The sequence below is a fragment of the Chrysoperla carnea genome, chromosome 2 (assembly GCF_905475395.1).
Source record: "Chrysoperla carnea chromosome 2, inChrCarn1.1, whole genome shotgun sequence".
NCBI lineage: Eukaryota > Metazoa > Arthropoda > Insecta > Neuroptera > Chrysopidae > Chrysoperla > Chrysoperla carnea.
In genome coordinates, this window is record NC_058338.1 from 91,170,263 (window position 1) to 91,275,572 (window position 105,310).

General features: G+C 29.2%; 8 protein-coding genes across 8 annotated transcripts; 6 read left to right on the forward strand and 2 right to left on the reverse strand.

The window, feature by feature from the left end:
* Window positions 1–1,398: 1,398 nt before the first annotated feature.
* LOC123291879 (alpha,alpha-trehalose-phosphate synthase [UDP-forming]) lies at window positions 1,399–4,188 on the reverse strand. Its single transcript, XM_044872316.1, has one exon. It carries the CDS (start codon window positions 3,984–3,986, stop codon window positions 1,581–1,583), a length of 2,406 nt encoding a protein of 801 aa, XP_044728251.1. The 5' UTR covers window positions 3,987–4,188; the 3' UTR covers window positions 1,399–1,580.
* Window positions 4,189–21,607: 17,419 nt separating this feature from the next.
* LOC123291919 (cofilin/actin-depolymerizing factor homolog) lies at window positions 21,608–28,168 on the forward strand. The gene is made up of 4 exons (XM_044872381.1): window positions 21,608–21,756; window positions 22,303–22,470; window positions 23,939–24,093; window positions 27,703–28,168. Exons 1-4 carry the CDS (start codon window positions 21,754–21,756, stop codon window positions 27,821–27,823), a joined length of 447 nt encoding a protein of 148 aa, XP_044728316.1. The 5' UTR covers window positions 21,608–21,753; the 3' UTR covers window positions 27,824–28,168.
* Window positions 28,169–32,603: 4,435 nt separating this feature from the next.
* Window positions 32,604–37,637, forward strand: LOC123291894 (facilitated trehalose transporter Tret1-like). The gene is made up of 2 exons (XM_044872340.1): window positions 32,604–32,774; window positions 35,542–37,637. Exons 1-2 carry the CDS (start codon window positions 32,690–32,692, stop codon window positions 36,933–36,935), a joined length of 1,479 nt encoding a protein of 492 aa, XP_044728275.1. The 5' UTR covers window positions 32,604–32,689; the 3' UTR covers window positions 36,936–37,637.
* A 2,064-nt stretch (window positions 37,638–39,701) lies between these two features.
* On the reverse strand, window positions 39,702–42,054 carry LOC123293045 (zinc finger protein 239-like). The gene is made up of 3 exons (XM_044873760.1): window positions 41,994–42,054; window positions 40,548–41,032; window positions 39,702–40,352 (listed from the first exon to the last, which is right to left on the reverse strand). The coding sequence occupies exons 1-3, from the start codon at window positions 42,052–42,054 to the stop codon at window positions 40,002–40,004; spliced, it is 897 nt and encodes a 298-aa protein (XP_044729695.1). The 3' UTR covers window positions 39,702–40,001.
* A 12,020-nt stretch (window positions 42,055–54,074) lies between these two features.
* LOC123291893 (facilitated trehalose transporter Tret1-like) lies at window positions 54,075–73,754 on the forward strand. Its single transcript, XM_044872339.1, has 2 exons — window positions 54,075–54,176; window positions 69,725–73,754. Exons 1-2 carry the CDS (start codon window positions 54,086–54,088, stop codon window positions 71,116–71,118), a joined length of 1,485 nt encoding a protein of 494 aa, XP_044728274.1. The 5' UTR covers window positions 54,075–54,085; the 3' UTR covers window positions 71,119–73,754.
* A 7,684-nt stretch (window positions 73,755–81,438) lies between these two features.
* On the forward strand, window positions 81,439–83,826 carry LOC123291887 (zinc finger protein 271-like). The gene is made up of 2 exons (XM_044872331.1): window positions 81,439–82,161; window positions 82,246–83,826. Exons 1-2 carry the CDS (start codon window positions 81,441–81,443, stop codon window positions 83,262–83,264), a joined length of 1,740 nt encoding a protein of 579 aa, XP_044728266.1. The 5' UTR covers window positions 81,439–81,440; the 3' UTR covers window positions 83,265–83,826.
* A 980-nt stretch (window positions 83,827–84,806) lies between these two features.
* Window positions 84,807–90,482, forward strand: LOC123291907 (myb-like protein X). Its single transcript, XM_044872366.1, has 5 exons — window positions 84,807–85,046; window positions 86,395–86,601; window positions 87,245–87,356; window positions 87,977–88,435; window positions 89,821–90,482. The coding sequence occupies exons 1-5, from the start codon at window positions 84,873–84,875 to the stop codon at window positions 90,042–90,044; spliced, it is 1,176 nt and encodes a 391-aa protein (XP_044728301.1). The 5' UTR covers window positions 84,807–84,872; the 3' UTR covers window positions 90,045–90,482.
* Window positions 90,483–92,984: 2,502 nt separating this feature from the next.
* On the forward strand, window positions 92,985–103,523 carry LOC123291918 (ras-related protein Rab-1A). The gene is made up of 8 exons (XM_044872380.1): window positions 92,985–93,186; window positions 93,509–93,581; window positions 98,668–98,715; window positions 98,793–98,840; window positions 100,092–100,319; window positions 101,954–102,052; window positions 102,132–102,295; window positions 103,337–103,523. Exons 1-7 carry the CDS (start codon window positions 93,173–93,175, stop codon window positions 102,231–102,233), a joined length of 612 nt encoding a protein of 203 aa, XP_044728315.1. The 5' UTR covers window positions 92,985–93,172; the 3' UTR covers window positions 102,234–102,295; window positions 103,337–103,523.
* Window positions 103,524–105,310: the final 1,787 nt, after the last annotated feature.

A 105,310-nucleotide genomic window follows, 5' to 3' on the forward strand; every position in this document is an offset into this window, starting at 1 on the left:
AGTCATTTGAATTTAATATTTTTTGTTTCGGATAGATGTCAATCACGTGAATCCATATCGGAAATATCCTCTTATCTTTGTGAAAAATGCGCTGTTTAAAGGTAAAATATATTATTAGACTTTCTTTAGTTGGATAGTTTTTTAGCAACTGTCCGAAACAAAATTAAATCCATGAAAAAGTCTATTCAAGACGTAGCGTCCTTTAGAATATAGAAATCCGTTTACTTACATAACCCTAGCTTAAGGATGTACGAGCACCAAGGCAATTTTTAACAAAAAACTTGATTTATTTGCATGAAGTTGGACTAAGTCTAAATCAATTCTAAAATTTTTAGGAGGGGGCGGATTGCCCGATTATTTAAATAAATAAATGATTTCAAAAGTAGGCATATTTAACATTGGTTTTATGGAAAAACGGTAGATGAATGATATGTTTTCATAGATTTCTCCAAAACTAGTCGATGGAAATTTAAAAAAAACTATTTAAATTAAAGTTAACATCTTAATAAATTTTTGTACCCGCTTAATTAAGGATTAAGCGGGTACAAAAACCGCTTTTGTATAAAACCGAATTTGTATTCCACTACCCGCGCACGGTAGTGGAATACAAATTAAAAAAAATATTTTTTTTTTCTATTTTGATGGCGAATTATGTTATAACTTCACAATATAAAACGAAAAGTAAGAATAAAATTCTTCGATATCTGGAGTAATTTTCAAAATATTGAATATTTTGTTAATTTATTTAGCTTTCGATATTTCGGAAACCAAGGCAGATATCGAAAAATTTTATTCTTATTTTTCGTCTATATTCATCATGGGTCAATGGGTTCTAAAAACAATTGAAATTGTTTCCAATCACTTTCCATTTATTGAAAACAAAAGACAAAAAATTGAAAGCAAAAAAAGCCTGATACGCAGTATAAAGTATGCAACGACCAAGTACTAGACCTCGCACAGATAGGCGTCATTTTTCCTGCTACCCTCTTCACTCAAGTTTCACGTCCTTGTATATATTTTTTCTTGGTTGGGGGTTCTTACGTAATTAAAGAATGACCCCCAAAAAGTAGAGGAAGATTTTAGTTACTAATAGTTCGGGAAGCTTAGACCTTTCTTACTCTCATACATTTTTTCTTAACTCCAAATTATGCCATGTTTGATGTCACAATCGATCATATCACTTCTCTGAAGGTGAATTGAAATTCATTGAAAAAAATCTGTTCCACTGAAAACCGCAATAACCACTGTTAACCAGTTATGTCTGTTTTTCTGTCTTATCAACAAAAAAGAAAGAGAAAAAGAAAAAAACAATACAAATTTCTAAACATAAATAAAAATAAAAAATAAAAGATTTTATTCATCGCATTTGAATATATATAAACACATATTTGATTGGCTGCTGAAAAAATAATTAACGATCTCAATAATATTTTATACACAATATTTTTACAATTTCCAAAAATACTTTACAATAAATTTTTATGGATATCAAACATTCTCCTATCCATCCACCATCACGTTTTTCATTTTGTTTTTTGACGTACGATTACTTAAAAATTAAAAAAAATTTCTAGAGAGACTCAATCAACGTTTTTTTTGCGTTGTTCGTTGAATGTCATTTGCATTTGTACGGCCGCACCAGTACTTGCATTACTAGCTTTTCGTGGAAAATTATCTGGACGGATTTCACGTCTTTGAATATGTCGTTCAACCCATTGTAACATCGTCAAAACTGCATCTGTTGAGGGTAATCGTCGTTCGGCTGCTGTGCGTATAATATGTGAAGTTGTAACTCTAAATGTTGCTGCCATACCTTTTAAGGCTTGCATAGCGTCTTCATCGGTTACATCATCACCAGCGTAAATAATTCGTATACGTTCACTCCAATCAACTCCAAAAGCTGTGCGTAATATATAAATTGAAGCACGACCTTTATTCCACTGTACTGGCGGTTTTGCTTCGATCGCACAATGGGCACGACCTGCTTTAAATCCAGCCTCTTCAATTAACGTTTTAGCTTGTCCCACTAATTGCTGTCGTATTGATACCGGAGTTTCTCGATAATGGAACGTTAATAAAGCTCCTTTATTCTCAACCCAAGCACCATCCCTGCATACTTGCTCCTGTAGCGCTTTTAATAAATCGGATACTTTTTGTTCGAATTCCATGGGCATTGGATGGACAAATTTTGTACCATCTGGATGTAATATTTCTAAACCATGATTTCCAGCATATGTTATACCTTCAATTCCAACCATACTCTTAACATTTTCGACGTTTCGTCCCGAAATAATTGAAATATACACATCCGACATATTCGATAATCTCATTAACACATTTTTCGTTTCTGGCGGAAGAATAGCCAAATCTGGATGATTTGCAATTGGAGCTAAAGTACCATCGTAATCTAATAATAAAGCTAATTTATGTGTTTCACCGATATAAGTTGAAAGATATTCGTCAAAATCATCCATTGTAACAGCGGGCATTGTTGTTGCTCCGACATCATCGTCATTTTTGGTCATTAACGAACCCATTGCTTTTAAGAAAGCTCGCATCCAATGATTTACATCGTGTACTTTTTCTCTGCGTCGAAGATGATTCATACGTAATGTACGTTCATCTTCTGGCATTGTAAGTGCTCGATGGATAACTTCTGCCGCTTCTTCCATTTCATATGGATTACATAACAATGCTTCGTGCATCATTTCACCAGCCCCAGCAAATGGTGATACAATTAGCACCCCCGGGGGTGTATTTATTTGACATGCCACAAATTCTTTGGCCACTAAATTCATTCCATCTCGTAGTGGGGTTACTAAACATACTGCTGCGTCTCGATAAAATGCAGCCAATTCATTTTGATTAATACATCCATAAATATATCGGATTGGTGACCAGTTGGGTGTCGTAAACCGTCCATTAATTCGTCCAACTAATTGATCCATTTCCTCTTTTAATTCTTGATACTCTCTAACATCAGTTCTTGACGGTACCGATATTTGTAACAACGTCACGTTTTCAATATGTTCGGGATGTTTTTCTAGCAATATTTCAAAAGCTTTCAATCGATTAACTAAACCTTTCGTGTAATCTAATCGATCAACACCCAAAACTATTTTCTGATCGGATAACATAACTTTTGGTGCTGTTTCAGCTAAATGTACGAATCGATCAAATGGTATACCAATTGGTAATGGTCGTACGATAATTGTTCGGCCATCGTTTTCCACAAGTAAATTTTTTCGATCAACACGACATCCTAAATTCCTTTGACAACAATCAATAAAATTCAAACAATAATCCAAAATATGGAATCCGACTAAATCACAACCCAAAATACCTTGTAATATTTCATCAGACCATGGAAACAATCGGAAAATATCCCATGGTGGGAATGGTATATGTAAGAAGAATCCCAACTTACATTGAAGATTTTTATCCTCGGCAGAATCTTGTCTCACCCAATTCGCACATAACATTAAATGATAATCGTGAATCCATACAATTGGTACATTATCATTTGTGGATTTTGCCTTCGCTTTTTTCAACGCATATAAAGTTTTTACCGCAAATTCTTTGTTAACGGTTACATAAGATTTCCAATGTTCTTTTGAAAAATTCGCTCGATCAGGCATCGAATGAAATAGTGGCCAAAACATCGCATTACAACATCCATTATAGTAACTATCAAATAACTGTGGATTCGTATGTACAGCGACAACCTGATCGGAACGTAAACCGGCGGTTGGTGTTTTATCATTTGGATCCGATTCTGGTATTTCTTCGTCAGGATTTGTTAAATGTATACCAGGCCATCCAACCCATAAACCACCTCCATTAATCACCACAGGTCCAACGGCTGTTACTAACCCACCGGCACTTGCTTTTCGAACCAATTTACCATCGGCGTCACGACTTAATACAAACGGTAAACGATTTGAGACAACAATCATTGCACCGGTTGAAACCGGTTCGTCCGTCATTTTAAACTTTTCTTTAAGTTTTTCCTTAACAACAAAAACAGTACACTAACAATCGATTCAATTGTTGTCGATTTTATAAGTTGCAAACGCACTACACTCACTTGTAGATAGAAAAACAATTTAATAAAAATTTTTTGCTTTTAATAAATGGTTTGAATTATGACCCGTCTATAGTCTTATCATTTAAGTAAAAAAAAGGTCATGCGACCCACAATATATTTATCTTTGACCATAGACCTGAGTTGATATTTACACAATAATCCATGTTTCACTTTGAATACTATAAAATGAATAAACGCGTCTTCGATGCCAAAAATTAAATAATGCTTGTGTTATTATTCTAGTACATTCTCGATACCGGTATCCAAAATAGATATACTTGCAAGACTTGCCTCTGTTTTTTTTTTTTTTTTTTTTACAACGAACAGCGTGCATATGACATTTAAAAACACTGCGCTTGCGAGATATTGAATTAAAACAGGAGCGCATGCAATATATAATTTATTTTTACGATATTTTTATATTTATTCAGGTATCATTCATCAATCTCGTGGTGCAGTAATGTTTACATTATTATTTTTGTGTTCTTAAATTACGTAAATGCAAAAATAATCACTTATTTTTCCAAAATCACGTTACATGTAAATGATATAATTATTTTGATTTATTAATTGCGATGATTATTTATATTAATTAGACTAGAACATTTGGTGTGAATATGGAAAAACGGAATGGATAAATTTAACGAATATGAAAACCATTTTTTGTCCTTTTTTGTTTTGATATAAATAGTTACACTTGACATTTTCTATAATTGTCAAAAAAAAGTTATCAATAATTATTTAGACTAGGAGTTCGTAGTAATATTTGTTTTTATGTAAGGAATAAAGCTTAAGTAAACCGGAAGATTTCTACTCAGTCGCGAAAAAATAGCAAGCAAAGAAGGCGACAACGCGATCGCTCTAGTCGGATTGTTAGTAGGTACGGCCATGAAGTGTAATAAAAAGATGCGGAAACGCAAAGTTTGGTATTACTTCTCAAATAAGTCAATATAAATTCTTCTATGACTTGATTTCTTTTTCGCTTTGACATGATGATTACAAAAACCGCTTATCTACACGCACTAAATACCAAATAAAATACAAAAAAAATCTGCTCTCACACACACGGCCAGGTATCTTCGTTTGTGCCGGTAGTAAGAATCGAATGTAGATTCTTCTCTGGCGCTGATCCCTATATAACTGGATAGAGGATCGCATGTATTGAAATTGGTCTGAATTTCTGTATTTGAGAAATATACTAGTGCCACCAAATGAGTGGTTAGAACTAAAAATTATAAATTATCTCTATATGACGATTAAAATGCGTTGAATGGCACATGCGTTGAATGGTTTTATTTAGTTCCCAACCACTTATTCTGAGACGCTGGGGATGCTTCAATACAAGATAGTTAATTTTATTTTACACTATATAAACCTTCTATCCAGTTATATAGAGAACAGTGTTCTTCGGTCACCTGCACAGGTCGCTACGCCTGCGTAAACCTTGTCTGGTATACCCAAAGAATATAAGATAGAAGAGAAGGCTACCATTACTTTCAATGTTAAAAAATAATAGTATATATAGTACTTTAGTACTTGCACACAAATACCAGATGGCATTCGTGCCTATATACGTGACCTTTTCCTCTATCTTATACTCTTTAGGTATACCGTAACGTATATGCTCGGCTTTATATGGGTCTAAATAATAGGAATGCGTTAATTAAAATGAAGAGGTAAGCTTTCTACAAAAAATTAGAACTTAAGCACTTTCCGAGACATACGACAAGCACTGAGAAGTGGAGGCTAGTCATAAAATTTGTTTATGACTTTTATTAATTTCATAATTTTTGTTTTCCGTTTTTTTCCATTATTCAAAATTTTCCTAACCTTTTAGATAGAAAAACTAACAATATAGTTAACGTTAAGGAAGTATCTCCGCCAATATTAAGAGGAAGTTTCACTTTATACGGACCTTCGATCGTTTGCGAATTCATTACACGGAACAGATGATCAAGATGACACAGATTCTCACAGACTTACATAAAATAATAGGCATATAGGCAAAGTATATAACATATAAGCAAAAACAGTGACGATGTTATGTAATTGCCGACTGACAGCTATTCCAAAATTACATTTAAATAAAAAATTTTCGATCTTCCTAAAGGAAGATCATGGGAAAAAGTTATTTGTATTCTATTTTATTGAAAATCAATTAAGGAAGGTTATTTTAACGCAAAAATTAAGAAAAATGGATTTCATTGAATTTTAAACAAATGCTTTGTGCCCATTTGTCTATTATTTTACACTCAGGGAACTCATTAAGGTAGTCCGACTATTTGAGCAAGTACGGTGAATGTTCATTTTTTTTGCGGAAAATGATAGTTCAAAGTCCCTTGATCACTATAAACACAGTTTTGGGGCTTCTTGCGGGACAAAATTTTGAATTATTTCATTTTAAAATTGTGATTTTTAACACAATGCCTTATGGAAGAACTCACAATAATGTTAATTGTACAAAAATTAATGGATGAATGAGCTTCAAATAAGTTTTCACCATGAAGAAAATTTATCAAAGATTCTGTTTATGCAAAAAAAAAACTTTACCTTACGGCGTTTTCCAAAAAGAAAACATAAAAACACTTTGGTTTTTGACGCTTTTACGATATTTTTAGAGCATTTTAATACATTTACGTCATAACAATTTCCTAGCTTACGATATTTTTATTATTACATTTATGTCATACAAATTGCCTATTTGACTAGTCACGTGACGGCTGGACTAATTTAATCGTCTACATCTTTTTGGAAATCTAAATAATCAAGTTAGGGCATATATTTGATGCAACGGACTCTCGGAATATAATTTATAATAAACGAATACAAAAATTATAATTTTATTTAAAAAAAAATTATCAAGAAATTCATTTTTTTGTGTACTTTGATTTTTCTACGCAGGACAAAAACAATAATAAATTATGTTTAGTGTGAAAAATAATTTTTTTTTTATTATTATATTAAATTATTCCAATTTATTTGTATTTTGATAACAATTCATCTAATTTATTGTAAAAAAATATGTCAACAAAATTGATAACAAAATGGATCAGACGAAAGAAGGGCGTACAAAAAATTTATCTTAAATTGAGAAAAAGGAATGTCGCGTGATTATCCTATATATTATTACTCTAGCAAGTTTTTTTCTGTCTTAATGTTATCTTCCTTATTCCTTTATCAAATTCCATAATTCACACCTCATTTTCAAGCTTATTATGTCCAGGTTTGATGGAAAATTACCACTTAGGAAAAAACACGCTAGACAAATTATTTTAACGAAAAAATATCATAAATTTACTAGGCAAACATGTTAGTTTTTACAGATGCTCTCCTAATACTCTAGACATATTACTTAATTACTAGTTTTTTATTAATTACTAGTTTTAATACATGTTCTCCTAATATTAATTTAAAAACTCTTGATTTGTTTCAGCACTTTTCTTCGAAATTTGTTGTTTGTTGTTTTTACCCACGGATATAGGGTAGGCACGGGCTACGATAACTACGAGAGCGGAATTCTCCACGGGTCGAGCTAGTTTTTTTAATTAAACTACTTGGTTTACCGGACATGTGTTGCAATACCACACAAAGTAAAAGTGTTTGGTTGTATTTATTTCATATACAGAATGAGCCATTTTATTCTATACACCTAAATATCTCGTTTTAGTTAGCCAATAAAAAAATAACTCAAACAAAAGTTACAGAGTTTGATGGAGGACATCATATTCTGACATCATATTAGATCTAATTCTTCGAGTTTCTTTAATAGCCAATATAGATTCTAAACAGTAAGAGATAGAATAAAATTTTAAATTGGAAAGTTGTTCCTCATAAAAAAACTAACATTTTTCATCAAACCAACTTTTTTCGAAAAACGTCAGCTTTCGTAGGCAATGCGACTTAAAAATATGTCATTATCACATTTAATCGAAAGAAACTACGCTAACTACGGAAAAAGGCTTTAGCTAAATAAGTTAGACTTTGTATTTTACGGTTTGAAATGATTACATAAACAGTGTTACCATTTTTACGATTGTACAAAAATTTTACCTCCCCGACCATGATTTAAGAAAAAATTAAAACATAAAATTCGATTTACTGTTATACCCTGTATATATGAAATATATTTCAAGGTATAATGATTTTTGTCCCAAGTTTGTAACGCTTAGAAATATTGATGGTACGAACAAAATTTTGGTATAGGTGTTCACAAGGTGTGTTCACGTCCGTCCATAATCACGTGAATTCAAAAACAAAAACAGAGATCAAGCTGAAATTTTCATAGCGTCTCAGGACGTAAAAAGTTAGTTTGAGCTCGTACATGAGCAACATAGGTCAATTGGATCTTTAGTCTGTAGGACCCATCTTTGGAACCATTAGTGATAGGACGAAAGTTTAGATGCAAAAAGTTTAAAAAAAAAAAAAAAAAATTTTTGTTTGTAAATTTTTTTCGTAAAGGTCATAGTTTACTCGTGACGGCGAAAATTAGAAAAAAATTTTGGTGTCCATTTTCCTCAAAACTATAGGCGGTAGCTTTAATTAGTGGGCTTGTGAAATATTCTTGACAAATGAAAAAAACCAAAACAAATGGCGATCGAAAGGCCTCTACAATTGTGTTAGTTTTTTAAACCCTTCTATTTAAAAATAATGCAAGTACTGACATTCAACGCTTTCTATACCTACAGCGTATTTCTTCAATTAACTCAATCAATTGTTTGTTTTTCCTTAAATTCTATATTTAACTTCAAATTAGATTCAGGCGTATTTATTTGATCAATTAATTAAATTGAAATTCAAAAGAGTTGTTCTTTTTTAAATTTTTGATCATTAAAATATTTCATATAAGTATGCAAATAAAAAAAATAAAAATAAATTTTGACAAAAATAAAAAATAATTTCTACGTTAATGAATAAATTTTATTTATGTATGAAATAATATTTAATATTAATTTACATTGAATAAATATTTTTAGCGTCTATGTTCTAACTGAAAAATTAAAAGATAATAATAATTCTGTTTAAACAATATTTAACATTGTAAATAACTCACATTATTTATATTAAATTAATAAAAAAATATATATAATTTTGAAAATATTATAATTATTTTTAGATATTTTATATTATAAAATAATTATTATTTTAGGTAATTATTAAATTAATCATTTTATTTGATTAATGAGTCTATTTTGGCTAGCTTTTGTGATTAATTGAGGGTAGGCTTATTGATATAAGCAAATAAGCCTCTTCAAAAATGTTTATTTGTATATAGCCACAAATACAAAACAATATTTAAATATAAGTATTTAAGGAGTTAAAATTAAATATAACAAGTGAAAACAAATAATTGACTGAGTTAATTGTTGAAATACCTTGTATAGACAGTGTTGATTACACTGTCATATTACATATACATACTTGTCACACATACATAACTGATATTTCCATAAACAGTGCTGTTTACGAAAAAATGTTTCAAACAAAAGTTGGTTATTTTTTTATTAGGCATATTTTTTACATTTAAACTTTTGTTCTACCTCTAACGGTTTACAAGACCCAATTAACCTATGTTGCTCATTTACGAACTCGGCTTCACTTTTTACGTCCTGAGTACGCTGTAAAAATTTCAGCTTGATATCTTTTATCGTTTTATCGTGCTCACAGACGGATGGACGGGCGGACAAACGAAAATGGACTAATTAGGTGATTTTATGAGAACTTATACCAAAATTTTGTTCGTAGCATCAATATTTTTAAGCGTTACAAACTTGGGACTGAACAAAGGATATTTCAATGAATACTATATATTTAATAATATTTATAATGCTATTATAAAAGTTGCAAAATGTACTTCAAGTAAAAAAAAAACTTTTCGATGGCTTTCGGAGGAAATGCGACTTAAAAATATGTCATTATTGCATTTAATCGAAAGTTATCAAGGGCAAAAAACGTCATTCGTCTGTGTTAATAACTTTTAAGCTCAGGTAAATTTTCAAGATTATATGAAGATCAAGGTCAGATGACCTTGAACCTAGAATTTCAGGTCAAAGTCATGGACACAGGTGAAAGTCCTCTATTGCCCTTGACAGCTTTTGACTAAAGCATTTTTCTGTAGCTAGCGTCTTATCTTTCGATTAAATGCAATAATGGCATAATTTTAAGTAGCATTTAATCCGAAAGCTAACGATTTTCGAATAAATGTTTTGAATTATGTTAGCTTTTTTTATGTGGATCAACTTTCTAACTTGTGTTATTCTATCATCTTAACTTTTAGGATCTGAATTGACTATTAAAGTAGTTCGGCTGTCACGTTACTAGTCAACTAGGCAATTTGGATGGCGTAAATGTAAGAAAATGCTCTAAAATATCGTAAACTAGGCAATTTGTATGACGTAAATGTAAAATATCGAAAAAGCGTTAAAAACTAAAGTTTTTTTATGTTTTCTTTTTGGAAAGTGCCGTAAGGTAATGTTTTTTTTTTTTTTTTTTTTTTTTTTTTTAAACAGAATCTGTGATAATTGCTCTTTATGATGAAAACTTGTATGAAGCTCATTCACCCATTAATTTTTGTACAGTTAACATTATTGTGAGTTCTTCCATTAGGCATTGTGTTAAAAATCACAATTTTAAAATGAAACAATTCAAAATTTTGCCTCGCAAGAGGCCCCAAAACTGTGTTTACTGGGACTTTAAACTTTTGTTTACCGCAAAAAAATGAACTTTCACCGTACTTGCTCAAACAACCGAACCACTTTAAAGCAACTAAAAAAACGAGGTCCAATCTGATGTCAAATCATGATATTCCCCAAAAAACTGTACAACTTTTTTTTTTTAAGTTATTTTTCGATTGGTTAATTACAAAACTAGTAATTACCCATAATAGATTAAAATGGTCCACTTTGTACAAAATTTGTTTAAAAATTGAATGTAGAGAATTCACTAGTTATAAATTTTCTCTGACAATGTAACTGATATCAGATTGGAAATTTTCCTGAGGATGCACTATGATTAATGATTGTTTTCATTAAAAATTTCCACGACAATTAAATTTCTTTTTATACAGTCAAGGTGTTTAGTATAATTTAATCTTATCTAAAATACTATAAGTTATCTATTCTAGTCTATAAATCGGATTGGACGGATATCTTCGAATTAGCGAAAACGTTTCATTAATAATATTAAACCAATAATTCAAATGTTTATTAATTTTTTTCGTCATTCAAAAGCTCAGACATAATGACTGGACTCTCGACTCTAAAGAAATATACGGAGATTCTAAATATTACAAAATTTACAGAGTGTCAATTAAAAAATGTTTGTTTTAATAAAAGTTTTTATACCATGTATATGAAATATACCAAGGTATACTAAGTTTAGTCCCAAGTTTTATACCATGTATATGAAATGTACCAAGGTATACTAAGTTTAGTCCCAAGTTTGTAACGCTTAAAAATATTAATACTATGAACAAAATTTTGGTATAGATGTTCATAAAATCACCTTATTAGTCCATTTACGGTTGTCTGTCTGTCGTCTGTCATCACGATTATTTAAAAACGAAAAGAGATATCAAGCTGAAATATTTATAACGTGCTAAGGACGTAAATAGTGAGGTCAAGTTCGTAAATGAGCAACATAGGTCAATTGGGTCTTGGGTCCGTAGGACCCATTTTGTAAACCGTTAGAGATAGAACAAAAGTTTAAGTGTAAAAAATGTTTCCTTATAAAAAATAAACAACTTTTGTTTGAAACATTTTTTCGTAAACATCACTGTTAACCCGGGAGAGTTCATATTATGCGCAAATTGTATGTATTATATAGGTATATCTGTTAAATATGTGTGACATGTATGTATATGTAATGTTATATAGTAATCAACACTGTCTATACATGGTATTTCAACAATTAACTCAGTCAATTGTTTATTTTTAATTGTTTTTTACTAAGAAATCTATAATTTTTCGAATGTATATTATTACAGTGTGGCGTATTTTAAATGAATATTATTTGTAGAAATATCGATTTGAAATTTTTCACAGTCTTACAAGACACATTTTTGAAGATACTTAACCGAAATCTGAACTTTAAACTCAGTCTATTGCAAATTGACAAATAAGGCCGAATCTTAATATTTTGTCCAGCGTTAAATATCGTACAATTATAGTAAAAAAAAATCGCTTAGAATATTTTTTTATACCCATTTACAGATTTTCATGACAAAATTCGCATTTTTAATTTTTTAAAAGTTCAGATTTTGGTTCAGTATGACTGTACAAAATTGTAAGTCGATATTCCTATAAATACGAAAATTAGAGGGTGTCTTCATCTTAAATGTAACACAGTGTATATGTTTTTAGACAAATCTTCACATATGTATAAAATTTCAAAATCTTCACATCAAAAATAAAAATTGAGTCGGATATTTTTTGGTAGTTTATAAATTTATTTACTTTGGGGGAAAAAAACAAGAAAATCGAACAAGTTTTAGGTATTTAAGAAATTTACATGTTTGGAGACGAATTTTTTACATTTAAAAATTATCAATTCAAAAAATTATATCGCAGGGAAAAGCGATGTAAAGCGGCCATGAATGACTTATAAATTTTTTCAAAACACGCTTTTCACTCTGAATTTAATAATTCTGTTTGTAACTTAAATTTTATTATATTTTTATTTTTAAGTAATTAATTATGATTGATTGTATAACCTTCTGCTACGGTAATATAAACTCTTTGTTATTAAAAATTATTTTTAAGTTTTTAGTTCGATTTGCTTTAAAAGCGTGTTTTTTTTGTTTTTTTTAAACTATTATTTATTGCTATGTTATTTGGATCCCTTTGGAGAGTGCAAAATTAAATTTTGCAAGAAAAAAAAAAAAAAAAACTTGTGCTACTTGCGTAATATATGAAATTAGTATTTAGATTTAAATTCTGGCGTAATCAAGTGGTTTAATTTTTATCTTTCGGTAAATTAAGCAATTCTTCTCTCTAGTAAGGTAAATGTGTTATAAGTTGCCTAATCATTGATGAATTGAAAGACACAATTCAATATTCTATTTTAAGTTTTCTTTTGATCTATTGCGTTATTCTAATTTTGTTGCTATTACACGGGTGTACCTAACTCAGTTTGTACTTATAAATAATACATACCTTCTTATTAATAATTATCATAATTAAGAGCGTGTTTTTTTAGTTTTTTTAAACTATTATTTATTTTATACTTTTTAGTACGATTTATCAATTAGTTTTTTACAGACGGCAGGCATGCGCAGATCGCGCACTAGCTCTGTCCCTTTCACTTTCATAGAGGATATATGAAAAGAATATATTTATCCTGGCGGCCCTAACAAGGATAATGGGAAATTATTAACGAATTATTGCATTGTCACCGGTTCTTGAGACAGACGTATGCAAAGTTTCAAGTTAATCAGATGTTTAGAAACCGGTGAAAATCGTGCTCAAAGATTCCGTTACATAGTTACATACATACATACAAACAAACAAACATACAGCCCAAGCTTATAATAATAATTAAAAATGCAGCTTTACATCGCGTTTTGTTTTTTTTTAGAAAGACTGGCGTATTTTTTTAAAATAGTCCGGCTATTTGTGCAATTACGGTGAATATTCATTATTTGCGGTAAATGATAGTTTGCGGTTTTATCACAGATTCTGTTTATGAAAAAAAAAAACTTTGGTTTTTGACTCTTTTACAATATTTTTATAGCATTTTATTACATTTACGTCATACAAATTGCCTAGTTTACGATATTTTTATAGCATTTTATCACATTTACGTCATACAAATTGCCTGGTGACTACACAGTTGACTATACAACAGCCGGACTACCTTAATGCAGTAAACAAGTTGTCCTAAGATAAAAAAATTATTGTTCTAAATAGAAAAATATTTTTGAAAAAAATGATTAATTTTAGCCTTAAACTTCATGAAAAAATTATTATTTTTTATTTATTTTCAGTGTATGAAAATATATTATAAGATATCGTACAATAACCTGTAATTTATTGAAACTATATCCAAAACAAATTTATTTTATTTTTAACTGATAAAAAAAGAGGAGGTTCTCAACTCAACTCGTATATAAAATTTTTTTAATGTATGACCACGCATAACTTTTTAAAGAGCAGTTCGATTTCGATAAGTTTCCCCCCAAGTTTGTAACGCTTAAAAATATTGATGCTACGAAAAAAATTTTGGTATAGGTGTTCATAGAATCAACTAATTAGTCCATTTCCGGTTGTCCGCCCGTCTGTGGACACGATAACTCAAAAACGAAAAAAGATATCGAGCTGAAATTTTTACAGCGTTCTCAGGACGTAAAAAGTGAGGTCGAGTTCGTAAATGAGCATCATAGGTCAATTGAGTCTTGGGTCCGTAGGATCCATCTTGTAAACCGTTAGAGATAGAACAAAAGTTTAAACGTAAAAAATGTTCCTTATAAAAAAATAAACAATTTTTGGTTGAAACATTTTGTCGTAAACATCACCGTTTACCCGTGTGGGGGCCAATTAGGCGGAAATTTTCTAGTATGCACTATACTTGAATATCAGTTATGTATGTGTCACATGTTTGTATGTGTACTGTGATAAGGAAAAAACACTGACTATGCATGGTATTTCAACAATTAACTCAGTCAATTGTTTGTTTTCACTTGTTATATTATAAAATTGATATATTATTCTTGTAATATTTTGATTGAAAGCAGCCAATTGTAAGAATTATTTAAAAACAAGGAAACATTTAGTCTCTTAATTTCACTACTTTGGCTTAATTAAGTTTTATTTATTTCTTTATTTGATTTATTTGATTATGTGAACAATTTGAATAATTATACGATTTTATCATGCGATTTTTGAGGTTTTATTGCACTTGCACTTGAACGTAAACAGTTTACTAAATAAAAACCTGTAAGAATTAGTTTTTACTCGAAAAAATCTAAATTACCTTACATAATTATCAGAAACCTTTAGTGATGTATTTTAGAAAGAAAAATTAATCCTCCGTCATTACAACAATGCAGCGATTTTTTACATGTTAATTACCGAAAACCATCAGTAATGAATTTATGAAAAAATGAATTGATCTTTGGTCATTACACCCGTATTTTTTTCTGTTACACGTGAGTTTAGAAGCCAGTAATGCAGTTGTTTTTAATGTTAATTACTAGAAATATTGAGTAGTTTGCATCTGCTTTGATATATTTGTTATTTTTAACAATGCGGTGATTTTAGGAAATTAGTAATATTCACCAAAATAAGAATTACACTTTGCTCTGTATTCATGAATCAGCAATGAGTGAATATTGCAAACACTGGTTTATGATCTGAAAAATAACTTTCATAAACTTGATATGATTCGGGCAAAAAATTTGCAAATATAACATCAATTTGTGAATTAAAATCGGTTGTGATCAAGTCTGGATCAAGACAGGGATGTAAACCAAGTTTTGGATTACTTAAAAATGTGATAACTTTATTTGGCTTTGAAAGGCTATTGAAATTAAAGTCACCAATTAGGATACATTTGTCTCCTTGATTTAAAAATCCTTCAAAAGTATTGAAAAGAAGTACTGGGGTTTTTGGAGATCGATAACCGGTTAAAATAAAAACATTTAATAGTTTGAAAGCAACCAAATCTATGTGAGAATTGATCATCTCGATTAAAATTTGGGAAAAATAATAAATTATCAAAAAATTACCTACCTTTTACTAAAAAATTATTACTTCATAAAGTGTGTAAAAAAAAAATTATATAACCTTGTTGATATAAACCCTGATACGAAGTTTCACTGCTGTCCCTCAGCCTCTCCTTAGAAAATCCCATTTTCCTGTATTTTGAAATGTTTTCTCTAGGATGTGTCCTTCTCGAATTTTCCCGAATATGTGGCTTATACCAATCCTAGGAACACCTTAAGGTCTAGCCTTGTGTCAAGTTTAATCGAAATCGTTAGAGTCATTTTTGAGAAAAACCCAAAAAAATGGTTTTTCCTAGGGTGTGGGCCTTCTCGAATTTTCCCGGATATATGGCTTATATCAATCCTAGGAACACCTTAAGATCTAGCCTTGTGCCCAGTTTAATCGAAATCGTTAGAGCTGTTCTTGAGAAAACCCCAAAAATCCTGTTTTGGCCTAGAGAGAAGTACCCTTAAAAATAGGCCTAGGGAAAAAATGAAATAATAGTCTGGAATTATGACCAAACTGAACCTATGTACCGAGTTTGAGAAAAGTCGGTGTAAATTGAAGGCTCTAGCTTGGTAACAGACATACCGATATACCGACGGACGCAACATTTTTTAAAAACCACTTTTTTGGAATCAGGGATCATCAAAACGTGTATTTCCGTTGAAACCCCGATATCAATTTTTTTTTCGATCACAATACTTCTATTATATTATAAATATAATAAAGTCTTGTAAAAAAATAATGAAATTTAATCAATCGCCCGAGTCGATCAATCAACTTCCAAATTCTTCTTCTTGTTCTTCTTCATTCTTCATCACGATTATAAGCAACATGTGACATTTTTTCCATTTTCTGAGGGATATTGCTTTTACCAACGCAGCTCCTGCGCTTTAAATTATTTAGTATATCAATCAGCGGTATTGATACGGCGGTTACAGATATGTGGAATGCGATATTACATCACGCACATTAATAAAAATCTAGTTGTAAACCGGTGATATTTTTTGATTTTATAATTAGAGCCCTAGGTGAATGCTTATCGGTATTAAAAATACTTGACAATCATTCAGGCTCCTCCAAAAATTAAGTAATCCTATTTAATGGATATACTTGGAGCTAACATGCCGAAAACCATCGTATAACATCATTCATATGAGAGCGCTTTTATATATACGCATACATGCAACATACTTCCAGCGAGAGCTGATACAAAACGTGCATTTGTCTAGAACCTTATCTATCTTTCTGCATGCTTCCTCTGTGTTTCACTTATTGAACCAATAATGAAAAAACTTAGATATCTACATTTACCAACCGGATACTTTTATTTATCGAATTATCGTGTGTCAGAGAATGTTTTGAGGGGTTGTCAGATCCGTAGGTTAATGGAAAATGCGGTTTTTTTTAGAGAGATTTTTTCGATTTTCAAACTGAAACAGCTTCTTCCGCCCGTATATTATACCATGTATATATGAAATATACATAGTATATTAAGTTTCGCCCCAAGTTTGTAACGCTTAAAAATATTGATGCTACGAAAAAAATTTTGGTATAGGTGTTCATAGAATCACCTAATTAATCCATTTCCAGTTGTCCGTCCGTCCGTCCGTCTGTGGACACGATAACTCAAAAACGAAAAAAGATATCGAGCTGAAATTTAGGCGGAAATTTTATAATATGTACTATACTTGATTATCAGTTATGTATGTGTCACATGTTTGTATGTGTAATGTGATAAAGAAATCAACACTGACTATGCATGGTATTTCAACAATTAACTCAGTCAATTGTTTGTTTTCATTTGTTTTATTGGATAAGATATACTTCGAATATAATAATATGAAAAAAAATGCCCTCTTTTTAGGATAGAAAAATAGGGAATGATTGATTATTCACCAACTGATTTTCATCTGTGAGCCGAGATATTATTATGTTATATATTAAGGATGTACGAGAACCAAGGCAATTCAAAATAAAAAGCTTCATTTTTTTTTAAATATGAAATTGAACTAATACTAAATCAATTCTGAAAACTTTCGGAGGGATTGTCCGATTATTTAAATAAATAAATGACTTCAAAAATAGACATATTTAACATTAGTTTTATGGTAAAACGGTAAATAGATGACATATTTTCATAGATTTGTCCAAAACTAGTCGATGGAAATTTAAAAAAAAAACTATTTTAATTAAAATAAAAACCTTAATAAATTATTTAAAAAAAAAAACAAAAAAACCGTTGTGCCCGACTAATTAAGGAGATATAAGCACGGTAGTGGGGACGCAAATTAAAATACTATAATATATATATATTCAATTTGAATGGTGAATTATGACGTTATAACTTCACAATATAAGACCAAAAGTATGAATAAAATTTTTCGTTATTTGCGAGTAATTTTCTAAATTTCTTAAAATTATTTACCTTTCTATGGCACGCCATTTTACTATTTAATAGGCTAATTTTTATCGAGAAGAAAATTAATTAATTATTTTTTTTCAATCAGAAATTTTATATTTTATATTTTGTAAAATAAATCTTAGTAAAAGAGAGATTGATATAAGATAAGATGAGAAAAGAGAGATGAGAATTAAAATTATGATGATAACATAATAAAAATGTATTATTATTATGTATCATCATAATAATAATGTATTATTATTATGATGATACATAATAATAATACATTTTTATTATGTTATCATCATAATAAAAATGTATTATTATTATGATGATGCATAATAATAAATCAGTTAATTTTATTTGAATTAGATTAAAAAAAAATCATTGAATTAAAATTATGTACATAATGGAAATAGAGAATTAAAATTATGTACATAATAAAAATGATTGAATTAAAATTATGTACATAATGGAAATAGAGAATTAAAATTATGTACATAATAAAATGATTGAATTAAAATTATGTACATAATGGAAATAGAGAATTAAAATTATGTACATAATAAAAATGATTGAATTAAAATTATGTACATAATGGAAATATATGGCAGGCCGTTTTACTATTTAATATGAATTAAAATTATGTACATAATAAAAATGATTGAATTAAAATTATGTACATAATAAAAATGATTGAATTAAAATTATGTACATAATAAAAATGATTGAATTAAAATTATGTACATAATGAAAATGATTATTATTATGATGATAACATAATAATAATGTATTATTATTACGATCATTTTTTTTCGGACATTAAATAGTAAAATGGCGTGCCATACCTTTCGATATTTTGAAAACCAAGGAAGATATCAAAAAATTTTATTCATAATTTACGTCTACATTCATGAAGTTATAACAAAATTCATCGTCAAAGCTGAAAATAAGTGCTCGCACTGCCTTAAACGGACTTATAATCATGTTTTATTATAATCCATACATTATCTTTTATTTCCGATTATCTACAATTCTCGTGCATCCTTAAGAAAAATAAACATACATGTGAACTACCTTAAAATCCATATAATATAAATTTTTTATACCAAATTTGGAAAAATATGCGAATAAAAATACAATGCTTGAAATAATTGCGCATACTTTGTCATAGACTTTTTATATATTTCCATTAATTTTAATTTCTAGGTAATTGATATATGAGTGATTCATAAAATTTTATTGATTTATTAAATGTAGATTACGTTAGTAATTTTACCTTCAAAAAATTGCTTTCCACCTAGCTGCTAGCTAGGTGCGGCTAGGCTATCAAATTTAATTTTGATGATACTGATACCATTTTTCATTCCATTTATGGTCATATAAACTTCTTTCTTTCATACCTATTACCGACGTCAAGGTTTTTTGCACTTGCTATAATTACAGTTGAAACTTATCGAAGTTGAGTATGTAAAAACAATTGAGAAGAATTTTTGGATTTAAATTTTTTTGGAAGAATTCGAAAGTAAAATACAAAATTTATCCAATCTACTATATTTTTGTAAATACAGTATTTAAATTGTAATATAGAAATGCCTTTTTTTCCAGATTGCTTGCGTGTGAAAACACCTAAGGTTCAAGTGAATTTATTATCTTATTTTTCAAATTGATTACCTGTATTTCATATTTCGTTGAAAGCGTTCAAAATAATCTTAATACGGTGGAACCTCGATAGCTCGAACCTCGTTAAGTCATAATCCTCAATAAATAAAAAAAAAAAGGCCATAACCTTCCGCTGACCCCTTAAATACGCGGTATTCTGAATTATTTAGACTTTGTAACTCGAAAAAAATGTTAACATTTAAAATATGTGCTATTAATACTCTGTAATTCGAATTTAAAAAAGCAGACCCCCGATTAAGAAAGGCAGGGGGATGAAAGTTTATATGAAAATCCACTTATTATTATTATTTTAGAATCCACTACTTAACCGATTTTAAAAATTCTTTCACCTATTGAATATTACATTATTAGCAAATAATATGGGCTATATTTTATTTTCTAAAAAATTAGAATTTGGTACCAAAAAATTTATAACACACGAAATTGTGAACAAATGGGGAGACAAGTGAGGGCAGAGAAAGTGAAGTCTATAGCGTGGTAGTCTAAAGTATAAAGTCGTAAGAGGTAAAATCTGCTCACTTGTATTGACATACTCAAAGACGACCAACACCTCTACTTAATTATGAAATCAAATTTTTTCTTGTTTTTAACGAATTTTCTGAAAGATAAGATATTGCAAATTTGGAAACCCCAAAAGACTATGATTAATCAAGAAACAATGACGTTCATAACTTTCTCTCTTAAATAATAAAGTCATTATGGACCAAATATCAGGGAGAAAAATAAATAATTAAAATTTTGTAGTTTTTAATCGAAAAGTAATTTCCAATCAAGACATGACTAACTGAGATTGAATTTACTCACATCGAGTCGCACAGGTTTCAAAGTTAGGACTTGATTTGGAAGAAAATGATTCTTGGATGACCTAGGGTAATCCAAGAATTCGGGTCGAGATTTCTATTTTGAAATATTCAACTTCTAAGGGTAACATTAATGGCAACAACTACAAAAAAATACAAACAATTTAATAATATAAATTACTATATGGTCATTAGCACGATGTGATGCGATTTGTAAAAAAATTTGGCGTAATATTGATTTTACGTGAGACCTATTGTAAATAAAAGTAGTAACAAAATCATAAATGAAAAAAAGTTTAATGCAAAATGCAAATATAACTTTTAAAAATAGAACAAATCTATTTTTGTTTTCAAAAACATAACATTAAACACGAAATCAAATTTTGACGCAATACGGCGCAAAAACTTATATAGTTCAATTAAATTTTATTAAATAAAAGAACATTGTTGTTAATTTAAAATACGCGCTATAATTTGATCGCCATGTTTCTAAACATAATTTGACCATAAATGGGCATTTCCTAAATACTGTGTTCTTATTGGTTAAAAATTTAACTTATCGAAATTTATATATTTATATAAAAATAACAATTTAAAAAGACAATTTAAGTATATTTATATGATAAAAATTGAATTAAATTACACGATATATAGCATATCAATTCTGAAAATAATCATTTTTCTATTTTAATATAAATATGAAATACATCCGCATATGAATGTAGAACCAAACTAAAACGTGATTAAAATAGAAACAAAATATATATTTATATGTTGATTATTGTATAAAAAGAATCAAATAGTCGAATTAAAGAATATTTAGTGGAAGCCAAAGACGTTAATAAAATTATATTTATAGATTTATAAAATTAACTTCAATTTCTCAAATTAGGAGTCGATGTATTAATACGAAAGCAAAATTGACGCATGTGCAATAGGCATATTTGTAGAAGCAACCCCACAGATTGTGAATCAAAGAATTGTGTGCCGCGAGGTGTGTGTGCTAAGTGCTGTTCGCCGTCAAGTTGTTTTTTTTACAATTTAAGTATTTATTCAATAATTTTTCATAGTATTTAAAAAATGGTAAGTTTGAAAAATTATTAATATGTAAAAATTTCAATTCAAATAAATCGCGTTCCCATTGTAAAATATAATGTACTCCCATTTTTAGACACAGAGATAAGTAAGCCGGTGATGACGCCATTTTGCTTAGTGAAATTAGTGTGAATTTTAAAAATTGGAATTTTTTTTTGTAATGAATAATCGCTTTGAAATTTGTTTGCGTGTAGAAATTTTTTATCCGTGAAGTATATAACCGTTAAATTTTATTGAACCGGTCAAGTCTGGTCAACTGATTCTTGTTGGTTATGATATTAGTGAGTCATAACGTCATAACCAAATAGCCTCGCCCATAGTAATACCGTGTGGATTTTATTTGGCTGTGTTTTGTGACAGTTTTCAAAATTTTTCATTTTTATTATTTGAAACATTAATTATGGTTAGTAATTTAACGGTTTTCCATATTTTCATGTAGTTATTTCTTGTTGTAATTTGACAGTTTTGTCTTTTCCTTTACATGCGGTTTTGTTATAAAATTCTTTAATTTATTTTTATTTGTAATTATTTCAGGCGTCAGGAGTAACTGTATCTGACGCATGCAAGACGACATACGAAGAAATTAAAAAAGATAAAAAACATCGATATGTAGTATTTTTTATCCGAGATGAGAAACAAATTGATGTTGAAGCAATTGGTGAACGATCGGCGGAATATGATCAATTTTTGAAAGACTTACAGGTAATTTTTATTCACAATAAACATGAATCATCATTTCATCTTATCATTGTGTGAGTCAAGACAAAGACGTTGACTCTTCCATATGATCAATTGGGTAATTATTTCTTCAATTATGCAAAGGAATTATGTAGAATTTTACATAATACTTTCAGAATTTGTTGAAATTCGATCAAATATGACTAATTTTTCGAGATACCTTATCCCTAAATCCTCTTTCGAAAATAAAAAGTGCCATTCAACTTTTTTCGTCGGATAAACAGTGGTGTTGACGAAAAAATATTTTAAACAAAAGTTGTTTATTTTCATAAAAGAAATAACTTTTGTATTTAAACTTTTCTTCTCTATCTCTAAAGGTCTACAAGATGGAACCTTTTTCATTTGATTGAAACAAAAAATGCACCAAAAGTTGGCATATTTCGGTCAAGCTAGAAAGTCGATAAGAAAAGCAAAAATATGCACAATTACTTCAGTTAGAACTTTTTTTTTTATTTTATGAATAGTCTTTTTTTTTTGTAATTTGTAAAAAAACTGCACATCCTCTCGAAATTTTGCATTTATTTGGCTCCCAAGAGTTATGCACACTTTCTGTTCTTGCGCAAATTCGGATTACGCGTATTTATCACCAAATGAAGACATTAAAATGAATTCTCGGTTGCTGAAAATTGATTCCTCAAAACTTTTTTTATGGATTTTATTTGATTAGCTCATAAACGCTTCACTGAGTTTTTTACATCTTTACATACCCAGTTATTGTTTTCCAATTTTCATGAAACATAGCAAAGAACACTCCATTAAATTACCTTTCAAAACAAACCAAAAATTAAAATCGGTTCATTCGTTTAGGTCTACGGTGCCATAGGCATTCCTCTTTTTTGATTCGGAGCTTTTAAAAAATTAATCTCCGTTTGTTTGGATGACATTTTGCATGCTCTTTGAATAAAAATGAAATGTTCTCAGGTGTAATACTCCAGTAAACGAGAAGGAAAAAGACTTAACCTCTAATTTTTGACTTATAGCACCGTTTTTAAAGATTTCTCAGAAACGGTTCGGCCGATCGGCTTTGAATTTTTACACAATTTTCTTAGATGTTGTCTCCAGATTATTAATCGAAAGAATAATATTTCTGAAAATTCTTTCGATGTTTTAGATCACAAGCTGCCATTTTGTCAAAAATTAAAATTTTGACTATTCCTTCGATAAATAACTTTATTCGCATATCAACTAAAGAAATTTTCTGGATTTTTCATTTTGGATAATCAAAACCAGAGATATGGTTTGAAAAGATGTTTGGTTTACCATCAGGCACCTTTTTTGAAGAACCTCCCAAAATAAACTCATAAAAAACGTGTTTTTTCCTCTCGCAACTGGATATATAACCTCTTTCGGGTTGATTATTATCAAAAATACTAAATGTTTTATAAATGAATGATACATAATATTAAAAATGATAAAATTGTTTGCATGTTAGGTTGGCGGTGCCGGTGAATGCCGTTATGGTTTATATGATTTTGAATATATGCATCAATGTCAAGGTACTTCAGAATCCAGTAAGAAGCAAAAATTATTCTTAATGTCATGGTGTCCAGATACTGCCAAAGTTAAGAAGAAGATGTTATACTCTAGGTATGTCTATATGTATTATATTCTACTTTTATTTTTATTAATTCATCCAGTCCAGCCTATAAGTCTAAATGTTTGATTGCATGCTTCAATAATTTTATAATTAAAAATTTTAATTTTATATGTTCATTATTTTTATATGCATTTACATTTTTATAAATGTTCATTCATTCACTTTATAGTATTAGAGCCAAGTGTATCATTTCAACAAACATTTTAGAACGGTCAAAATTTGATATTCTGTGCTTAAGGTAGTACGAGCACCAAGGCAGTTTTAGATTTAGGGTTGAAATTCTATGTGTTTTATTTTCAACTCTGATGATGAATTTTGTTAATGTGTGTAAACTTAATGAATGTGGACGGGAAATAAGAATAAAATTCGATATCTGCCTTGGTTTTCGAAATATTGGAAGCTAAATAATTAAACAAAATTTTCGATATTTCGAAAATTACTCTAGATATCGAAAAATTTTATTCTTGCTTTTCGTTTTATATTGTCAAGTTATAACACAATAGGGTATTCCACAAAATGTTGATTTTGCTAACAAAAAGCCACCAAAAATTTATTTCGGAAAAATACACACGCTTTCTTGCCAGAAACTTAAATTAAATTTTAAACCCTTTTTAAACTGTCAAAAACGCGGGCATCCAATTTGATGACGTAATATGGGTATCAGAAGTTTGAGATATATTCATAGACATCTGATTATAATAAATATAAATACTTATTATCTATGGATATATTATACCCAACTGTCTACACTGAACTAATTGATGGTCAATGACTCATACCGCTATGACATCACAGCAGAGCTTGCCCGCGTTTTAGGTCACTAAAAGTGCTTTTATGACTCGAAATCAAAATATTTAAGTATATTTTTACATAAATTTTAACTTTTTTCAAATTTCATAATATATTTTTGACTAACGATAATACCCTATTCACCATTAAAATTGAAAATATAAATTTTTTTCCCCCACTTCCGTGCTCATACATCCTTAATTAGTCAGACACGACGGTTTTTTTTTTAGTTTTCAATAATTTATTTTGGGTTTTAACTTTGACTAGTTTTTTTTTTTAAATTTTCACCTACTAGTTTTGGATAAATCTACGCAAACATCATCCATCTACCGTTTTACCATAAAATCAATGTTAAATATGCCTACTTTGGAAGTCATTTATTTATTTAAATAATCGGACAACGCCCCCCCCCCCCTCCCCTAAAGTTTTCATAATTGATTTATACTTAGTCCAACTTCATATAAAAAAATCAAGCTTTTTATTTAAAATTGTCTTGGTGCTCGTACATCCTTAATAAATAATTTAACCACAAATAACCCATCATTTTTCGGAATCATAATTATAATATACTCTGGCGGGGGGTGGGGGGGGCAGGCTTATATGAAAAACTTTTTCAAAATATTACAAATATTTTTCAAGCAAAAAAGTGTGCAATAAAAAAAAATTAATTTAAAAAAATACTGATATTCCAAATTTAGAATTTTTATCTAAAAAAAAAAAGAAAAATAAAAACAATAAACTTTTGATATTGACATTGTCATTGACTGAAATACGTAATTAATTTATTTTATTAGTCACGATTGTAAATAATTAATTGTCATTACTAATTTCATTATAAAATCCGCGCATTATGTACAAAAATTTAATTCAACAACTATCACAATAGGTGTGATTAAATGTTTATATCAAAGCAGCAAAAATAAACACAATGCAAATTTATATGTCTGGCATTTTGAAATGATTGATTGCAAATTGTTATCAGAATATACAGAGATTTATTTTTATTAAAAAACGTAAGAAGATAGCTTTTTTAAATTCTCACTACCGCGAAGTAACACAGAAGAAACATAAATTTTTTTTTTTCTTCTCAAATTTCAAGATCGTTAAAGTAGTATTTGATCTAAATTCGTAAAATCGTTAAATTCGTATTTGTATAATTTAGGCTAATTTTCTTATTGGTACTTAATAATTACAGTTCCTCTTTAAAAACCACTTTAGATATAAAGATTAAAAGCTAAATTTATAGTTTGTAAACATTTTATTACATGTTCAACTTTTTTTTGGCACTTTGTTATTATTTTATAATCGAAATTATAATAACATCATATTTTTGGCAAAACTCACTAAAAATTAATTGTGAAAGTGAATTTCAATGTAATCTTTCTATTTATGATTTTCATTTATTTATTTATTCAAATTTACAATCGAAAATTTAGCCTAGGAAACACAACAAGAGAAGCTTGATTCAGATAGTAGTTTTATTGTTATAAATTTCTCAATTGATAATAAATAGTGGCAAAGTTTTATTTATTTTTATAATAAGCAAAATTATATAAAATACAATTTATTATAATTTATCCTCTTACCTAACACATTTTTTTCTCTAAATGAATAATAAATTATCTAAATTCTCCCACGTAAGATTAGATAGAAAAATGGCTTTCTGTGTAACTTTTTCTAACCCACCCTCAAATGTTCTGTGGATCATTCTGATCAAAAGCTCTCACGGTTTATATGACCAGGAAAGTGGCTTTTGTGGAACTTTTCCAAACCGCCCCCAAAATTTGTAATTTTTCAAGTTTTCTATTTAAAATTTTCTTAGAACTTTGCCTCTTATTAAAATTTCAATTTTAATAATATAGTATAAGAGATAACAAGGCCACAAAAAAGTTGATTTCAAAACGGAATGATTTTTAATTATTTTGTGTTTGAAATTAGTTTGGATGAATCATGTCTGACATCTGAGTTCGATTGCGTTTACTAGTGTGCATTACCGAAAAAAAAGTTGCAAAAATTGCTTAGTTTAAAATCAATTCAATACAATTTTTTATCAAATTATTTTGCATGATTTTTTAGTTATGTAAATTATAATTGCCAGACGGTTATTATATTAATATAATAATTAAATCAAGTGAAATTTACAAAAGTTAAAAAATCCGCGACACATGTTTCGGGTACGAAACCCTAAACTTACATTTGAAACATACCTAAGAAGATTCCATTAAATTAACTTTCGCTTAGAGCCTTCTCCAAGGGAGCCTTCTTCTTTAGTTGTTCCGGGTACGGAACCCTACATTCGCACTTAAAACGTAACTAAGAACACTCTCCATTAAATTACCTTTCAAACATAACAAAAAATCAAAATCGATTCATTCATTTAGCCGCTACGATGCCACAGACTGGCAGACACACAAATATAGCGGGGTCAAACTTGTAACTTCCCTTTTTTTGGTTCGGGAGTTAAAAAACGTATTTTTGAATTGTTTTAGTATGATGTTAAAAAATTTTATAGTTAAATAATGCAATTTTAATTTGCCAGACAGAAATTTGATTGCTTTACCAGCGTAAATCCATTGTTAAGTAACGCAATCGTTCTCAAATGCAAGACGTACTTCTTCCTAATTTCAATTAGGAAAGAAATATAAGAAATTCAGCCATCCTAAGGTAAACTCTCGAAAGCGTTACCAGGAAATTCCCGAAAGCGTTACCAGATCTCGTACTAATTAGAGTAGATCATGTTAACATAAAAAATTATGCTCATGTAAAATTTTTAAAATAACTTATATTAAAAAAATATAATTTTGTTTCAGCTCTTTTGATGCCCTGAAAAAATCGCTTGTTGGTGTGCAAAAGTATATCCAAGCAACGGATTTATCTGAAGCAAGTCAAGAAGCAGTTGAGGAGAAATTACGTGCAACTGATCGCCAATAAAATAATATTAATAATGATACGATAAAGAGGGAGCACATGCAATTTAAAAAAAAAGAAAACACAGCAAATTGTGCACCTCTTTTTCTTTCATAATGGCTGGAGTGGAGTGTTTGTTTAGGGACGCGCGCTCACCACTCATACAAAACATACCGAGTGTTATAACAATTTCAAACATCTCGGAATACATTGTTTGAGTTAAAATCGCAAACAAAACAAAAAAAAAAAAACAATTTTCTTGTCGCTTCTTACCGCCCACGCCCACTCTGACCCCCCACTCTCTTTACTTTTATGTACTATTATTATGTATTATCTTATACTAATAAATTTGTAATTTATCAGTGAAAATTGCTCTGATTCTTAATTATTTATTATTATATTATTTTTTAATATAATTTTTTTATTGAAAAACATTTTTTTTAATTAATAAAAATATACAGAACAAATAAAAAAACCATAGCACAATAATTAATTATTAATTTTATTAAAATAATTATTTTTTGTTTTTTTGAAAATAGTCAAATTTATTATTCAAAAAAGAAAACATTCAATCTGTTAAATTTTGTGAAAAATATAAACTTTATTATTTGTAAAAAAAACAGCGTCCCAATTATAGCAAAACAATAATAAAAACCAGAATGTATTCATTTTCAAAGTTAATATAAAATTTCATTTTCACACATCAGTTTTTAAGTTTTATTTATTTATTTTATAAATTGGTTTAATTTCACTTGGGTCAAACAGAATCCGATCAACTCCAATGTCGTGTTGGGACGCAACCAACCCAACTCTCTGGTGTTGCAACTTGTTACTTGGAGATCGAGTTTTCAATTATTGCCAGAGAAGGATGGTTAGTAAGTTACCAAATTAGCTCCTGGTGACTAGGGGTAGGTAATATTGAAAATAATTATAATAATATCGGTTTTGAGTCAAGTTGGACAGTGGAAGATCATCTTCAACGTGCATAGTAACCGATTTAAGCAAGACGGTACGCCATGCCACATTGCAAATCAAACAATTCCGTTTCTGCAACGAAAATTTCCTAAACGTCTGATGTCAATAAGAAGTGACATTGACTATAACTTGACTATAAAAAAAAAGTGTACCCAGCAAATCTTAGGCATTAGTGAGATCAAGGCATATATTACCTGTAATTCGGCCCGTGATGCTCGAAAAAGTAATGGAGAACGCAGCAAAAAGAGCACATTTTGTTTTGGCCAATAGAGGCGGTCACTTTATTGTTGCTGCATTCAAAAACTAGTCCAATAAATAGCAGAGAACCGAATTGAATAAAATATGCCAGGGCTTAAAAAGAAGGAAGTTTTCGAATGAGATGGAAAAAATTTCAGTGTAATGATTTTTTCAAAACATAGAGGATTTTAAATTCTTAAGTGTCAATTTTGATTGGAAAGCGTATATCTTGGACCCAAAAACGGGTACGGAAATTTTTTTATGGCTACCTTTCAAGCTTCGTGCAACGCGGCAAGGGGTGATAAAAATTTTTGAGCAATATATTCCAAAATTAGAAAGTACAAGTTTTCAAATTAGCTATTGAGGTTCCGAATTCGATGATTTTTCGTTGAGATACAGCTTTTTTAAATTAAGGTAAAATTTTGTTCCTTTAATAAATTGGCGCAGTATATTTTGGGGGTCGTATTCGATTGCTCACTCTAGGAAAAATCTGAAGCTGCGGTAATGCTAAACAGCTGAGACGTTCAGTTAACATTTTAAACAGCAGCTGAAGATTTAAAAAAATCCTCTATATCACTTCGTTTATGTCTAATTGGGATATCTTTTCAAATAAATGTTCTATCACAGAAATCACACGAGAAATGCTTTTCTTTAGTATGAGTTAGTTTATGTAATTGTAAAGCGCTATACTGAGCAAATGCTTTATCACAAAAATTACATGAATATTGGCGTTCGCCGGTATGAATTCGTTTATGTTGAACTGAACAAACTTTCTGTGTAAATGTTTTATCACAAACATCGCATGAAAAAGGTTTTTCTCCACTATGAATTCTCTTATGCTTAATTACATCATTTAAATGAGTAAATTTTTATTACAAATATCATATGAAAAAGGTTTTATTCCAGAATGAATTCGTAAATGCTGATTTAAATTTTTTCGTTGGTTAAATATTTTCTTAGCGCTGTGCCCTGCCTGTCTGATTGCTTGAAAAGTTACTCATAGAGTTGTGAGCCAAAAAAATACAATTACATTAAAATTATCTTCGCCGAAGTATCAATTATTTCCTCTTTTTTTTCTACTCTTAAGGAAGTTCCCTCACCAGTAATAGAAAAAAATAAATTAGTAGAAAATGATCCAAATTTTTAGTATGTTGTAGTTAACGATACATATTATTAAATCAAAAAAAAAAATTTGGGTATCTTATCGATCAATTAAGAGAGTAATTAATTAATTAAAAATACACTAAATAACATAGCTTGATATGAGGATGGTATGTTATTTAGTGTATTTTTAATTAATAAAAACTCTCTTAATTGATCGATAAGATACCCAAATTTTTTTTGATTTAATAATATGTATCGTTAACTACAACATACTAAAAATTTGGATCATTTTCTACTAATTTATTTTTTTCTATTACTGGTGAGGGAACTTCCTTAAGAGCTTGAAGGCACATTTTACGGGAAATTACATTTTGTGGGACAACTAAGTATATTTTTTCAGGATTATTTGCACAAATTGGCACAAAAGAGGTTTTAATTGAACTCATTTTTTAAATCAATAAATAAATTACAAAATTTATGTCGTTTGTTTACAAAATTTATGTGGAAAATTCAAATTAGCCGCCAAATAAGAGTATTTCACAGACGTACTAAATCTAGACTGATATAAGCTATGTTCTTTTATGTGGCGTCAAAATGTCGCCAAAGCAATACAATGGGTATTTGCGTGATACAAAAGTGAAGGTGCGCTACTTCAATTTAAAAAATAACTCGAAATCATAGAGAAAGGACTGAGTGTTCCGGGTATATATGAGAGAGATAAAGCGAGTGTATTTCTACAGACTTATAGAAAAGGGGCTGTATTGGTCGCACAGAAGCTTTGTCTATTTCTACAGAGTGGTCTATTTTGTACGGATAATTTAAAGAAAGTAAAAATTTCTAAAAATTGATCTTACAAAATGTGTCGTATTTTAAACAAAAATCGAATAAATGGAATTGTATACGTTTTTGACTTTGTAATTTTAATGTACGATTTAACTAAAATTATACTGTTTCCAGTTACAAATATGCTTATGTCTCGAAAACGAAAAATCATATACAACTCAGAAATGGCAATCAAATTGGAGAAGAAAAATAGGACTCTCTAACGAATATATAAATAGTTTTCCTAAGAAAAACGTGACACCGTGTGCTAGGACAAACACTGCACTTTTTTTCCTTGCATTTCCTATTGCGATGAGAACACTTCGAGTTTTAGCTGAAATTATCAAGACCAAAGATAAAAATTTATATGCCTGCAAATATTATGTATTTTTAACGAAACAAAGAATCTAAGGAAAATAAAAAGTGACGCAAACCTATGGAAAACCTCAACCCAACTCGGCCGACAAGAGCAAGTGATACTAACGCGACTGAGACTTGGACATACGAAACTCACACATCAACACCTGATCAAAAAAGAGCCAATTCCAATATGCCCAATCTGCAAAGAACCTGTCACCACAGAACACATCTTATTAACCTGTAAAAAGTTCAATAACCAACGAACTAAAAATAACATAATAGGTCACATCAAAGACATCCTATCCGATAATACCGAAAACACTAAGAAAGTACTCATGCTCAACTTCATTCAAGACACAGGGCTCACAAATCAAATATAACCAATATGTATTAATGCAATTACTCTATTTTATTAAGCTTACTGTATAAATAACATTATCTGTTGAAAATACAGTATAATAAATATATTTAAAAAAAAAAAGAATCACATTTTTGCTTTTTCGATTTGTATTTTCAAATATTTGAACTGAATTAAAAATAAAATTTGGCAAATAGACATCTATTTGCATTACCCACCTAAAAATGTTTTTTTAAATAAAGTAAATAAAAATTTGTATTCATATGTCACAAATAAATAAAAAATTATCACCAAAAACGAAATATTTTTTAGAGAAATGTAAATAAAATGGTTTTGTGTGTGTGTATGATGGTTCACTTAAGGTAGTCCGGCTGTTTGAGTAAGTACGGTGAATGTTCATTTTTTTACAGTAAATGATAGTTCAAAGTCCCTTGGTCACATTTAACACAGTTTTGAAGCCTCTTGCGGGGTAAAATATTGAATTATTTCATTTTAAAATTGTGATTTTTAACACAGTACATAAGGGAAGAACTCACAATAATGTTAATTTTACAAAAATAATCGGTGATTGAGGTTCAAAAAGTTTTCATCATGAAGAAAATTTATCACAGATTCTGTTTATGCAAAAAAAATTTAACCTTACGGCGCTTTCCAAAAAGAAAACATAACAAACTTTGGTTTTTGACGCTTTTACGATAATTTTAGAGCATTTTATTATATTTACATCGTAAAAATTCCCGAGCTTACGATATTTTTAGAGCATTTTATTACATTTACGTCATACAAATTGCTTAGTTGACTAGTCACGTGATGGTCGGACTACTTTAAGTCACAATTAACATATTATAATTATAACTGGCAATTTATAGATAACAAAAAAAAAGCTTTCCTGTCGTTTAAAATATTTGTCAATTAAATATTTATTTCGCTTAAGATATAGGTATTATTTCTAGAGCGAGGGTGTACATATTTGAATGTTTTGTTTATGAAATTCATTTTTATAACAATTAATTACTTATTTTGAAAGTCTTAACATGACTTTTAAAATAACAGAATTAAAAAATGTGGAGGGACCTATTAAAACGAAAATATTTCGTGAATTATTATCAACAATTACCGGTAGGTCATTATTTTACAAGTATATTCTTAATGTAAATAATTCTTTTAAAATTAAAACCAAATGTTTTTTTTTTTTTTTGGTAATAATTTCCAAAAAAAAGTTACTTTTTATTTTATAGATGTTTTTATTCATTTATAATCTCATACAATTTCTTTATAATTTTGATTTGAAATGTCTACACGCAAGCGCTTTCTGATTGTGAAAATAATACTACTAATAACTGTCCCGTGTAAACGTCTTTGGGTTTTGGTATTTATTTTATTTTTATTGATATTAAGATTTTTATTATAATTAGTCTAAATTTTTTAAGATTCTTTGCATAGAATTATTATTTATTTAGATTTAATTACAAAAATTACTGATTTCAAATATCATTTGATATTTAGTAGATGAAAATTTTAATTGAATAGGTTTTCTAATAAAGTTTTCTCATAATATGTCAAGTTTTCTTCGTTATTAATTTTTAACAATAAACATTTAAGATATAAATTTTCTCACACTTTTTTCATAATAGAGTATTCTACTATTTTTGAAAAAGTACTTCAAAATGTTGATTTTACTAATAAAAAGCCACGCTTTCTTGTCAAAAACTTAAATTAAATTTTAAACTGTCAAAAACGCGGGCATTCAATTTGATGACGTAATATCGGTATCATTATACAAAATAACACAAATAAGTTTGACAGATATATTCATAGACAGATATATACTTATTATCTATGGATATATTATACTCAGCTGTCTACACTGAACTAACTGATAGTCTATGGCTCATACCGATATGACATCACAGCAGGGTTTGCTCGCGTTTTAGGTCACGTGATATAGATTTAAAAATTACGATTTTTAATTTTAATATTTTAAAAGAAAAATGTACTTTTATAACTCGAAATCACAATATTTAAGCATATTTTTACATAAATTTTAACTTTTTTCAAATTTCATAATTTATTTTTGACTAAAGATAATACCCTATTACATATTTCATTTTATATCACATAAACCTTCATAATTTCCTTATTCATATCTTCATTTCATTTTCATAATAATGTATTATAACTGTCATATATTTTAATTTTTTATACCATTCGCACACTAATTTCATTCATACTTTTATTTATATTTAATCTTTATTATTCTAATTTATCAATAAAAGATTTAATATTATAAATTTTTAAACTATTGAAGTGACGCTAATTTGAATTACTGCCATCTATTTATATATGAACTAAGTTGAGTGGTTTTGATCCATAGACATAGTAATACTAGACTGCGTGATTAATATACTTTCTGTGTTGAAAAGTTGTGTCAACAAGAGGGAATATTCATGTAATTTAAATTTGGTTCAAATATTTTTTTTCCGTAACTTTATTGGTTGGACATTTCAACTAAACCATTATTTTAGTAATTAATATGTTTTTAATTACTTATAATTAATTAATAAAAGTACAAATTCAATGAGACAAATTCAAATTTTAAAACGGACGTCATAGTATGTGGCTTGTCAAATTTGTTGATATACTGTATGGTTCTACGGTTTTTTATTAGATAACTTAATAAAAAAGTGTGTAAATTCTGTATTGTAAATTCATAGATAAAATAATAGTAAATATCTTTGTGTAAATTATACATTGAACTGTCCTTTGAAAATACACTACTGGAATTGTTAACAGAGGGAGAACCACGTCTCAAAGTAGATTGACAAGGATAATAAATGCCGAAGCATGGTCATAATACGCATGTTTTAATATGCAACATAATATTCTGGCGCGTATTTAAAATAAGATTATACTATTAAATAAAGTTAAAACTAACTAAATAAAGTTAAAACAGTATATTTTGAACAAATTACCACTTTGCCATTTAAAAAAATTTTTTTCATAAAATTAACACAAAATTGTCTAACAATATTACTCGTTTGAACGTTAAAACAAAATAAATTTTTATGCAGTTGTGAATGTGAAATATAAACAGATCATTGATGATATACATAGTAAATTAAGTTTAGTCCCAAGTTTGTAACGCTTAAAAATATTGATGCTACAAAAAAACTTTTGGTATAGGTGTTCATAGAATCACCTATTTAGTCCATTTCCGGTTATCTGCCCGTCTGTCTGTCAACACGATAACTCAGGGCGTAAAAAGTGAGGTCTTGGGTCCGTAGGATCCAACTTGTAAACCGTTAGAGATATAAGAAAAGTTTAAATGTAAAAAATGTTCCTCATAAAAAAATAAAAGACTTTCGTCAAAAACATGTTTTTGTAAACATCACCACGAGGGCGCTAATTGGGTACAAATTTTATAGTATGTATTAATATGGGAATATCAGTTATGTGTGTGTGGCTATTTAAAAGTGGATATCTTTTTTTATTTACGTGACGTCAAAAAACAAACGATTGCATCATCAACACTGTCTTTATATGGTATTTCAACAATTAACTCAATCAATTGTTTGTTTTCAGTTGTTTTAAATAAAATTCAGCCCATGTAAGTTGGTGATAATGTAACTTTCTATAGGTGTATATATTTTCATATAAACATTAATTCCTTATTTTAAACTTTTAGAGGATGAATTAGAAAATATCCTTTTTTAAATGACACTTACAGTCTAAAATCAATATCCTCTTGAAATTTCAAACGAATTCTATTAGTAGCGGTTTTATCTAGACATTATTAATATTATTTGTTTTAATTTTGGTTTTGTAAGTAATTTTAACTTATTTTTATTAAAAATGCAACAAATAAAAAATTTTTTTCTTCTTATAGCTACGTTAAGTGTATTCTCATGCGGTATCCATTATAGCTGGCCATCCCCAACTTTACCAAAATTACTAGCCGAAGATTCCTACATTCCAATAAGCGATGCGGAAGGATCATGGTTAGCAGTGGCGCCAGCTGTAACATCAGTATTCGCAGCACCATTAGCCGCAGATTTAGTGGATCGTTATGGGCGCAAAATATCAACAATGTTAACCATACCATTATATTTCATATCATGGCTTTGTATTGGTTTCGCTCACGAATATTCCATACTGATTATTGGCCGCTGTATTGCTGGCATTGCGGATGGTATCACTTACACTGCCGTGTTAGTGTATGTGGGTGAGATTGCAAGCTGTCGTATCCGAGGATTTTTAGCAAGTTTTATTTCGGTGATCCTTCTATTTTCTGGATTAATTGTTAATAGTGTCGGACCATTCGTTTCGATACAAACAATGGCTTTTATAGGCGCAAGTGTGCCTTTGGTTCAATTAATTTTATGCATTTTCTTACCAGAATCACCTTATTATTTGTTAATGAAAGAAGACACTAAAGCTGCTAAAGAGAGTTTACAATATCTAAGAGGTGGAAACTCAGCAAATATCACACAAGAATTAGAAGATATTAAAAATGCTGTGAAACGGCAAATGTCTGAACGTGGGTCGTATAAAGATTTATTCGTTGAGCCTGGAAATTTTCGAGCATTGTTAATATGCATTGGATTACGGACATCGCAACAATTATCCGGCATAGCCGCTGTTATATTCTATAATCAATACATTTTCGCAGCGAAAAATGAATATATTTCCGCAACAACAGCAGTGATTATTTTCAATTCATTACAAATGATTACAGTTTGTTTTTCGTCCTTAATTCTTGATAAATTAGGTAGAAAAATTTTATACTCTTTATCTTCTGCGGGCTGTGCAATTACTTTAGGTATTACGGCAATATATTTTTATGTAAAACAAGATGGTATGGATGTATCCAATTATTTTTGGATACCAATAGTCTCGTTATGCAGTTATATTGTAACCTTCAATATGGGTATGAGTGTTATACCGGCTGCGATGCTAACGGAATTATTTCCAACAAATGTTAAAGCGAAAGCATTAGCGTTAATGGATGTGTACCTTTCTCTTCTATGTGCTATTGTTGCAAAAGTATTTCAACATTTGGATAGTACTTATGGTATGTATGTTCCATTTACGTTATTCGCGTGTTGTTGTATTTTGGGAGTTATATTTGGAATTGTTTACTTACCGGAAACGAAAAATAAAACTTTGGAAGAAATACAAATGATGCTTCGGCGGAAAACTTTTGGTGGAACTTCGATGGACATTAAACCGGTTGAAGTAAAAAAGAATAAAAGTGACGAAGACGTTTCTTCTTACATTTAAGTAATAACTTTCAGTTTTTGTAACGCTACGAAAACATTCTGAAAAAACATTGCATTTATATTATTTGATTGAAAGAAAAACTTAGAAGATAGCATAAGTCGAATAGTAAGTATTTTATCCGATTGTTTATCGCAGATGTTTGCAATAATTTATGAAAGTACTGAATAAGGTACCAAAGTACTGAAGAAATTTCTACTTATATCTTAATAAATGATTTTTAATCTCGTAAACAAAGATAAAATATAAAATAATATTTAAACCTTATTTTTTTTGGTAAGGTTATCATCGTGTGTCTAGTGTGAATCTCACGTTAAGATTATTTGAAATAGACGATTACCGCGAACAGAATATGAGCTAAGTTTTTTGGAGCTTTTCTCAGATTTTCTGAGGTTCAGTGAATGAACGGAATCACAGGGTTAACCAAAAAGCTCCATTAAAGGTATGGCCAATCTGTGGATCAGTGAAATAAGTCAATCACAGGAAATAACTATCAATTTATCAACAGCTCCGACAGTAAATTCGTAATCTTCGTAAAAAATGTTTTAATTTGGTTTATACCTGATGTTAGAGGAGCTTTTTAAAAAAAAGTCGCTAAAAATATTAGATAGCCGCTAAATACACGCTAGTGCCGCGAATAGCCTTACCATTTCATTTACTCCACACATTTTGAAAGCAAGGAACATCGCATCTCGAATAGTAAGATATTGCATTTAACTTTTAATAATAAAATAAATGCTATTTTGTTACAAATAATACAATAAATTATTATTTTATGAATACTTGTTATTTTATTTAAAAAACCTCACTTTATTTTATTAGAAGACAAATAAGTACACAAAAATTTTGAAAAATGATCAACTGAATAGAAATAATTCAAATAAAACCTAATTCCCATCATTTAAAAAAAAAGTTTACTTTGCCTTACTCCTTTTTGGACAACATTTCATGGTCACTAGAGTTGCATATCTTTTTATGTAATAAACTTATATGGTTGGGTAAATCTATCAGATTTTGATAATAAATTCGGAAAATTTTGGAAGAAGCCAAATTTTTGTTTTAATAGGTGTCTTTCGTTGTAAAAAATACAGAAATGAAGTTTTTCAGTTCCGCAACGAACCGCACGACCCTCTGCACGCGGTTTTGGGACAATTTAAATCTACATTGTTTCTTTGGTAACCGAACCCTGAACATAGCAAAATAACCTCCAAATCTCAAGAAAACCGCAGTAAACTCATATTTTAAACTTTCTCTGATAACTTTTCGAAAAATGGAAGAATTGAGCTGTAATTCTGAAAAAAGATGTAACTTATGATCATAAAAAAGGGTGATAAATTTTAATCCGATACATAACTTCAATTTTGAGAAAAACGTATTTTAATGCAAAATTTCAAACGATCGTATAGATCAGTCAAATCCTAGGATTTTAAGTTTTTGATGTGAAACATCTATAGCCGCACGTAAAACCGATTTCTGGAGTGGCGACGCGTCGCCACGCTATATGATGGTATATAATATACAGGCCGTTTTTGTACCATCTAGGCATATACATGTCTGTAGTATGACTGAATACATCCGTTTAGTAATGCATCTAAGCGAGATGTATTATATACATGTATTTAACATTAGTTGGGAGACGCTTGGAGAGTGGAAGTTTTTTAGATAATTAATAATATTTGTATGCTACAAAACTCCCACTCTCTGCATGCATACAACAAAAGTATTGTGTATCATATCTGTAGCCTTACAATATATGTATATAATACATCTCGCTTAGATGCATTACTAAACGGATGTATTCAGTCATACTACAGACATGTATATGCCTAGATGGTACAAAAACGGCCTGTATACAGTCTATATGCAGTAGTGTGTAGAGAGTAGTAGTAGCTATGCGATGGTATATATATACAGTCTATATGCAGTAGTGTGTAGAGAGTAGTAGTAGCTATACGATGGTATATATATACAGTCTATATGCAGTAGTGTGTAGACAGGCAGTAGTGTGTACAATAGATGCTGTATTTATTAGATATCTTGATAATGTTATGTCCAATACTTTTGTAACATACTTCAGTTACCATCGACCAATTGTCACAGTAATACCGTCCTCAGAGGCAACATCGAATATAACTATTACCGAAGTCACTGATTAAACGAATTAAGTAGTCACGATTTGAAATAAATTCGTAAATTTTTGTATTTAATGAAAATAAATGTTTATTCAATAAATAGTCATCGTTATCTGGAAAAAAAATCGTAATATTTTATTTTATCATTATGACATATTTAGTTCCTATCACAATCTGTTCTTTTCTGCATATTACTTTTACAAAATAATGTCGATGTTTCACATCTGCCAGGCGTCCCGTGACGGCTCACATTTTTTTTTTTAAATTGCACGTTTTTATGTACTTTTAGATAGTGAGTACGATTTTTACGAAACATTACAAAACACACAATACTCGATAAAAATCAAGATTTGTATCATTAAAAATGAAAAATTTCCAATTTTTTCAGGTTTTGAATACGGTTTATTATTTCAAAACCTGAAAAAATTGGAAATTTTCATTTGTAAGATTTGTATAGATAAATTATCCCAAAACCGCGTGCAGAAGGTCGTGCGAATCGTTGCGGAACCGGAAAACTGCTTTTCTGTATTTTTTACAACAAAAGAAACCTTTTTTAATAAAATTAGCCTCCGCCCAAAATTATCCGAATCTATTACAAAAAATATTAGATTTGCCCAACTATACAGGGTGTCCCGTAAGTATCGCACACTTTTGATGCATCTGGTAGAAAATAAAATTATAATTCTAAAAGTCCTCTTCCATTTTTTGATCCGATGCACGGATTGTTAGCTATTAATTAAAATAGGCAGTATTTTTAATCTATCCAAAATCAATAATTAGTTTTAGTCAGAGTTGAGTGGTTTTAATTTTTAGTTACAATGATTGGCTGCCTATTTTAATTAATAGCTAACTATCCGTGCATCGAATCAAAAAATGGAAGGAGACTTTTCGTCTTAGAATTTTAGTTTCTACCTGATGCAACAAAAGCATGCGGTACTTACGGGACACCCTGTATAATTTGTGGTTTATCACGAGAATGAGTACGTTTGTGATTGATTAAATTGCCTTGTTGAGCGAAAGTTCTATAACAAATACCACAAGAAAATGGTTTTTCTCCAGTATGTATAAGTTTATGTCGAAGTAAAATACTTTGTTGATTAAATGTTTTTTCACAAATATCACATGAAAATGGTTTTTCACCGGTGTGCGTACGTTTATGTTGACTAAGACTACTATCGTAACTAAATGTTTTACAACAGATATCACACGAAAATGGTTTTTCTTTTACACCATTATGTATAAGTTTATGTCTATTTAAATTACTTTGTTGTGTAAATGATTTATCACAGAAAGCACATGAAAATGGTTTTTCACCACTATGTTTTCTTTTATGTTCGATTAAACCACTTTTCCGTGTAAATGTTTTATCACAATTATCACATTGAAATGGTTTTTCTTCTGCATGAATAAATTTATGTTTATATAAACTATTTTGTTGAGAAAACTTTTTTAAACAAATATCACACGAAAATAATTTTTCCACATTATGAGTTCTTTTATGTTGAGTTAAATCACTTCGTTCATCAAATTTTTCCTTACAAATATCACATGAAAAACGTTTTTCACCCTCTTTTTCTCGCACGTGTATTAGTTTATGTTTAGTTAAATGACTTTTCACATTAAATGATTTAACACAAAGATCACATGAAAATGGTTTTTCACCGGTATGAATACGTATATGATTCACTAAATTACCTTGTTGTGTAAACGATTTATAACAGATATCACATGAAAATGGTTTTTCTCCATTATGAGTTCGTTTATGTGGAATTAACATACTTTGGTGTGCAAATGTTTTATCACAAACATCACATGGAAAACTATTCACTTTTGTATGTTGATTTCGAAAATGAGTCTTTAAATGATTTTGATCTTTAAATGTTTTCTTACAAACTTCACATGAAAAACGTTCATTTTCAGTTGAAATTCGTGGAAATTCTTCTGGTGTTTCATCCTTAATTATGAATTCTGTATTTAATTCCTTTTCAAGTTTAATATTTTCAATATTTTTATGTTTAATATTTTCATCATTTATTCGATTTTGAATTAGTTCTTGATTCAGTGCATTTTCGTCTAAAATTTCTTCTTTAATTATTGATTTTATAATAAATTTATTTTCATGTTTAATTTTTTCATTCTTTATATGAATTGGTTCATGTTCTGATAAAACGTTTTCATCTAGTATTTCTTCTTTAATAAATATATGTTCCATTTTTTCTAATATTTAAGCTTAAGTTTTTCTTTACTGGTAAACAAAATATAAGATTATTGACAGCTGACGTTTCGTTGTTGTTTTGTCTGACATTATTATTTATGGAGATTTTCACTACCAAACGTAATCACATGATGGCAGCACCAGTACGGGTTCTAATGCCGACAAAACATATTACAATCAAAGAGTATAGGATAGAAGAGAGCCGAAATATAATAGGGTATTATCGTTAGTCAAAAATAAATCACGAAATTTGAAAAAAGTTAAAATTTATGTAAAAATATACTTAAATATTGTGATTTCGAGTCATTTTTCTTTTAAAATATTAAAATTAAAAATCGTAATTTTTAAACTGTATATCACGTGACCTAAAACGCGGGCAATCCCTGCTGTGATGTCATATCGGTATGAGCCATAGACCATCAGCTAGTTCAGTGTAGACAGCTGGATATAATGTACACATAAATAATAAGTATTTATATTTATTATAACTAGCTAAAAGTATAACTTTGTAATGGCTCGCGAATGGTATCATATAAAATAGATCCATATGTTGTTTGGCGCTGTGAAAATATTCAATTCATTTTTTATTTTAAATTTATGACAAATACAACAAAAACCCAATCTCAAAATTTTCTGCATACATTTTAAAATTAATATCATCTCGATAAAGATATAATTCTTCTTGATCTTGTTTTCGTCGTTTCCGATCATCACCCATTAATGATCGATTACGATCACCTTCTTTACGACCCGTGAACGTACGACGTTGTGTCATTTTATTGCTTTAATAACAATTAATTAATAACTTTAAAATTATAATAACTATAATTAAAATTTTTTCATTACTTGTATTAATATCACTTAATTTTTTTAGTTATTCTACCGTAGAACTGCAAAAATTAATTGTTTATATTTTGTTATCACGTTTTTTGTATTTTTCATTGACTTTTTTTAATACTTGAAAGAATCTACAGATGGCCACTCAATTAAAATTAATATTAAATGTAGCCAATTATATATTAGTATTAAATGTAGCTCACAGATGGAGCCACTGTCTCTACATATATATATAGATATATACATACATATAAGAAATAAAAAATACTGTTTTTTATTATTTGTTATTTATATAATTATTTCTAAAAATAATGATTGATAACACATCTAGACATAAATATGAAACTACAACATTTCATTTCATGTATAAATCTTTTGTATTTTTTTTGTAAAGTTTACCACCAAAACGTTACATTTTTACCTAATTACGTCATCAAATTGGATGCCCGCGTTTTTGACAGTTTAAAAAAGGTTTAAAATTTAAGTTTTTGGCAAGAAAGCGTGTGTATTTTTCCAAAATAAATTTTTGGTGGCATTTTATTAGCAAAATCAACATTTTGAAGTACTTTTTCAAAAATAGTGCAATACTCTATTGTAAGTGACAACTGGAGTCTGTGGCGATCATCTACTAAGTTTGTTGGCCTTTGTTGGCGTTTATTAAGTTTAACTACTTTGTGCGACTATTAACTATGAAGTCTGAAAACCCTACTTTCGCTCTACGTATACTACGATTTTACATTAGTTCTTATGGGCTGCTCTACTCTATCCTGTACTCTTTGAATACAATTTTCAGTAAGCGCTTTCAAATTATTCTCATAAATTAAAAGCAATTATTATATAAAATATTTTTAAAGATTTTATGAATCAATTTAATATTTTTAGACAATCTACGATTTACATATAATTATCTTATGATGATTACCACAATTATGCAAAGATTTCTTTTCCGGGGTTATTTTTTGTTTGACCTATACACAGCCAGGCACGGTACAACAAAATTATGTTACCTACATAACAATATTTCAACCCATTCAAGTATTAAGTTAGGTGAAGTACATTGGCTGCCCACGGCTCACGAAGGACATAGGGCCCATTGTGATACCAATTTTTTGCTGATTATTACAGATCTGAAATAGAGAATATGCATGATTTTTTTGTTTTGCTTTCCTTAAACAACAGAGAAAAATTATTTTTCGAATAAATATAAAAACAACTCTTTCTAGTAGAATAGATTTAGCATAGAGTAGCTATGGTAGCATATGGCCGTAGTAGCATCTGACGTCACAGTATCTGTCGCATTTCTCTGTCTAATTAGTTGTTTAAAATGCTTATTATAAAATCAATCGCTTCTCTTGGCCAATTATAATTTTATTTCACTTAAACTGCATACGTTATCTCACACATTATCGTAAATGGCTTGCGATTGTAAATGTTGGGTTTATATTTGTGTTTTTAATGTATGATACATTGCAATTAGGAAACTGGAAACAGACAAGGGGAAACATTCTTAATGGCATAAGATTATTTTGGCCTGTTAAATTTGAGGGAGTTTTTCCGATTTTCAAGGGAAATTGGGAATGAATTTTGGGAGTTCGACACAAAGTTCGACACTACAAAAAAAGGAATTCAATAAAATAGCTTTGAATTAAAATTTATGGAAGACATAAAGTTTTGGACAAATACACATCATGTGATTTTCCTAGTTTTTATATTCCATAGTACACTAGTTATAAAAATAAAAAACAAACTTTTATAACTAGTGTGCTATAGAATGTAAAAACTGGATAAATTGATAATTTAATAGTGTTATGTATTCAAATATTTCAAAAAACTCGTAATAATTTTGAGTGTAGTTCAAAATAATGAATAAATTCAGTCATGAAAATCGGTATATGGGTATGAAACATTATTCTAAACAACTTCTTCTAATAATTTTTTTTCGATATCTCTAACCATCTCTGACGCTAGGCAAAATAATAAGAATCGGTCCTATTTGTGAATTTTTAGTTTTTCACGTTAACCCTATTGGTTTTATAATCGGACACCAATAATTAATTTTATATTTTGTTTATTTAAATTAATTATTATAAAGAAAAATACATCCATTATATAAAAATACACATTACAAAATCATACTCATTTCTACATTCTGTCATAAAGAATTATTACTACTATTTTCAACTACCCATGGTAGCAAAACATCGTACTACAGTACTACAGTTCATAATATATAAACTAAGCAAAATATCGCTAAACATGATAACTGTGATGTTACGATGTTAATAATTCCAACAAACCCATGTCTTCATCTTAAATAAAAACCAAAAGGATAAAAAACCATGCATGACGCTAGAAATATTATGAAAATGTCTAGACAATTCGGTATTTGTCTCAATTTTTTTTAAACCTACAATAGAAGTACTTAATTACTTTTTTAATCATGTGCAAAACTCAATTAAATTATCACAATAATTAAATGATATAATCGATTATTATTTCTGATTATAGTTAGCAGCTAAAATGCATTCATTATAACTATCAATTAATTAAGATAAACTCGTTGAATAATCAATATAGTACATCCTATCGTTTATAACGATATTATAACAGAATTCAAATTCGGAAATATTTTTATAAGATTTTGGTGACATTCCAGACAAAAAGCTCTTAGTTTCTCCTCTGGGATTTCTTCCAGGATTGATGGATCCAAGGTTTCGGACCCAAAAACATTCTAAATCTGAAGCCCTGTAGATTTATACAGGTGAAAATAACATGCAAAGTTTGAACGTTCTCCATAAAAGCCCTACAAGTGGGATAATCTAAGAATGAAAAAAACATAGAAAATAATCTAAATCTCTGGATTATTGGCATGGTTGAAACTTAAAGTAGAAACTTTTTACAGAGTTGCCCGATTTCGATCATTCCTTTTTTATTGAATAGGGTATACTTCGAAGTTGGTATCATATAAATTTTAAATAGAATTCGTCTTTTAGGGTAGAAAAATAAAGAATGATTGATTATTGCTCCCCACTAAATTATCTGTGAATCGAGTTTTAGGTACGTGTGTTCTCCGATTTCTCCGCCAATTGTGAAACGAGTTTGAAAGGATATACTTTCGAGTTGATCTCACTTAAAATAATGAATGAGATCTCATAATTATTTCATCATAATCGGTTTAATAGTCTTTAACATATGGGCTAATACGTGTAAGTGACTTGACTTCATTTATTAAAGTAGTCAGGCTGTTGTGTAGTCAACTAGGCAATTTGTATGTCGTAAATGTAATAAAATGCTCTTAAAATATGGTAAAAGCGTAAAAAACCAAAGTTTTTTTTATGTTTTATTTTTGGAAAATACCGTAAGGCAATGTTTTTTTTTTCATAAACAGAATCTGTAATATCTTTTTTTCATGATGAAAACTTTTTTTAAGCTCAATCACCGATTAATTTTTGTACAATTAACATTATTGTGAGTTCTTCCATAAGATACTGTGTTAAAAATCAAAATTTTAAAATGAAATAATTCAAAATTTTGTCCCGCAAGATGCCCCAAAACTGTGTTGTAATCAAGGAACTTTGAACTATCAATTACCGCAAAAAATAAGCATTCACCATACTTGCTCAAACAGCCGGACTACTTTAAGTTGTAGTGAACAATTTATATCACAAAAAAAAAACTATTTGTTTTATTGACGTTTAACATATTTCACTACAATAATTGATTCACAAGAGCTTGCACTATTTTTTTGATTGTTAACTTGATTAAAATGAACTTATATATTGTACTGTAGTTAACTTGAAGAGTCTGTATTGTTATCTGACCGTATCGCACGCTGTGCGTCGTTTATATAGTTACAGTCAATTATTACCGTAGAGTCTAGCAAATTCTGGAACATTCACGTGTAATCTATTGCATATATTTTACTTGTATATGTTTTCTATCTCTGTTTTAGTAATATAAAACGGTATTGTTTTTTTTCTTTTTAGAATTGTCTAGAATTCTAGACAATTCTATAGTATTTCAAAATTACATTTGTTTTTAAGAAAGTTCTACAAAGTGTATTCATAGTCGAAGGTTGTTGCTGTTACCACAGTTGTCCTACAAAGTACAAGGATCACTCACTAAAAAGTATTAAATAAAAAATTTTTTGCAAAAAATAGACATTAAAATTAGTTTTTACTTTTTTGTATATTTTCTGTCGTTTTTTTTTTTGCAAATTCTTTAAACACGTAAAAAATGCGTATTTTCTAAAGACTTCAATTACAATATAATAGTTGAATATACTTTACTTTTTAATAACGATTTGCATTAAATTTAGATAAAAATTTTTATTTGCATGTCACAAAATACAAACAAATTGTAAATTTTTATAAAAATAGGTACAACCACCAAATCCGTATGTTTGGTGCCAGTTATAACAGTTATACCGGATGTGTCAAAAGTAGTGACCAGAAGAAAATTGATGAATAGTGCACGGGACTCTAAAACGAAGGTTATTAGGGCTTCGTTAATTCCCTCAGCGTTCCTTTGCTGTTTTTCTTAAATTTTAGGTTTTTGAAAGTAAACTCTGTAAATATTAAACCTAACAAAAAAACAAGTGAAAACAAACAATTGAATGAGTTAATTGTTGAAATACCATGCATAGTCAGTGTTGATTTCTTTGTCACATTACACATACAAACATGTGACACATACATAACTGTTAATCAAGTATAGTACATTTTATAAAATTTCCGCCTAAATGGCGCCCTCACGGGTAAACAGTGATGTTTACGAAAAAATGTTTCAAACAAAAGTTGTTTAATTTTTGATAAGGAACATTTTTTTCATTTAAACTTTTGTTCTATCTCTAATGATTTACAAGATGGGTCCTACGGACCCAAGACTCAATTGACCTATGATGCTCATTTACGAACTTGACCTCACTTTTTACGTCCTGAGTACGCTGTAAAAATTTCAGCTCGATTTATTTTTTCGTTTTTGAGTTATCGTGTCCACAGACGCACGGACGGACAACCGGAAATGGACTAATTAGGTGATTTTATGAACACCTATGACAAAATTTTTTTCCTAGCATCATTATTTTTAAGCGTTACAAACTTGGGACTAAACTTAATATATTTCATATATACATGGTATATAATGAGCTGTAGTAAATTATAATTAAATGTATGTCTTAAAACTTTGCTTATCATAAAAATTTCGGTTTTCTTACTATTAGTCGAGAACTTATTAAAATTATAGACAATAATTAACGAAACTTTTACTCGAATCAGATTGAAAAAAGTCAGAAGAATTTTCGTCTTGGAATACTTTTCCTTATTCATTACTTTTTTTGCAACTCACTACTTTTGTGCACCTTGTATTTAGGCTTTACATTTTTATTGTTTTTTTTTTTGTTCACAAGAGGATTTCTGACTTATTTTTTTCCAGTAAGCCATATTTAAATAATCACAAAAAAAATTTTGCGAAAATATTTTTTTTTTTAATAAAATTTTTATTTTATTTGTGTTTGTAATATAAATATTGATTTTTCATACTTTATTACTAACAATATTATAAGGGGTTATAAGTTTAGTCAAAAGTTTGTAACACATAGAAATGTCGAATCTAGACAAATTTGCTTAAATTCTAGGCAGGTTCTTTCTACTCGTTGCAGACTGTTCTTGATTATGCATTTTCTGATGTATTAAGACCCGGTGAAATCCGTCATTGAGCATGAATAATTTTCGCATGGAAAATTTTTGCAAGATCCCTTTTAAAAATGCTCCTTAACGTAAAAGTGCATATTACCGGTAGGAAACCCGGTAGGATTTTGTTTAAACTAATTTTTTGTTTAACAAATAAATAATATTAATCGAATCGCTTTGGAAAAATTATATTATTTAATTGGGGTCAAAATTAAAAAAAAAAATTTCTTTGATATTTTTCTCTAAACCCTCCACTTTTCGAATAAAAAATTCATAAATTTTTTCGAACTCCTCTGTTAATTTGACTTTATTTTAAGTCGATCGGTGAAAATCCCATCTTTTTATAGTATGTATAAAACAGAAAATCGTTATTTTTGGGTGGTTTTTTGCGCGCTATTTTAATAATTTACAATCAAGTACTTAAAATGAAATTAAGCCAAAAATTTTTGCGAGATGTTGTTGAGTAAGCTTTACACTACAAATAAAAATTGTATACATAGTAAAAAAAAAAAAAATTTTTAATTTTACGAATTTTTTACTCGAAAACTGAAGGGTTTAGAGAAAAATTTCTAAGAACATTTCAGTTAATTTTGACCTCAATTATATTTAAATTATATATAAAACTAAACCAATTTAAGGTTATTCTGGCTTTGTTTTTAATTCATTCAAAAAATTCGGTTTGCTTTGTTTATTTGGTTATTTTTGTTATTTTTGATTTTTTTTTATCTTGTAACCCCCTACGGAAAAAAATTCTAGAGCCGTGCCTGCAATATCCTACCGGGTAACCCACCGGCCACCTGTACTTATAAGCTCAAGGGCATTTCTTAAATGGTTTCCTGAAAAAATTATCAATGCGAAAATTCATCATGCTCAATGATGGATTTTTCCGGGTCTAACTCGTTGTAGACTGTTTTTGATTATGCATTATCTTACGAAAAGTCTATGGAAAATATGGTAATTCTATGCATATTATCATTTTTCAATGAATAGGTGTAAAAAAAGGACAAAAAACCCTATCTGTCTACTCCATATTTCTAATTATGTACCTAATTATTACAGAAAGAAATTCAGTTTATTATCCAGCGAATTTCTTGATCCACTTCTAAACTTTTATAAAATTTAGAGATAACATTTTTTACCGTTATTTAACCAATTATTTGCGAAAAAACAAACCCATACTTTGTACGTTTTAACGTAGAAGTTATATATTTGTAAATTTACCATAAATCTTAAATTTTATACTTTCATCTCTTTTTCTTGGTCAATTTAACTTAAAATATAATAGGTTCGAGATCTCATACGACATCATTTTCTGTCGAAATTTTTAATTATATCAGTTTTTCGTGCCCAAAATTTGTCCGCTTTATTTATTCTTTACTATTTATAACTAGCTAGACCCGTAAGGAACTCCACTTCTGTAGTTACCGAAACCCGTGGCTGCTCTGTACCTATGGCTAAAAACATCAAACAAAAAATTTCGTAGAAAAAAAAACGTGAGATCTTGGGGCCTCAAAGATATATACTGTTTTTACATTTTCAAAAAGAAAAATTAGAAAGAGAAAATACACAAATAACTATAATAAATGAATTCTAACATTAATTTAAAAAAAAAAAAAAATTAAACAGTCGGAAAACGGAAATTTTTAAAAGAGCAGTAAATTTCGATGATATATAAAAATAAATTAAACATTGTTCTAGATCGATTTAAATATTTAAATATAATTTAATACATAATATATAAACAATTAAATTAATTATATATTCTAGAATTGTTATTTTTTTAATAATTTTTTTTAGTTATATTTAATAAAGATATAATCAAGTGTGTGTTAGACTATTCCTTGTATGGTTCTTAGGAAATGATCAAAATGAATAATATTTCAGTAATCCTAGCTGAAATGCTATATAGTAAATCGTATTTTTTGAGGGAAGCCCGACTTTTTGGTTGCGATTAGAATGGTCAAAGATTAGTTTAAATTTGAAAATGCGGGATTCTACCCCTTAAGGGAAGGTTGCCATCTTGTTTTAAAGGGATGAGTTTTTTGCAAACGGATGAACCTATTTTGATTTTTTTTAATTCGTTTGAAAGTTAATTTAATAGAAAGTGTTCTTATCTTTGTTTAAAGTACGAATTTAGGGCTCCGTATCCGGAACAACTAAAAAATAGGCGATGCTCTTCAAAATCGGTTCAGTTTGGAGAAGGCTCTATGGAAAAAAATAATTTAATGGAGAGTGTTATTAGATATGTTTCAAGTGATAGTTTAGGGTTTCGTATTCGAAAAATTTGTCTGGGGTTTTTTAAATTTTTTAATTTTCACTTGTACATTGATTGACCTAACGTAGAGGATTGAAATCTTGGAGTTAGGGGCATTGATATTTATGAGTTTCTATGTAATGAATTAAAAATAGAATTCGTTCAGAATCAAGATTTTTATACCATGTATATATGTAATATGCAAGGTATATTAAGCTTAGTCCCAAGTTTGTAACGCTTAAAAATATTGATGATACAAAAAAAAAAATTTGGTATAGGTGTTCATAGAATCACCTAATTAATCCATTTCCAGTTGTCTGTCTATCCTCTATTTGTCGTCTGTCTGTCGTCTGTCTGTCATCTGTCTGTCGTCTGTCTGTCGTCTGTCTGTCGTCTGTCTGTCGTATGTCTGTCGTCTGTCTGTCGTCTGTCTGTCGTCTGTCTGTCGTCTGTCTGTCGTCTGCCTGTCGTCTGTCTGTCGTCTGTCTGTCGTCTGTCTGTCGTCTGTCTGTCGTCTGTCTGTCGTCTGTCTGTCGTCTGTCTGTCGTCTGTCTGTCGCCTGTCTGTCGTCTGTCTGTCGTCTGTCTGTCGTCTGTCTGTCGTCTGTCTGTCGTCCGTCATCACAATTACTCAAAAACGAAAACAGATATCAAGCTAAAATTTTAATAGCGTGCTGAGGACGTAACAAGTGAGGTCAAGTTCGTAAATGAGCAACATAGGTCAATTGGGTCTTGGGTCCGTAGGAGTATTAGTTCCGTAAACCGTTAGAGATAGAACAAAAGTTTAAATGTAAAAAATGTTCTTTATAAAAAAATATACAACTTTTGTTTAAAACATTTTTTCGTAAACATCACTGTTTACCCGTGAGAGCGTAAATTATGCGCAAATTGTATAGTATATGTGTTATGGCTATATCAGTTATATATTTGTGACATGTATGTATGTGTAATGTAACAGAGTAATCAACACAGTCTATACATGATATTTCAACAATTAACTGAGTCAATTGTTTGTTTTCATTTGTTATTTGAAAAATTCAACTAATATAGGCAATAATGTGATAGCAAAGGGCAAACAGCATAAGAAAATGAGAAGTGAAGGTAAGAAGTATACATTTTTAAATTGGAATAAAAACAAGTGAAATCAAACAATTGACTGAGTTAATTATTGAAATACCCTGTATAGAAGTGTTGAATACCAGTGCTTGCGTTATTTTTTTTTTTATAAATTAGAAAAAAATTTATTGGTTTACGAAAATTTTCGGAAAATAAATTCTAAAATTTTTTTTCGTGGTACTTTGACTTACATATAAGTTATATGACTCTTCAATTCTACAGTAGCTACATATAATAACATCGCCTACTAGAATATAATCACAAATTATATAATACCTGTTACATTTTATTAGATTTTAAATACCTCAGAGCAATATTTTTATTTATTGTTACCATATTTTTTTGGTAATGATCTGGTTGTTAAAAAGCGACCTTAAATAGAATAAATAAAAAATTTTTTTTATTATTACATATTTTTTTGTGAAATAATCTCTAATAATAAGATTATTTTTTATAATCTTTTAGATTCTGTTTTACAAAGGAATTAAATTTAAGTTTGACTAGTGTATAAGACAAAATAAATTTTTTGGGTGTACCTGGTGCAAAAATCAAATATTTTTCATTTTACTTACTTAGGCATTTCAAAAATTTTATTTTTCAACTAATAATAGTTGCTTCTGTTGTTTAGATTGGCGCCCAACCAAAGCGGTGACAGTGAAAACAACATCAACCATCAATGGAAGAAGACTTCCAAGTGCAACGTAGGAACAAAGGCAAAAGCGTTCAGGGGATCAACATGAGATCTCAAAAAAAGCTCAAAAAGCTTAAAAATGATTTCTCTGCCCTTAACGAAAGATGTTAACGAGTCTGCGTTAGCAACTCCAATAAAAATGAAGAAGTCATAATCCAATGTACTTCACATGGGTATAACCAACTTCCAAAAGGTGGAGGTAGCCATAAAAGTTTCAAGTTTCACCTTTGGGCACCAAAGAAGTGTAGCGAAATGGAACCAAAGAAGTGTGGCGAAAACGATGCTTCACAGGCTTGTGAGCTTCAGAAGTCGGAACCATCGAAGTGTTGCAATTGTAACGCTTAGCATCCAGCGAGTACCATGAACTCTGAGAAAATGTTAGCCCCCCCCACACGACTTTGGCTAGAAAATATCGAGCTCTTCCTCTCAGTAAAGAGGTCAACGCCCCGAGCAGAGGCCCGAACAATGAAGAAATGACAATGAAGTCCGTGGACAATGAAAAAAGCATCCGAAAAGGAGGTAATAGACATTTTGCGTACCACTCCCATTTTACCTGCAAACTCTTTCTTAATCGAAACCCTCGAAGGACCTCTATCGTCTCCAACTCAATCGGAATCGATGCACGAACTTTTAACTTCATGACCTTCCTGAAACTCAGGATTAAAGTGGAGAGAGCATGGAAATCGTGCAAATCGAATATAGAAAAACTTCTTGTATTTTTCAAGATGACAACTTACCTCTTTCAAAATCGATTAGTCTATAATTTTATAGTCATCCAATATAATTCATTCGCACAGTATACCTCATTTTGTTACGCGACGTTTTCTATCAATTCGCTCATCCCCGCAAGCTGCGTTTAAGAAACTTCGTTCCAAAAATGTCATGATCCATTGTCTAAACAGAAAGAAAAAAAATTTTATAAAATCAAGCAGCGTAGCCCCAATATTTCGTATCGATTAACGTGAATAACACTGTTTAGTACAGTAAAAGATGTTAAAAAAATTGGCTAATAAAGGAAAATGAAAGAAACCGCTCGCATTTTGCATAAACCTCATGGAATGTGTTTCTTAGATGTGAACAAACAATAAATTTTTATTTCAATGAAAAGGTCAATGTTAAAGTTGACTTAAAAAATTAGTAACTAGGCAACTTGTATCATGTAAATGTTAAGTGTTTGTCAAATAGTCGAAAACCATTATACATGTAATAATAATAGGGTTTAACCTCCGTTTCTCTAACATATACGCCTATAACAGAGGCCACCCACATCATTATATGATAATCTTTATTTATTTAAGTTACATGCATATTTACAATTACATTTTTGATGTGGGTGGAGTCGGTTACTTCGTTCTTATCCAAGCGACGACAATATGATCAATTCTATCGCCCCCATGAATTATAATTAATTGTTCACACTGCTGCTGCCTGGATTCGAACCCGCAACCTAAGTCTAAATAGACAAGCGGGCAAATTCTAGCACCTTAGACCGCTCGGCCATTTAGACCCATTATACATGTATAACTTAGACGTAATTCAAGTTGCCTATTTATTAATTTTGTAATTCAACTTTAACATTAACCGTTCCATTGAATTAACAATTTATTGTTTATTAACAAATAGAAATATTTGCGCCACTAACTCATACGTGACTAATGATATTTGATACCTAAGATACACATTCCATGAGGTTTTACCAAAATGCGAGCGGTTTTCTTTCATTTTCCTTGATTTGTAACAATTTTAACTGTACTAGTATAGTTTATCGTTTAATTGGTCGGGTCAAATTTTATAAGAAATTTCAAAATTGTGTTCATTTTTTTGTAACAACTTTTAACCGGTAAATACTTAAAATTTACATATGCAAAAATGATTTAATGGAGTCCTTGATTTTAATCTACGAAACATATCTGCTACGTATATAGAATACCGAACATTAAATAGTTCTCTAGACTCCGACAAACAATAATTAAGAATTAATATCAAGAGATGTGCGAAACACATTCTAATTTATTAAGTTTTATTATTTAAGACTGAAACGATCTTGTCTAAAATTCATTATTATTCATAATATAATCGTGAATTCATCATGTTTTGTGATTGTGCGTAGACATTATTTATTTTGTATTCTTTATTTTTTGTTAACAATTAATTTTGTTAATTTCTTTTCTAAAAATAAATTTTGTTTTATTTTTAAATAATTTTTAATTTCAATAAAAATGACGATTAAAATAAGTGAAACAAAAAATGTGCCGGAATATATGCCTAATAAACCGAAAATATTTCGTGAATTATTAGCAACAATTACCGGTAAATATTTTATTTAAATTACTTTTCTTAAACATTTTGTGGTGCTTTTTTATAAATAATTTAGTAGAGATTTTTAAATAATTTTTTATTTTTTAATTTATTTGGTTTAAAACCCATCTCAAATTTTTGTTTATTATCCTAGCTAGATTTTAAAGGGAATATAAAATTGTCAGTTAGAATATTCTTCCTAAATTATTTATTAAATTAAATTATTTGGAATTTTTATCATCAAAGTTTAAAATAAGATAAAAATAATTTCAACCCCAAATCTACCCTGCTCGTACTTTCTTTTCTATATCATTTCTAATATGTTTATACTTTCTATTAAAAAATTGTTTTTTATTTGCTTTCATTCGTTCCAAGTTAAAATTGTCAAAAACTTTCTAATTAAGTTTTTTAAAAAAATTAAAGTTTGCCGTCTTTTTTTTAGATTTCTCCATAAGAGAATTATAATATAATGTATTTCAAATCGATTTTCAATCATTTTTTTCTTAAAAATTTGCATGGATACCTAATCTGAAATTTTTTTTAGTCTACCTATAAACAAATTTTGAGCCTTCAACGAAGACCTTATAGACGAGTATACCATGCATAGACAGTGTTGATTACTCTGTCACATTACACATACATACATGTCACACAAACATAACTGATATCCCCATATAATACATACTATACAATTTACGCCTAATTTGGCCCTCACGGGTAAACAGTGATGTTTACAAAAAAAAATGTTTCAAACAAAAGTTGGCTATTTTGTTATAGAGAATACTTTATACATTTAAACTTTTGTTCTATCTTTAACGGTTTACAATATGGGTCCTACGGACCCAAAACCCAATTTGCCTATATTGTTCATATACGAATACGACCTCACTTTTTACATCCTGAGTACGCTGTACAAATTTCACATGATATCTTTTTTCGTTTTTGAGTTATCGTGTTGACAGACAGACGGACAGACGGACACACAACCGAAAATGGACTAATTAGGTGATTTTATAACCAGCTCTACCAAAATTTTGTTCATGGCATCAATATTCTTAAGAGTTACAAACTTGGGACTAAACTTAGTATACCTTGCATATTACATACATGCATGGTATGAAAACGTCAAAATCGCAAAAATTTCCGAAATAAGATGGATGAACATTCGATTTTTTGCATTAGGTTCTAGAAGGTATTGATAAACTTTGACAATATTACAGATTATTGGCAGATAATTTTCCTCGTTTATGCATTACAACAATTATTTTAATCCGTCATTACATTCTGTGTCTAGAGCTCGGATATAGCCCAATTGAATAATAAAGCGCTTGGCATGAATCCAAGCGGTCCGGGTTCGAGTCTTGATGCGAATCCATAAAGACTTTGACGCTTAAAAATTGTTTGTAAGCTAACAAACAAGATAGTAGGAGATCCGAATTAAGGTCGACCTTCACCCATCTGTTTACCGAATGAAAGTTATTTTTTATGAAATGTAAAATATTTACAAATATCCCTGTTGTGGGTTGCCCTAAAAAATATGGTCCAGACAACTTTTAATAAAATATCAAAACTTGGAAAGCTTGTAAATTTTATTTTTTGACTGATATTTTGTGGACAATCATATACCACCGTATTTGCAATAAAATTATCTTTATTTATATATGTGAGGCAATGAATTAACAGATGAACGTAATTACTATTCACAACTTGTATAAATGCGAAAATAGTGAACGAAAAGAGGCAGACAGCATAGCTGCTGCATATTCTTTATGGCTTTTACTTTCGAGTAGATCAAAATTCGTTAGATATGAAAGTCAGTGAAAAATTTCTAAAAATTTTACTCTTGATATTTTCACTAAAAGTAGTCTGGACCACTTTTTTTTAGGCAACCCATTGCAGGGATATTTGTTAACATTTTATATTTCATAAAAAATAACTTTCATCCGGTTAACAGATCGGTGAAGGTCGATCCTAATTGGGATCTTAGACTAAGAACAAAAAATAATTAATCCGTTATTCATTGATAATCTAGAATTTTCTTATTTCGTGCATCAGCTTTTTTTACAATAAATAACAACTTTGTGTTTTTTACATTTATTTTTCATGTAATTTATCTGAAATGATGTAATACAAAAATTATTATGATATAAGCATATACTTAATGTAGTATAGGCATATAAGCAACACTCGTTTCGAAAATTCATTGGTTTCCCAATTTTTTAAAATCTAATATATAAAAATCTCGTCTCCTCCGAGACGACTTGAACCGATTTTAATGAAATTTTTCTAATTATTCTCCTCACAAGTAGTATGTTAGGACTGTTTCTTTATAAGTTGAAAATCGGAAACCTAAATAAATATTTTATCTAATATTGAAAATTGTAAAATATATTATATACAGTAATTGAAAAAAAATAAATCTATTATGTATAATTTAAATTTGAAAATAAATATTCTTTTGCACAGTATATTTTATCAATGTACGAAAAATTAGAAACAATGGTTATAATGATATTCGTTGTGTGCGTAGTCATGGTAGGGACAATAAAATAGATGCCAGCGCTTCCAGTGAAAAATTTTCGCGATAAAGAAGGCAGTTATGATTAATTTGCAGTTTTTTACAAGTTAATCTTATCGAAAATGTCAAATTAAAATTATTGAAAAACACTAATTAATTAAACTTAATGCATTAAAAATTGTGAAAATAAAAAATCAAATTCCACAAATATTATTTCTTAAATGTAAATTATCATAATTATTTATTTAAATTTGTGAAACAATAATATTAAATTTTCAATGTAAGTCATAGATGCAATCCACACAATTATATATGCATCCATACAATTCTATAATTAAAGTAGTGTATCGTTACCATTGAAACGTCTCCAATAAAATTCACGCACGGTGCGATTATGTACAGATTTTTTATATACGCTGGCGAGCAAATGGGATATAAGTTTAATTGGCCTGGAAATAGGAGTAAATTTTGTGTTAAGCGGGCGGGCTTACCGGAGTGGGGGGGGGGGGGTTTGAGTGGGTGTACTATGCGATAGTATTAGCTATTAATGAAAAAATATCTGGATGACCGAGCTTTGCTCGGTATTCTTAAAAAGACACAAATTTTATCACTAATAGAAGACCGTTTTAAATGTCTCCACACAAATACCAATTTGAATCATTAACTACGATATACACCAATAGATGTCAGGAAGAGTTATAATTTGCATTGTATTTCATTAACTACGATATACACCAATAGATGTCAGGAAGAGTCATATTTTGCACTTTGTTTCAGTTTTTCCTGAAAACATAGGTAAAACGAAATTTTCTAAAACTGAAACCTAGCTAGATCGATTTTTCGCCCCAAAAAACCCCCACATACTCATTTTCATGAAAATCGTTGGAGCCATTTCCGAGATCGTAAATATATATATACAAGAATTGCTCGTTTAAATATATAAGATTAGAGCTGCAGGTATTAATTTACAATAATAATCGTTGAGTTACAATCAAATTAATTAATTGTAGGTGAAACAAAGTTCATGGGGCCAGTTAGTTTTTCCAAAACGTATCATATGTGACATGGTGTGACAATTGTACCACCATTTATATTTTTATTTTATGTATAGTTTAGCTGAATATTTATTTCAAATTTTACTGTAATCTCTGACTGTCTGTCCGTTTATCAACCGAACTGCATCATCCTTGTTGAAATATTTTATCTAGACAGGTATGATTTTATCTACGTTAAATAAAATACGGTCCTATTAGCAATAAAAATAGCAGGAAGCTTTTAAAATCAGGAATAGAAAAATAATCTTAATAAATTGTAGTTCGGGAATGCTCACATGATCCAAATAAATTTTTGTTATTCACACATCAAACGACGCTCTGTCAACAAAATTAACCTAAAGATTATATATTTATTGAATTTTAATACTAAGCAAGACTCTATCTAGCGATACAAAAAAGAACTATAGTTTTCAACACTCATAGATACATAATATTTAACGGAAATGTTTGTTTAAAATCTTGTAAACCATACGCACATACCATACACATATAAAACAGTACAGAACATTAAAATGTATAATAAAGTAGGTATCTTTTGCCTTTTAATTCAATGAAAAAATCAGATGAGTTTTTATACCATGTATATGAAATATACCATGGTATGCTAAGTTTAGTCCCAAGTTTGTAATGCTTACAAATATTGACACTGTGAACAAAATTTTGGTATAAGTGTTCATAAAATCACCTAATTAGTCCATTTCCGGTTGCCTGTCTATCTGTCTGTCGCCTGTCATCACGATTGCTAAAAACCGAAAAGAGATATCAAGCTGAAATTTTTACAGCGTACTCAGGACGTAAAAAATGAGGTCAAGTTCGTAAATGAGCAACATAGATCAATTGGGGCTTGGATCCGTAGGACCCATCTTGTAAGCCGTTAGAGATAGAACAAAATTTTAAATGTAAAATATTATTAAAAAAATATACAACTTTTGGTTGAAACATTTTTTCGCAAATATGAATGTTTACCCGTGAGAGTGCAAATTATGCGCAAATTGTAAAGTATGTATTATATAGGAATATCAGTTATGAGTATGTAGCTATCTAAGAGTGACTATTTTTCTTTACTTACATGACCTCAAAAATAATCGATTGCGTCATCAACACTGTCTATACATGGTATTTCAGCAATTAACTCAGTCGATTGTTTTTTTTTCACTTGTTTAAGTATGGTTTAGATTTTTTTTACTCGTGGCGCTGATATTTTAGCTTCATATATATAATACAAAAAATGTGACTAAAATTTTCATAACATGTATGGCCAATATATCCTAGTTTAATAGTTAATTAAAAGTTAGAACATGAAATATTTTAATTTATTGAAAAACTCCGCTAAGATTTACAATTTTTATTGATTTGTAATTTTTTTAAATTGATAAAGTGAGGGTCGAACTTTGAGGAAATAAATTATTTATAAACATTCTATTTCTATTATGTAATTAGACATTTGTTAATTATATGTTGATTTTTTATAATTATATTACTGCATTAGATTAATGGCAGTTTCGTTAAATATTGGTTTATTAACTTAATTATATGGACAAAATTCTTATCTTACTCTAATAAAATAAAGATTGAAAGATCTTGACCCATATTTAATTTACAAAAATTAAAAAAAAAAAAAAAACCCGACATTTATTTCTTTATTTATTTGATATGCCCTATTGGGCTAATCAATCCATACATAAGTACATAAGCTCTGATAAAACAATAAAAAAGTATATTTACATCACAAAAAAGGAAACTTCAAATTCTTGAAACAATTAATTAATAAATACTACTAAAAATATCGAAACAATGGATTTCGGAATTATATTAAACTAAATGAAATGAAACGTTGGGGAAAGAGTGTCAAGTTATTTTCCCCGTTTTATTAATCATAAATTATTTTCCCCGTTAATCTTGCTGCTCTGTTGTTCAGTATTTCTTTCAAAAAGTTGCCCACTTTCAAGACAGTTTCTTCATCTCTAACATTCAAAACACTTTCTAAGCACGATAACCCACCTCTCATCAAATCAAGTCTTTTACCCTCATTGACTCCTGGACAGTCAAAGATTAGATGGTAGCCAGATTCACCTCCACCACATAGTGGACATATTCTTTGATTATTTAATTTTACCCGACATAAAACGTTAAATTTTTAATGATATTATATTAATAATATTTTACTACCTCGACCCGAGAGGAATTCCACTTTCGTAGTTACCGTAACAGGTGGCTAAAAACAACAAACAACAAATTTCGTAGAAAAGTGGTGAAAAAAATCAAAAGTTCTTAAATTAATATTAGGAGAACATGCATTAAAACTATAATTTAGTAATTATATGTCTAGAGTATCAGGAGAGCATCTGTAAAAACTAACATGTTTGTCTAATAATGTTTTGAGTATTATTAAATGTCTAGAGTACTAAGAGGCATCTGTAAAAAATAACATGTTTGCCTAATAAACTTGTTTTTTAATGTATTTATTTATTTATTATTAAATTTATGATATTTTTTCGTTCAAATTATTTTGTCTAGCGTGTTTTTTCTTAAGAGGTACATTTTTAGACCGTGAGTATATTTTCGTCAAACTCAAACATAATAAGCTTGAAAATGAGAAGTGAATCAAAGGAATTTGATAAAGTAATAAGGAAGATAAAGCTTGGACAGAAAAAAACTTGCTAGAGTTAATATATAAGATTACAGATTTGGGTGGATTTTTATACCATGCATATATGTAATATGCAAGGTATACTAAGTTTAGTCCTAAGTTTGTAATGCTTAAAAATATTAATGCTATGAACAGAATTTTGGTTTATAAAATCACCTAATTAGTTCATTTTCGGTTGTCTGTCCGTCTGTCCGTCTGTCTGTCAACGTGATAACTCAAAAACGAAAAAAGATATCAAGCTGAAATTACAGCGTACTAAGGACGTAAAACTTTACAGCATACTCAGGACGTAAAAAGTGAGATCGAGTTCGTAAATGAGCAACATAGGTCAATTAGGTCTTGGGTTAGAGAACAAAAGTTTAAATGTAAAAAATATTTCTTATAAAAAATAACCAACTTTTGTTTGAAACATTTTTTCGTAAACATCACTGTTTACCCGTGAGGACGCAAATTAGGCGTAAATTGTATAGTATGTAGTAAATGGGAATGTCACTTAAACTAGTCATGTATGTGTGACATGTATGTTTGTGTAATGTAATAGAGTAATCAAAACTGTCTATGCATGGTATTTCAACAATTAACTCAGTCAATTGTTTATTTTCACTTGTTTATAAATATATTTGGTATTTTCACCACGAAAACACAAAAACTCATTATTTCTCTATACACAGGGTGCTTTTTTAAATTGACATATGCATGAAACTCGAAAAATAAGTTTAATCGAGGAAAATGCTTCAAACGAAAAATGATAACAATTTCAAAGGCACACATCTTACACAGGTAATGAATTTAATCTAAGTTTTCCGGTTCAATGAAAACCTCTTCCTAATTCATAACTGGCAAACATTATATGAACGGTTTAAGCTATAAAGTTGTTCTTTATAAATACGCAAATACTTTTTTGTTTTAAACACTTTTTTGTAAACCGAATAGTTTAGACAGTAATTGATAACAAAAATTTAGCTTTTTGTGCGTTTGTTGAATTTGAACAAAAATGGTCTTTATAGAAAAAAATTATACGAAATAACAATTTTGATACGAGAAAACGATTTTGTGTAAAACTTTTCAGTCCGTTTTCTGTCTAAACTGTACGATTTTCGGAAAAATATTTCGGACACAAAATATTAATTTTTTAATCAATAACAACTTTCTAATTTAAAGTGTTCATCTATCTCTTACCAGCTATGGAGTGACCGAGCTTTTCATTAGGTCTGAAAACCTAAGTGAAGTTTAATGTCTACGTAAGATGACACAACATTTTTTGCTCGAAGCATTTTTTTGTGTTTTCAACGAAACTTTTTTGAGGCCCCCTGATTCCAAAAATAGCATGACGATCAAGTAATTTCAGGAAAAAAAAATTAAAAAATATATTTTTTCAATTTTTGGTAGTGAATTATATTATAACTTGACGAAAGACGAAAAATTAAGATAAAATTTTTCGATATCTGAAGTAATTTACAAAATATTGAAAATTGAAAATTTTGTTTAATTATTTAGCTTTCGATATTTCGAAAACTTAGGCAAATATCGAAAAATTTTATTCTTATTTTTCGTCTACATTCGTGAAGTTATAACAAAATTCATCATCAAAGTTGAAAATAAGGTACAAATAATTTCAACCACAAGTTTAAACTTTTTGCCTTGGCGCTCGTACTACCTTAAGTAAAAGTCTACCTAGAATTTTAGACCTTTAAATGAAACAATGTTGTCATACTCATACATCCTTAAAACATTGGCCTGTGTGTGTATGACTGTACTCAAATAGATCCAAAAGGAAAAGACCTACATGATTTCAATATTTGGGAACCAATTTCTTTCGAAAAACCAAAATGTTTTAATCCAACTCTGAAAACATACTAATGGAAAATATATATTGTTTAAATTATATGCAAAATTTTTGAATTGATTAACGCATTTTTTGGATTTTTTTATTTTGAATATTATTATATTGAATTCTGCGAAATCTTAGCAATATTAAAATGCGATCATATTTCTGACCCTCAAAATACCTGCTATGGTTCTTTATAATATACCTACCAGGCCCGTGCGCAAGAATTATCCAAGGGATGGGTTCAAAGTTGTGTCCGCCTTGTGCTAGAGCATTAAGTCAATAAAAGAAAGAAATTCTTTTTTCGAGAAAGAGAACATTAAATTAGGTCAAAATGTGATATTCAGTCACTATTTTTCAATAAGTTAATTCTGCGAGCTACAGAAAAAACTCACCGCGATGTATAAAGAGCGAGGGCTAAACCGATCTAAGGTTGAAAAGGAGCGTTCTTTCGCCTCTGTTGCCACAGACAAAACTGACAAACGCGAAGCATTTGGTAGACATTTGGAAAAGCATCTTTGTTGCAATTATAGAGTGCTTCGAGTGAATTTTTGGCACCCAAAAATTGAGACAAGCAAAATTCTAGTAAATATTGCGATGATTCGAAAATCAATCTATACTTTTCAAGTCAATCAGTCTGTGAATTCGAGCGTTGAGTCTGTTATGCGAGAACCTTGGTTTCAGCAATTCTGTGTCGTATTTATCGCAAATATTTTAGTTTTCCTGAATTCTTCTCCAGCTAATCCTCTTCTTTCAATCAAAATATGTTTCCTGTTAGTTATCCTCGTTATATCCTCGCACATGTCAAAGTCATGTTTATATAATATTATATAAACTATATCTTATCTGGTTTCTTTTCTGAGCGAATAAATAAGTCAGAAAAACTCTAAATAATTTCTTGGCAAGTTTTTATATTCCTTACGAGAAGTATTAAATATAATAAAAACTACAGTAATTTAGTTTTCGAAATAATTGATTAATTCTGAAAAAGTCTTACTCTTACTTTAGATAAATTTCCATGAAATTTCTGATTAATTCTGAAAAAGTTTTGTAAAAAAAAAACTTGTAAAAATTCAGTCTTCGAACTATGCTTAGTAAGTTTTACATAGATCTTTTCATACTTTTTCAGAGTGTCAGAATTATCAAGTCAATCGAATTTTCGTTAGAAGTAAAACTTAATTTGATTTTATCGCCTATATTTCTAACAAACAGCGGTCATTAATCTTTAATTAATGAAGGCGCATTTTAAATTTCATACGTAATTAAAAATGCAATTAAAGCATGTTTAATAGGTAATCAAATTTTCTGTTGATATAATCACTTTCAATGTCACTGATTTCAAGTTTTCATTATTATTGGCATTAATAATATACTTATTTATATTGGCAAGATGTCAAAATTTTGAAGATAAGAAAGCATTTGCCAAAGAATTGCACATTTACTGCACATTTAATTATTACTTTGTTAGAAAATATAAAACCGAAACAAATGCATAAGTCAAAAATATAATTTTGACAATAAATAGCCTTAGGAACAATTTTCTTATGAACAATTAATTTTCGAAGTTTGTCGAAGTAAAACTTTTCGTCTGTGATATTAGTTTTTCGCTGCGGTTTGCCATTTTGCCAAATGTGGGGACCAGGAACCCACTTTCTTAAACCTGTGACATTTACGTTAAATTTGACCAAAAATTTGAAAAGTATAACCCAAACTTAGTAGGACTACATTCTTGGTTTATCAAAATCGGATATAATTTGGGTGTGATAGAGCAAAATTAAATTTTATCCGATCTGAGCCAAATTTTATCCGTTCTGAGTGAAATTTTTTTTCAAACCAACTAATTTTGGGTCAAACTTTTTATCTGTGATATTAGTTTTTCGCTGTGGTTTGCTGTTCTGTCAAATGTGGGGACCAGGAGCCCACATCCTTGATACCAGTGATATTTAAGTTAAATTTGACAACAAATTTGAAAAGTATGACCCAATCTCATTAGAATTACATACTTGGTTTATCAAAATTGGATATAATTTGGGTGTCATGGAGTAAAATTAAATTGTTTGGATTTTGATGATGTCATAAAGTTTAAAAAATCGATTTTTTGGATAAAACAGTCAAATTTTATCCGATCTCAGAGAAATTTTTTTCAAACCAACTTATTTTGGATCAAACTTTTCATCTGTGATTATAGTTTTTCGCTGTGGTTTTGCTGTTCTGCCAAATGTGGGGACCAGGAACCCACATTCTTGAAACCAGGGATATTTAAGTTAAATTCGACAACAAATTTGAAAAGTATGACCCAAACTTATTAAGATTACATACTTGGTTTATTAAAATCGGATATAATTTGATTGTGATAGAGCAAAATTAAATTTTTTTGATTTTGATGACGTCATTAAGTTTAAAAAAATCGATTTTTTGCATAAAACAGCCAAATGTTATCCGATCTGACTCAACATAATTTGTGTTTTTTTATTGAATATTAATAAAAAAACATTATTAAAATGAGGATAAGTAGATAATTTTTGTTCCAAATTTCTTTAAAATGTCACAATTAGTATATTTTCAAAATATTAATGACCTACATCGATTAGGAACACAACTGCAGTAGTTTAATAGTAAATTAAGGTCATTACTTATTGTAAAACAATTTTTACATTATTATCTGCGTAGAAGCTTTTTTATCTTTTCTTAACAAAAAAAAAAATGTTTAATTGGTACTAATCGAAAAATAGAAAATTGTTTAGATTGTTTAATGCAAATTGCTAGGTACACAAACTATTTAATTTTTATGAACAAATTTCTATAATTGGTCTACGTTTCTTTCGTTAAGGATGTACGAGCGCCAGGGCAATTTTTCATAAAATGCTTGATTTTTTTTTATATCAAGTTGGACAAATTCTAAATCAATTCTGAAAATTTTAGGGTTGGTTGTTCGATTATTTAAATAAATAAATGACTTCAATAGTACGCATATTTAACATTGGTTTTATATGGTAAAACGGTAGATGTATTATTATCATATATTAGATAGATAGATGTATTTTCATAGATTTCTCCAAAACTAGTCTGTGAAAATATATCTTATATATTTAAACGAGCAATTCTTGTATATATATATATATATATATCTTATATATTTAAACGAGCAATTCTTGTATATATATATATATTTACGATCTTGGAAATGGCTCCAACGATTTTCATGAAAATGAGTATGTAGGGGTTTTTTGGGGCGAAAAATCGATCTAGCTAGGTTTCATTTTTAGAAAATTTCGTTTTACCTATGTTTTTAGGAAAAACTGAAATAAAGTGCAAAATAAGACTCTTCCTGACATCTATTGGTGTATATCGTAGTTAATGAAATACAATGCAAATTATAACTCTTCCTGACATCTATTGGTGTATATCGTAGTTAATGATTCAAATTGGTATTTGTGTGGAGACATTTAAAACGGTCTTCTATTAGTGATAAAATTTGTGTCTTTTTAAGAATACCGAGCAAAGCTCGGTCATCCAGATATTATATATATATATATATATATATATATATATATATATATATATATATATATATATATATATATATATATATCAACGACCTTGGAAATGGCTCCAACAATTTTCATGAAAATGAGTATGTAGGGGTTTTTTGGGGCGATAAGTCGATCTAACAAGGTTTCATTTTAAAAAAACGTCGTTTTATTCGTTTTTTCATGAAAAACTGAAACATACATCGCAAAATATGACTCGTCCTGACATCTTTTGGTGTATATCGTAGTTAATGAAATACAATGCAAATTATAACTCTTCCTGACATCTATTGGTGTATATCGTAGTTAATGAACGTAGTTACCGGGACATTCAAATTGGTATTTGTGTGGAGACATTTAAAACGGTCTTCTATTAGTGATAAAATTTGTGTCTTTTGAAGAATACCGAGCAAAGCTCGGTCATCCAGATATTTTAAATTAAAGTAAGAAACTTCATAAATTATTGAAAACAAAAAAAACACCTTGTACCCGACTAATTAAGGATGTATGAGTACGTTAGTGGGGATACAAATTTAAAAAAATATATATTTTCAGTTTTGATGGTGAATTATGTTATAACTTGACAATATGAGCGAAAAGTAAAAATACAGTTTTACGATATCTGAAGTAATTTACAAAATATCGAAAATTTTGTCGAATTATTTTGCTTTCGATATTTCGAAAACCAAGGTATACCTACATCGAAACAAATTATTCATATTTTTATCTACATTAATGAAGTTATAACAAAATTCATCATCAAAGTTGAAAATAAGGTACAAATAATTTCAACCACAAGTCTAAAATTGCCTTGGCGCTCGTACCACTTTAAAAAAAATTTTTTTAAATTTATTCTAATCAAAATTGTTTAGATTATTTAAATGTAAATTGCTATACATAAGCCATTAAATTTTTATGAACAAATTTCTATAATTGGTCTACTTTTCTTTCGTTAAGAATTAATTTCGTCACAGATAATTTGTAATTAAAATAATTTTTCCGTAATGCCAAGGTAACGTCATTGTCCACACGAATTCTATATTTAACACAAAGCCAAATATTGATACGATTAATGTTGTTTTATACGCCGTGCATATTAGCTGGTATTCACGATTTCACTTTGTGAAGTATCCCCAGAGCCGTAGAATTTGGAGGACCTGGGGGCAAAATTTGATGGAGGCCCCTAAAATTTTTTCTTATATAGTAGATTTACCTTTTTTTTCGAACTGTTTTGCAAAAGTGGCGTGATGAATCAATTCATTAGCGTAATTCAAGTCTAAATCATCAGGGTGATGATGAACAATATTTTTGGTCTTTTGTTCCAACTGAGAAGGTTCCATTGTGGTTATTCGACAACAACTACTGATTAAAGTTTGTTTAAAGTCTCTACATTGAATATTCTTTTTTTTGTACTAATCTCAACAGTCATGCTGACGCAGTCGGTAGCTCATCTGGCTATAGAAAGCTAACTGTTAGACGCTATTAACCTTAAGATGACATGTAATATTATTAATATGTTATATTGCTGTATTCAGCCATGTACATAAATGTATTGTTATGTTTTTAATAAATTTTATTTGAAGTTGAAGTTTGAAGTCATCTGGCTATAGCAACCAAAAGGTCCCCGATTCGATTCTCAATGGTAGCAAAATTTTTAATATCTGTTTTTTCGCTCTTTATATGCTTATTTCAAATCGACTCTGAATTCTGTGGTTTGATGAATTGAGCATTCCTACCATAATGGCTGCCAGCCAATAAGCGAGACCTTCCTCACAAGGTATTTTGATCAACGAACACCGACCGCGATCAGTATCTTGAGGTTCATCAAGAGGGTTGAAAGTGCACGTGGCTATAATAGGGAATTTTTAATGTTTTTTTTTTTTTTTAATTTTTAATTTATTGTTTACACCGTTATAACAAAGTAAAAAATGTAAATACTGCTATAAAATGCTGTAATTAAGTGTAAATAAATATTTAAAATACATTATAATTTTGAGATATTTAAACGCAGTTTTTTGGCGCTCTCTGTTGATGACGTATAAGTACGTGATCTGTTAATTGGTGACAGTTCAATTCTAATTTACACTTAAAAAAAATGAATTTACAACACAGAATTAACACTCGTTATTATTAAGTTTTCTAATAAAAAGCCGTAGAATAGTATAATTTAATGAAATACCATATAAAATGTAAGTAATTAATATCATACAGTATGTCAACAAATTTGACAAGCCCGTACTATGATGTCACGTCCGTATAAAAATTTCAATTTCCGTTTTAAAAATTTTTAAATGCCCTCACTGAATTTGTACTTTTATTAATTAATTTTAAGTAATTAACAAGTGAAAACAAACAATTGACTGAGTTAATTGTTGAAATACCATGCATAGTCAGTGTTGATTTCTTTATCACATTACACATACAAACATGTGACACATACATAACTGATAATCAAGTATAGTACATATTATAAAATTTTCGCCTAATTGGCGCCCTCACGGGTAAACAGTGATGTTTACGAAAAAATGTTTCAAACAAAAGTTGTTTAATTTTTGATAAGGAACATTTTTTGCATTTAAACTTTTGTTCTATCTCTAACGGCTTACAAGATGGGTCCTACGGACCAAAGACCCAATTGACCTATGATGCTCATTTACGAACTTGACCTCACTTTTTACGTCCTGAGTACGCTGTAAAAATTTCAGCTCGATATCTTTTTTCGTTTTTGAGTTATCGTGTCCACAGACGGACGGACGGACGGACGGACAACCGGAAATGGACTAATTAGGTGATTTTATGAACACCTATTACAAAATTTTTTTCCTAGCATCATTATTTTTAAGCGTTACAAACTTAGGACTAAACTTAATATACTATGTATATTTTATATATACATGGTATAAAAACATATTAATTACTAAAATAATGGTTTAGTTGAAATGTCCAGTCATTAAAGTTACGGAAGAAAAATATTTGAACCAAATTTCAATTTCATGAATATTCCCTATTAACTTGGATTATCAAATCAATCACTAGTAAAATCAATTATATTTTTGTGTAAATTAGTGTCATTAATCGTTGCGTATTCGTTTATATATATATTTTTTGTTTAAATCAACATATTTAATTTTCAATTGTATAATTATTTTGACTTTCATTTTTGTTCAATAAATTCGTAAACTACAGTTTGTTTATCACTCAAACCACCTCGTAGCCTATCCTCAAATCGAAAGTAATCATACAACTACACTAGAAAACCTTTCTTGTTTCTATCGAATTTGGGATTAATTAAAAAACATACCAATAATTTTTCTATTTTCAATTGGTGAAGACTGGAGACATGGCTTTTCTGACTTATTTATTCGCTCTGAAGAGAAAACAGAAAATAAGTAGTTCATAATATTTATAAGCATAACTTCAACATACCTTATGTGCGAGGATAATAATATTTAATATAAACTAATATTGAGTACATTAAGGACCATAATTTCAATAATGTGCTCAATCTAGTTTCTCTTCAGAGCGAATAAATAAGTCAGTAAAACTTTAAATAATTTCCTGGCAAGTATTTATATTCCTTACGAGAAGTATTAAATATTATAAATCCTACAGTAATTAATTTTTCGACAATCTGAATATGTTTTAAATATTACTCTGATTAATTCTGAAAAAAATCTCTTACTTTAGCTAAATTTTCATGAAATCTCTGATTAATTCTGCAAAAATTTTCTAGAAGAGTCTAAAAACTTAAAAAATTCAGTCTTCAAAGTGCTTCTTAGTAAGTTTTACATAGATCTTTTCATACCAGAAATTCCATAAATTTTTAGACTTACTCATTCTTCTAGAATTATTTTTCAGAACACTGCAAGATTAAATTAGACTATCGGCTGAAAATATTTCCACCAGGGATGCTAACGACCTCAAAACTATGAATTTAATGATAATGCCTCAATTTAATGAGTTTTTTCTTCTCTTTCAGTTACGCTGAGTGTAATGTCATGCGGTATCCACTACAGCTGGCCATCACCGACCTTACCAAAATTACTAGCCAAAGATTCCTACATTCCAATCAACGATGCACAAGGATCATGGTTAGCCGTGACGACATTGATATTCGCATTATTCACAGCACCATTGGCCGCAGATTTAGTGGATCGTTATGGACGCAAAATATCAACAATGTTAACCATACCATTGTATTTAATATCGTGGTTTTGTATTGGATTCGGTCGTGTATATTATATAATTTTATTGGGCCGCTGTATTGCTGGCATTGCAGATGGTATTACTTACACTGCCGTATTAGTCTACGTGGGTGAGATTGCAAGCTGTCGTATTCGAGGCTTTTTAGCAAGTTTTATTTCAGTGATTCTTCTATTTTCTGGATTAATTGTTAATAGTGTCGGACCATTCGTTTCAATACAAACGATGGCTTTTATATGCGCAGTTGTGCCTTTGGTTCAATTAATTTTATGCATTTTCTTACCAGAATCACCTTATTATTTGTTAATGAAAGAAGACACTAAAGCTGCTAAAGAGAGTTTACAATATCTAAGAGGTGGAGACTCAGCAAATATCACACAAGAATTAGAAGATATTAAAAGTGCTGTGAAACGGCAAATGTCCGAGCGAGGGTCGTATAAAGATTTAGTCGTTCAACCTGGTAATTTTCGTGCATTGTTAATATGCATTGGATTACGGACATCGCAACAGTTATCTGGAATATCCGCTGTAATATTCTATAGTCAAATTATTTTTGCCGCGAACAATGAATTTATTTCAGCGACAACAGCAGTGATTATTTTTAATGCATTACAAGTAATAACAGCATGTTTTTCTTCGTTAATTCTTGATAGATTAGGTAGAAAAATTTTATACTCTTTATCTTCTGCGGGCTGTGCAATTACTTTAGGTGCTACGGCAATATATTTTTACCTAAAACAACATAACGTCAATGTTTCCGAATATTTTTGGATACCAATGGTCTCGTTATGCAGTTTTATTGTAACATATAATATGGGCATGAGTGTTATACCGGTTACAATGCTATCGGAATTATTTCCAACAAATGTCAAATCAAAAGCCTTGGCTGTTATGGACATGTATTTTTCGTTAATTGCTAGTCTCATGACCAAATTATTCCAACATTTGGATAGTACTTATGGTATGTATGTACCATTTACGTTATTCGCGTGTAGTTGTATTTTAGGAGTTGTATTCGGAATTGTTTACTTACCGGAAACGAAAAATAAAACCTTGGAAGAAATACAAATGATGCTTCGGCGGAAAACTATTAGTAGAAATTCGGTTGACGTTAAACCGGTTGAAGTAAAAAAGAATCAAAGTGATGAAGACGTTTCTACTTACATTTAAGTAATGGCTCTCAGTTTTTGTAACGCTACGTAAACCCTCTGAGAAGAAATTGCATTTATATCATTTGATTTGAAGAAAAGATTAGAAGTTTCGGAGAACGGACTGTGCAAGATAACACAGCACGATAGACCAAAAGTGCGATTTAATTGCATTACCGAAATATAGTTCGGTAAAAGTTAATTTTATGGGAATTTTCCATTCTCTCCGAAAGATAGCATAAGTCGAATAATACTAAGTTTTTTATAAGAATGTTTATCTCAGATATTTGCAATAATTTCCTTACGTTTTTAGCTCTAATTTAATGTTAAGTCTCCTAAATGTGATTATTTATCGAAGAAAGAATCATAAACGCAGCGTAAAATGTACTAGAGTGTAATTAGCCGTCTCGTAAACATATCCTTAAATTAACATGTTTTTTAGCAATCGTCTTTACAGAGGAATATGAATCAATATTTGTTAGAGAATAAAAATAATGGTACTATTGCTAGTGAATAAGAATTCGAAAATTTCTAATGTCTCCAAAATAATCTAATTTTAAGTCTGAATGATCGAATCTCATTTCAATAAGTTTATTACGATAGTGATGTTAAAAAAAGGCTTCAATCATACGAGCACGAAGTAATAGTATAGATACAAGGAGTCCGAACGGTGTAGGCTTTTGCATGGTATTCATGTACAGAGCAATAAATCCGATTCGTAGTCAGCTCTGGCTGCTCAAGAATTCAAGACGTACCAATGCTATTATTAATATTACACGTAAAGATCATGGTTCTCTTTTCTGCCACTGGCTGCACAAGAATTCAGGACATACCTATCGATCCCCTAAATTGAGACCATTCGATCAACATTACGTTCGGACTCCTTGCATCTATACTTCGTGCATACGAGTGTCAATTAGGTTAGGTTAGATTAGAGTTGCTGTCCTGGAGTGGGAAAGACTTAGACCATAGGGTCCGTTGTGATACCGAATAAAAGTTATGCCCATCCCCGGCCACTATTTCATGAACCATTTTGAGCTGTTTAAGAACAGCAGGAGTGCTTTGACGTTAAAGCACTCCGCGGACTCCTCGTGGCAAGAGCTAAGCAGTGACAGAGAAGATGAGACATCGTTTCCTACTCTTCGTCACTGTGACAGCTCCTGCAATAATCATGATACACTGGCAGGCACAGGCGTTAAACATGCATGCCACCAAGCCAGTGTCCTGTAGAAGCCGTTACTATTTTGCTGCTAGATGCCCTTGGAAGTGATATAAGATCTTCGGAACTTCTATGATTGTACTCAGATCATATTTGTCTTATGTTACCACAAGTACGCTCCTCCCACCATCTAATATTGCATTTTTTTAAGATATCCTCTTTCAGGAGCATTTTGCAGTTCACAAATGGAACTCCCTGATGTCTATTGATACTTGTGTCTGGCAGCAGGAGTGTCAATTAAATCATGTAATGTTTGTCGAAGTTGACGCTCAAGTAAATGGCTCTTATTTTAAATAATTATGTAAACTGTTTTTGCGTAGGTAGCTGGATATCGCCACAACACGTTGAAAATCTGATGTGTTAGTTTTAGCGCTCTTGTGGTCGAAGCCTTAAATTATTAATTTAATTAATATGTATTACAGTACTCTGAAAACAGAAAAAGTATTTTAAATAATACGTGTATATAAGTTCCTATTATTAAAATTTAATTTCCCTTCAAATATCATATAGCATTGATGCCTACTCCAAATTATCAGTAGAGAATAACCCTTATTCTAGAACAAGTAATTTCTAAAATAATTAAATAACTAATTACTTATAAAATTACCCGGAAAATAAGTAGGGAATAGACAGGATTCAAAACTATTGTTCCGAACAGTTTGTGATTAAATGCCAGCATTGTGGGATCAATTATCCCAAAAAGTATAAGATAGAGGAGGGCTCCCATTACTGGTAATGTAAAAATACGAGTTGCAATGCCTCTAGTGATTTTGTCCAGTCATAAACGCTCTTCACCTCCATATAATCTTGTTTGGAAAAAATTATGTTAGGAGAGCGTAGTTTTGATTTATGAACCTCTGGGTTATGGGCCCAGCACGCTTACACCGAGCCACTCTACTTTTTGTAATAATATCGTAATAACATGTACTGACTCTGTTGTAAATACAATAGTATTTACAGTACACAAATATCAGATGGCATTCATGCCTTTACAAGTGACATTCTCCTCTATCTTATATCTCTTTGACCTACCCTTAACAAGATCAATTACAACGAATTTAGACCCGAGTAAATACTATAAAAACGCACCAGTTAAGAAATACACTAACTACCTACTATTTAGATAAGTATATTCGCGTTCTCTCGACTTATATCGTTAGAAAACCTAACTGGTGCGAGCTAGGACAATAATTTTGGGTGTTCCTATTTAATTTTTAAAATTCTTATAATTTATTAAAGACATCTTATAATTGATTAATCTTCTTCTTTTTAAATTTATTCATTTATGTGCTCAACTGCTGAGGCTATGTGCACATAAATATCCTAAAATCTTTCATACTAAAACAATTTAATTTTATTGCTATCTTAAATTGAAGATTTTTACATTAGATCTCAACACTCAATTAAAAATTATACGCTTAGATTACAAAAAAAAAAAATTAAATGGAAAAAAAGGAATGCCAGTAATTTTTTATGTAAAACCACAATACCTACCTAACCTTCATAAATTATTATATTTTATTATAATAATTAGTAATATTCCATCATAAACAAAATATCTTTATATGAATACTTTATCGGATGTTAATAAGTTATTATTTAAGGTACATCTTTATTCATTGGCGAGCTTATTTTCTCTTCGGAAAAACGTAATGAGAGAAAGCTAGTAATTAATACTGCAATTAAGGTAGCATGCCCGCAAATCCCCGTTTTTACAGAATGTAATAAAATTCTGAGTCGGTTCACTTAATCGGCTAAGTCGGCTCAATAATTATTTCAGAGATATAATTTATTTACAAGTAAAGATCATCGCCTTTTTTTTGGTTTTTCGAGTACGGAACTCTAAACTCGCACTTGAAACATAGCTAAGAACACGCTCCATTAAATTACATTTCAAAATAAACAAAAAAGTCAAAATCGGTTCATCCGTTTGGGCGCCGCGATGCCACAAACAGTCAGACAGACAGACACACACACATAGCGGTCAAATAACACCCCTTTATAACACCCCTTTTTTAGTTCGAGGGTTAAAAATTTGAAAATGGCCACTTTCAATTCTGAAAAACAATATGAAAAACCAAAAATATATTCTTCATACATCCCTTAACAAAGTTACATAGCGTTTTAGGCTTTTATTTTATTGTAAGTCGTGCATGGAAGAGAGAAAGACTTTGTAAATCAAATTCATGTTTTCAGTCTCTCTTCCACTCACGCAGAGTATATACCACTAGTTCGATTTACATCTAGGCATATAACTATCACGAGTATGACAGAGTACATGCGTTAAGCAATGCACCTAAGTAAGAAGTATTGTAGATGTTATATGAAATTGCCAAAGTGACTTGTATCGTGGCTTCGATGTCTTTTAAGCTATACAACAGTTCTTCTGTTGTATGCCTGCAGAGAGTGGAGTCAACATGTATATAATACCTCTCACTTAGATGCAAGCAAGGATACATCTCATAATATCTTTCTTATACACATTGCTTATACACATTGATGTACTAAGGGACATGATTTAAAAAAACGTACTGTATATACATAATCTTTGTTACTCAAGTAAAATATTACCTAAGATATTTATGATGAAAATTTTCGAACATCCTGTATTTTCGTACTTAAAAATGTCAATTTTGTTAAAACCATAGTTAAATTAAATTGTACAAATATCCAAAAAATTTATCTTATTGCCGTATCGGACAGTTTACTACAATTTATATTAACCTTCAAAAAAAGCATGCAACAAGGTAAAACAATTTTTTAAAAGTTTTTATAAATGTGACCACACTTAAAAATAATTCACAAATAATTCTTTAATTGTATATATTTTTTTTACTAACACAGAATTTTTATTAAAGTGTTAAACAAAAATTAAATCGTAATATTTTAATAAATATATTTATTTATATTTATTAATTTGCATGTTTAAATTTATTGATCAATGTTTTTTTAATAAAACAATCAATAGAAAATAATTGATATCAATTACAAAATGTTTCAAAATTGCTAATACAAATCGATTGTTTTTTACAATGACAATCCGGCTATAGACCTTTTCATTTTAAAAAGTGATTACCTTTTATTTCGGACAGTTTGTTAAAAATCTGATGTGACAAAATGAATACCAAATATCTTGTATCCTTATCCAATTTATTACTGTCTGTCCGAAACAATAATGAATCGTAATTGAAATGAAAAGGTCTATTTCATTTCATATTCACATTAATGGATAGTTTTTTTGAACCATTCTCTTTGTATTACTGATTTATTCAAAGAAAATTATTTGTAGATTTTTATTGAAAAATTTATGTTAAATTGATCTTGGAATAATAAAAATCAATTTATGTAATAAAAAAAAGTTTATAATAGTTTTATCAGATCCAAAGTACATTAATTTATTTTTGTTTAATGGATATAATAACATATGCAAACAATTAATCAAAAAAATAAATCTTGTAAATATGGTTCAGTGAAATCTGACTAGAAAATAGAGAAAAATTTATTTTCCATCTAGTACCAGACACATGAAAATTACTTCATTTTTTTTTTATCACGGGCGTAGAATTCGAGACGGCATATTTTTCCATATATATCGACGAACAACTTATTAGTGATTATTTCTTATTACTAAAGAAACCCTGTGATAATGGGATTAATTTTTTGACATTAAATTAATTTATTTTAAGTTAGTTGTAAAATTAATATTTGATTTTCTTACTGGTTTATGCAATACCCTTTACATAACGGAAGTTGATTTCGATTTAAGGATGAATACCATGTCAAATTCGGGTAGTACATCTAATTAATTTTTTAATTAATTTTTATAGAGAATCATACATACTAATATTTTTTTTAGTAATTATAAGTATGAAATAATTAATATTGTATATCATAAAACAAGTATGTAATTTGACTTGAAATTTTCATAAAATAATGTCATAATGACATTTAAATGACATAAAAGTATGACTTTCCCAAAATTGAACTCAAATATTTCTGCAAAAACCACGGTAAGGACCAATTTTTTTTGCATAAAATAATTCTAAAAAGTGCATAGTTTTCAAAAATTAGTTTTTTTTTTTACTTGAGTTCAATTTTACGTATCAAATTTTTTAATTTTGTTCTAATTTAAACTACTTCCGGCAAAAATAACCCGGAGTTAATGACGCTTTCAATTTCGATTATTTCTCTTAAACCCACGGAAAAGTACTATTTTTTTCCATGTAATCGAAAGAGTGGAGTTTATTCTTCAACATACTTTAAATTGAATAAAATGACTTCAAATTTAATATTGGGTATTCATCCTTAAGACATAAAATAAAATTTTAGTCTGGTAAATTTGGTACAGATTGAAAACTGTAATAGTAGTATACCGTCGATAATTGGACAAATAAGTACCATAATATTCGAAATAAAATTTTCTAGTATCGTAGTACTTATTGGTTATTTTGAATGACTATGTTTCAACCATAGACATATAAAGGTATTATATCTTTGGTCTCAACCATAGACATAGTAATACTAAATAAATTTCGATTTTTGCCCCAATTTCCTAGATCAGTTTTTTGTATTTTTAAAATACGTATTTTCGGCTACCAAGTAGTCATCATCAGTAAGAATTAGCTACTATTAGAACAGCTTATTCTTACTGATGATGACTACTTGGTAGTCGAAAATACGTATTTTAAAAATACAAAAAACTGATCTAGGAAATTGGGGCAAAAATCGAAATTTATTTCGATATATCCTAGAGTTCTCATTTATTATCTTCGATAATATTTATATAGTAATACTAGACAGCGCGATTCATATACTTTCTGTGATGAAATGTTGTGCCAACTTTAGAAAGAGACCACCTCTGATCTATACATAGACATATAAGAATAGACCACGCTAGTAACGGACGATCGTGTAAGTGGGATGTCAAACTCGGTAAAAAGAGAACGGTGCTCTGACGTACGTTTTATTTCAGCACTTGTCCAAGACTGTTAATGCGTAAACGCAACTAAAAAGAAACAAAACGTACGTCAGAGAATCCTTCTCTTTTTATCGAGCGGGGCAGATCACGCCGACTTCTTCAGTCTATTTTTATATGTCTATGGATCTATAGGTAAAGCTATCCTTATTCCACCACGTGTGATTGATGAAATATGACTATTCGCTTCGTGCGTGAATTTCGTTTCCATGACAACGATACACTACTTTAATTATATAATTGTATGGATGCATATATAATTGTTTGGATTGCATTGAAAACTTACATTTAAAATTTAATATTCTTGTTTCACAAATTTAAATAAATAATTATGATAATTTACATTTGAAAAATAATATTTGTACAATTTGATTTCTTATTTTCACAATTTTTAATGCATTAAGTTTAATTAATTAGTGTTTTTCAATCATTTTAATTTGACAGTTTCTATATCATTAACATGTAAAGAATTGCAAATCAGTCATAACAGCCTCCTTTATCTCCAAAATTTTTCACTCAAAGCGCTGGCATCGATTTTATTATCCCTACCATGACTACGCACACAACGAATACCGTAACTTTCTTTATTGATGTATCTCTTTGGTCTCAACATTCGAGATAATCAAAAATTCATTTTAATAATCTTATTTATAACAATTGTGTAATATTTATTGCATAACCTAGTTAGAAAATAAAATATTTATTAGTAAAAAATATACCTAATACCTTAGGACCTAGAATTAAACCTGTAAACATAATACTGGCAAAGAAATTTAGATCTGAGTTCGCCTGCTAGAAAAGTATGAATTAATAATATTATTTCGAAAATATTATAGGTAGCTGTTTTTCGAATTTATTAAGTTTCAACTCGAATGAAACAAAAATGCATTTCATTAAATATAATTTATATCAATCATGTAATGTGTATTGCAAAATTATGTAATTACAGTTAGCAAATAAAATAGAACATTATAGATTAGGCATGAGAATATTTTTCAATAATAAGAAATTATAATCGTTTTAAATTAACTTTATTTATAAAAATTGTGGTTTTACTTTTATTTTAATCATTTGGGCAAATTCTAGACAAGTTTTAAAAAAATTCACGAATTTGTTAAGCCCTAAATAATTTAGACAATCCTTATTACCTATATATGTAATTAATTATGTATATATTGATATGATGTGATAATAAATTTTTTTACAAAAATAAAGCAACAGTTTTTTCTTCAAATATCAAGTGCTTTGCTTCCAGAGTATATCCAACCCTTTTCCTTCCAAACTTTTTATGGGAATTTACATTTTTTTGACATAGCAACTAATTCTAAAGGGTGGGTACGCCAATGAAATTTCCTCTAATTTTCCTCAAAGAAATTAATACTGTGTGAGTACTTCAATACTAGAGGTATGCCGCTGAGTACTTCAATACTAGAGGTATGTTGACGCAAGCCGCCGAGTTTGAGCGTCAAATTAAATCACACGGTGGGTGGGACAATTTAGGTCGTGTTGCCATCTCGTAAAAAGCTAAACGCAGTTTAGCTTTTTATTCTCAGGAATGATTTTGATAGTACTCTTTAAATTTTATATTTAAATATTTATCATTACCAAGTGTTTTATTAAAAATGAGGTTAGCTAATTACTTGTAGTATGATTATCTCGAGATTTCGACTTTCGAAATAGAGAATATTCATGTATTTTTTTATATTTTTAATTCATTGTTTACATCGTTATAACAAAGTAAAAAATATAAATAATGCTTAAAAATACGGTATTTAAGTTTAAAAAACTATTTAAAATACATTATAATTTTGAGATATTTAAACGTAGTTTTTTGGCGCTCTCTGTTGATGACGCATAAGTACGTCATCTGTCAATTGGTGACAGTTCAATGTATAATTTACACTTTAAAAAAATGAATTTACAACACAGAATTTACACTCGTTATCATAAAGTTTTCTAATCAAAAGCCATGGAATAATAGAAATTAATGTAATATCATACCAAACTAAGTAATTAATACCATACAGTATGTCAACAAATTTGACAAGCAAGTACTGTGATGTCCGTTTAAAAATTTGAACTTCCTGTTTTAGAAATTTTGAATTTTTCTCACCGAATTTGTACTTTTATTAATTAATTTTAAGTAATTAAAAAGTAATTAATTACTAAAAGAATGGTATAGTTGAAATGTCCAGTCATTAAAGTTACGGAAAAAAAATATTTGAACCAAATTTAAATTTCATGAATATTCCCTATTGATAAACTTTTTTTTCGCTTATTTTTACAATTTAACGCCAGCGCTTGACGCTTGATATAATTATATTTTTTTCATATAGGTAGAACTCTAATTTGACGTTCAAAGCCAGCGTCAGGCGTCATCGTGAAATATTAAAAAAACTTTTTGATAAATAGAAAATTGATATTTTTCTTCAATGCAGTCTTTTCTTTAGGATCTTTTTAGCAAAGAGTTTTTTAAAGTTGGTAGTACAAACTAATAAATATCAATAAACAATAGCAAATCAATAAATAATAGCTTATATATTTATTTTTCAAATTAAAATATTTACAATATATAGCAATAATTGTTAATGTTCGTTCTATCTATTATTATATAATTATGTAAATAAAACCAAAACTTTATCCAAAGTTCTTCTTATGTTCAAAAATTCAGCTTGGTTGTTTGTTAATTATTCAATTTACTACTACGATTTGAATTTGAAATGGTAATCGGAAAAACGAAACTCGAAAAATATATATCCGGAAAAAAAAGACCGAAAATTTTATGGACCCTGAGTATTGTTGAGTTGGTTGGGTTGGGCGACTATAGAAGAGTTGATTGAGTTCTTAAGTTTTTAGCCCTTGTGTTCAAAAATGATACACTATTACAGAAAACGGAGATATTTTTTATAAAATAGTATTAAATTTGAAGTTAAACTAAATAACGTTAAATTTAAGTCTAGTAACATTTGATTACTTTGCAGTTTTCATTTTTGGTTGGCACTTGGCAGCCACATGATGATACTGTAGTGAGACTCTCGCGATAAAGGGTTCATTTCATAGAGATATGAATACCCAGAGCACGCCAGGGGCCAAAACATATAATATGCGTAGCGAGAGAGAAGACTGCCAGTGAGTAGCCCTGTGTCTAATACATATACTTATTACTTATACATAATATACTCACTAGCAGTCTTCTCTCTTGTTACGCATATCGCACCCACTTACAGCCTAGCATACCCCTGGCGTTCTCTGTCTATATTATCTCTATAGTTCATTTTTGCTTCCACGGCGCTAAGATCTTTTCTCTCATTTTTAATTCATTGTTTACATCGTTATAACAAAGTAAAACATATAAATATTGCTTAAAAATGCTGTATTTTTAAGTGTAAAAAAATATTTAAAATACATTATAATTTTGAGATATTTAAACGCAGTTTTTTGGCGCTCTCTGTTGATGACATATAAGTACGTGATCTGTCAATTGGCGACAGTTCAATGTTCCCACTACGATATTTTATCTATGGTTCAATGTATAAGTCACACTTTAAAAAATGAATTTACAACACAGAATTTATACTCGTTATCATTAAGTTTTCTAATAAAAAGCTGTAGAATAATAGAAATCAATGTAATGCCATACAAAATGTAAGTAATTAATATCATACAGTATGTCAACAAATTTGACAGGCGAGTACTATGATGTCACGTCCGTTTAAAAATTTGAATTTCCCGTTTTAGAAATTTTGAATTAATCTCACTGAATTTGTACTTTTATTAATTAATTTTAAGTAATTAAAAAGTAATTAATTACTAAAATAATGGTTTAGTTGTAATGTACAGCCAATAAAGTTACGGAAAAAAATATTTGAACCAAATTTAAATTTCATGAATATTCCCTATTCAACATTATTCTGCTGGTATCATTGTGCTGTCAAAGCCATAGAATAATATAGGCTAACATATACAAAAAGAATCAAGAATGGCGATGGCGAATAAAAATTCAATTCATGAAGTAAATACTGATTTATTTCTCAATGAAGAACAAATTAATACAAGTAAATTAAAAACAGAAACTATATTTATTAAAAATGAAATATTTGATGAAAGTGATACAATCGAATATAAACCAATTAAAAAAGAACATGATACAATGGAACATGTAGCAATTAAAGAAGAAATAATTGAAGAAACTGTGAAGGAACATAAAGGAAATCTTTGGAATGATCCGTTATTCGAAAACCAATATGAACATATTAAACTTGAACAACAATTAAATACTGAAGAAATTATTAAAGATGAAATATCTGACGAGAATGTTTTAAAATATCATACTAAAAAAAATGAACAAAAATGTTTGAAGTGTGAATTTTGTGATAAAACTTTTAATCAAAGCCATAATTTAAATCTACATAGACGAACTCATACAGGAGAAAAACCATTTTCTTGTGAACTTTGTAATAAATCATTTTCTCAAAATAGCCATTTAATTAGACATAAACAAACTCATACAGGAGTAAAACCATTTTCTTGTGAAATTTGTAATAAATCATTTACTTCGAACAGTCATTTAATTAGACATAAATTAACTCATACAGGAGAAAAACCATTTTCATGTGAACTATGTGATAAATCATTTATTCAGAATATCGATTTAATTCGGCATAAAAGAATTCATACGGGAGAAAAACCTTTCTCATGTGAATTTTGTAATAAATCATTTACTCTGAATAATGATTTAGTTAGACATAAACGAACTCATACAGGAGAAAAACCATTTTCTTGTGAATTTTGTAATAAATCATTCACCTCTGATTCCAACTTAATTAGTCACAAACGATTGCATACTGGAGAAAAACCATTTTCATGTGAAGTATGCGATAAATTATTTCCCCAAAAAATCTATTTAATTCGGCATAAACGAACTCATATGGTTGAAAACTCATTTTCATGTGAAATTTGTGAGAAATCATTTACACGGAATACAAGTTTAATTGCACATAATCGAATTCATACAGGAGAAAAACCATATTCTTGTGAAATTTGTAATAAATCATTTACTCAGAATAGCCATTTAATTAGACATAAACGATTTCATACGGGAGACAAACCTTTTTCTTGTGAGGTTTGTGATAAATCATTTATCCAGAACACCGATTTAATTAGGCATATAAGAATTCATACGGGAGAAAAGCCTTTCTCATGTGAACTTTGTAATAAATCATTTACTCTGAACAATGATTTAATTAGGCATAAATTAACCCATATAGAAGAAAAACCATTTTCTTGTGAACTCTGTAATCAATCATTTATTTCGAACACCCATTTAATTAGTCATCAACGATTTCATACTGGAGAAAAATCGTTTTCATGTGAATTATGCGATAAATTATTTCCTCAAGAAATCTATTTAATTAGACATAAACGAACTCACACGGGTGAAAAACCATTTTCATGTGAACTTTGTGATAAATCATTTACTCGGAACGAAAATTTAATTATGCATAAACGGACTCATACAGGTGAAAAACCATTTTCTTGTGATCTCTGTAATAAATCATTTACTCGTAACACTGATTTTATTACACATAGACGAACTCATACAGGAGAAAAACCATTTTCTTGTGACGTTTGTAATAAATCATTTAATCGGAGCAGCCATTTAGTTAGACATAAGCGAAGTCATACAGGAGAAAAACCATTTTCTTGTGAAATTTGTAATAAATCATTTACTTCGAACAGAAATTTAATTAGACATAAACGAACGCATACAGGAGAAAAACCTTTTACTTGTGAAGTCTGTGATAAATCATTTATTCAGAATATCGATTTAATTCGGCATAAAAGAACTCATACTGGAGAAAAGCCTTTTTCGTGTGGACTTTGTAATAAATCATTTACTCGGAACACTCATTTAATTAGACATAAACTAACTCATATTGAAGAAAAAACTGTTTTTAAACATTTGCTCGAATAATGGTTGGGTTAGATTAGAGTGGCTGTCCTGGGGTGACACTCAGACCATAGAGTTCGTTATGATTCCAAAGAACAGGTTGGTCCAGCTCCGACCACTACTCCACGAACCACTTAGAGCTGTTTGGGAACAGCAGGAGCACTTTGACGTCAACGGACTTTATAATTAGATAGATCGTCAAAGAAAAGCTGGCTCAAGTAAATCCATCTCCTCATGGCAAGAGCTTGGCAGTGATAGAGAAGATGAGATATCGTGTCATCTTCGTCTTCACTGTGACAGCTTTTGCAATGGTACATTTAATTAAACATAAACGAATTCATACCGGAGAAATATGAAATTATATTGGACACAATATTCTCATCAGAGGCGGTTTTAGAAGAACCGTAAGTATTTAAAGGGCGTAATTAAGTTAGTTTTTGGTCAACTGTGAGATTGAATTTTATTATTTTTATCTCGCTATTAGAAAGATGAAATACTAAATATTTGAAAATTAGATGTTTAATTTCAATAATTACTTCTGAATAGAGCTAAAAAGAGCGCCATATCAGACGAGGTCTAGTGCAATATCGAAAATAAATTCGCCACTGATTTTCATTATAAATCTAAGTTGTAAATACAAATTAATCTTTTCATGATAATAAAAAAATTATTATTATTATTAAAAACTATTATGTACATCAATCACATACTTATTAATTATAATTAATAAAAAAAATTAATTGTGTTTTAATTATCCTTAGAATACACAACCTAATCGGATAAAAAAAAGCCCTTTATCCTAAAAATTTTTTGTCTCAATCGGCGTTCGTTATAGAGCCAATCACCGAGTGAAATCAATCTTTGGAGAATATCAAAAACTACGAAAACATGAAGGATTTAAATGAACAAATACAAAGAGAGGAAAATAGCACGTAGCATGGAGGTTATAAAGAAGGAGAACGATCGCTACGGACTAAAGCATTAGCGCACCTGTCCCTGAAAATTTGTAGAATTTATAGTTCATTTTTCAGCCGCACTGTCGTCGGTAAGTAGTATATTAGCGCACAACAGCGCGCATTTAATGAGACAACTCAGCGATCCCAGCGCCTCACTTATTTTGTCTATATTTTGGGGACAATATTTTCTATTGCGATCGTTCTCCTTCTTTATAACCTCCATGGCAAATAGTGTCGTCAAAACTTGCGACTTTCAGTAAGACTACCCACATATCAAAAGTTGTTTTGCAAAAACAGATTTTTATTTCAGTTGAAACTAAACTTAGTATACCTTGATATTTACAGGATATAATAGTAGTTAATTGTGACTGTGACCTACGATACTGCTATACTACCTTAAGAACATCTTATTTCATTAGACATTAGCATAAAAATGGCGAATAATCTTACATATTTTTTTCTCATATTTTGTCAGTAGTGACCTCTAGGTAACAATCAGTAACAATGCATGAAAAAGTAAAGAAATGAACGAACCAAAAAAAAAAGTATTAAAAATTGACATTTGAATTTGAATGATGTCAAATTTAATTTTTATAAATGTCAAGCAAGATCTCAAGTTTTATTGAACATAAAAGTTATCGAACATTTTATTTAGTTATTGATACTTTTTTTAAAAATGGACGAAGAAAATTATTTTAAACCAACTGTGATAGACACATCTAATGTATCTGAAGTATATATGAATGTATTTTCCAATACAACCGAAAGTTTTAAAACAATATCAGAATGGAATGATTCTACCATTAGATTTTACGTCATCGATAAAGAAAATAATATTTTCCTGGCTAATGTATGCACTTTGAAACAGGACATGTTTACCCGATCGAAAATCGAAAGACAATCCTTTACGCACGAAGAGTTTTTGAACTGTAGTTTAGTTCCTTCAGTATTTTCTAATATTAAAAAAATGCTCACCTTTGAGCAGAACTGCCCAAGTTTAAATAATTAGTATTTCAGAGCTCACTGGGCTTCTAGGTCCAAAAAATGCGATGTCATATTATTAGTCGAATTAGTCACCTAGTTTTACATTGTAGTTTTATATTTAACCAATCAAAAAATAACTTAAACAAAAGTGGCATCTGATTGGAACTAGTTCTTCGAGTCTTTTTAATAGATGTCCAATTTAGATCCTAAACGGTAAGAGATAGAATAACACTTTAAATTAGAAAGTTGATCCTCATTATAAAACGAACAAATTTGTTGAAAACCATAGTTCGAAAAACGTTAGCTTTCGGAGGAAGTATGTCCTTATTGCATTTAATCAAAAGAAAACACGCTAGCTTCAGCAAAATGCGTTAGCCAAAAATTGTCAAGGGCAATAGAGGACATTCGCCTGTGTCCATGACTTTGAACTGAAATTGAAGGTCATTTAAAATTGATTTTCAGATGATCTTGAAAATTTATTAACACAGACGAATTGATAACTTTTGTTTAAAAAATTTTCTTAAGCTTTCGTATTTTCTTTCGATTAATTGCAATAATTACATATTTTTAAGTCGCATTTCCTCCGAAAGTTAACGATTTTCGAAAAAAATGTTTTAGATAAAAAATTTTAGTTTTTTATGAGGATCAACTTTCTAATTTAAAATGTTATTCTACCTCTTACCTTTTACAATCTACATTGACTATTAAGAAATCCGGAGAACTAGGTCCAATCTTATGTCAGAACATGATCTCCCCCCATTAAACTCAACAATTTTTGCAAGTTATTTTTTGATTGCAGATTAACTAGTAACTACAAAATGAAATATTAGTCATAATAGATTAAAATGATCCACCCTGTATAAGACGCTTAGTATGACTTCATCGTCATTATTAACTAATCTCAACTGTTTTTGATTTTAAAGAACGCACGCTTAGCTGTAATTTCCCAATGATATTTTGATTTCTATTTTAAATTTAACCGAATTTTAACTATTAATTTAGAAATAAAGTATTTTTTACTATTATTGACTAAGATTAAGTTTCTCGTTCGATTTAATTTTCTCGGATTCATAAACTGAGGAAAATACTACTTCTTTTATTTTGAAAAAAATTTCTAGGTGTGTACAAATACTTTCGAACGAGCAAACACGTCTTGCAAAATGCTTATACAAAAATTTTTATAATTGATTTTTTTAAGCTTGTAATTTATTTAGGTCGAGAAGCAAACGTTTGAACCACAAGCAAAGAAATTAAAACTGAAATTAAATGACTATTTAAAAGAATTGCAATTAATATTCAACAATAATAAACAGAATTATGTAGCTTCACTAGCGAAAAATCAATTTTCAATGAAAAGAATTCTAAATGAAGGAACAAGCGATGAAATGTATGAACCACTTTGTGATCTAAGTTTATCAAAGGTATGAAAACGATGAATTTTGTTTATAACAGAAAAGCATGAGTAAGCCGGAAAAAAGTGTTGAAATTGGAAAAGTGTGGAAAAAGCACCGATATTAATGAAACTTTTTGTAATATAGGTCCCTAAGGAACATTCAACGAACTTAACCCAATCATAAGGGGGCATAGGGTCCCAGCGGAGGGAATATGTAATCCAAATTTTTTTTAAATGCTTATTTTGCCTTAAAATTGTCATGTAGTAGGTATTTTTGGTCGCTGAATACGAATCCGATGTCAGATTACACGAATTTTATCACGTATTATAAAAATCATGCCATTTTTTACCCGAAATTCCATTTTTTCGCACAAAAACGGAAAACTATAAATATTTACCGTCCAAACTTTTATCTAAGAGGTACTTTTGGTCGCTGATTACGAATCTGATGTAAAATTAACGGATTCTATCATGTATTCCAAAAACCGTGCCATTTTTGGTCAAGTAATTCGTAAATTAGGTGTTCTTTTAAAAAAATGAACAACTGTCATTTACAATAGTTAGCTCTGTTCAGAATAACCGATATTGCTATAATTGAAGTCCTTAAAACCGGTAATAAATTTCTATTAATATTACCATTTTTGTCTGAATAATTTGTTTATATATTTTAGGCTAACAGTAACGATATTTTACCGGATATTTGGAATTTAATGTTTAAAGCTTTTTATTATCACAAAGATGAAAATGAATTTCAACGCGAACAATCTGAACGTTTAAAGGAAGGTACGTATAAAGTTTAAGAATAAACAAAAGATAAGTTAAAGTAAAAGTCTAAGAGCCCGTGAAAAAAAAAAGGAGGTATGAAATGACAAATGCTATTTTTTTTACAGTCGATTTCCATAAAGGTGTAGAGTCATAAGCTCTGGTCGGTCGAGCGATGAATGGGACAGGTGCCCATTTGTGGAAATAAATCTGTTTTGGAACTCAGGATATTTAGTTTGAAATTCAGTAAAAGAATATGTGAAGTAAAACTATAAAAAGTCTGAAAATATTAATCAATCATTTAATGATAGAAAATGGTAATAGATTGGGAATATTTCTTCCAAAAGAGTGTCAGTCTAATACCATTTTCTGTCATTTAATGATTGATTAATAATTTATTTTAATTTTTTCAGAGATAGTTTTACTTCACATATTCTTGTTCTAAATTTCAAACTAAGTATTCTGAGTTCCTGAACACATTTATTTCCACAAGAGTTCTGAGATACCGTCCAAAATCCCACATTAAGAGCGATTTCTCAGTTCAGTTTAATGCAATTTCTTAGAAAATATTTATCTCACAGTCAAGCGAACTGAATTTTCGTCATTTTTGATTCCTAATTATCTTTCTTTATTTTCTTTAGAGCAAAAACAATCCACACATAAATTACAAGAATTACAAACAGCTTGGGAGAATGAAAAAAGGGATTTAAAGCACAAATTTTTATTATTATTAAATGAAAAAAAGGATCGAATACTTGAACTGAGAGATTTACTAGAAGATTCAATGCAATCTAAATTAAATAGTTCTATGGAAAGTTCTTCAAAATTACCAACTAAAAGAAAACGAGGAAAAAGCCATACGAAAATAGAAGACAGTTCTGAAAATGTAAGCCGAAATAGTAGTCCTGATATTATTCTACATGTGTCTGACGAGGATTCGAATGAATCGATCGTAGATGAAGCTAATTTAACTACGTTACAAAGCTTATCAACATCTACATTACCGATTAACGAACCTCAACCTAGTACAAGCAGATTAACAGCGTATGAAATTAGTACCAAGGCTAATCAATCAGAAGTTATTTGCAATAAAAGTTCAGGTAAAGTGTTCTCAGAAGATGAGCTATTATTTATTATTATCTCTTAAAAAGATATAAAAGGTGTTCCAATAAGCACGCTGGTTTTGTTTTAAATAAAACATTTATATTTGAGACATAAGTGTTTGAAACATTTATTTAATAAGTGGAGTGACACCCACCCGCTTCGCTGGGTTTAAAAGTAAAGATTGCTCTCGCTTATCCCCGTTCTATAACACTCGAAATAATGGTAAGGATTATTTTAGACAGGTAAAATATATGTATGGTTTTCTATTTTTTTAAATGTACAATTGTCGTAATTATTCATTGAGTATATCAGAAAAGGTGGCCGTGAAATATTTTATATTGACTATTTTTACAGAAATCTGTAATTTATGGCAATGTCAAATTAAAGTAATTTTTAATTTTTGTTTTTTATTAATATAATTTTATAAAGTATATCTCATGTGTTATTCTGAAGTATGAGCTATATTGCTGTACAGTTTTATTAAAAACCATTCGAGAGTTTTAGCGTGAAAGCGTAACAAACAAACAAACAAACATGCTTACTTTCGCATTTATAATATATAGAGATAGAGAAGAGATAAAGTACAAATTCTTGATGTTATGAATGGAATAAGATATTTGACAAATGACCGCCTCGGCTTTGCTGACACAGACGTTTTCTTTTCATGAAAGTTTCAAGGGGTGTGTCGTATAAATTTAGTCATATTTCAGTGATACAGCGTTGAATCTTCAATTTTAAAGCTTCGATTGTTGAGTTTATTCACTTCAACTTGTGGCTTTAAAAGATCCCAAATCGATTCCTAAAACGAGAAATAACACGACCAGGAAATGACTCATACAGTAATTCAACAGTTTCGTTGGCTGTATGGCATGTTGTACTGTCCTGTTGAAACCACATACTCTTCTTTCCATATTTTATTAAAATTTGATGCATAGTGGTTGTGGAAATACTAATTTCCTAAGCTCTATGCTCGCACTACTGCGATATTTTCAGTCGAGCGACCTAGACGGGCTCATGTTTCTGTCTTTACGTCATTTACAGACCCAGTTTTATCAAATTTTTTCATTAATCTGCTCACAGTGGTACATTTGGAGAATTTCGATGGCCCATAATTGTACGCATTTTGCGAACTGTGACTGGAAACTTCATCTTTTTGATAATCATTCTTTATAATTAGGTGATTGTAGTACTCCATTTTACTCAACCCACCCGTATAGTAACGAACGGGTAATCCTTTTTTATATCTAATGATGACATTGCTAATGGCGTAAAATTCAAAACCGGCTTTCTTATTGTAACACCCTTTAATGCGCCTACCTTTCGTCTATGTTATTATTATGATTATTATTCAAATTAATTGAATTCATAAATTTTTGTTTAGATGAAAACAGTGATAATTTATTAGGAGAATCACAAGAAGCACCAATCATTGAAGTTAAACGTAATCGGCGAGAGGAAAATACTTGCTCAAATACGAAATTAACTTCAAATGAAAATCAAGATAAAACGATTGGTGCTGACAATGAAGTTATGGAAGAAAATCAGGATGATGTTATTGAAAGTTCATTTAATTTGGACGAATACTTAGCGAAAATGCGAAATTAGTTTATTTTTTTACATTATAAGCGTTTTACTCAACGAATAAACGAGTTATGCTTTAGACAATTGTATATATTGAAGTGTTATTGCTGATAAACGGAATAAAATTATAAAACGGAAGAGGAAATTGCAAAAAATGGCCAAACTTATATGTACAGTGTGTCGCATTTAAGATGAAGACACCCTCATATTTTCGTTATTTATAGGAATATCGATTTGAAATTTTGTAGAGTCATACATGGCGATGGATCATATTTTTTAAGATACTTAACCGAAATCTGAACGGGTTGTCATAATGTAACAAATGATTTGATATTTTATCAACGGGTGTTTTTTTTTCGTTCCACTTTTCATCGATTTTTTTGGGCTTCGGAAATCTCCCAAGTGCCCTAGCGCTGGGCTTGTGGAATTTTGCTACTCTTGCTACGTGGCTAATCCTCCACTGATTTTTAGGAAGAATGTGCCTTCAAAACTAAAGTTCAAATAGAAATGTGGTCAAAGTTATGATACTAATTTTATATAAAAAAAAAAAAGTTCATAAAATTTATAACAAAGTGTTTAAATTATTTTCAATAAATTTTATCTTAAAATTATATTTAAACCTATGAATCTTGTTATTAATAAATAGCATAAAACAAATATTCGAAATTCTAGAATCCAAAACGGTTACAATATTTTGGGACTCAAAAGAATCCATGAATCCGTATTTACAATGTTTATTTTGGTGTGATTATAAATCCTACACCAAAAACATGTTCAAAATCCCTTTAAAAATTAAAATTCCGGTAATTTTTTGTATAAAGTGTAAATTCGTGTAGATTTTTTGCAGATTTTGGTTTATACAAGTTTTTAACTCTTTCTTTATATGTGATTACAATAAAACTAATAATTTATGTATGAAAGACAATAAATAAATACAATTTACATCAAATTAATTATTTCAAAACATTATGTAAATTTTATTGAAACATAATATTGAATGTATGTGACAGAAATATTTTTAAAATAAATCAAAAGTATTCAATAGAATCGCTCAAAATCGCTTCGACATTTACAATATATTTGTAATTTGTAAATGACGTATTTATCAAATAACATACCTACTTTTATATAAACATATGAATACCTATTAACAGATGATTCATTATTTGAATGAATTTTTAGGATACCGTACCATAATATGTAACAATATTTTAATTAAAGAGCAAATAAAAAATGTACTTGAACAGGACTTTGTCCTGAATTTATTATATCACCTTAATCGACGTTTGTTATCGAGCCAAAACATCGTGTGAAATCAATTTTTGGATAACATCAAAAACTACGAAAATATAAAGGATTTAAATGTACAAATAGGAAAAGACATGTATATCAATCGGTTTTGAAAGATAAATTGAAATCAGCATCAGGACAAATGCTTATGAAAATTCTGGGGCTGTGAAAATAGATCTACAAAATTTTATGAGGTTTAAAAACTATTTGAGTATATTGTAATTTAAAGACGTGGAAAAAAGTAATTTGTTGGAGTTAAAGAGATTACTTCTTTCACTTCAAGTCGAATTAGCCTTTTCCCTCTGAAGAATGGAAGGAAGGGGGTTACAAATTCATTTTATGAGGTTATGATCTAGATTTCAATCAGAGATTATATGTATTGATTTAGTTAATTGAACGTATTTTATAATTTATTTAATAATTATTATATACAAATATACAATATTTTACTTCTGTATGTATTAGTTTTTAATACGTTGATAGTGTTAGATCTAGATTATAACCTCATAAAATGAATTAGTAATCCCCCTTCCCTCCAAGTCTTCAGAAGTAAATGATAATTAATATTTCTCCTAGATACAGTGAAAATCGAACAATTATGTATTGAACTTCAAAAAAATTAACGTTTATAAGTTGAATATACAGACTGAATCTGTTGAAGATTATAGATCGATTTTTGAATCATCAATATGAATTTGTGTACCGCTCCTCCCATTCCAAAGTCTTCAGAAAAAAAGGCTAATTAATATTTCTCCTAGATACATTGAAATTCAAACAAATAGGTATTGAACTTCAAAAAATAGATCGATTTTTAAATTATCAATATTTTCTCAAATTGTTCTTGTCTTAATTATTGGGTGCCAAAAATTCACTCAAAGCTCTTGATATTTGCAGCAATGAAACGCTCCTTTCCAATCGGCTTAACCCTCGCTAAATATGCATCACGGCTTAGAGGTCCATGCACACAGAGTTTTAGAATAATTTTTTCCTGTAGCTCGCAGAATTAATTTGTTCAAAAATAGTGACTGAATATCACATTTTGGCTTAATTAAATGTTCTCTTTCTCGAAAAAAGAGTTTCCTGTTTTTTTGACTTAATGACCTAACAATGGCGAACAAAAATTTGAACTCCTTGAATAATTATTGTTCGCGGGCCTGGGTCGTTCAAATTTTGATTTAGTTTTAATTCCCGAACTAAAAAAAGAGGTGTTATAAGTTTGATCGCTATGTGTGTGTGTCTATCTGTATCGTAGCGGTTAAACGGATGAACCGATTTTGATTTTTTTTTTTTGAAAGGTAATCAAATGGAAAGTGTTTTTAGCTATGTTTTAAATGTGAGTTTAGTTTTCCATTCCCGGAAAAAAAATAGGCGATGATCTTCAAAATCGGTTCAGTTTGGAAACTAGGCTTTAAGGAAAAAGATAGTTTAATAGAGAGTGTTCTTAGATATGTTTCAAGTGCGATTTTAGGGTTGCATATCAGAAAAATTTGTCGAGGGTTTTTTAAATTTTGTATATTTCACTTGTTTTCTAAATCCGAACTTATCTATGACATCTGAACCTATGTTATTGACAATTACACACTTAACTGCTACTTTTTTTAGTGTAATAACCAGTAACGCCAACTTAGTAAATAAAATATACTTGCCACTTGGCACTACGTCAATTTTCATTGAAGGTCTATTCGTATTTCCGCTAGTTAAAGGTAGCCATTGTCTAAAAAATCTTATGTATTTAACAAATAATATACAAATTGATCATATAAAATCAGTGTAGTGTGTGTACAAGAACTTTTACAATCCGAAATACTATCTAAATACTTCGAAAACATTTTACTAGCGCATAGAAAATTGTGATTTAAAAAATGAATCCTGAATAGTAAGTTATTGATTGTATTATTTTATTATGGTACTACCAGTTAAGTCATTCGGATGACAAAATACAATGGAAATTTAACATTCCTTATTGCGTATCTAAATTCAAATCACCAAAAATTACTCAATTAAAATTATTTTCAAATTAAATCTAGAAATTTTATTTCGACTTGAAATAAAAATAAAAAAACTATTCAGTAGTTTTTATCTATTTACCTCCCACTTATTATAAATAAAATGGGTGTACTCGAATCAATGAGTTATCATGACCTATGAACGATAAATTTTGCTGGAACGTTTCAAAATTGGTAAATTTTTTTTTGCAGTGATTATCTTTTTAAACTTTTGTTGATTGGAGATTCTGGAGTTGGTAAATCATGTTTACTCTTACGATTTGCGGTAAGTGAAAAAAAATTATTTTAATTATTTTATATAAACAAAAAAAAAAACAATTTTTTCTCTCAATTACATAAGTTATGTAAAACAAGTTGGAATTGCGCACTTTGCCGTTAAGTTCCAACATGATTGTGGAGACAAAGAGCAAATCCTTGTTTAATATGTACTTAAGTTAAGTAAATATTAAAATAGTTTTAAAAAAATAGTTTTATCTTAAAACAATCGTTGACAAATCCAATCTTTTCTAGTGGTGTTATTTTACAAATTTTAAATGTTTTGTTAGACATTTGAAGTTCATTTTAAAATTTGAATATTTCGATGACAGATACATTGCGTCATCGGTAATTTGATGGCGTGATTTAACAAAATATGTTTAAAAAGATTCTGGACAGAATTAACTTAAAGAAATTGAACTAATCTTAATTTTTCTAGAATTAAAAGGATGTTTTTAAAAACAGCTGTTCTATTCGTTCGTACAGCGTTACAATACCTTTTTATCTGAATGCGTTTTGATAAAGTTGTAAAAGTGAAAGTAATTGTCAAAGATAAAAGTTATACACATTATGCTAAAATATTTTTACCAAGTTCGAGCATGGACCCCTTAGAACAAAAGTTTATCTAAACATTTTACGTTAGCCTTTGTTTTTTACTTTATTATACCATGTATATATGAAATATATGAAGGTATACTAAGTTTAGTCCCAAGTTTATAACGCTTATAAATATTGATGTTACGAACAAAATTTTTATATAAGTCTTTTCTCACCTAATGAATCCTTTTTCGGTTGTTTGTCCGCCCGTCTGTGGGTACGATAACTCAAAAATAAAAAAGGATATCAGGCTAAAATTTTCATAGTGTGCGTAGGACGTAAAAAGTGGGATCGAGTTCGTAAAGTTCGAGTTCGTCTTGAGTGCGTAGGACTTATCTTGTAAACCCCTAGAGATTGAACTAAAGTTTACATGTAAAAAATGTTCCTTATAAGAAAATAAACAACTTTTGTTTGAAACATTTTTTCGTAAACATCATGACATTTACTTATGAGAGCGCAAATTATATAGTATGTATTATATGGGAATATTAATTATATGTTTGTGACATGTATGTATGTATGTGCGGTTACATAAGAGTGGCGATCTCTCTTTACTTACATAGCGTAAAAAACAAACGATTTCGTAATCAAAACTGTCTATACATGGTATTACAACAATTAACTGAGTCAATTGTTTGTTTTCACTTGTTTTACTTGAGTATACTCCACTATATACAAAAAAATTATTAAACAAATTTTGGCCCTAAGGCCTCCGAATGTCACCCTGATACAGGGTATAAAAGTATAAGCTTTTGATGGCAAAAACTTTTGAATAACAATGTTTTATACAAGCCATAATAATTTGAATGCCTCGTATTGTCTTTGACTCGGGTATAAAAAATCGCTTCAAACCCTGAACCCTAACATTCTATACCAGACTCATTGCAGGTTTCATTGAGAATTTAGTTACGTTAGACAAAGATTTTTATCCAAATAACAAACTTATGATTTTCTCGATTATGCTGATACTTGATTTATGGACTTTTATCGGTTTTAAAAAGAATTGAACTTTTTTGCCTCTGCTTCCAAAATTTACGGTAAAGAAGATGAGTAGTACTCGAGATGTTGCAAAAAATATCTCGAAAATAATATAAGACTTAGTACTTGATACAATTGAAAACCCAAAACATACAAAAATTTTGTGATCTCTGATCGATTTCAAACAAATTCTTAGTAATGAAAGGTTTATAGAACGGTATATTACCTTGATTTTAATTTAATTTTTAAAAAAATGACTTGATCGTCCAGTTATGCAAATTATATGTATTCATAAGCTACAAATTATAACAGAGAACATGAATTAATTAATGAAAAGTATACCCCTACAATAAACACTAATTGTAGGGGTACACTTTTCATGAGCATGAGTGTATTGTTTCATGAAAATGACTAATTGCTGAATCAATTTATTATTTAGCTAAAAATAACATTTTTTAAAAGAACAAAAAAAATTTGCAGTTAACAACCTCTCTGAAATTTTGAAGACAAATGAATTAAATGTCGACATCGACCTTTTATTTTGATAAGTAACATCAAGTTTTTGGAATTTGAATTTTTTTTTTAATTACTTTTATTTATAATTCATGACGGAAAAAAAGGTCTAGGGCCAGAAATGGTATTTGATAGTCGTTTTACAAAAGTAAAAAATAGGACCCCGCGTTAATTTTATGAGATTTTGAGTTATGGGCATTGTAAGTCAACAATCATGTTGTAGAAAACAAACGAAATCATCAATCAATAATTTTATTAATTGATTAATGATTTTAATCAATTGACTGAGTTAATTGTTGAAATACTAAGCATAGACATTGTTGATTATGCAATTTTTACGTCATGTAAATAAAGTAATGTAGCCACTCAAGTCTGTCACCAAAAGACTTCTCGTCTCGTCTTTGGGTGACAAGTATTGAATTTTTAGTTTTATATAGACTAAGCATCGCCTATCTTTCCGTACAGTGAGAAACATGCCAACAACTGAGATAATTGGTTAGGTCAGTTAGGGATATTTATTTTAAAAAATACATTTATCAAAAGAATATAGAGACATTTATCAAAAAAATATACATTGAATATAAGGACATTTATAAAAAACACATACATTGAATATCAAATTTTCATATCACAAAATGTTTTACATAAAACATCGTGATTTCACTAAAACTTTTTCGCTTTTTGACTTAAAAAAAAATCCTTATCAAGTATCACTTCACATCCTTTCTTAGTTGGCACGCTTAAAATCGTTTGACATTCAGTCTATATAACTCTAACGTCAATGGTGACAGGTCGTTCTCAAGGAGGGCACAGGAGACTCTTGGTCTAGGTCTAAGTGCTAGGCACCCACTTGCGGTACCCCTCTTTTTGTATATTATTATTATTATCGACAGTTGGTGGGATTTATCTGATTTGAATTTTAATATTTTGATTGGCCTTTAAAAATGGTAAGCACGCGTAGTGCCAGCTGTTAGTCTAAATTGGAACTACTGAAAACCACTTCTTCTTTTTAATTGGTACGAATTATTATCAACAGTTGGCGAGACTACAAGAAGATCAACCCCTCTTTTTTAGTTGTTTGGGTACGGAATCCTAAGCTCGCATTTGCAACATAAAAGTTAAGAACACTCTCCATTAAATTACCTTTCAAACAAAAACAAAATCGGTTCATCCATTTAGGAGCTACAATGCCACAGACACAGTCATACATTGCGGTCAAAATTACAAATCCCTCTTTTTGGTTCAGGGGCTTAAAAAATTAATTTTTCCATCTTCTAGAAGCAAAAATACTATGCTCTTTTTGATGATTAGATCTATAGGGCTTTTCATTTTAAAATCACGATTCACATTTGTTTCGTACTAAATGATTTATAACCAATGTGATAAAATGCAAAACAAATATCTTCTATCTTAGTCCTACTTATTGCTGTCAGTACGAAAAAATGAATTCTGTACTTGCGCATATGACATGATGAAAAGGTCTATTGAATACAAGTGAGACTATAACCTTGTATACTCACTGTCAAAAAAATGCCACAGTTAAAACATTCTAAGCGTACTCATCATATGTTATGTTATAATAGTAACACTTAGAATGTTTTAAAGCGAGCATTTTTTTTGGCATTGAGTACACATACATAATCGAAGTCTCCAGTCCAATTTTACACTTGTTTCTTCTAATTCGATGGTTTTGTAACCTACATTAAAACCGAATATACTCTACATAATATTATTTTTTACTTATATTAATTAATTAATTAACAGTGAAAAATGTCTTCAACAATTACTAAATCAATAACAAGTCAAAACAAAATTTATGAGCTACGAAAAAATTTCATTGTTCAACCTGATAAAACAAATACCTAGCTTTCATAGTAATTATTACTTTTTTGTATGTTTTGTTAAATGGTCAATTTATTTTTGATGAATAATTACAAAATAATTAACCTAAATATTTTATCAAATTTCTTTAAATTATTTAAATTAATTTGTTTATAAAGTCAGCCATTTTTAATACATGACTTTTAACATTAAAATATAAATATCTGTAAATATACAATTTTATAAGTTATATAAGATAATCACTAGGATTGAATTTATTCTATAAACAATATTATTTATAATTAATTGAAGGTTAAATCTTAACAAGGAAGAGAAAGTTCAATTAACTAATTAATTGTATTAGGTAGAAAATTTGATTACCTATATAAGATGTTCGAAATGTGAAAACAACAAATATGGCGTCTTATTCACTTAACTGTATTTGAAGTTCAGTCTTTGACGAGTTATCGATTGTTTTATTTCATTTGATTTAAGTATCTTGTGATTTATAACTTTAATAAACTAAATAAATGATTGTCCGTTAAAATTATCTTTTTGAATTTGATTAACTACGATTCATAATCTGCGCGTGCTCTTTTTAAAAATGATTAATAGTTATGCATATTATTATAATCACAAGATTGCAATAACTCTCTTATTAAGATTTATAAAAAGAATTTAATTTTTAAAATTTAGAATATATGAAATACGCTCGAGATCATTTTAATTTGCACTTGTAAATATTATTTCCACAAATAAAAGCTCAACATCGCATTAACAATGACGGCGGTAATTTAAATCACAGGAGACAAACTCTTGGCGGATGGACATATTATCATAAAGCTCTTTATTTCCGGGCGCTAATTACAAAATTTTGAATTACAAAAATATGCAGTAGAGTATTATCATAATTAGAAATAAAAAATATATTTTAGTTTTGAGCCTTCTCATATAATTTTCTTATTTTCACAAATAAACGGACATTACTAAATTTAAGTCAAATCGAAATAGCAAATATAACGGATCCACGACGCATGCGCTTAATATTTAACTCTTTCTTTTTAAGCGCTAATTAAAAAAATAATTAAAGACATTAAAAAAAAGAAAAAACAAATTTTTGTTTTAATACCTTTCCACTTAATTATTCTGTTTAAAGTGACTAATATTGAATATCTTATTGGTTTTAGGACGACACATACACAGAAAGTTATATCAGTACTATTGGTGTAGATTTTGTAAGTATTTTTTATTTTAAAATGAAGAATACATATTCTTGAATATTTTTACTAATTACAATCTTTTTCTTTTTCAGAAAATACGAACAATTGACTTAGATGGAAAAACAATAAAATTACAAATTGTAAGTATAAGTTTCTATATATTGTATTACAATAGAGTCTTACTAATCGGAGACTAAACTAGGAGGCTTCGAGTTACTAAAGTAATCAGTTTTGATTGAATGTACTCCAACAGCTGTAGAGATTGAGGTGGGAAACGCTAAGAGTGTCAGATTACTGGGCGTATCGAACTACTAAATGTTCAGGTTGCTGAGAATCTACTGTATTGAAATACAAAGTGATTCAAATAAAAAGTGATAGAAAATAAATAGTTCGTTTCGTATTTGTGCTTCTGGCAAAACAACTATTTCGTATTTGTGCTGCATAAACGTAGATGCGATTTTTGAATTTTAATTTTGTAACATAAAATTCTTTGTCCTGAACTATTGACTGACTGACAAATAAACTCACAGCCTAAACCGCTGATCGTAGAAATCAGAAACTTTTAAGGTGTGTTCTTTGTATGACGTGGGTATCCGATAAGAAACGATTTTCCGAAATTCTACCTCGAATGGGGTGAAAAACGGAGGTAAAGTTTGTATGGGACAACGTGATTCCTTGGTTCAATCTACTTCAAATGTTGCATAAACATTCATTGATGGAAGACGTGTTTCGTATTTTATTGAAAGTCATGGCTTAATGGGGTTAAAAAGGGGTAGAAAATCATTTTGAGGATGATTTGCATCGAAGTTGATATTCGTCATTTTTGAATTAAATATTAACCAATTTTTAAAAAATAATTTACATTTTTATTACTATTGTTGAAAGTTACATTATCAGCGAGTAAAATTGAGGGCTATAACACAGTAGTCTTTGTTTTTCAAGTTGAAATTTTCCAGCAAAGCGGACGGGTATTTGCTAGTTTGAAATAAATCTGTAATCATTTTAATGAATATTCAATGAAAATTTGAACACAGAAAGTTCTTGCTTAAAGTATTGATAAAACTTGGAAGTTCTTACAATTATTTCAAAAATTCCACAAATTTTCACGAAGCTTAAGAGTTTTTTTTTATTTAAAAGCTGGAGCTTTTTTTAATACTGCCTCTGCTAAGTATTATCGAATAACTTAAATTCTTTACAAATTTTTGCCCTGTTATAATTATTTTTTAAAGTATATGTCTGATTTATGCCTAAAATAATTACATAAAGTTAGCACAATAATGATTTGATTCGTTGCACAATATAAAATGTAAAAGACGTGAACATAACGAATTGCATTAGTCACAGATGTGTTATAAGTGTATTAAAGTGTTATACTTTATTGTATTTTTTAGTGGGATACTGCAGGTCAAGAACGTTTTAGAACAATAACATCAAGTTATTATCGTGGTGCACATGGTATTATTGTTGTATATGATTGTACAGATCAAGAATCATTTAACAATGTTAAACAGTGGCTTGAAGAAATTGATCGTTATGCATGTGATAATGTCAACAAATTACTTGTTGGAAATAAATCAGATTTAACTACAAAAAAAGTTGTCGACTATACCACAGCTAAGGTAAGTTCATTTATCTTTTGTATTTCATACTTTAACTTGGATCAAAAAACAATTACAAACCAAAGTTTTTCGAATAAATTTCGATGGTAAATACGCTATCTTTCATACGGTAGTTGTCTGATGACAAATTTGCCAAATTACGCATATAAATGTAAAACTAGACTTGATACCATGACAAAATTTGAAAATGAAATTAAAATTGATTAAAACGAAGAAGTTATAAGCATTCAGATTGTTGTCCATTTCCTTTTAGCAAAACAAAGTTTTATATGTACCTCTATGGTGATATGACAATGACGTCATTAACCTATGTCTTCCTCTTTCTTTAATTATGAATTTTAAACGTTCATATTTCCAACTTCATTTTTCTGCCGAGAAAATTCTTCACCTGAAGTAATAACAAAAATTTAGTTAAGTAGCCTATTGTTTGAAATATCTCCTGGCGAAGACTTTTGTGGGATAGACCTTCTCTCATAACAGTTAGTTCTAAAATTTCGAATCCAAACATTCTGTATTTGACTCCCTGTATCTTATATATACAGGCTGGACGTTTTTAACAACCCTATTGTTTAAAATACCTCCTGGCCAAGATTTTTGTTGGCTAGATCTTCTTTCATGACAGTTAAGTCTAAAATTTCGGGTCCAAACATACTGTATTTACTCCTTGTATCTTATTTATACAGGGTAGGCCATTTTAATCTATACACCTAAATATCTCGTTTTGTAGTTAACCAGTAAAAAAATTACTTAAAACAAAAGTTGCAGAGTTTGATGGGGGACATCGTAAAAAATACGCTTAAATATTATCGATAATTGTAGGTCTAAGTCATGGATATAGACGAATGTCCTCCATTGCCCTTGAAAATTTTGGCTACAGCAATTTTCGTATTTAGCGTGTTTTCTTCCGATTAAATGTAATGATGACATATGTTTAAGTCGCATTTCTTCCGAAAGCTGACGATTTTCGAAAAAATGGTTTAGATGAAAAATGTAATTCTTTTATGAAGATCAACTTACTAATTTAAAGTGTTATTCTATCTCTTACTTTTTAGGATCTAAATTAACTATTAAAGCAACCTGGAGAACTAGGTCCAGTCTGATGTCAGAACATGATGTCCCCCCATCAAAGTCAGCAACTTTTGTTTTAAATTATTTTTTGATTGGTTAACTACAAAAAGACTTATTAACCATAATAGATTAAAGTGGCCCACCCTGTATTACCTTGATTGGTATTTAAAAATTTTTGATTCTGCAAATTAGAAATTTAATTTTCGAAATTCTTGTCATACGACTGTTACTATAATTTTTCGTAAATTGTACTAGTTTTTACATATATTTCGGGTTTCTTGTAGACATAAGCGATAAAATCGTGGAAAATCTTCACAATAATACTCCATAGTCATTTACTCAACGAGATTGTAGTTAAATGCTCCAAGTGTGATTATGCTTAACTTGTAACCTCTAATTCTTTCGTAGAATCTCAACAATGTCTTGTCTTTCGAAGCTTTGCCCTATCTTGAAAAAAAAATCTTCTGTTAATTTAATTTCGAAAATTTGATAGTGATTTAAATCCTCAATTGCAATTTTTTAAACATTAAAACATTATTAAACTTTATTTTTCATCCATTTTAAAGGAATACGCAGATCAATTGGGAATTCCATTCTTAGAAACTTCTGCTAAAAATGCCACAAACGTAGAACAAGCCTTCATGACAATGGCTGCTGAAATTAAGGTAGGTTTTATAAATTTTTTTAAAATATGGAGTGTTCAACTCAATTTTATTGGCTGTTTTTTTTTTCTTTTTTTTATAGAATCGTGTTGGGCCACCATCCAGTGTTGCTGACAGTGCTGCAAGTAAAGTAAAAATTGATCAAGGCCGCCCTATAAAAAGCCAATCATCTGGTTGCTGCTGAAAATTTAATTTAATAATCATCCCTTTTTTGAAATGCGTTACTGCCTAATTTTGTTTTGTCTGGTAAGCATATTTTTATTTATTTATTGTTAAAAAAATAAATTCACCTTTGTCATTGTATTTAACCTAGTTTTACAGTTATTAAGTAATTGTGTCTTAGGACTAGGAAGTGTTCACCTTTGATATTTTAACCCAATTTTTACGTAAAAATAAAATTTCTTATTAAAAAATACAATTGAAAAGAATTAAGTAATCTTAGAAATTCTTTTGCAAGTCATATACTTTTTGAAAGTATAAATTTTAAGTAAAATTGTAGAAAATCAAGCCTAATTTTTTATTTCGGATTTCGAGTATACAGTACAAAATCTGATATTGAGAGCGGTTTTTAGAATCGATTTCTAGATAATTCTTAGAAAATGTTTGAGTAATAGTAACATGCACAGGATTTTTGTTTTGTGACTTTTGGTTGCAACTTTCAAGTTTTCGAAATATCATCGCTTGGAATTTCTAATGGAGTTTTCAGAATGATTTTAATTTGTTAATGGGGTAAATCTACCGGTTTTTGATTACCTATTCGGAAAATTTTGGGGGAAGGCTAATTTAAAAAAAATAAGTTTTTCGGTTCCGATATAATCCGCACGACCTTCTGTACCTTCTTCGGTGACGTTTCCAATTTTTTTCAGGTTTTAATACGTTTTTTTTTTTTTCAAACCCTGATGAATTGAAAATTTTCAATTGTTGTACCTTGTAATGAAAACAGTGATGTTCAGAGTTCGATAGCAAGCAAAATCATGCAAAAATTCATAACAAACAATTATTTTGTTGTTCGCCTCAATCCGATCAATAGAAGCAGAGATATTCAAGAAAACAATGTAGAGATAAATTGTCCCACGACCGCGTGCAGAAGGTCGTGCAGTCTGTTTTTATAACGAAAGATACCTTTTTTTTTAAGTTAACCTTCTTCCAAAATTTTCCGACTTAATTATCAAAATTCGTTAAAACCCAGCTATTTAGTTATGCTTGTATCTTGTTTCAACCAAATTTTAACCGCGGAATAGTTCTCATGATAAAAAATATTGACAATAATTTTTTGTTTTGTTTCAGATAAAATCATTTTTAGAGCAGTATATCCCCTTAAGCACCATTTAAATATTAATTAATTATTCAATTTTTCTTTTTGATAATTTTCATCATTTTTGATAAAAATGACTAATAATCAAATTATACATCTCTCTCTCCCCCCAACAAAAAAAAAAATCATAAAGAGGAATAAAAATTCAAAAAACAACATTTAAATATAAAACAAATATATTTAGCTTTTGCAAGATAATTTCATTTTGCGAATTTATAATTTTATTATAAAAAATTTAAAAATTAAAAAAATTTACAAATTCACTTGAAAACAATTTCTTTTTTTTCTAAAACGCTAATTTAAAAATAAACAATAGCCCCAAATTTTTTCATTTTCTTCCATCCTTATACGTTTTTTATTCCTTGGTTGCGTGCTGTTAAGTTTTTATAATTCGTCCATTTAATTTTAATTTGTACTAATTAATTTTTAGATAATTATTTTTTTTTGTTCCTCCATAATCTCTCACAAGGCGTTAATACTTTTTATATAGTCAAAAATTTAAAGGTGGTTTTAACAAATATATAGCTATATTATCGTCAAGTGTCGTCTAAGTTCCAATCACCCTCATCCTTATACTCTTATCATATCTATGGTTATTGTGTGGGATAGATCATCATGGATCATAGAGATGATTCAAACTTAATCCGATATTTTTTATGGTTTTGAATCGATTTCTATCTCACACAAGTTTATGAATAATAATATGTGCAAGGGTTTAACTTAAGAATAATAAAAAGAGCTGTCTATGTAATTTAGAATTCAAGATTTTATTTTATTTTTTTTAAAAGAATATTTTTTAGTGTGAATGAAAACACGTATGTCTGTACCGAAACCTAAATTGCTAACGAATAGGTTTTTCGATAGTGAAATATAATAATCAAGCTCACATATAATTCAATCACAGGCAAGAGAAATAAATGTAGACAAAGAAAAGAACGTTTCATAAGAAGTTAATTGAGATCGTAATTTACTATTACTATCAACAGAGGTTTTTTCAGAAAATTTTAACACACAACTGTTTTAGCCTTTCTCGACTTCAAACGGATATAACTTTTCGACGTCAGACAATACAGTATCCAAAATCCAAGAATTGTTGTCCCGGAATTCTGGTCAATTTTGACAGATTATTCAATTGTGTCATATCAATTCGACAAAATGATGTTATTTATTTACCTCCTGACCTTTCGGAATGAATTTGTAATGGATCAAACTACAAATACAGAAAAAGAAAGAGCATCTGTTTGACAAGTGACGCACGAAATTCCGTTTTTAATACAAAATTTGAAATAAACTCTCATTGTATCATGTCGCGAAAGTGGTAAGTTAGGATAAAAGTACATACTTAACAAAAAATTCTTAGGTTTTTCAAATTGAAAATTCCTGAAATCTTTTGACAATAAAATACTCGGGTGATATATGAAAACTAGAATTTATTTAAACTCGACATTGGAATCCAAGAAATCTTTATTTCGAATAAAATAACAGATACGGATCCATCGTAGAGCTGCTTTTGCCTGCGTTTTAGTAATTTTTAACATTCCTAATATTAATATGCTCATATTTTCGAACAAATCATGGCCAGTTTAACCGTAGTTATGGCATGGTAAATTGAAAATCCTCTTCGTCATACTTTGTTTGCCCATTGTTAGCCATCTAGGTTTAATATAGATATTTGTGATAAAAGAAAACGAAATAATGTAGTTAATATAATTATTATATTTGCGTCTCATACTTTCTTGTTTTTAAAAATAAATTACCTAGACAGTGTTTAAAGATGGACATTATTTGACGCGATTTATATAGAAAACAAAAAAAAGAAATATTTAGATAAAATTTTTAGAATAATTATTAAGTTACAATTGTAAGTGTTTTCAATTTATTTTTTTTTTAAACAAGTTTTTTTTTTGTTAATGTATTTTTGTATATTTTGCGTGTACATTTCCAAA

Bases quoted from the DNA above. Each gene is read 5' to 3' on its own strand.
- LOC123291907 (XM_044872366.1), top strand. From the start codon at position 84,873: ATGGACGAAGAAAATTATTTTAAACCAACTGTGATAGACACATCTAAT. The intron at 85,047-86,394 runs GTATGCACTTTG...TAATTTATTTAG, and splicing joins ATAATATTTTCCTGGCTAAT to GTCGAGAAGCAAACGTTTGA. The intron at 86,602-87,244 runs GTATGAAAACGA...TATATATTTTAG, and splicing joins GTGATCTAAGTTTATCAAAG to GCTAACAGTAACGATATTTT.
- LOC123291887 (XM_044872331.1), top strand. From the start codon at position 81,441: ATGGAACATGTAGCAATTAAAGAAGAAATAATTGAAGAAACTGTGAAG. The intron at 82,162-82,245 runs TATGCGATAAAT...TTTCATGTGAAA, and splicing joins AAAACCATTTTCATGTGAAG to TTTGTGAGAAATCATTTACA.
- LOC123291919 (XM_044872381.1), top strand. The intron at 22,471-23,938 runs GTAATTTTTATT...TTTGCATGTTAG, and splicing joins AATTTTTGAAAGACTTACAG to GTTGGCGGTGCCGGTGAATG. The intron at 24,094-27,702 runs GTATGTCTATAT...ATTTTGTTTCAG, and splicing joins AAGAAGATGTTATACTCTAG to CTCTTTTGATGCCCTGAAAA.
- LOC123293045 (XM_044873760.1), bottom strand. From the start codon at position 42,054: ATGACACAACGTCGTACGTTCACGGGTCGTAAAGAAGGTGATCGTAAT. The intron at 41,033-41,993 runs GTGATGATCGGA...AATTAAATACAG, and splicing joins TCGTAATCGATCATTAATGG to AATTCATAATTAAGGATGAA. The intron at 40,353-40,547 runs GTGGAAAAATTA...TCATGTGCTTTC, and splicing joins AACATAAAAGAACTCATAAT to TGTGATAAATCATTTACACA.
- LOC123291893 (XM_044872339.1), top strand. From the start codon at position 54,086: ATGACGATTAAAATAAGTGAAACAAAAAATGTGCCGGAATATATGCCT. The intron at 54,177-69,724 runs GTAAATATTTTA...CTTCTCTTTCAG, and splicing joins ATTATTAGCAACAATTACCG to TTACGCTGAGTGTAATGTCA.
- LOC123291879 (XM_044872316.1), bottom strand. From the start codon at position 3,986: ATGACGGACGAACCGGTTTCAACCGGTGCAATGATTGTTGTCTCAAAT.
- LOC123291918 (XM_044872380.1), top strand. The intron at 93,582-98,667 runs GTAAGTGAAAAA...TATTGGTTTTAG, and splicing joins GTTTACTCTTACGATTTGCG to GACGACACATACACAGAAAG. The intron at 100,320-101,953 runs GTAAGTTCATTT...TCCATTTTAAAG, and splicing joins TCGACTATACCACAGCTAAG to GAATACGCAGATCAATTGGG.
- LOC123291894 (XM_044872340.1), top strand. From the start codon at position 32,690: ATGACTTTTAAAATAACAGAATTAAAAAATGTGGAGGGACCTATTAAA. The intron at 32,775-35,541 runs GTAGGTCATTAT...TTCTTCTTATAG, and splicing joins ATTATTATCAACAATTACCG to CTACGTTAAGTGTATTCTCA.